Source organism: Pongo pygmaeus, chromosome 2 (assembly GCF_028885625.2).
Source record: "Pongo pygmaeus isolate AG05252 chromosome 2, NHGRI_mPonPyg2-v2.0_pri, whole genome shotgun sequence".
NCBI lineage: Eukaryota > Metazoa > Chordata > Mammalia > Primates > Hominidae > Pongo > Pongo pygmaeus.
This window is the reverse complement of record NC_085930.1, coordinates 172,201,769-172,345,947: the sequence shown is the minus strand read 5'-3', so window position 1 is coordinate 172,345,947 and position 144,179 is coordinate 172,201,769. Positions and strand designations below refer to the sequence as shown.

The following is a 144,179-nucleotide window of genomic DNA, read 5'->3' as shown; positions in this document are numbered from 1 at the left end:
GCTCCCTTAAAATAGATTGGTGGAATGGATTTTTAAACATCATCAAACTATATGCTGCTTACAAGAAACTCACCTTATCCACAAAGACACATAGACTGAAAGTAAAGGGGTGGAGAAAGATGTTTCACACAGATGGAAACCAACAGAGACCAACAGTAGCTATACTCAGATAAACCACACTTTAAATAAAAAACGGTAAAAAAACTAACTAAATAAAAATAAATAAATAAGGTAATTATATAATGATAAGGGGACCAATTCAGCAGAGAGATATAACAATTCTAAGTACATATGAATCCAACACAAGATAACTCAGATATAAAACATAAACACTATTAGATATAAAGAAGGACATAGATGACAACAAAACAAAAGTAGGGGACTACAACACTCCAGTCAAAACATTAGAAAACATTGAAAAAGAAAATTAACAAAAATTAAACATATTAAACTTTAGACAAAATGAGCCTAACAGATATTTACGTAACACTATGCTCAACAACTGTAGAATGTATATTCGTCTCATCAGCATATGAAACTGAGACCACGTCCGATAACAAAATAAGTCTCAACAAATTTAAAAGAATATAATCATATCAATTATCTTCTCAGATCACAGTGGAAAATCTAGGAATCAATATCAAAAGGAACTTTAGAAAATATACAAACACATGGAAATTAAATATCATGCTTCTGAACAATCATTGGCTCAATGAAGAAATAAAGCCATAAATTTAATACAATGCAACAAATAAAAATGAAAACACAGCATACCAAAACATGTGGAATACAGCAAAAGGAGTGCTAAAAGAAAAGTTTATAGCATTAAAAACCTGCATCAAAGAATCAGAGGTTACAAATTAACAGCCTAATGTCACATCTCAAAGAACTAGAAAAGCAAGAGTGGTCAAACACAAAATTAATAGAAGAAAAAAAAAAAACAACAAAGTTCAGAACTTAATTAGCTAAATAAGATAGAGACAAAAAAAACAGTTAAAGGGATCAATGAAAACAAAAAGTTGTTTCTTCAAAAAGATAAACATAAATGACAAGCTCTTAGGTAGACTAATCTAAAAAATAAGAGAGTTGCTCCAAATAGATGAAATTAGAAATTAAAAAGATGATATTACGTTTGATGCTACAGAAATACAAAAGCTTATCAGAGTATAAGAACAACTATAGGCACACAAACTAGATAATCTAGAGGAAACAGACAAATTTCTGGAAACATTCAGCCTCCAAAGATTAAAGCAAGGAGATACAGAAAGCCTGAAAAGACTAATATTGAGTACAGATTGAATCAGTAATAAAAAAGTATTTGAATAAATAAAAGCTCAGGATAAGATGGATTCACAGCCAAATTCTACCAAATAAATGAAGAACTTCACCAATTCTCTTGAAACTATTCCAAAAAATTAAGAAGTAAGGAATAATTGGTAACTCATCCTACAAGGCCAATGTCAGCTTGATAGCAAGCTCAGAAAAAAGAAAAAATAATGAAAACAGAATATCAACATCCTTCAAGGAGAAAGAGACAAAAACCCTCGACAATATGCTAGCAAACTGAATCCAATGGCACATGAAAAAAATAGTACGCCATAATCAAATGGACTTAAACCAGGTATGCAAGAATGGTTCCACATATGTAAATCAATACATGTGATACATCACATAAACACAATAAAAAATCATCAGAATAGATATATGAAAAGCATTTGATAAAATACAGCATTCTAGACAGAGAAGAAAAATGACTCAATATAATAAAGATCGCATATGGCAAGGTGACACTCAACATCATACTGACTAGGGAAAATTTGAAAACATTTCCTTTAATAACTCAAACTAAACAAGGATATCAACTTCTAGCATTTATATTTAACATGGTAGTATAATTCCTAGTCAGAGCAATCAGGCAAGAGAAAAAAATACAAAAAACACAACCAAATTGAAAACACAGGAAGTTGAATGTACCTGTTTGCTGAAGATGTGATGTTGTACCTAGAAAAACAAAACTGAAAAATGAAACATGCCTATATTTTGTAAATGAATTCAGTAACCAATAACATCTCAGGATACAAAATTAACATAAAAAAATCAATATCATTTCTATACACCAGGATACAAAATTGACATACAAAAAATCAATAGCATTTCTATACACCAATAATGATCTAGCTGATAAAATCAAGAAGGCAATCCCATTTACAATTGCCTAAAAATAACCCTAGGAATATATTTAAGCAAGAAGATAAAAGCTTCCTGTAACAAAAACTATAAAAAACAGATATATTGTAGATAACAAAAACAAATGGAACAATATTTCATGCTCATGAATTGGAATAATTAATATTAAAATAATCACACTGACTAGAATAATCTACTAATTTAATATAATCTCTATCAAAACACCATTTTTTAAAGAAAATTAAAAGGTACCATTTTAAAATTTATATAAGGCCTAAAGAGTCTTTATAGTTAATGTATCTCAAGCAAAATGAATAAACATGGAGGCATCTGATAACCTGACTTCAAATTTTACTACAAAGCTATATACGCAAAGCAGCATGGAACCACTATAAAAATAGACACATAGAAAATGGTATAGAATATGAAGCCCAGAAATAAAGCCAAATATTTAAACTGAATATATCAATTGATCTTTGGTAAATTCACCAAGAACGTACGTACACTGACGATAGGACATCCATATCAAAAATTGATGCTGGGAAAATTGAATTGTTATATGTAGAAAAACGAAACTAAATAACTATGTCTCAGCACATACAAAAGTCAACTCAACTCCTCCTTGTTCCACTGGTAGAATTCGGCTGTGAATCCATCTGGTCCTGGACATTTTTTGGTTGGTAAGCTATTAATTATTGCCTGAATTTCAGAGCCTGTTATTGGTCTAGTCAGAGATTCAACTTCTTCCTGGTTTCATCTTGGGAGGGTGTATGTGTCAAGGAATTTATCCATTTCTTCTAGATTTTCTAGTTTATTTGCGTAGAGGTGTTTATAGTATTCTCTGATGGTAGTTTGTGTTTCTGGGGGATCGGTGGTGATATCCCCTTTATCATTTTTTATTGCTTCTATTTGATTCTTCTCTCTTTTCTTCTTTATTAGTCTTGCTAGCAGTCTATCAATTTTGTTGATCTTTTCAAAAAACCAGTTCCTGGATTCATTGATTTTTGAAGGATTTTTTGTGTCTCTATTTCCTTCAGTTCTGCTCTGATCTTAGTTATTTCTTGACTTCTGCTAGCTTTTGAATGTGCTTGCTCTTCCTTCTCTAATTCTTTTAATTGTGATGTTAGAGTGTCAATTTTAGATCTTTCCTGCTTTCTCTTGTGGGCATTTAGTGCTATAAATTTCCCTCTACACACTGCTTTGAATGTGTCCCAGAGATTCTGGTATGTTGTGTCTTTGTTCTCGTTGGTTTCAAAAAACATCTTTATTTCTGCCTTCATTTCGTTATGTACTCATTAGTCATTCAGGAGCAGGTTGTTCAGTTTCCATGTAGTTGAGTGGTTTTGAGTGAGTTTCTTAATCCTGAGTTCTAGTTTGATTGCACTGTGGTCTGAGAGACAGCTTGTTATAATTTCTGCTCTTTTGCATTCGCTGAGGAGTGCTTTACTTCCAACTGTGTGGTCAGTTTTGGAATAAGTGCAGTGTGGTGCTGAGAAGAATGTATATTCCATTGATTTGGGGTGCAGAGTTCTGAGGATGTCTATTCGGTCCGCTTAGTGCAGAGCTGAGTTCAATTCCTAGATATCCTTGTTAACTTTCTGTCTCGTTGATCTGTCTAAAGTTGACAGTGGGGTGTTAAAGTACCATTCCTTCTGAAACTATTCCAATCAATAGAAAAAGAGAGAATCCTCCCTAACTCATTTTATGAGGCCAACATCATCCTGATACCAAAGCCTGTCAGAGACACAACAAAAAAAGAGAATTTTAGACCAATATCCTTGATGAACATTGATGCAAAAATCCTCAATAAAATACTGGCAAACCGAATCCAGAAGCACATCAAAAAGCTTATCCACCATGATGAAGTGGGCTTCACCCCTGGGATGCAAGGCTTGTTCAACATACACAAATAAATAAACATAATCCAGCATATAAACAGAACCAACAACAAAAACCATATGATTATCTCAATAGATGCAGATAAGGCCTTTGACAAAATTCAACAACCCTTCATGTTAAAAATTCTCAATAAATTAGGTATTGATGGGACGTATCTCAAAATAATAAAAGCTACCTATGACAAATCTACAGCCAATATCATACTGAATGGGCAAAAACTGGAAGCATTCCCTTTGAAAACTGACACAAGACAGGGATGCCCTCTCTTACCACTCCTATTCAACATAGTGTTGGAAGTTCTGGCCAGGGCAATCAGGCAGGAGAAGGAAATTAGGAAAAGAGGAAGTCAAATTGTCTGTGTTTGTAGATGACATGATTGCATATCTAGAAAACCCCATCGTCTCAGCTCAAAATCTCCTTAAGCTGATAGGCAACTTCAGCAAAGTCTCAGGATATAAAATCAGTGTGCAAAAATCACAAGCATTCTTATACACCAATAACAGACAAACAGAGAGCCAAATCATGAGTGAACTCACATTCACAATGGCTTCAAAGAGAACAAAATACCTAGGAATCCAACTTACAAGGGACGTGAAGGACCTCTTCATGGAGAACTACAAACCACTGCTCAATGGAATAAAAGAGGATTCAAACAAATGGAAGAACATTCATTCCATGCTCATGGGTAGGAAGAATCAATATCATGAAAATAGCCATACTGCCCAAGGTAATTTATAGATTCAATGCCATCCCCATCAAGCTACCAATGACTTTCTTCACAGAATTGGAAAAAACTACTTTAAAGTTCATATGGAACCAAAAAAGGGCCCGCATTGCCAAGTCAATCCTAACCAAAAGAACAAAGCTGGAGGCATCACGCTACCTGACTTCAAACTATACTACAAGGCTACAGTAACCAAAACAGCATGGTACTGGTACCAAACAGAGATATAGACCAATGGAACAGAACAGAGCCCTCAGAAATAATGCCGCATGTCTACAACCATCTGATCTTTGACAAACCTGACGATAAGAAGCAATGGGGAAAGGATTCCCTATTTAATAAATGGTTTTGGGAAAACTGGCTAGCCATATGCAGAAAGCTGATACTGTATCCCTTCTTTACACCTTATACAAAAATTAATTCAAGGTGGATTAAAGACTTAAATGTTAGACCTAAAACTATAAAAACCCTAGAAGAAAATCTAGGCAATACCATTCAGGACACAGGCATGGGCAAAGACTTCATGTCCAGAACACCAAAAGCAATGGCAACAAAAGCCAAAATTGACAAATGAGATCTAATTAAACTAAAGAGCTTCTGCACAGCAAAAGAAACTACCATCAGAGTGAACAGGCAACCTTCAGAATGAGAGAAAAGTCTTGCAATCTACTCATCTGACAAAGGGCTAATATCCGGAATCTACAATGAACTCAAACAAATTTACAAGAAAAAAAACAAACAACCCTATCAAAAAATGGGCGAGGGATATGAACAGACACTTCTCAAAAGAAGACATTTATGCAGCCAAAAGACACATGAAAAAATGCTCATCATCACTGGCCATCAGAGAAATGCAAATCAAAACCACAATGAGATACCATCTCACACCAGTTAGAATGGCAATCATTAAAAAGTCAGGAAACAACAGGTGCTGGAGAGGATGTGGAAAAATTGAAACACTTTTACACTGTTGGTGGGACTGTAAACTAGTTCAACCATTGTCGAAGACAGTGTGGTGATTCCTCAGGGATCTAGAACTAGAAATATCATTTGACCCAGACATCCCATTACTGGGTATGTACCCAAAGTATTATAAATCATGCTGCTATAAAGACACATGCACATGTATGTTTATTGCAGCACTATTCACAATAGCAAAGACTGGAACCACCCCAAATGTCCAACAATGATAGACTGGATTAAGAAAATGTGGCACATATACACCATGGAATACTACGCAGCCATAAAAAATGATGAGTTCATGTCTTTTGTAGGGACATGGATGAAGCTGGAAACCATCATTCTCAGCAAATTATTGCAAGGACTAAAAACCAAACACTGCATGTTCTCACTCATAGGTGGGAGTTGAACAATGAGAACACATGGACACAGGAAGGGGAACATCACACACCGGGGCCTGTTTTGGAGTGGGGGGAGCAGGGAGGTATTTTGGAGATATACATAATGTTAAATGATGAGTTACTGGGTGCCGCACATGGCACATGTATAACTATGTAAGAAACCTGCACATTGTGCACATGTACCCTAAAACTTAAAGTATAAAAAAAAATAAAATAAAAAAACAGAAGTCAACTCAAGATGGAATAAAAATGTAAATGTATGATCTGGTTTTCAAAAAGACTAGAAGAAAACCTAGGGAAAACTCTTGTGAACATTTATCTAGGTGAGTATAAATGACTAAGTTCTCAAGCACAAGCAACAAAAAACTAAATAGAAAAATATAACTAAATTAAAGTAAAATGTTGTACAGCAAGAAAAATAATATGTAGACTGAACAACAACCTGCAGAACTGGAGAAAATATTTGCAAATTATACATATGGCAGGAGTCAAATATCCAAAATACACGGGATACTCAAATGACTCAACAGGAACAGCAAAATAAAATAAATAGCCCCATTAAAAAGGAGGCAAAGAATATGAATAGACACTTGTCAAAAGAAGACATGCAATGGCCAACACGTGTATTAAAAAAAGAAACTCCACGTAACTGTCAGAGAAATGCAAATTAAAACCACAATAAGATATCATCTTACACCAGTCAGAATGGCTATCACTAAAAATGTCAAATATAACTGATGTTAGCAAGGCTATAGAGGTAAGAGAACTGTTAAACACTGTTGGTAGGAAGGTAAATTATTACAACCATTGTGAAAAATAATATAGAGATTTCTTGAAGAACTAAAAATAGAACTACAGTTTGTTCTAGCAGTCTGACTAGTGAGTCAGAGGAAAATAAATCAATATAGGAGATAGAGCAAGGTGCCTGAATAGAACATTTCAGTGATCATTTTCCCCACAAGAACACTGTATTGAACAACTATTCACAAAAGAAAGTACCATCATAAGTTGCAGAACTCAGGAGTATAACCACAGTGCCTGGTTTTTACATTATATCAAACAGAAGCATTGAAAGAGGTAGGTAAGACAGTCTTCAATTGTCTACACTGCCTCCTCCTATTCCCTGTCAATGCTGTGTGGCATGGAGAAAGAATCTGTGTGTTTGAGTAAGGGAGAGCAAAGTGATTGGAGGACCTTGGATTGGAATTCAGGGCTGCCTGTCACAGCCAAACTCTTTCCATTTGCGGGGAAAAAAAAAAGGGAAGATAATGAGGACTTTGTATTGCAACTTGGTCACCAGCTCAGCCACACTAAAATAATGCACCATGTAGAGTCCTGAAGTCCTGATTCCAGGCCCTAGTTCCCAGAAGACATCACCTACTGACTAAGGAGCCCATCATCCTTGAATAAACATTGGCAGTTTCTAGGCAGTAGTCACCACAGGCCTGAGGAGACTGTGGAAATTGAAAGAACCTCCTTCTGCTTATGTAAAGGAGAGAGAAAAGTAAAGATGACTTTGTCTTACAACTTGGGTACCAGCTCAACCACAGTAAAATAATGCAACAAGTAGATTGTGAAAACTCCTGATTCCAGGCCCTATCTCCTGAATGTCATTTCTAGATCTATCCTAGGCCACAAAGAAACCTGCTGCCCTGAAAGGAAAGGTCCAGTACTGGAAGGATTCCTCAGTCATCGCCATAGGACTTGGGTAAGATTCAGTAAACTGCTGGCTTAAGGTATGACCCAACATAATCACAGAGGTGGTGGCCACAAGAAAGCCTGCATTATTCCTACCCAATTTCAGGCAGCTTAGCACAGGAAGAGAGACTAAATTTGTTTGGGGAAAACTAAGAGAAAAGAACAACAACAACAAAAATCTGTCAGGTAATCCAGGGAATTCTGGATCTTACCCAACACCACCAAGGCAGTACTTTAATAAGTCTCCAAGTGTCACAGCATTACTGGGTTTGTGGCTTTGCCCTAATTCAGATATAGTTGCAGTGGCAAAAAAAAAAAAAAAAAAAAAGGTAGATCATAATACTCAAATCTCTGAATACCTGAAAAGCCTTCTATAAAAGGACAGAAACAAAAATACCCAGGCTTCAAAGATTAGAATACATAACAGATTCTTCAGTTGCCAGGTCTTATAAGCATCAAGACCATCCAGGAAAACATAACAGAACTTAACGTGTAGAAGAAAGAATTAGTTAGACTGCAGACAGGCTATGTGAAAATACAGAGTCAGAGGAGAGAAAAGAAAAAAATTAAGAAATGAAGCACAGCTACATGATATAGAAAATAGCCTAAACTTGACAAATCTAAGACTAATTAATCTCAAAGAGGAGGTAGAGAAAGAGTTTGGCATTGGCATAGTCAGATAAACTGTATGCAAAGAGGTAATAACAGATAATTTCAAAACCTAGAGAAAGATATGAATGTTCAAAAACAAGAAGGTTGTAAAACACTAACTAGATTAAATTTACTTAAGAATACCTCAAGAAATAGTGTCAATAGGATTGCTACAATTTCTTCTTTGTAAGTCTGCTGGAATTCTGCTGTGACTCCATCTGTTCCTGGACTTTTTTTGTTGGTAATTTTTTATTAAAATTTCAATCTCACTGCTTTTTATTGGTCTGTGCAGGGTATCTAATTATTCCTGATTTAACCTAGTTTATGTGCCTAAAGGCATTCATAGTATCCTTGAAGGATCTTTTATATTTCTGTGGTGTCAGTTGTAATATCTTCTATTTTGTTTCTAATTGAGTTTATTTGGATTATTTCTCTACTTTTTTTGGATAATCTTGCTAGTGGTCTATCAATTTATTTGTCTTTTCAAAGAACCAGCTTATTGTTTCATTCATCTTTTGTACTTTTTTAAAAAAATTCATTTAGTTCTGCTCTGATCTTGGTTATTTCATTTTGTCTGCTGGGTTTGGTTTTGTTTTATTCTTGTTTCTCTAGTTCCTTGAGGTGTGATTTCATTTTTGACAGAATGATCATTCACGAGCAGGTTATGTTATTTCCATCTATTTGCCTGGTTTTCAAGGTTACTTTTGGAGTTGGTTTCTAGTTTTATTCCACTGTGGTCTGAGAGAGTGCTTAATATAATTTTAATTTTTAAAAAAATGTATTGAGGTTTGTTTTGTGGCTTATAATATGGTCTCTCTTAGAGAAAGTTATATGCACTGATGAGTAGAATATACATTTTGGGTTTTTTGGATAGAATTTTCTGTATATGCCTGTTAAGTCCATTTGTTCCAGGTTATAGTTTAAATCTATTGTTTCTTTGTGTTTTGATAACCTGTCTAGTACTGTAAGTGAAGTATTGAAGTCCCCAACTATTATTGTGTTGCTATCTATCTCATTTCTTAGGTCTATTAGTACTTGTTTTATGAATTTGGAAGCCCCAGTGTTAAATGCATAGATATTTAGGATTGTGATATTTTCCTATTGGACAAGGTCTTCTATCATTTTATAATGTCACTTTTTTGTTTTTTAACTACTGTTGCTTTAAAGTTTTTTTTTTTTTGTCTCATATAAAAATAGCTACTCCTTCTTGCTTTTGGTGTTGATTTGCATGGAAAGTCTTTTTCCACCTTTTTACCTTAAGTTTATGTGAGTCATTTTGTGGCAGGTGAGCCCCTTGAAGGCAGCAGATAGTTGGTTGGGAAATTCTTGTTCATTCTGCAATTCTGTACCTTTTAAGTGGAGCATTCAGGCCATTAATCTTCAATATTAGTATTGAGATGAAAGGAACCATTCCATTCATTGTGCTATTTGTCACCTGTATACATTTTAAAATTATATTTTTGTCATATAGATAACATTACATTTATGATTTTAAGAGGTTCTTTTTGATGTTTCCAGGATTTGTTTCAAGATTTAGAGCTCCTTTTACCAGTTCTTGTAGTGTTGCCCCCCTAAATTATTATATGAAGCCAGTATTACCGTGATACCAAAACCAAGAGAGAAAATAGCCAAAAAAAGAAACTACAGACTAATATCGCTGATAAACATAGATGCAAAAATCATTAAGAAAATACTAACTAATTGTATCCAACAACATATCAAAAAGGTAATCCACCATGACCAAGTGGGTTTCATATCAGGGATGTAGGGATTATTTAACATGTGCAGGTCAATAAATGTGAAACACCACATAAACAGAATTAAAAACAAAAATCACATGATCATCTCAATAGACACAGAAAAAGCATTAAACAAAAAGAAGCATCACTTTATGATTAAAACTGTCACCAAAATCGGCCCTACAAGAGACATACCTTAAGGTAATAAAAGCTATCTATGACAGACCCACAGCAAACATAATACTGAATGGGGAAAAGTTGAAAGCATTCCCTCTGAGAACTGGAACAAGGATGCTCACTCTCACCACTTCTTTGTAACACAGTACTGGAAGTACTAACCAGGGCAATCAGACAAGAGAAAGAGATAAAGGGCATCCAAATCGGTAAGAATAAGTCAAACTGTTGTTCTTTGCTAATGATATGACTATTTACCGAGAAAAACCTAAAAAGTCCTCCAGAAAGCTCCTCAAACTGATTTAAAAAATCAGCAAATTTTCTGGACACAAAATTAATGTACACAAATCAGTAGCTCTTCTATACACTAAAAGCGACCAAGTTGAGAATCAAATCAAGAAATCAACTCATTTTAAACTAGCTGCAAAAATAAATAAATATATAAATACATAAATAAATAAATAAATAAATAAATAAATAAAGTACTTATGAATCTACCTAATCAATGAGGTGAAAGACTTCTACAAGGAATGTTACAAAACGCTGCTGAAAGAAATCTTAGATAACACAAACAAATTATAACACATTCCATGCTCATGAATGGGTAAAATCAATATTGTAAAAATGACCATACTGCCAAAAGCAAGTTAGAAATTTAATGCAATCCCTATCAAAATACCACCATTATTCTCCACGGAACTAGAAAAAACAATCCTAAAATTCATATGGAATCAAAAAAGAGCCCACATAGCCAAAACAAGACTAAGCAAAAAGAACAAATCTGGAGCTATCACATTACCTGACTTCAAACTATACTATGAGGCCATAGTCACCAAAACAGCATGGTACTAGTATAAAAATAGGCACACAGACCACTGGAACAGAAGATAGAACTCGGAAATAAACCCATATACTTATAGCTAACTGATATTTGATAAAGCAACCAAAAACATAAAGTCAGAAAAGAATGCCCTATTCAACAACTGGTGCTGGAATAATTGGCAAGCCACATGTAAGAGAATTAAACTGGATCCTCATTTCTCACATTAAACAAAAATCAACTAAAGATGGATCAATGACTTAAATCTAAGACCTGAAACTAAAAATTCTAGAATATACCATTGGAAAAACGCTTCTAGACATTGGCTTAGGCAAGAATTTCATGAACAAGAACCCAAAAACAAATGCAATAAAAACAAAGATAAATAGCTGGGACTTAATTAAACAAAAGACATTTGCACGGCAAAAGGAATAGTCAGCAGAGTAAACAGACAACACATAGAGTGGGAGAAAATCTTCACAATCTATACATCTGACAAATAATTAATATCCAGAATCTATAACTAACTGAAACAAATTAGCAAAAAAAAAAAAAAAATCTCATTTAAAAGGGGACTAAGGACATGAATAGACAGCTCTTAAAAGATGTACAAATGGCCAACAAACATACGAAAAAAATGCACAACATCACTAATGATCAGGCAAATGCAAATCAAAACCACAAGGTGATATCACCTTACTCCTGCAAGAATGGCCATAATAAAAAAATCAAAAAATAATAGATGTCGGCATGGATGTGGTGAAAAGGAAACACTTCTGCACTGCTGGTGGTAATGTAAACTAGTACAGGCACTATGAAAAACAGTGTATAGATTCCTTAGAGAACTAAAAGTATAACTACCATTTGATCCAGGAGTTCAACTACTGGGTATCTACCCAAAAGAAAAGAAGTCATTATACAAAAAAGATACTTGCATGCACATGTTTATAGCAGCACAATTTGCAATTGCAAAAACGTGGAACCAACCCAAATGCCCATCAATCAACAAGTGGATAAAGGAATTGCGATATATATATGAGATGGAATACTACTCAGCCACAAAAAGGAATAAGTTAATGGCATGTGCAGTGACCTGGATGAGATTGGAGACTATTATTCTAAGTGAAATAACTCAGGAATGGGAAAGCAAACATTGTATGTTCTCACTCAAAAGTGGAAAATAAGCTATGAGGATGCAAAGGCATTAATATGACACAATGGACTTCAGGAAATCAAAAAGAAAGGGGTGAAGGGGACAAGGGATAAAATACTACAGATTGAGTTCCGTGTATACTGCTTGGATGATGGGTACACCAAAATCTCAGAAATCACCACTACAGAACTTATTCATGTTACCAAATACCACCTGTTCCCCAGTAATCTATGGAAATAAAAATTTTAAAAAAACCTCAAGAGATTTAATAAATTCCTTAAGATAAAATAAAAAGATTATTTAAGTGGAAAGACAAAATAAACAAATAACATATAATAACAAATAACATACAATAAGCCGGGCACGGTGGCTCACGCCTATAATGCCAGCAATTTGGGAGGTCAAGGTGGGAGGATCATGAGGTCAAGAGACTGAGACCATCCTGGCCAACATGGTGGAATCCTGTCTATACTAAAAATACAAAAATATAGCTGGGCCTGGTGGCATGTGCCTGTGGTCCCAGCTACTCAGGAAGCTGAGGCAGGAGAATCGCTTGAACCCAGGAGGTGGAGGTTGCAGTGAGCCAAGATTGTGCCACTGCACTCCAGCCTAGTGACAGAGCAAGACTCCATCTAAATAATAATAATAATAAGTCATCTGTCAGCAGACTTCTCAGTGGAAATCTTACAAGCCAGAAAAGAACAGTATGACATATTTAAAGTGCTGAAGAAAAAAAAAATCTTCTATCTTAGAAGAGTATATCCAGCAAAAATACCCTCCAAACATGAAGGAAAACTAGAGACTTTCCCAGAGAGACAAAATCTAAGAAATGTTGTAAACACCAGACCATGTCCTAAAGAAATGCTAGAGAGAGCTCTTCGGTCTGAAAGAAAAGGATATTAATGACCAATAAAAAAAAAAAGTCATCTGAAGGTTCCACTCACTGGTAATAGTAAATACACAGACAACAAACTGAATATTATGACACTGCAATTGTGGTGTGTGAACTATTCATATCTCGAATAGGGAGACTAAAAAAGAAAGTGGTCAGGTGTGGTGGCTCACATCTGTAATCCCAGGACTGTGGGAGGCTGATGAGAGTGGATTGCTTGAGCCCAGGAGTTCAGGACCAACCTAGGCAACATGGCAAAACCCTGTCTCTTCTAAAAACACAAAACATTAGCTGAGCATGATTTCTTGGGTGTAGTCCCAGCTACTCTGGAGGCTGAGATGGGAGGATTGCTGGAGCCTGCGAGGCAAAGGTTGCAGTGAGCTAAGATTGCACCACTGCACTCCAGTCTGGGCAACAGAGTGAGATTCTGTAAAGAAAAAACAAAAACAGAAAAAAACCTCTATACAAAATAATAACTTTTTAAGATACAGGCAGTTTAATAAGTTATAAATAAAAACCACTGATAGACAAAAAGTAAGGAGGGTGCAGTTAAATTGTAAAATTTTTATTACTTTTCTCTCTGCTCGTTTGTTAGTTTCTATGTGTGTTTTTGAAATCAGAGTTACGTTGTCATCATTTTACAAAATAATGAGTTAAAATACATTATTATTTTAAATCCTTATAGTAAATACAAGTAAAAAAGCTACAACAGATACAAAGAAAATATGAAGCAAGAAATTATAATATGCCACAAGAGAAAATCACATGCACAAAAAAGAAGACAGAAAGGAAGGGAGGAAGGAAGGAAGGAGGAAAGGAGGAAGGAAGCATGGAAGGAAGGGAGGAAGGAGGAAGGAAGGAAGATGGGAGGGAGGGAGGGAAAGAGGGAGGGAAAGAAGGAAGGAAGGAAGGAGGAAAGGAGGAAGGAAGCATGGAAGGAAGGAAGGAAGGAAGGAAGGAAGGAAGATGGGAGGGAGGGAGGGAAAGAGGGAGGGAAAGAAGGAAGGAAGGAAGGAGGAAAGGAGGAAGGAAGCATGGAAGGAAGAAAGGAAGGAAGATGGGAGGGAGGGAGGGAGGGAAAGAAGGAAGGAAGGAAGGAAAGAAGGAAGGAAGGAAAAATAGTGTAAAAATAATGCTTTATTTAAAATCCAAACAACAAACTTATACATTTGTATTAAATCATTATATTCTATCTAATAACCATCTTAATTATGTAACATTGTTTTCAAATATTGAAAACAATGGAATTAGTATCTGCTAGATTTAAGCAAAAGAGCTTTGGAAATGTATATTTAATCAATTATGAAAAAGAAAAATATGTCCAAAAATGCTTCTATCCAATTAAGAAATATCATTACATAGAGTAACTTCTAATACATTAATTCCAAATAAATCTGTGCTAAAAAGTCTACAATGTCCAAGAACTTGTATAATATTGAAATGGGCTCAATGTAATAAGAAAAAGAGCAATTTAAATTTCAACACTCAGAAGTCCAAGCCTACTGAGAAAACAGCTTATTAGTAAACATCAAATGCTTCCTACAGAGAAACAATTTATTTCCCACAGAGAAAACAACATATGAACAGAAACCTCACTAAATACACAATCTGGTTCTAAGGAGCAGATACTGATCAATAATTCAATATCTAAAATCAAATAATGAGGGAGTAATGGTAAACATTTATGTATGAAGTAGTAAATTGTGTCTTTGTCTTTCATGTCTAAAAAACAGAAAACTCTACAGCATATGCTGTTTCCCTGTTTTCATACAAAATATATGTTTAGGAAATTGGAGAGTAATTGTCAACAAAGTGAAATACATTTAAATATATATTATTCACTGCAGGGAGTATTTTCATTAAGAAGAAACTCAATTATTACTTATAATTTACTAACCTGCTTGGTAGTAAAACTACTTTTCTATTAACTCCACCGAGTAATAAACAGGTGAAGTCTGAACACAGAAGAGGGAAGCAGAATATTTTAATTTTGTCTTTCTAGCAATAAGGGCATTAATACATGCCATTTATCATAATTGGTGATACAGTTTTTACTGTTTCTTTCTATGTATTTTTATCTCAAGCTATATTTTGTAATTGTGTAAAATAATTTAAAACCATGGCCATTAGAGGTAAACCATGTATTACCTCTAACACAATAGGTAATTAAAATACAAGGTGCTGGTCTTGACTTTCTCCAATCTTTGCATGGAAAATTTGCCCAATCTGTAAATCTTACATTACAAAACAAACAAACAAACAAAAACACCCTAATTTACTGATCATGTCTCCACTTTGCAGAGTAGAATGTTCTTGGTTGGCTAGAATCATTCCACAAATATTTATTAAGAACCTATTATGTGCCGGATAGTGGCAGTGTTCAAGTCCACTGAGATATGTAAGAGATTACATGTACCACACTGCATAAAGATGCTTCCCCAGGTAAGGTTAACAGTCTAATACAGAAAATAAATAAATAAATAAATACATATAGCAAACAAGAAAACTTTATATTATGTTATAAGTTGATAGCTCAAATGGAAAAACGGTATAGTAGGGGTGTTTGTTGTGAGGCAGGAAACAATTTGTTGCATTTTCATTTGGTACAGTGTATAATGTCATTGAGGAGGTTCAAAGATGATTGAGATAGACATTCCAAGTGTAGAAGTTTATTCCGTGTAAAGGAATAGCCAGAGCACAAATGTAAGTATGCATGAAGTATTAAAACCTTGGGTCCATCATGGTTAGAATCAAGAATACATGGGAAAAAGTATTAGGAAATAACGTTATTGAAGTAAATAATGGTGAAACTAGGCAAAGTATTGTAGTCTTTTTAATGACTTTTTTTCTGAGTTACATCGGAAACTATTGTAGGATTTTGAAAAGCGACTACCATGATCTGACTCACTGTTTGTTTGTTTTGTTTTTGTTTTGTTTGTTTGTTTGTTTGAGACACAGTTCTCGCTCTGTCACCAGGCTGGAGTGCAGTGGAGCAATATCGGTTCACTTGCAACCTCCACCTCCCAGGTTCAAATAATTCTCCTGCCTCAGCTTCCCAAGTAGCTGGGACTACAGGTGCATGCCACCAAGCCCAGAAATTTTTTGTATTTTTTAATAGAGATGGGGTCTCACCATGTTGGCCAGGGTAGTTTTGATCTCTTCACCTCATGATCTGCCCACCTCGGCCTCCGAAAGTGCTGGGATTACAGGCATGAGCCACTGTGCCCAGCCTGTGTTTTTGTTTGTTTGTTTTTTTGGGTTTTTATTTTTTTTTAACACATTAAAAACCTGGTACTGTGCGGAGAAGATTATGTACGGACAAGAGTTGAAGAAAGTACTGTTTGCTACTAGGCTATTTCAGGCAATTAGGTGAATGGTAATTGTGAGTTTCATCAGATTTGTAACAGTGGGAATAGTGCAATGGAATCACTATGTATATACATTGTGTATATATTGTGTGTATATTGTCATGCATTTATAAATATTTATAAATTATATGTATTAAAAATCAAAAATTGCATTTGGAATTTTTAATAATTAATTTTAAAAAGTTTTGGTGGGTACATAGTAGGTGTCTATATTTATGGGGTTCTTGAGATGTTTTGATATAAGCATTCAATATGAAATAAGCACATCATGGAGACTAGGGTCTCCGTCTCCTCAGCATTTATCCTTTAAGTTAAAAACAATCCTATTACATACTTAAACTTATTTTAAAATATACAGTTAAGTTATTATTGTCTATAGTCACCATATTTTGCTTTCAGACAGTAGTTTTTATTCATTCTTTCTATTTTTGTACCCATTAAACATCCATGCCTCCCCTCAAAATCCCCACTACATTTTCCAGGCTCTGGTAACCACCCTTCTACTTTTTATTTCCATTAGTTCAATTGATTTAATTTTGGGATCCCACAAATAAGCGAGAACATGTAATGTTTGTATTTTTATGACTGGCTTATTTCACTTAACATTATGATATCCAGTTCCAACCATGATTTTGCAAATGACAGAATCTCATTCACTTTTATGGCTGAATAGTACTCTACTGTGTATATGTACCATATTTCCTTTATACATTCATCTGTTCATGGACACTTAGGTTGCTTCCAAATCTTAGCTATTGTAAACAGTGCTGCAACAAATATAAGACTGCAGATAGTACCAGTACCATGCTGTTTTGGTTACTGTAGCCTTGTAGTATAGTTTGAAGTCAGGTAGCGTGATGCCTCCAGCTTTGTTCTTTTGGCTTAGGATTGACTTGGCGATGTGGGCTCTTTTTTGGTTCCATATGAACTTTAAAGTAGTTTTTTCCAATTCTGTGAAGAAAGTCATTGGTAGCTTGATGGGGATGGCATTGAATCTGTAAATTACCTTGGAAAGGATGGCCATTTTCATGATATTGATTCTTCCTACCCATGAGCATGGAATGTTCTTCCATTTGTTTGTATCCTCTTTTATTTCCTTGAGCAGTGGTTTGTAGTTCTCCTTGAAGAGGTCTTTCACATCCCTTGTAAGTTGGATTCCTAGGTATTTTATTCTCTTTGAAGCAATTGTGAATGGGAGTTCACTCATGATTTGGCTCTCTGTTTGTCTGTTACTGATGTATAAGAATGCTTGTGATTTTTGCACATTGATTTTGAATCCTGAGACTTTGCTGAACTTGCTTATCAGCTTAAGGAGATTTTGGGCTGAGACAATGGGGTTTTCTAGATATACTATCATGTCATCTGCAAACAGGGACAATTTGACTTCCTCTTTTCCTAATTGAATACCCTTGATTTCCTTCTCCTGCCTAATTGCCCTGGCCAGAACTTCCAACACTATGTTGAATAGAAGTGGTGAGAGAGGGCATTCCTGTCTTGTGCCAGTTTTCAAAGGGAATGCTTCCAGTTTTTGCCCATTCAGTATGATATTGGCTGTGGGTTTGTCATAAATAGCTTTTATTATTTTGAGATATGTCCCATCAATTCCTAATTTATTGAGAGTTTTTAGCATGAAGGGTTGTTGAATTTTGTCAAAGGCCTTTTCTGCATCTATTGAGATAATCATGTGGTTTTTGTCTTTGGTTCTGTTTTATAGATCAATGGAACAGAACAGAGCCCTCAGAAATAATGCCACATATCTACAAGTATCTGATCTTTGACAAACCTGACAAAAACAAGAAATGGGGAAAGGATTCCCTGTTTAATAAATGGTGCTGGGAAAACTGGCTAGCCATATGTAGAAAGCTGAAACTGGATCCCTTCCTTACACCTTATACAAAAATCAATTCAAGATGGATTAAAGACTTACGTGTTAGACCTAAAACCATAAAAACCCTAGAAGAAAACCTAGGCATTACCATTCAGGACATGGGCATGGGCAAGGACTTCATGTCTAAAACACCAAAAGCAATGGCAACAAAAGCCAAAATTGACAAATGGGATCTAATTAAACTAAAGAGCTTCTGCACAGCAAAGGAAACTACCATCAGAGTGAACAGGCAACCTACAAAATGGGAGAAAATTTTCGCAACCTACTCATCTGACAAAGGGCTAATATCCAGAATCTACAATGAACTCAAACAAATTTACAAGAAAAAAACAAACAACCCCATCAAAAAGTGGGCGAAGGACATGAACAGACACTTCTCAAAAGAAGACATTTATGCAGCCAAAAAACACATGAAAAAATGCTCACCATCACTGGCCATCAGAGAAATGCAAATCAAAACCACAATGAGATACCATCTCACACCAGTTAGAATGGCAGTCATTAAAAAGTCAGGAAACAACAGGTGCTGGAGAGGATGTGGAGAAATAGGAACACTTTTACACTGTTGGTGGGACTGTAAACTAGTTCAACCCTTGTGGAAGTCAGTGTGGCGATTCCTCAGGGATCTAGAACTAGAAATTCCATTCGACCCAGCCATCCCATTACTGGGTATATACCCAAAGAACTATAAATCATGCTGCTATAAAGACACATGCACACGTATGTTTATTGCCGCATTATTCACAATAGCAAAGACTTGGAACCAACCCAAATGTCCAACAATGATAGACTGGATTAAGAAAATGTGGCACATATACACCATGGAATACTATGCAGCCATAAAAAATGATGAGTTCATGTCCTTTGTAGGGACATGGATGAAATTGGAAATCATCATTCTCAGTAAACTATCGCAAGAACAAAAAACCAAACACCGCATATTCTCACTCATAGGTGGGAATTGAACAATGAGAACACATGGACACAGGAAGGGGAACATCACACTTCGGGGACTGTTGTGGGGTGGGGGGAGGGGGGAGGGATAGCATTGGGAGATATACCTAATGCTAGATGACGAGTTGGTGGGTGCAGCGCACCAGCATGGCACATGTATACATATGTAACTTACCTGCACATTGCGCACATGTACCATAAAACCTAAAGTATAATAATAATAATAATAAAGAAAAAAAATAAATAAATAAATAAAAAAGAAAGAAATTTACTAACTGTATAAAAAATGATATTTAATCTTCCTAATGGAGGTCTAGTGTATTCGTTTCAGTCCTAGTCATAGGAATGTGATTTGAAATGGCAAAGTTATAGTTACGTTGAAAGTAATGAAGTAATTTTTATATAAAACTAATTTATTAACTATCACATTGTAATTAATTAAAACACTCTTACTTTTACACACACACACACAAAAAATAAATAAGACTGCAGATAGCTCTTCAATATGATATTTCCTTTCTTTGGGGTGTGTACCCAGCAGTGGTATTTCTGAACCATATATTAGCTCTATTTTTAGATTTTGAGGAACCTCTAAACTATTATGCATAGTAGTTGTGCTAAATTTCATTTCCACCAACAGTGTACAAGTGTTCCCTTTTCTCCACATACTCATCAGCATTCATTATTGCCTGTCATTTGGATATAGGCCATTTTAACTCAGGTGATATATCTTTTTGAACTTTTGATTTGCATTTCGCTTACAATCAGTGATTTTGGGCACTTTTGCATATGCTTGTTTGCCATTTCTATGTCTTCTCTTGACAAATGTCTATTTGAATCTTTTGCCCTTTTTGATTGAATTTTTAGATTTTTTTCTATAGAGTTGTTGGTGCTCCTTATGTGTTCCGGTGATTAATCCCTTGTCAGGGGGATAGTTTGCAAACATTTTCTCCCATTCTGTGGGTTGTCTCTCCACTTTTTTGATTATATCCTTTGCTGTGTGAAAGCTTTCTAACTTGATGGCATCTTGTTTTTCCATATTTGCTTTGGTTGCCTGTGTTTGTGGGATATTGCTCAAAAAATCTTCGCCCAGATTAATGTCCTGCAGATTTTCCCCAGTGTATATTGTAACATTTTTGTAGTTTGAGGTTTATATTTGAGATGTTAATCAAATTTGATTTTATTCTTGTATAAAGCGATAGTGGTCCAGTTTTACTCCATTGCTTATGGCTATCCAGTTTTCCCAGCACTATTTATTAAAGAGACTGTTTTTATCCCGTGCATATTCTTGTCAACTTTGTCAAAAATGTGTTTACTGTAGGTGTATGAATTTGTTTTTGGCTTCTCTATTCTGTTCCATTGGTCTATTTGTCTGTTTTTATTCTGTTCTATTCTGTTCCATTGGTCTATATTTCTGTTTTGATTACTATAGTTCTATAGTAACTACACTATACTATAGTTCTATAGTATAATTTGAAGTCAGGTAATTTGATTTTTGCAGTGTTTGGTTGTTTGTTTGTTTTGCTTAAAGTAGGTGTTCAGGATTCATTGTGGTTCCATATAAACGTTAGGATTGTTTTCTCTACTTATGTAAACAAGGTCATTGGTATTTTGATAGGGATTGCATTGAATCTGTAGATTGCTTTGGGTAGTATGGACAATTGACAATATTGATTCTTCCAGTTTATGAGCATGGAATATTTTTTCAATTTTTGATGTCCTCTTCAATTTTCTTTATTAATGATTTATAGTTTTTATTATAGAGATTACTCACTCCTTTGGTTATTTTCTAGATATTCAATTTTATGTGTGGCTATTATAAATTGCATTACTTTTTATCTTTCCTTTTCACATTGTTCACTGTTGGCATATAGAAATGCTACTAATTTCTGTATGTTGATTTTGTATTCTGCAATTTATTGAATTTGTTTACCACTTTTAGCAGTTACCTTGTGAAATCTTTACGTTTTCTCAAATATAAAATCATATCATCTACAAACAATGACAATTTGACATTTTTTGTCAAATTTAGATGCCCTTTGAATCTTTATCTTGTCTGGTTGCTCTATCATTTCCAGAGTTAGGCTGAACAACAGTGGTGACATTGGACATCCTCATTAACTTCCATATCTTAGAAGAAAGGTTTTCAAATTTTCCTTATTTAGTATACTAGCTGTGGGTCTGCCATATACAGCTTTTATTATTTTGAATTATGTCCTTCTATACCCAGTTTGCTGAGGGTTTTTATCATGAAGAGGTGTTGAATTTTATCAAATGCTTTTCCAGCATCAATGGAAATTATAATATGGTTTTTATTCTTCATTCTGTTGATATGATGTATCATGTTGATTAATTTGCAAATGTTGAAACATCTTTGCATCCCAGAAATAAGTCCCATTTGGTCATGATTAATAATCTTTCAAATGTATTGTTCAATTTGATTTGCTAGGTTTTTTGTTTGTTTGTTTTGTTTTAGGAGATTCACATCAGTATTTATCAGAGATATTGGCCTGTAGTGAATGTTATTGCTGTTGTTGTTTTGATATGTTTTTGTCTGATTTTGCTATCAGAGTAATACTAGCCTCAGAGAATGAGTTTGGAAGTGTTCCCTCCTTTATTTTTTGTAATAATTTGAGTAAGATTTATATCAATTCTTTTTTAAATGTTTTTTAGAAATTGGCAGTGAAGCCATTAGGTCTCAGAAATTTCTTTATTGAAAGATGGTTTATTACGGCTTTGAATTTGTTATTGGTTACTGGTTTTTTCAGGTTTTTAATTTTTTCCTGGTTCAATCTTGGTAGATGGTGTGTGTCTAAGAATTTGTTTATTTCTTCTAGAGTTTCCAATTTATTGGCATATAGTTGCTCATAGTAGCCATCAATGAGCCTTTGAATTTCTACACTATCAGTTGTAATGTGTGCCTTTTCATTTCGGGATTTATTTATTTAGATATTCAATCTTTCTTTCTTAGTCTGGCTTAAGGTTTGTCAATTTTGTTTAAATTTTCAACAAACGTCTTTTTATTTTATTGATTTTTTATTTCAATTTTATTTATTTCTGCTCTAATCTTTATCATTTTTTTCCTACTAAGTTTGCTCTTTTCTATTTCTAAAGATGAGTTGTTGGATTGTTCATTTGAAGTTTTTCTGTTTTTTCGACGTAGGTACTTGTAACTATAAACTTCCCTCTGAATACTGCTTTTGCTCTATCCCATAGATTTTGATGTTTTTTCCATTAACATTTATTTCAATAAATTTTTAATCAGCTTCTCAATTTCTTTATTGACCTACCGCTAATTTAAAAGCATATGGTTTAATTTCCTTGCATTTGTATAGTTTCCCAAATATCTATTGTTACTAATTTTTAGTTTCATTTCATCATGGTCTAGGATGTTGCTGCATATTATTTCAGTTTTGTAGAATAGTTTAATACTTGTTTGGTAACCTAACATATGGTCTATCCTTGAGAATGGTCCATGCACTGAGAAAAAGACTGTATTTGTATCTCTTGGATGAACTCTCCTATAAATATTTATTAGATCCATTTGGTCTGTAGTGCAGATTAAGTCTGCTGTTCTTTATTTTTCTGTTTGGAAGATTGCCCATTGCTGAAAATGGGGTGTTACAGCCTTCAGCTATTATTGTATTTGGGCCTATCTCTCTCTTTAGCACTAATAATATTTACTTCATGTATTTGTGTGCTCTCATGTTAGGCACATATATATTTAAAATTGTAATATCTTCTTCCTGAATTGACCCCTTTATCATTATATAGTGATCTTCATTGTCTCGTCTTATAGTTTTTGTCTTGAATTCTGTGTTGTCTGTGCTTTTTTGATTTCCATTGGCCTGGAATATCATTTTTTCATTTCTTTATTTTTAATGTATGTGTGTCTTTATGGGTGAAGTGTGTTTCTTGTAGGCAACAGATCAATGGATCTCATTTTTTCATCCATTTAGCTGGTCTATGTCTTTTGACTGGAGAATTTAGTTCATTTACATTTAATGTTACTATTGATAAGAACTTACTCCTGCCATTTTATTTTCTGTTTCTTTTGTGGTCTCTTTCTTTTTTTCATTTCTGTCTTCTCTAGTGAAAATGATTTTCTTGGTGAGATGATTTAGTTTCTTGCTTTTTATGTGTTACATATCCATTGTATGTTTTCTGGGTTGAGGTTACCATGAGTCTTACAAATACTATCCTATAACCCATTATTTTAACCAGATAAAAACTTTTCACTATTTTCATAAGCAAGCAAGAATCAGTTAGAATGGCAATCATTAAAAAGTCAGGAAACAACAGGCGCTGGAGAGGATGTGGAGAAATAGGAACACTTTTACACTGTTGGTGGGACTGTAAACTAGTTCAACCATTGTGGAAGTCAGTGTGGCCATTCCTCAGGGATCTAGAACTAGAAATACCATTTGACCCAGCCATCCCATTACTGGGTATATACCCAAAGGATTATAAATCATGCTGCTATGAAGACACATGCACATGTATGTTTATTGCAGCACTATTCACAATAGCAAAGACTTGGAACCAACCCAAATGTCCAACAATGATAGACTGGATTAAGAAAATGTGGCCCATATACACCATGGAATACTATGCAGCCATAAAAAATGATGAGTTCATGTCCTTTGTAGGGACATGGATGAAATTGGAAATCATCATTCTCAGTAAACTATCGCAAGGACAAAAAACCAAACACTGCATGTTCTTACTCATAGGTGGGAATTGAACAATGAGAACACGTGGACACAGGAAGGGGAACATCACACTCTGGGGACTGTTGTGGGGTGGGGAGAGGGGGAGGGATAGCATTAGGAGATATACCTAATGCTAAATGACGAGTTAATGGGTGCAGCACACCAGCATGGCACATGTATACATACGTAGCTAACCTGCACATTGTGCACATGTACCCTAAAACTTAAAATATAATAATAATTAAAAAAAAAGAAAAAGAAAACTTATGAAGAGTTTTCTTAACTGTTTCCAACTTTTTAACTGTTTATTGTTTCTATTTATATCTTTCATACTATGTCTTGAAAAATTCTTGTAGTTATATTTTTAATTGATTCATTGTTTATTGTTTATTCTTTATAATTAAGATAAACATAGTTTATACCCCACAGTTACAATGTTATGATATTCTGTGTTTTTATGTATACTTACTATCACTGATAAGGTTTTTTACCTTTATGTGATTATTTATTCTTCATTAATGTTCATTTCTTTCTGATTGAAGTACTCACTTTAGGACTTTTTTTTTTGTAGAATGGGTTTTGGTCTGGTATTTATGAAATCCCTCAGATTTTGTTTGTCTGGAAATGTCTTTATTTCTTATTCATGTTTGAAGGATATTTTTATTGGATATACTCTTCAGTTGTTAAAGTCGTTTTTCTTTAGCACCTTGAATATGCCATGCCACTCTGTCCTGGCCTGTAAGGTTTTCTCTGAACAGTCTGCTGCCAGATGTATTGGAGCTCCATTTTATATTATGAGGTTATATTATTTTGCTGCTTTTAGGATTTTTTTTTTTATCATTGGTCTTTGGGAGTCTTATTATTAAATACCATGACTTACTTTTGTTGGGATTAAATCTGCTTGGTGTTTTATAATCTTCTTGTACTTGGATATTGATATATTTCTCTAGCTTTGGGAAGTTCTCTGTCATTATCCATTTGAATAAACTTACTATCCCTGTCTTTTTATTTACCTCTTCTTTAAAGCCAGTAAGTCTTAAATTTGCTTGTTCTAGTCTATTTTGTAGATTTTTTAGGTGTCTTTTATTGTTTTATTTTTTTCTTTTGTCTCCTCTGACTGTATATTTTCAAATAGCTTGTCTTAGAGTTCACACATTCTTTCTTCTGCTTGATCTATTCTATTACAGGACTCTGATGGATTATTCAGTATGGCAATTACATTTTCAGCTCCAGAGTTTCTGCTTGATTCTTTTTAATTATTTCAATATATTTGATAATTTTGTCTGATAGAATTCTGAACTCCTTCTCTGTGTTATCTCGAATTTCTTTATTTCCTTAACACAGCTATTTTGAATTCTTTGTCTGAAAGATCAGATATCTGTTGCTCCAGAATTGTTCTCTTATACCTTATTTAGTGACCTATATGTTGAGACCATGTTTTCCTAGGTGGTGTTGAGGGTAGCAGATGTTCTTTGATGTCTGGCCATTGAAGAGTTAGGTATTTATTGTAGTCTTCACTGTCTAAGCTTATTTGTAGTTATTTTTCTTGGGAATGCTTTACGTGATGTGATCTAAGCTGTTTATGCTTTAGGGGGCACCCAAAGCCCAGTAACACTGTGGTTTTGCAGACTCATAGAGGTACCATATTAATGATCTTGAATAAGGTCTGGGAGCATTTTCTGGATTACCAGGCAGAGTCCCTTGTTTCTTCTCTCAAACATAAAGAGCCCCCCACCCCCTGCTCATTCTCTCTCTCTCTCTCTTTGTTCTGAGCCACTTAAAGTTGTAGGTGGAGTGACATAAACACCCCTGTAGCCATCACCACTATGACTGCACTAGGTCAGAGATGAAGCCAACATAGCTCTGCGTCTCACCCAAGGCCTGCTGTAACCACTCCCTGGTACTGCCTATGTTCACTCAAGGTCCCGGGGTTCTACAATCAGCAAGTACCAAAGCCAGCCAGGCTGACATTTTTCCCTTCAGAGCAATGAGGTCCCATGGGACCAGGGTGGCCCCGAAATACCATCAGGACTCAGGGTCTAGAATAGAAAAACTTAAGAGTCTCTCTGGTTTTCTATTGTGTTGGGACTGAGCTGGCACTCAAACTGCAACATGCAGTTCTTCCCACTCTTCTCTCCCCTTTCTACAGACAGATGAACCTCACCTCGTAGCCAACACCCACTCTGGCCACAAGGATTACTACCAGACTACCACCAATGTCCTCTTAAGGCCCAAGGTCTCTGAAGTCAGTTTGTGGTGAATCCTTCCTGGCCTGGTACTCACCCTTCAGGGTAGTGGGCACCTCTTTGGTCCAGGGCAGGTCATGAAATGCCATCCAAGAGTCAAGTCCTGGAACCAGGAACTCCAAAGCCACCTTTGTACTCTACCTCCCATGGTGGTATTGGTAACTTAGGTGCAAGGCAAAATTCCATTTTACTTTTCCTTCTGCTTCTCTCAATCAGAAGGAGTTTTGCCCCATAACCACCACAGCTGGTAACATGCTGACTCTCACCTGAAGTCAGAAAGTCTCAGAGGCTCACCAAGGCCCTTGATGTAGTACCTGGGAATTACCTGGGTCTCCTCACATAGCAGGTGATAAATGCTGGCAGGTCTGGGTCCTTTTCTTCAAGGCAATGGCATCCCTTCTGGCCCAGAGTGTGTCTAGAAATGTCATCTGGGAGATAGGGCCTGGAATGGGGACCTCACAACTCCAACTGGTGCCCTGTCTTTCTGTGGCTGAGCTGTTATCTAGATGTATAAAAAAAAATCCTCTCCACTTTTCCCTCTCCTCTTCCTAAGCAGAAGACAGGGCTCTCTTTTGGAGCCTTACATTGTGCAGCCTGAGTCTAGGGAATGGGTGATGCCAGCAATCACTTGGCTGCCGCAGCTGGTGTCTCAGTATGTTGTGTCTCCCTGACCCTCAGTCCATTGTCTATGGGCCTAGAATTCAACTATATGTTGCAGTCCTTATGGCCTTGACTGCATTTCAGGTTTACTTAGAGGTTGAGATTATTTTGACCCTTCGTGGCAAGGTTTGCAGCACTCAAATCTGGATCACTTGTATCAGCAATTCTTCTCTGACTATGGATGGTTTAAATGCTCCCTTTGTGGGCAAGTACCTGTTGAGTTTGGTCTGGCTTATGTTTCTGCGTTAACAGGACAGCATTGAGATCAAAGCCTCACAACCGCTGTGTACTACTTCCCCTAGCAACCAGAGGTGATCCCTGCAACATGCTGCTGCTGCTGGGAGTGGGAAAGAGGTGGCATCGGCAGTTCAAGACTGATTTTTCTATCTCTTCAGTGCCTCTTTCAACAATATGAAGTTCAAACCAGGTACTGAGGTACTGGGAGTGCTCATCTAGTTTTGGCTTTTAATAAGTTGTTTTTTCTCCATAGATAGTCATTAACTTGGTGTGCTTGATGGGAGGATGATTAGTGGAACTTTCTATTCTGCCATCTTGCTCTGCATCTAGCCCCTACTTTTGGATTAGATGTCTGGTATGTGAGATAAAATACCTAAATTACCCTAAGATCTTGTCTGAGTTACTGGACAGATGAACATAATGTCACCAATGTTAGGAAAGAAATATGAGTTTCAGGTTTCAACATGTTAAATTTTCTCTTTAATTCAGAGGTTTAGTAGGTATTTGATTATGTATCAGAAGTTTAGGACGCATTCTGGAGTACTTCTTTAATAAAAGATACTCCTTTGTTGTTCTTCAATAAGCCTGTTCTTTAACCAGGTACTGTGTTTATTGTACAAGTCAGTGTTACATTCAAAGTTTAAATATGTATGATATTTTATTATGGATAAAATAATGCAAATTTAATTTATAATATGAAAGTGTGCTTCTTACTTAAAGATAGTTTTTTTTTTTAATTATGATTGAAGTTCTCAGATACATGTTCAGAACATGCAGGTTTGTTACATAAGTATACAAGTGCCATGGTGGTTTGCTGCACCCATCAAACTGTCATCTACATTAGGTATTTATCCTAATGTTATCCCTCACCTAGCCTCCCACCCCATGACAGGCTCCGTTGTGTGAAGCTCCCTTCCCTGTGTCCATGTGTTCTCATTGTTCAACTCGCACTTATGAATGAGAACATGCAGTGTATGGTTTTCTGTTCTTGTGTTAGTTTGCTGAGAATGATGGTGTCCACCTTCATACATGTCCCTGCAAAAGACATGATCTCATTCCTTTTTATGGCTGCCTATTATTCCATGGTGTATATGTAGCACATTTTCTTTATCCAGTCTATCATTGATGGGCATTTGGGTTTGTTTCAAGTCTTTGCTATTGTGAACAGTGCTGCAATAAATATATGTGTGCATGTGCCTTTATAGTAGAATGGTTTATAAACCTTTGGGTATATACCCACTAATGGGATTGCTGAGTCAAATGGTATTTCTGGTTCTAGATCCTTGAGGAATTGCCACACTGTTTTCCACAATAGTTGAATTAATTTACACTCCCACCAACATTGCAAAAGCATTCCTATTTCTTCATGTCCTCTCCAGCATCTGTTGTTTCCTGACTTTTGACTAATTGCCATTCTAACTGGTGTGAGATGGTATCTCATTGTGGTTTTGATTTGCATTTCTCTAATGACCAATGATGATGGGCTTTTTTTCATATATTGTTTGGCCACGTATGTGTTTTCTTTTGAGGAGTGTCTGTTCACATCTTTTGCCCACTTTTTGATAGGATTGTTTGCTTTTTTCTTGTAAATTTGTTTAACTTCCTGGCAGATTCTGGATATTAGCCCTTTGTCAGAAGGATAGATTGAAAAAGTTTTCTCCCATTCTGTGGGTTGCCTGCTCACACTGATGATAGTTTCTTTTGCTGTGCAGAAGCTTTTAGTTTAATTAGTTCCCATTTGTCAATCTTAGCTTTTGTTGACATTGCTTTTGGTGTTTTAGTCGTGAAGTCTTTGCCCATGCCTATGTCCTGAATAGTATTGCCTAGGTTTTCTGTTAGGGTTTTTATGGTTTTAGGTCAAACATTCAAGTCTTTAATCTATCTTGAGTTAATTTTTGTATAAGGTGTAAGGAAGTGGTCCAGTTTCAGTTTTCTGCATATGGCTAGTCAGTTTTTTCAACACCGTTTATTAAATAGGGAATCCTTTCCCCATTGCTTGTTATTGTCAGGTTTGCCAATGATCAAATGGCTGTAAATGCGTGGTGTTATTTCTGAGTCTTTGTTCTATTCCATTGGTCTGTATGTCTGTTTTGGTACCAGTATCATGCTGTTTTGGTTACTGTAGCCTTATAGTATAGTTTGAAGTCAGGTAGCATGATGACTTCAGCTTTTTTCTTTTTGCTTAAGATTGTCTCAGTTATACAGGCTCTTTTTTGGTTCCATATAAAATTTAAAGTAGTTTTTTCTAATTCTGTGGACAAAGTCAGTGGTAGCTTGATGGGAATAGCATTGAATATACAAATTACTTTGAGCAGTATGGCCGTTTTCATGATATTGATTCTTCCTATCCATGAGTATGGAATGTTTTTCCATTTGTTTGTTTCCTCTTTTATTTCCTTGAGCTGTAGTTTGTAGTTCTCCTTGAAGAGGTCCTTCACATCCCTTGTAAGTTGGATTCCTAGGTATTTTATTCTCTGTGTAGCAATTCTGAATGGGAGTTCACTCATGACTTGGCTCTCTGTTTGCCTGTTATTTGTGTATAGAAATGCTTGTGATTTTTGCACATTAATTTTGTATCCTGAGACTTTGCTGAATTTGCTGATCAGCTTATGGAGATTTTGGGATGAGACGATGGGTTTTTTTAAATATACAATCATGTCATCTGCAAAAAGAGACAATTTGACTTCCTCTTTTCCTATTTGAATACACTTTATTTCTTTCTCTTGCCTGATTGCCCTGGCCAGAACTTCCAATACTATGTTGAATAAGAGTGGTGAGAGAGGGCATCCTTGTCCTGTACTGGTTTTCAAAGGGAATGCTTCCAGCTTTTGCCCATTCAGTATGATATTGGCTGTGGGTTTGTCATAAATAGTTCTTATTTTGAGATATGTTCCATCAGTACCTAGTTTATTGAGTGTTTTTAGCATGAAGGGGTGTTGAATCTTTATTGAAGGCCTTTTCTGCATCTACTGAGATAATCATGTGGTTTTTGTCATTGGTTCTGTTTATGTGATGGATTATGTTTATTGATAAGCATATGTTGAACCAGCCTTGCATGCCAGGGATGAAGTTTCTTGATCGTGGTGGATAACCTTTTTATTGTGCTGCTGAATTCGGTTTGCAAGTATTTTATTGAAGATTTTGCATCGATATTTATCAGGGATATTGGTCTGAAATTTTTGTTGTTGTTGTGTCTCTGCAAGGTTTTGGTATCAGGATGATGCTGACCTCATAAAATGAGTCAGGGAGGAGTTGCTCTTTATCTGTTGTTTGGAATATTTTCAGGAGAAATGGTACCAGCTTCTCTTTGTACCTCTGGTAGAATTCAGCTGTGAATACATCTGGTCCTGGGATTTTTTTGGTTGGTAGGCTATTAATTACTGCCTCAATTTCAGAACTTGTTATTGGTCTCTTCAGGGATTTGACTTCCTCCTGGCTTAGTCTTTGAAGGGTGTATATGTACAGGAATTTATCAATTTCTTCTAGATTTTCTTGTTTCTTTGTGTAGAGGTCTTTATAGTATTCTCTGATGGTAGTTTGTATTTCTTTAGGATCCATGGTGATATCCCCGTTATCATTTTTTACTATGTCTGTTTGATTCTTCTGTCTTTTCTTCTTTATTAATCTGGCTAGTGGTCTATGTATTTTGTCAGTCTTCTCAAAAAAACAGCTTCTGGATTCATTGATTTTTTTGAAGGGATTTTTATCTCCTTCAGTTCTACTCTGATCTTAGTTATTTCTTGTCTTCTGCCAGCTTTTGAATTTGTTTGCTATTGCTTCTCTAGTTCATTTAATTGTGATATTAGGGTGTTGATTTTAGATCACTCCTGATTTCTTCTGCGGGCATTTAGTGCTATAAACTGCAGTGTCCCAGAGAATTTTGTACATTGTGTTTTTGTTCTCTTTGATTTCACATAACTTATTTATTTCTGCTTTAATTTTGTTATTTACCCAGCAGACATTCAGAAGCAGGTTGTTCAGTTTCCACATAGTTTTCCTTTTTCAGTGAGTTTCTAAATCCTGAGTCCTAATTTGATTGCACTGTGGTCTGAGAGACTTTTGTTATAATTTTTGTACTTTCAAATTTGCTGAGGAGTGTTTGACTTCCCATTAGGTGGTCAATTTTAGAATTAGTGTGATGTGGTGCTGAGATGAATGTCTCTTCTGTTGATTTGGGGTGGTTAATTTTGTAGATGTTTATTAGGTCTGCTTGGTCCAGAGCTGAGTTCAAGTCCTGAATATCCTTATTAATTTTCTGTCTTGTTAATGTTCTAATATTAACAGTGGGGTGTTAAAGTCTCCTGCTATTATTGTGTGGGAGTCTAAGTCTCTTTGTAGGTCTCTAAGAACTTGCTTTATGAATCTAGGTGCTCCTCTGTTGTGTGCATATATATTTAGGATAGTTAGCGCTTCTTGTTGCATTGATCCCTTTACCATTATGTAATGCCCTTCTTTATCTTTTTTGATCTTTGTTGGTTTAAAGTCCAGTTTATCAGAGTTTAGGATTGCAATGCCTGCTTTTTTTTTTTTAACTTTCCGTTTGCTTGGTAAATGTTCCTACATCACTTTATGTTGAGCCTATGTGTGCCTTTGCCTGTGAGATGGGTCTCCTGAATACAACACACCAATGGGTCTTGACTCTTTATCCAATTTTCCAGTCTGTGCCTTTTAATTATGGCATTTAGCTCATTTATATATAAGGTTATTTTGCCCATTAGTTGATTCGGTTTCTTCATAGTGTCAATGGTCTTTACAATTTGGTAGGGTTTTTCAGTGGCTGGTACCCATTTTTCCATTCTATATTTAGTTCCATATTGACCTCTACTCTCTTCTAGCTGGTAGGGTTTCTGCAGAGAAATCTACTGTTAGTCTGAGGGCTTCCCTTTGTTGGTAACCCAACCTTTCTCTCTGACTGCCCTTAACATTTTTTCCTTCATTTCAACCTTGGTGAATCTGATGATTATGTGTCTTGGGGTTGCTCTTCTCGAGGAGTATCTTTGTGGTGCTCTCTGCATTTGCTGAATTTGAATGTTGGCCTGTCTTGCTATATTGGGGAAATTCTCCTGGATAATATCCTAAAGAGGGTTTTCCAACTTGATTCCATTCTCCCTGTCACTTTCAGGTACACCAATCAAACATAAGTTTGGTCTTTTCACATAGTTCCATATTTCTTGGAGGCTTTTTTCTTTCCTTTCATTATTTTTCTCTAATCTTGTCTTTATGCTTTATTTCATTAAGTTGATCTTTAATCTCTGATATTCTTTCTTCTGCTTGATTGATATGGCTGTTGATACTTGTGTATGCTTCATGAAGTTCTCGTGCTGTGTTTTTCAGCTCCTTCAGGTCATTTATGTTCCTTTCTAAACTGGTTATTTTAGTTAGCAATTCCTCTAACCTTTTTTCAAGGTTCTTAGTTTCCTTGCATTGGGTTAGTACATGCTCCTTTAGCTCGGAATAGTTTGTTATTTCCCACCTTCTGAAGCCTACTTCTGTTAATTCATCAAACTCATTCTCCATCCAGTTTTGTTCCTTTGCTGGCAAGGAGTTGTGATCCTTTGGAAAAGAGGCATTCCGGTTTTTGCAATTTTCAGCCTTTTTGTGCTAGTTTTTCTTCATTCATGGATTTATCTACCTTTGGTCTTTGATGTTGCTGATCTCAGGATGGGGCTTTTGTGTGAAGGTCTTTTTCATTGATGTCGATGATATTGCTTTCTGTTTGTTAGTTTTCCTTCTAAAAGCCAGGCCCCTCTGCTGCAGGTGTGCTGGATTTGCTGGAGGTCCACTCCAGACCCTGTTTGCTTGGTTATCACCAGCGGAGGCTGCAGAACAGCAAAGATTGCTGCTTGCTTCTTCCTCTGGAAGCTTTGTCCAAGAGAGGCACCAGCCAGATGCCAGCTGGAGCTCTCCTTTCCAAGGTGTTTGTCGACCTCTGCTGTGGGGTGTCTTTCAGTCTGGAGGCACGGGGGTCAGGGACCCACTTGAGGAGAAAGTCTGTCCCTTAGCAGAGGTCAAGCACTGTGCTAGGAGATCTGATGCTTTCTTCAGAGCCAGCAGGCAGGAATGTTTAAGTCTGCTGAAGTTACACCCATGGCCGCCCCTTCCCCCAGCTCTTTCCCAGGGAGTTGGGAGTTTTATCTATAAGCCCATGACTGGGGCTTCTGCTTTTCCAAGAAAGGAGGAATCTAGAGAGGCAGTTTGGCTATGTGTCTTTGCTGAGCTGTGGTGGACTCCCCACAGTTCAAACTTCCCAGTGGCTTTGTTTACAGTGTGAAGGGAAAACCTCCTACTCAAGCCTTAGTAATGGCAGTCACCCATCCCCCTGCCTAGCTCAAGCATCCCAGGTCTACTTCAGACAGCTGTGCTGGCAGCAAGAATTTCAAGTCAGGAGATCTTAGCTTCCTGGGCTACATGGGGGTGGGATCCACTGAGCTAGACCACTTGGCTCTCTGGCTTTACCCCCTTTTCAGGGGAGTGAACGGTTCTATCTTGCTGGCATTCCAGGTGCCACTGGGGTACAAAAACAAAACAAAACAAAACAAAACAAAACAAAACACCTGCTGCTAGCTCGGTGTCTGCCTTATCAGCCGCCCAGTTTTGCGTTGAAACCCAGGGCCCTGGTGGTGTAGGCACCTGAGGGAATCTCCTGGTCTGCGGGTTGTGAAGACCATGGGAAAAGTGTAGTATCTGGGCTGGAAAACACCATGCCTTACAGCATAGTCCCTCATGGCTTCTCTTGGCTAGGAAAGGGAGTTCCTCAACCCCTTGCACTTCCCAGGTGAGGTGATGTCCCACCTTGCTTTGGCTTGCTCCCATGGGGTGCACCCACTGTCTAACCAGTCCCAATAAGATGAGCTGAGTACCTCAGCTGGAAAAGTAGAAATCACCTACCTTCTGCATTGATCTTGCTGGCAGCTGCAGACCAGAGCTCTTTCTATTTGAACATCTTTGAAGATATGTTAACTAGGACTCAAAACAAATTTGTACGAACATTATATCTGATTACTGAGAATATCTATCCTAGAACATGAATTGTATCGCGTTTGTATAGTTTATTTTTCCACCACTCATGGCATAGATTCTCAATTATTATAGAATTTCAACTTAAGCACAACTGTAATTATTAATTTTTACCACTACATGAGGTGTTTTTTAAAAAATATTTTATGTATTGCCATTTCTTTATGATTTTAGCTATTCTCTAAATTTGTTCACAAATACTCACATGTTTGTGCACTACAGTCATAGGTATTTACACAGCTATTTATCATTTAATTATGTCATGTCCAGCATCATTGTTTTTTGAAGCAGAGCAGTTTCAGAAAAAGTGTGTAAACTTTTCAAAATAAATAAAAATTTTCAATACATAGCCTCAGATAGTCTCACAACACAAGTTGAGCTTAATGATTGTAACCCCAAAACGTACAATTAATACATTCTTCCTTAAGATTCTATTATTTTCCACTGCAATTATTTTTTTTTTAATTGTAGTAAGATTATTGGACATGAGATATACTGTCTTAACAAATGTTTAAACATACAGCACAGCATTGTTAACTTTAAGAAGAATAATATACAGCAAAGATTGAACCACAACTCCTTATTTCTCTACCCCCTTATCTCCTGATGACCAATTGTTTCTATGCATTGGACTATTTTAGATACCTTATATGGGTGGAATAATGCATATTTTTCTTGCTGTGATTGGCTTATTTTCATTTAGCATAATGAACTCAAAGTTCATCTCTGTAGTAGGATTTTCCTCTTTTTTTAGTTCTGAATATTTTATACATATATATGTATATATATATATACATATATATATAATTTTCTTTATCCATTTATCTGTCAATGGACACTTAGGTTTTTTTCCATATCTTGGCTAGTGTGAATAGTACTGCATGATCATGGAAGTACAGATATTAACATGAAATTCTGATTTCAATTTATTTGGATAAAAACCCATAATTGAGATTGATTGATCATATGATAGTCCTATTTTAATCTTTTTAGAAACTGTTTCTCATAGCAGCCACACCAATTTACATTCTCATCAACAATGTAAAATGCTTCCAATTTCTGCAAGTGCTTGCCAAAATTTGATTACTTTCATGCTTTTTTGTCATAGCCATCTTAACAAGTGTGAGGTAATATTTCATTGTGGTTTTGATTGTATTTCCCTGATTATCAGTGATGTTGAGCATTATTTTACATACCTGTTGGCTATTTGTATGTCTTCTTTCAAGAAGACATACAAATTGCCTATTTTTATTTTTTTCTGCTTTTGAATCATAGGTGTTCCTTATATATTTTGGATATTAATCTCTTATCAGGTATATGGTATGTAAATATATTTTTCTAGTTCAGTAGCTTTCCTTTTTACTCTGATTTTCTTCTTTGCTGTGTAGAAGCTTTTTAATTCGATGTAGTCTTTCTCGTCTATTTCTGCTTATGTTGCCAGTGCTTTTGATTGCCAATACAAATGTCATGAAGTTTTTCCTCTAAGAATTCTTCTAGGAGTTTTACTGTTTCGAAAACCTTTCATTTAAGTCTTTAATAAATTGAGTTGATTTTTGTAAATGGTGTGAGATAAGGTCCAATTTTATTCTTTTGCAGGTGGTAGCCAGTTTTCCCAACTGGGCTTGTTGAAGAGATTATTCTTTCCCCATGGTGTGTTATTGGCACCCTTGCCAAAAATTAATTTACCGTATATAAGTAGGTTTATTTGTGGGCTGTCTATTCTCTCTTATTAGTCTGTCTTTATGCCAGTACCATATTGTTTTATGTACTATAGCTTTGTATTCTATTTTGAAATCAGAAAACGTGAACCTCCAGCTTTGTTTTTATTTCTTAATATTGCTAGGGCTATTTTGGAGTTTTGCTTTTGTTTCCATTTGAAATTTAGAATTATGTATATATATATATACACACACATATTATATATATATAATATAATTGTATTTTGATAGAGATAGCGCTGACTCTGTAGACAACGTTTTGAACTTTTTTAACCATATTAAGTAATACAGTTCATAATGCCGGGATGTCTTTTATTCATTTGTTTTTGTTTTTTTTTTTATTCAACAGTGTTTTGTAGCTTTCAGAGTACAAGTCTTTCACTGTCTTTCTCGAGTTTATTTCTAAGTATTTTATTCTTTTTCATGCTATTATAAATGCGATTTTTTTTTTCTTAATTCTATTTTTGGATAGTTCAGTGTTAGTGTATTAAAATGAAACTGACTTCTGTATTTGATTTTGTATAGTGCAACTTTATTCTATTTGTTTATCAGTTCCAACAGTTTATTGGCAGTGTCTTTAGGGTTTCTTACATACAAAGCTATGTTATCTGCAAACAGAGGAGATTTTTTTTTCCTTTTTGATTTAGATGTCTTTTTTTTTTCCATATTTAATTTCTCTGGCTAGGACTTCAAGTACTATGTTGAATAGAGTGGTGAGAGTGGACATCCTAGTTTTGTTCTTGATCTTAGGGAAAAACTTTGTTTTTTAATATTCCAAGTAATATTATTTGTGGGTTTGTCATATATGACTTTTATTATGTTGAAGTATATTACTTATATTTCTACTTTGCCTCATATTTCTATTATGAAAGAGTGTTAAATTTTGTTAAATATATTTTCTGCATCTGTTGAGAGGATCATGTGATTTTTATCCTTCATTCTGTTAATGTGGTATAACACATAGATTGATTTTTGTATGTTGAACAATCCCTGCATCCTAGGGATAAATCTCACTTGGTCATGGTGCAAGTTCCTTTTCATCTGTATTGAATTTGGGTGGCTAGTAGTTTGATCAGGATTTTTGCATTTGTGTTTATCTGAAATGTTGGCCTACAGTTTTCATTCTTGTAGTGTCACTGGCTTTACTACCAGTGTTATGTGAACATTATAAAATAAGTTTGGAAGTGTGTCCTCTTTGATATTGGAAAAATTTGAGAATGATTACTTTTGATTCTTCTTAAAATGTGGTAGAATTCAGCTATGAGGACATCTGGTCCTGGGTCCTTTGTTGGGAAGTTTGGCTTACTGATTCAATATACTTAATAGTTATTGGTTTCTTCAGATTTTCTAATTCTTCATGATTCAGCCTTTGTTGAGTGTATGTTTCTAGGAACTTATCACTGTCTCCTACGTTGTCCAATTTGTTGGCATATGGTTGCTCTTAGTAGTTGGATCCCTTTTTATTTCTGTTTTCTTTATTTAACTCTACTCTCATTAACTTAATGTTTGCCATTTTCATTAATTTTTCAAAAAACCAACCCTGTCACCAGTTTTTTCTATTGTTTGTCTATTTTAAAAATTTATTTTAACTCTAATTATTATATTTCTATTATTCAACTAAATTTGGGCTTAGTTTGTTCTTTGATATGATTTGGCTGTGTTCCCTCACAACCCCCAATCTCATCTTCAATTGTAGCTCCCGTATTCCCCACATGTTGTAGGAGGGACCTGGTGGGAGATAATTGAATCATGGGGACAGGTTTTCCCCATGCTATTCTTGTGATAGTGAATAAATCTCAGGAGATACGGTTTTATAAAAGGCAGTTCCCCTGAACACGCACTCTTGCTGCCATGTAAGATTTGCCTTTGCTCTTTCACCTTCCACCATGAATGTGAGGCCTCTCTAGCCATGTGGAACTGCGAGTTCATTAAAGATCTTTTTCTTTATAAATTAACCAGTCAGGTATTTCTTTAAAGCCATATGAAAATGGACTAACAAAGAAAATTGGTATCAAATAGAGTAGGACACTGCTCTGAAGATACCAGAAAATGTGGAAGTGACTTTGGAGCTGGGCAACAGGCAGAGGTTGGAACAGTTTGGAGGGCTCCAAAGAAGACAGAAGAGTGTGGAAAAGTTTGGAACTTCCTAGATACTTGGAGTGCTCAGAAGACAGGAAGATGTATGAAAGTTTGGAACTTCCTAGAGGCTTGTTGAATGGCTTTGACCAAATTTCTGACAGTGATATGGACAATGATGTCCAGGCTGAGTGGTCTCAGATGGAGATGAGGAATTTATTGGAGGCTGGAATAAAAGTCACTCATACTATATAGAGACTTGTAGCATTTTTCCCCTGTCCTAGAGATTTGTGGGACTTTGAACTTGAGAGAGATGATTCAGGTTATCTGGTGGAAAAAATGTCTAATTGACAAAGTGTTCAAGACCAAGTACAGCATAGAAGTTTGAAAAATTTATAGCCTGATGATGCAGTAGAAAAGAAAAGTCTATTTTCTGGGGTGAAATTGAAGCCAGCTGCAGAAATGAATAAGTAACAAAGAGCCAAATGTTAATTTCCAAGACAATGAGGAAAATGTCTTCAGGTTATGTCAGACACCTTAGCAGCAGTCCCTCCAGTCACAGGCCCAGTGCCTAGGAGAAATAAGTCTCCATGGATGGGCCTATGGCCTGCCTTCTGTGTGCAGCCTAGGGACTTGCTGCCCTGCATCCCAGCTGTTACAGATATGGCTAAAAGAGACCAAAGTATAGCTTGAGCTATGGCTTCAGAGGGTGCAAGCCCCATGCCTTGGCAGCTTCCATGTGGTGTTGAGCCTGTGGGGTCACAGCAGTCAATAATTGAGATTTGGGAACCTCAGCCTAAATTTCAGAGGATGTATGAAAACACCTAGATGTCCATGCAGAAGTTTGCTGCAGGGGTAGGGCCCTCGTGGAGAACCTCTGCTAGAGAAGTGTGGAAGGGAAATGTGGGGTTTGAGCCTCCACACAGAGTCCTAACTTGGGTGCTGCCTAGTGGAGCTGTGAGAAGAGAGCCAGTGTCCTCCAGGCCCCAAAATTGTAGATCCACTGACAGCTTGCACTATGTGCCTGGAAAAGCCACAGCCACTTATTGCCAGCCCATGAAAGCATTTGGGAAGGGGGCTGTACCCTGCAATGCCACAGCAGTAGACCTGCCCAAGGCCGTGGGAGCCCACCTCTTGCATTGACATGGCCTAGAAGTGAGACATGGAGTCAAAGGAGATCATTTTAGAGCTTTAAGACTTGACTGCCCCATTGAATTTCTGACTCTCGTGGGTCCTGTAACCCCTTTGTTTTGGCCAATTTTTCCCATTTGGAATTGGTGTATTTACCTAATCCCTGTACCCCCATTGTATCTAGGAAGTAACTAACTTGCTTTTGATTTTACAGGCTTCTAGGTGGAAGGTACTTGCCTTGTCTCAGATGTGACTTTGGACTGTGGACTTTTGAGTTAATGCTGAAATAAGACTTTAGGAGACTGTTGGGAAGGCATAATTGGTTTCAAAATATGAAGACATGAGATTTTGAGGGGGTCAGGAGTGGAATGATATGGTTTGGTTGTGTGCCAACCCAAATTTTGTCTTGAATTGTAGCTCCCATAATCCCCATGTGTCATGAGAGGGACCCAGTTGGAGGTAATTGAATCGTTAGGCTGGGTTTTTCCTGTGTTGTTGTTGTGATTGTGAGTTAGTCTCAGGAGATCTGATGGTTTTATAAAGGACAGTTCCCCTGCACACACTGTCTTACCTGCCATCATGTAAGACATGCTCCTCTTTTGCCTTCCACCATGCTTGTGAAGACTCCCCAGCCATGTGGAACCGTGAGTCCATTAAACCTCTTTTTCTTTAAAAATTACCCAGTCTTGGGTAATTTTTTATAGCAGTATGAAAATGGACTAATTCATTCTTCTTTTTCTATTTCCTGTGGTGTAAGTGTAGGTTGTTGACTTGAGATCTTTTTATTTTTTCATGTAGGCACTTATTACTATATACATCCCTTGTAGTATTGTTTATGCTGCATCCCATATATTTGGGTTTGCAGTGTTTCAGTTTTCAATTGTCTCAAGATATTTTCTAATTTTTCTTATGATTTTTCTTGAGGTAGTGCTGTTACAAAGAATTTTTTAATAATTTTCTTATGATTCTTTATTATTTTCATTGTACTTTAACACTAAATCTGTACTAATTTTATTAACATAATTATAGAGTTCTAATTTGAGTTAATGCACTGGGAATAGTTATGAATGAAATGCATACATTTCTGCATTCATCTAAGTCAAAATATTGCATTGATTAAGAGTTCAATATGGTCATGTACCTATTTATATTAGTGACTCAAAAATACATATTCAAAAGTGTATGCAAATATGTCAGTGTTAACTTTTACTTAACAGATTGAACTAGAGGAATGTATGCACTGCATTTAACTCAAAATTTACTTTCATTTATAAATCACAAGATGCTAAGCCCACAAGATGTAGTAGGGTATCCTCTACCCTTAACAGTCTTTCTTACACATAACAGTCATTCGATGAAAGTGTTATTAACAAGCAAATACTGGAAAAAATTAGAAAATATAACATTGGAGACAATTAGATATTGCAGCCACTACTTTGGTCTTTACATGACATTTTACATTTATATATTCTTTGCCATGTTTGTTAACAAAGTATTGTGTTTTCAAAATGAGGGAATTGAATGAAGTCCTTCTGACAATTTTCTTGGTGAACCATATTTCTGCAGAATATTTTATAGATAACAAAATATTAGCCAGTGAAATTTGTTATTGATTACTTGGTAAAGGGAGAAGTGTAACACATGATATAAATATTGCTAAAGATAAAATACATAAAATACATTCAAAATCTAAGTAAATTTGAAAGTAGTCAGACAATCTCATCATACTTCTGAGTTTAGTCATTCTGGAAACATTAGGAATATTATGTAGAATAATTCCCTAAGGAAAGACTATTTCCAACCAATTAAGATGTGTAATTTAACATATGAATATTATAAATGGACCTATTTTTGTTTATATATTTTCATCCACAAAGTGGAGTGTAGTAGACACAGACATGTGCCACTGAGAACCAAAGTTTTAAAAATTATACAGAAATACAAGGAGTGTGTTTAGCAGAGACGCACCAGCTGTTAGCCTTTCTAGAGTCAGCCTGAGCTGACTCTAGAACGATGTTCCTCTTCTGAAGTCATACACTTCCCAAATTGGCACATAACTGACTTGGCTGAGGCTTTGTTGGACCTACACTTTTCACTGTGTCCAATACTGCTGCTTCTTTCTTTGCAAAGGTGTTTATTTCTAATAAATGCCTTGTACTCTATTAGGGGCTTAATTTTGTTTTCCCATCGAGGTTCATATTTTAAAGTTCAAATCCCCCTTCCCATACCTCAAATGTAACCATTTCTGAGAAAGTCTTTAAAGAGGTAATTAAAGATAAATGAAGTCATTATGATGAGCCCTAATACAATATTCCTGGGGTGTTTTTAAAGAGAGGAGATTAGAACACACATACAAACAGAGGGAAGACCACATGAAGCCAGCCATATTACAAGTCAAATAGAGGGCCTCAGTGAAACCAACCTGGCAGACACCTTGATTTTGGACTTCTAGCTTGCCAAACTGTGAGAAAAGAAATGCCTGCTGTTGTAGCCACCTATGTTGTAGTATTTTGTTGTGGCAACTCTAGCAAATTAATACACACTACAAACTATCTCAGAATCTCTTTCTTCAGAATCCAATGTGTGACAGTTGGTACCAGAAAGAAACCAACAAATTAATTAGATGGACTTTTGCAATGGGACATTTCTTGCAAGGCCATTGTCAGAACTATATCACAGTCAACGTTCTTTCTCTGTTCAGCCTTGTCCCCCACTCATAAGTGCTGATCACTAATAAAGTCTTACAGCTGAAACTTTGACTTAGCATCCGCTTCTAGAGAACATGGGGTTCACTTACATAGGAAATGTCACAATAATCAAATACATGAAACCAAGGAAATAGAGCTTCTACATATATTTTAATTTTTCTTTCACTCTATTTTTCTCTCTCTTACTGTGTGTGTGTGGGCGCATGTTTTTCTACAATATGTGTATGCAAATTAGTAAGGTATAGTTATAGTGGTTAAGAAAGGGGTCTGTAGATTCACAAGACATTCCAAAAGCCTGTCTAGGATTCTGAATATATTTACTTAACTTATTGTAATTTTGCGATTAACTTATTGTAATTCTGTGATTTCAGGTGAGAAAAACTCTGTGCCTTGGTTGCTGCACCTGAACAAGGAAAATTATCTAGTTCATAAGGTTATGATTCAGGATTCAGTAAATAAGTAACACTTAGAATGGTTGTGGGAAAGAGAGTTTCTGGGATGCCAGATGAGTTGGTCTCCCCTGTGTGAGACAACCATGGGGAGCCATGAGCAGCCTCTGAGGAGAAAAGTCTCTTTATTGCCTTCATGTCTTTATGCCCCAAGAACATGGCAGCTCCGTGGCATTCCACAGGTTGCTCAGGGAGATAACACATCCTTGAAGCAGTGGGGTATAATCAAACATCTTGGCTTCTCCTGAAACCCACTTCCACCCATTTCAGCCCCGATAAGTCAAAGATCTTAAGTAGTTTAGACACATGCCTTTGCTCAAGGAAATTCACAGAAACCGCCACTGCTATACATCTTATTGAATGACTCACCAGTTCTCCTTCATTGATTTATCCTTTTCCTCCATCCCTTCATACCCCTCCCATCTGCCCTAAGAACAAAGAGCTTGTAAACCAATAAATTAGGTGAAGCGGAAGAGCTCTGGCCCATGAGCAAGCCTCTGACTCTCCTGTCCCCTAGACCCACCTTTTAAACTCTTATTCTGTCTCTTTCTAGCTCCTTTGTCTCTGCTGGACTTGGGGTACCTGCTGGGTGGTGTGGGGCTGGTTTCCCCAACAAATGGTGTCTATCCCATAGAAAACACTTAGTAAATTATAATACATTTATAATTACACATTCCTTTTTAAATAAGCAGTTCATAGTTTATAAAGCTTGGTCTAAGCTTTGGTAAAATATATGAAAAGGAATTTGGTTTTCCCAAATATTTTAGCAAAAGGAAGTGAAGGAAAGCAGATTAGAAAAAAAAATATTTGTGATATGACATTGGAAAAAAATAGAACAATTCTCCATTTGAGTCTGTGCCAAAGCACAAAGCAAAATATTTAATGTGATATTTTAAAGTTTCTTTTAGATGGCAAATTTTAACAACATTGACTGTATCTGTCTAGATAGTGCTTGAAATAAATAGGTTTCAAAAATATTAACTAAATAGCTGCATTAATTATTAATCAATGAATAAATCAAGCTTATACTCTACATTTCCGTGAATATATTGATAGTGAGTTTTCAAACAATTACGTTTTTAAAAAATCAAAGATTAACTAGAATGCATCGTTAGACATAATAAAGACTCTGAGGGAATATATGTACAGAGTTCTAAATGATCAAATTAAAATAAATTTTGGGAATTTATTCAATGTTAAATGTGAGATTGCTTTTCTCTAAGACTTCACCAATTTATGTGCCTCCACACACATATGCTCAAACAAATAAAAATATATTCAGTGTTATTTTTAACATACCTGACACATGCTTATTGGAAATAAGTTTACATGACAAACATTTCTTAATTAAAATATGCCATTTATTTTAGGATATGTTTTAAGTAACAGATACTTGCACTGAGAATCTTTGGGATTCTAGATTTCTTGTGAAAGGAATAGATTAAAATTGGCATTTTCATGGAATTTCTACCTCAAGCTGTTTTTTTTTTTTTTTTTTTTTTTGGTTGCCCTTTTTAGGCTAGTAGGCTAAGCATGAGGACTCATGCTCTCATGCTGTAATCTGGGCGTTTTAGAGGCCGAGGCAAAATGGCTTAAGACCAAGAATTCAAGGACAGCCTGAGCAACATAGCCAGACCCTGACTCTACAAAAAATACAAAATTAAATTTTGCAATCATGGTAGTGTACATCTGTAATCCTGGTTACTTGGAAAGCTGAGGTAAGAGGACTGCTTGAACCCAGGAGTTTGAGGCTGCAATAAGCTATGATCCTGCCACTGCATTTCAGCATGGGTGACGCAGGAAGACCTTGTCTCTAATAAATAAAATAAAAATGTTACAAATTTTAGATTTATCTTTGCTGATTTTATTTTAGACTTAATGGTCCACTTTTACCACTGTCTAATTTAAATGTTTATCCAAAAGCACTATTGAGAATCAGCAAAAATGTATTACTTACCCTCCATCATATGATTTTAAGTCATATGGTGATGTACATGACTTAATCAGGGAAACAGTAAACATGAAACATGCCTTAAATTACCTTGAAATAAAATTTGGTTGGTAGACTATTTATTACTGATTCAATTTTGGAGCTCCTTTTGGTCTGCTCAGAGAATCATTTTTTTCCTGGTTTGGTCTTGGGAGACTGTTTATGTCCAGGAATTCATCCATTTCTTCTAGGTTTTCTAGTCTGTGGGCACAGAGGCATTCAAAGTAGTTTCTGATGCTTATTTACATTTCTGTCAGGTCAGTGGTAATGATTCCTTTGTCATTTCTCATTGTGCTTATTTGGACCTTCTCTTTTTTCTTCTTTATTAATCTAGGTAGTGGCCTATCTATCTTACTAAGATTTCAAAAAAACAACTCTTGGATATGTTAATGTTTTGAATGTTTTGTTTGTCTTGATTTTCTTCAGTTAACCTCTAATTTCAATTATTTATCATCTTCTGCTAGTTTTGGGGTTGATTTGCTGTTGCTTCTATATTTCTCTCACTCTTATCCACTCATGGCTCTGGTAACCGCCATTATACTTTTTGCTTCTATGAGTTTGATTTATTTAGATTCCACATGTATGTTAGGTTATGCACCACTTGTCTTTCTATGCCTGGCTTAATTTACTTAGCACCATGCCCTCCAGATTCAGCCTCAATTTGATCTTCTAACGGTTCACTTGTAGTTAAAAAATGGAGATGGCAATGCCAATCTAAATCAAAATGTTTTCATGAATATCATAGCCATTAATACACTGTATAACTGAAAATAAATGTGGAATGACTTCTTTCTCCACTCCTGGAGGCAAAACAGGTATTTCTTTCTTCTTCCATAGCTAATATGAATGAGTCTTAATTCACTTTATTAGAAATTCATTTTTAGATGATAGCTTGTAGACATAAAAAATGTCATAAGCAGCTGGGATCAGTAATATCAACACATAAAATAATTACTGAAAAACTGAAGCTACCATTTATATTTTCAGATTTTAGTTAGTGTACAGGCAGTGGTTTCCTCGTGCATTAATCCAGTTTATAGCCTGTGAAGTCAGCTTAATAAATTGTTTTATTTTCAAAGATTAATGCATTTCAAAACTAGTATATAAAATAGCAGATATTACAGCAAAACCAACCTAACATCTTAAAGTGACCGTTGAGAAAGTGTACATTTTGTGGCATAAACTAAAAAATGGAAGTGGTATGTGTGTGTATAAATATATAATATATATAAACAAATGTATACCTATAAAATAGTGAATAATAATACATAATTACCTATGTATATATAAATATAAATAGTACTGTATATAGCAAACAGTAAAGAGTAATTTTATGTGTTATATTTATATTATTTTGCTGTTTATACTATTTAAATATATAGATATCATGTTACTTCTTTTTCTTTCTACTGTTTTTCTACACCCCAACCCCCTTCTGCATGGTTCAATAAATCAAGGAGTAGCATAGTAGAAAGAGAAAGTAAGGCTATGTTTTTATTGTGCGTATGTAATATACCAAGTGGATTCACCCTTGTTATATAATTAATTAGACAATTTTTTTGCCTCTTTTGAGCAGTTTTTTTAATATCCATATTTCATAACTTTCATTCTTTCTTAGAGTTCTTACAAGCAACAAAAAATGAAATTTTGCTGATTTTAATAGATTATAATTTATTCTATTTTACAATTACCATTTGGATCCATTGAATTGTTATAAATCTAAAATGAATTATGAGACCAGGATCTTATTTTTATCCATATTTTGCAAACATTTTCTATTTTATCGTCCTAGGAATTATCTTATCATGACTCATGATGGTTCATTGATTATTCTCAGTTACGCTAAAAAAAACTGTAATAAGAAAAAAAGGAATGATGGAATCACTTAGGAGGAAGATGCAATCATGGAATAAATTGTCATTCTTTCATTTGTTATTGTGTTATCCAAAATATGGCATCATCTTTCAATAAGATATTCAAAATACTAGGAACACCATCTTTGTGGTCTGCTTTTAAGTTAGTTAATGCAGTTGAAAATTAGAGGTTTTTGTTTTTAATTCATGATGGCAAAGAAAGTTATAAGATTAACTTAATTAGAAGATAAATGCAAAGAACAAGATAGCAGCATTCTAGGCTTTAAAGATATAATAAAATTTATCATATTAATTAAATTGATTATATGTCTTCAGATTATGATGACTGAAATGAATATTCTCAAATTTAAGAACCAATGACAAGTTACTTCCAAAGACAAAGTGGAAATACAGTATTCTCACCCAGTTAGTCAAACAATAGTTTGGAATAAGAACCTGGATAATCCCATTTTGTTAAAAGGATGTGTGACAATACTATTTTATCATCCATGGTGTTTGTGCACAAAAATTTACTGCATAAAAGACTTTTACTATGTTTAAAATTTATTAATATTTACTAGTTTATTTTACTGTCTTTTCCTTGTATTTGTAAATTACTTATAAATGACTTAAAATGAGAGCATTACATTAAACAAAAATGTTCTATGGGACCTAGATGGTAAACAATGATAATTATTTTTCTCAGAAATCTGATGATTAAATATTATACCTCATTATTTTTTAACAAAAATCCGGTGAGGACTCATTGTCTTTGCACTTCTATTTGGAAACTGAGATAACTTGTCTAAGAGTGTACAGTAAAAGAATATTATAGCCAAAATGATTCCCAAGATCTCTTACTGAAGGAATGAAACAAAAAGATTCTTAAATATCTAATGGAATACAAATATTAAAATCTATATTTCTTTATTACTTTTATATTTTAGATAATTATTTACTGAAAACTTTAAATGCACCTGTGATAATGAGTAATGTTCAGATAAACAAAAAGGGCTGCTTGTGTTATGCTTGTTCTCAAATTGTTTTCTTTGTTAGGAAACTATGGTTTAATTTCTTGAAAAATTGTAAGAGTTTATAAGGAAATTCTTGAGAATGGTACAAAGAAAATTATGTAGAATGTTAGAAAATAGGTAGATTAAAGAGGCTTAAATATCATGAAACAAAACACCTAAATATGAGCTTCCCCTTACATAGGCCAAACATTGCGTGGAAATCTTAGACTTGAATAGAAGATACTAAGTTAACTCGTTGACTAAACTTTGTTGTAAATGTAGAATTTAAGCAAATAAATTATTTTTTATTTGGAATATAAATGCCTATTACTTTGGTTAGATATTACAGGTTTTGTGCAAATATCTGCTGAGTAAACTACTTATTTGAAAAGACATCATTGGTTAATATTCCCTTTTGCTCATTGAAATCTCAAAGACTAGAGGTTTGCCATTTCATACTAATACATACTGCATACATTAAATATACAATCAATTTTGTAAATATCTATTTTAAAATCAATTTCATTTGTTATTTTAGAAAGAAGAGACTTTTTAAAATGCTTATTCTAAGTTTTAGCATATTTCCTTAGAGAAAAATCCTGAATTTGTTAATATATTCATTTGTATGTTATTATTTTTATGAACTTTAATTAATTTTAAATTATAAATAATGAGGATGTCTTTTATGTGGTAGATATTATTTGGCAAATTGAATGCATATATTTGGATTGGTTTCAAACATACAGAATGATAAAATTCACTGTGCTTTCAGTTTTATGACATGAAAATGCAATGTACATTTTAAAAGAATGTAGTACAAAAATATGGTTGCTTGAGAAAATATTTTTAAACCTTCTAGTTTACTTTTAAAAGAATATATGTTTTACAAATCATGTATCTAGATATATGTCAGAGTTAGGACTGTCATCATTCTAACATTTAAGGCACTTTTATCTATTACTGTTCAAATTGTAGAAATGACTTATACCTCTAAATCCAAGGGGTTAGAAAATTTATCTAAATTCATCTCTTGGAATGTTGAGCATTAATAGCCTAATAATAATTTGGTAAATATAGTAGTTAATCTTGAAATATATCTATCATACTTTAATTATTTTCAAAATACATTTATTTGGTAAGCGAATATCCAGTTATAATATTGCTGCTTGTGGTGGTAGCTAGTGTTTGTTTATTATATACTGAGTATTTTGTTAGGTTCATAATTTATCCAGTTTAAGTTTCCCAGCCATATAGTAACGTTGAGGGATAGATTTCAGTATGAAATGAGATATTCAGGGTAGGAATCATAGGAGAGCCCAGGTCTAGGCAAAGACTTTAAGGACATGAGGTAGTAATCCTTGTGAATTCCTGGGATGAGAAGATTCTAAGTATAAAGGAAACAGTGGTTGTGCAGGCTCTGCGGTGTAAATGTGTGCCTGGCTGCATGGTGGGTTTGAGGAAGAACAAGTAAGCAATTTTAACGAGAATAGATTCAGTACAGGAGAGGATAATGATGGCAAAAGTGGTCAGAAAGGTAACGGGGGAAAATAATAAGGCACCTTGGCAGTAGGGTGATGAAACATCCTAGTTGTTCACGCCAGTTTATTTTTAGGTATATTGTTCTGTCATTAGTACTATAAACAATTTCACTCTCTAATCTGGATTGAATCATAACTTATATGATCACCCTACTTATCAGCATTATAGGTATCTTGGCTTTTATACTGAATGTAAAGAGTAGCCATGCAGAGTTCTTAGAAGAGAGATAGCTCTGACTTATCGTCTAAAAGGCTTACTTTGGCAGCTTGTTTTGAGAGGTCTAAGTCCTTGGATATTAGCAGAGAAAATTCTTATGTGACTATCATGGAAATCCAAGTGAGAGATGATGGCTCAGACCAGTGGTTTCAGGAGATGGAGAGAAGTGCTTGAAATTTGATATATTTTAATATAGAGCTACCATGATTTCATGATGGTTCGGTTAGCAATTTTACTCATTTCGCTGACTGACTGGTGTTTTGTTTGTTTGTTTTAAAAGATTCTAGGATGAAATAAAGATTTTTCTTGTACTAAAAAACTAAAAAAAGAAAAAAAAATCTGCCATCAGCTGAGACACTGAAGGCTGCAGGTCGATGAGTTTTTTGTGAAATAATCCTGAGTTCATATTTGAACATGTTAAATTGCATGTATCTAAGAGAAAACCAAATGGATGGATATATGTTTTGTGTGTAAGGGTCAGGAATTCATTTAAGAAGTCTGTGTTGGTGATATTAATTTGAGAGTTGTAAATTTATAGGTGGTATTTAAGCCATGAGGATGGATAAGATCCTCAAGAACTTGACATTGGGCCCCTTCAATTTTAAAAGTAAGAGAGAAGGGAAACATGTAACATCAAAGATAAGAAGAAATTCCCATGATATGAGAGAAAATTCAAAAGCGTTCTCAGTGCTGTAAGTCAGTTGAAGTAAGTGTATCAAGGAGAAGAGATCTGTATTAAATGCTTCTGATAAATCAATTAAAACCAGCATGCAAATAGACCATTACATTTAGGACAACGTATATAATTGGTAACATTGATGGAATCAGATTCAGTGAAGTGATGAGAATAAATGTGGAGTGGAGTGAATAAAATTAAGAGAGAACAAAAGGAGGTAAATTACAAACCTCAAGTTTCATTTCCAGAAAAAGAAAACTGACCAATAAAACAAAGCACAGTCTTATTTTTATCCAAGAAGAACCAAGTCGCAGCGAGGATGGTTCAGAGTATTTATTTTCTTCCTTGGTCCTTTTCCTATTTCCACCATATCTTAAGTATGTAACATTAAAGAAGATAGTAACTTCTCTAAATTTAAATCTATTATAAAGTGCATATACTATTATTATCTACTACAGAGTGTTGAAGAGTTGTTTATGCTTTATAGAGTGAGGTCATCTACTGAAAACATCTAATATGTAAGTTCCCAAATGCAGACACTATTAGAGTGGTTTTTCTTATTTTTACTATTATTATTATTTATACTATTTCCTTCAATTATTATTCAGTTTTTACTTAACAACATAGGAGTTGGTAGGTAGTGTCCTGACCCTTCTTTCTCTTCACATTTGTATTCTCTCCTTCTTCCTCCTGTCCCCATTCTGCCAACATCTCTTTCTCTGAGATCAAAAACAAACACAAAAAGTAAAGATACAAACTTTTTGCTTATCTATGGAAGGAGACTGGATATTCTTACATTATTTTGCATAGTACATTCATGAAATAAAGAATTACCTTTATTGAAATTTTGTATATCTTATATCACAACTTTCTGCTAGGGTAAGGCTGAAGCAGAAAGATAAATATGAAGGAGGCAGATTTGTTAGCTGTATCTCTAATGTTCCACACTTTTCTGGTTCTATATATTTTTATCTGCTGCACACCTGCTTAACATACCTACCTCCCTCTTTTTTCCACAAACTCTTATTTCATTCCAGGTTGCACACTTTAATATCTTTCAAACTAGAATGCAAATTGCACCTAGCCCACATAAACAATGTATGAGTACTGAACATTTATATAACCTCATTTTTTAGGAAATGGTAGTGTTGAATGTGGAGAAGACAAACAAAAATATATTTTGGACAAAGTGCCCATCCTCTCCTTTTTTCCTTGTTCCTAGACCCAGCACAAGACATTCTGACATTCCCGTCTTTGAAATGAATGACAGCGATGGTAAATGTGGCTCACCTCCAGAGATACAGATCTCACAATTTCATATTTTTAATATACATTATTAATCCGAGGTATGATTAGTATTAGCATCTTTGGTGCTTTCACTAGATGGAATTCATAGATTGTAAGATATATTGTGTTTATCTTGGTATACTAATAACATACTGTTTGGCATATATTTAGCATTTTTGGCTTTAAACTAAGTTTAATTAAATTATATTTCATTAAATCTCTGAAATAGAACCAGGCATGGTAGCTCATGCCTGTCCCAGTACTTTGGGAGGCAGAGAGGTAGGAGGTTTGCTTGAGCCCAGGAGTTTGAGGCTGCAGTGAGCCAGAATCATGCCACTATACTCCAGCCTGGGAAATAAAGTAAGACCCCGTCTGTAAAAAATAATAGTAAAAACTAAAAACTGAAAAAAAATTTAAAAATACTCAAGACTTTGGTATAAATCTTTCCTATATTTAAATATAATGATAGATAAATCACATATATACTATTTTATATTACTGTGACTTCACTTCTTATTTTATAAAGTAGTAGCATAAAACATTTTTCATCATTATTTTTGTATTCATGTCAGGCAATAAATTTTTCTTTGAGTTGCAGTCTTAAAAGAAGTCTCAAATTTTCTATGATGACATTTACTGAAGAAAAAATCATACTGTTGCTCAATGTTTACTCTATTGACTTATTTGGTCACAAGTTCAGGTATTTTTATTGATTGTTACGTATTGTTATGAAGGCACATGTTGATTTGTATAAGATAATAGTTTATGTGATAACATGATGTTATGATGTTAAGTTCCAACATAGGAAATAAATGATGTTCAAAGATCTTAACATGTTAAATAGAGCTACCACAATATCTCTATGACATTTAAATAATCCCTAGTCATCAACCCTTTACTTCTAATTCAATCCTTAAAAAGTAGAGGAGGGTAATGGTGCTATGAACTGTCCAGATATTATTTTTCTTCTCCACATGAGGAAGAGAGAAGGAATACCTAACTCAATATCAGAAGAATTGCCTTGTGTCAAATCTGGCTTGTGGCTTTATGAGATGCTACATATGAAGACCCACTCTAGAACTTCCAAGAAAAAGGAATTTGGTAGGATTATTCTCAGAAATCTACAGGGAGTTTCTCCTAATGTTTGGGAATATACATGAACATAGAGACTGAAGGCCAATTCTGATGTAAAAATTACTGAAGATGAGAGACATACCTACAGTCCTATAAACAATAAGAAGACCATAGAACTCTCTCCATTTTAGTTTAGCTGGAGACTGCAAAAGAATTTTCTAGTGTTTATGGCTCCTGTGAAGTGATCATATTTTCCAGATCAGTATAGAGTACCAGCAGCAGATGGCATCAGATGGACATCTGAGCTGAGCTGGAACTGAGATACCTCGTTTCCATGATTAGTAACGCTTTCTATTAACTATGTATGTTGCCTTCCACTCTTTACCTTCAATATCAAAATGGATTGGTTTTCAAAAGGGAAGGGTTTGAGTGTCCTAAAGTCTTACCCTTTTATCTCCCCAACCACTATTACTGTTAAACTAAGGGCATGTTTTAAACCTGTCTTTGAGAGAGTGAGACTATATGAAATTTAAATTGAGTTTGAGACAAAGTTGTGTATTAGACTTTAGTTTTCATAAGCAAAAGTGACCCAAAAGTTATGGAATTTGTCCAGATAATAATTTAAGGAATGAGAATACGATATAGAACAGCTAGATTGGAAATACAAATAACATTTTAAATATATGCCATCTTTGAGATTTCTCTATAAACTAGATTATACCTAATTCAAGAGTACATTATGTGGCTTACAAAAAGAATGAGGGAGAGAAGGTGAGAAAGAGAGGTTTAATGTTTAAACAAACATGTTTTATTAAAACATCTGGGTACTAAATAAATCATAACTCTTTCCTACATGTGATTTGTAAGATCCACTGGGAATATATATTTTAAACCTACAAGTTAAAACATTTTGTTAGTAATCTGAACTCAAGGTAACCCTGTTTTATTCTTAAAAAAATCCTTTGTAGGGTTGATAAAACGAATTTAATATTTATATTAATTTTCTGAGAATATTAAGTGAGATCATGACGTGTTTTCCGAGAGTTAATTCTCCAAGTTTTAGAATCTACACTGGGAAACACAATGATTATTTAGCAACTGAATGGACTACACAAATTTCCTTCTTCCTCCTATTTCTCTTCAAGTCAGACCTCATTCAAAAAAACTATATATCACTTCAGCAAATGAAAGTTCATAATTTTAAGATAAATAATTATTTTTAAAACTTTTCTTCTTGAAATAAAAATTCTTTCCTTTCATGATCAATTTGTACTCTTCTTTATATTTTCCCTCAAATGACTTGTTTGGACATCAGCTACCAAGTCAACGATTATTTTATCTCTAACATTATATTTTTGGAAATTTTTAATATCAGTTGTCATTCAATGTTCAAAATTTATTATGCAGATTTTATTTTAAAAAAGGAAAGATTATAGCTGTCATATATTACATATTAAATATTTGTTGGGATTCACCCTTTTGTTATGTAATTAATCTAACATTATTAAAAACTTCAAAGATTAGTGGGACAATAAATAACCAATTTTGTTAAAATAATGTAGGTATACTTTTATTGAGTATATCTGAATCTGGAATTTGGAAATAAAAACTTTAAGAACAGTGAAAAGATTATAAATTAAGTTAAAGTTGTAAAATTAAACATAAAATACTAAATGTAGAAACTTGATTTCACAGTCATAACAGTCATGTAGCAAAGCTAAGAAGGTAAATAAGTGAGCCACATTGACTGTAAATATTGTTTTATTTTCCATTTGGGACAAAAGGAAAAGTGGCTGAGTTTCCAAATTTGTGAATGTATCATTATTTGAATACACAAAGAACAAAATGATTTCTAAAATCATTAGAGCCAATTAACATTAACTAACATTTAATGTAAATCTACATTTTTAAACCAGTGTTTAAATAAATTTTTAAATAATATTTAACAAACTGGAAGCCAAAAAAGCCAACAGGTTTACTTGAAACAAATGTAAGAAGAGCACATTTAAACAATTCAATGCATCTTGCTTTTTCTTTTTTTCTCTCCTATTTGGCTTCTGTAACAAATATTTGATATAAATATATGCAGATTTCTCACTAAAATGGTGATAATACATACTGACATCCCTAAAATAAAGCTGCAACATCATTAGAATGAAGTGATAAGTATTGCTTTAAGTGAAAGTAATTACTAAGTACTTACTAATTTATTACAGAAAATATTAAGCTTTATCCTCAGAGAGAAAGATATTCGTAGTCCTCTACCCATTTTTCCCCAAAAGTTAATGTCAATTGTTTCAATACAAGCTTTCTAATTACTCATTTTATTAAAATTTAAAAAATCTATTCTAAGACGTAGTGTATTCATTATTAATTTCCATACATTCTATGCAAGTAGAAAATCTGTAAAATGAATTTTCATAGAAACCAAGTAAAAATAATTCAAATATAAAGGAGCACATGAATAAAATTGACGTTTCCTATAGGATCTTTTTCAGTATCAGACATAATTTACATGTAATGCTTGTGAGAAAAACCATCCACATCTAAGAGATATGTGGTATTGTGGCATTTAAAAAATGACCTTTACAAGACTTCTCAGAAACATTTCTCCATCATGCAATTCAGGAGACGCATTTTGATGTTGAATGTAGTCCCAGTCTCAGTCAGAATGTTTTCAGTTACTTGTTATATTGAACATCTTAGACAATTTATAGGTATATTTGATAGATCTTGCTATCATCTATTGGCTGCTAGGGGATAAGAAGATAAGCCCAAAGCAAGGACAGCTCTGGGAAATTCCAGAAGTAAAACTGAGAGTACCAGACTTAGGTTTTATAACCATTTGTAAATTATTTTATAGATACCAAAACAGAATGAGGGTTTTGAAAGCATATTTCAGAAATCATCTGCATGAAAATGAGAACTTGATTGAAATGTCCTGGGATGCACCTCAAAGCCTTAAATCAGAATCTTTAGAGATTCTTTTGGTTTCTAATATACACTCACAGTTGGAAAATATTTACATAGGAGTTCAATTCCAAGAAATGAATTATTTCTAGCATGTATAACTTAAAACAGACAAACAAAAAACCTGTTCTTCCCAACTCTAGAAGATTTTACTGTAACACTAGCCCATCTGCAGGATGGGGTGCTTGAGGATAACAGCATATCATGCAGTGGAAGACCTTTGCTTCTAATAAGGTTTTACTTGGGGAATGACAGTCATATAAAAGCTAACACTGGTATATTTTTTTATTTTGAATATTTGTTGTTTGTATGTCTATTTAATGATTCTGTGCTCTCTTATGGTTAAGGCCAGAGCTATAAGATAAATAATGAATTTTAAGGGGAATCATATTTTCATAAATGTGCAATTTCCACTGCATTGCTTCAGTGTGTGAGGGGTCAGAGAGCTTAGGGAGAATGTAGAGCTACACATAACTCGCTAAATGCATTCATTGGTTTAAAAAGTTTAAATGCTTTGTAGTTTGTACCAGTAATTTAGTCAGTTTCTAGAAAATTTGGTCATGGTTACAGATAAATTAGACATAGACATCATTACCATGCAGCCTGAAATTCTGTTGTGAGGAGAGAAGAAATAACCATAAAAATAAAAATAATGAATGTATCTTATTTTTCAAAGATCATATTTAACTAATTCAATGATTTGCTTTACTCTTTTTCCCTATTTTGTAGATATAAAACTGTGCTTCTCTATGTGTGTTACAAATTACTATGCTGTGATTGCCTGTTCCTTTTCTTCATAGTACCTTTATAAAATTTTTAAAATTTATGTAGAATAACATAGACATACTTTTGGTGCACAGTTTATGAACTTTAACAAATGTTTATATCTGTGTAATAGTAATAGCCTGCACAACCAACATACAGAAAAGTTTCATCACCTCAAACAACTCCTTTTTCTTTTTTACTTTTTTTTTTTTTTTTATTTTGAGACGGAGTTTCCTTCTCCTTGCCCAGGCTGGAGGGCAATGGCGCGATCTCGGCTCACCGCAACCTCCGCCTCCCGGGTTCAAGCGATTCTCCTGCCTCACCCTCCCGAGTAGCTGGGATTACAGGCCACCGCGCCTGGCTAATTTTTTGTATTTTTAGTAGAAACAGGGTTTCTCCATGTTGGTCAGGCTGATCTCACAATCCCAAACTCAGGTGATCCACCCGCCTCGGCCTCCCAAAGTGCTGGGATTACAGGCGTGAGCCACCGTGCTGGCCTTGCTTTTTTTCTAGTCACAATTTTTCCTAGTCAACCTGTTAAAAACACCAACTGTTTCTGCATCACTACAATTTTCCTTTTTCAGAAAATCTTGTGAACAGAACAGTACAGTATGTAACCTTTTGACATCAGCTTCCTTCACTAGACATAATTTGAGATTTGAGATTAATTCACATTGTTGAATCAGTAGTTTATTTCTTTTTATTGCTGAGTAGTGTCACAGTTTGTTGATCCATTGTCCTATTGAAAAACATCTGAATTGTTTCTAAGTTTGTGTGATTGTGAATATAATCTGCTATAAACATTCTTTAACAGATTGTTATGTGAACCAAATTTTCATTACTCAGGGGTAAATACCTAGATCATTAGGTAAAATCACTAGATTATATGATGCATTTATTGAACTTTATTAGAAACTGCCAAATGCTTTTCTAAAGTGGCATTACCACTATACAGGAGAATTCCAGTTTCCCTTTACTCTCACTAGTACTTTGAATTACCAGCATTTTTTTTTTTTGCCACTTCAATAGGTGTGTTTGGTATATCTCAGTAATTTGTCTCTTCTTTATATTTTGTCAGTATAGCTAAAGATTTACCAATTTTATTCATCTTTTTATAAAGCCAGGGTTTGGCTTAATTTTCTACTTTTTATTTAATTATTTCTGATCTTTAATATATCCCTTTGCTTCATCTGGGCTTATTTTATTCTTTCCTTTATAATTTCTTGAGATGGGAGCTCAGATTATTTCTCTAATATATATTTTTTCTAATCTAAGCATTTAATGCAATAAATTTCCTTCTAAGGCTGCTTTAGCTATATCCCACAGATGTAGACATGCAATATTTTCATTTTTATTTAGTTCAAATGCCTTCTAATTTGTCTCAAGACTTATTTATGTATCTGTGGGTTATTTAGAAGGTTGTTGCTTTGTTGTTATTGTTTTCCTTGTTTTAGGATTTCCCTGTTATCTTTATGTTATTGATTTTTAGTTTAATTCCATTATGGTCAAATGACCTGTCTTTATGATTTCAAATATTTTAAAATTTTTGAGTGTATTTTATGACCCTAGGTATGGTCTGCTTTGATGAATGATCTCTGGGTGCTTGTAAAGTTTTCTGCTGTTTTTGCATAGTGCTGTATGAAAATTTATTAGATCCTGTTTGGTGGTGGTATTTAGTTCTATATCCTTTCAGATTTTATGGTTACTAGTCCGACTGAGTTTAGAGCAGAATGTTGAAACCTCCATCTCAACTTGTAGATTATTCTACTTCTCCAGTCAATTCTATTTTTACTTTATTAATTTTGACCTCTGCCATTAGGTGAATACACATTTTAAATTGCTAGGTAAATTTTGTATTTGCTAGATAAATAGATACGTTTATCGTTATGTAATATTACTCTATAATGTTGGTAATTTTCCTTATTCTTAAGTCTACTCTATGTTAATATAGCTACTACACCTTCCCTTGATTAGACTTTATATGGTGCATCCTTTTTTCTATCATGTTAATTTTAACTTACATATGTCATCATAATTGATGTGAATTTATTGTATGCTGATTAACTTAGGTCATGAGTAAACTATCCATAGTTCAGTTCTCACAATCTATGATACGTTGTTAGGGTCATGTCTAAACATATGCTTCTTCATCATAAGCCCAGGAGTTTAGTATTAAGTTTATGCAGCCACTTCCTTGAGCTCCTCCCTTTCAATGATCTCCCTAGTACATTAAATTTACTTAGCTTTCTCTCCTTCCTGCCTTCCCACCACAGAGCTTCAGCTTTACTTATACTACACTGTGGGGGCATTTCCATTAGCATATACAGGACCAAGTAGTGGGAGGACATACCAAGATAAAAGGCACAAGAAATTTGTCCTACTCTCTTTGTACTATAGTTTGTCTGATCAAAGAGGACAATTTCATTTGTGCAGTTTTATAATAGATGCCTATGGCCTACTTGGACTGAGGCATTAAAGAATATAGAACATGCAAGAAGACAGAAGAGACAGAGAGAAGAGAAAAGAAAAAAGAGAGAAAAGGAGAGAGAGAAGAGAGTGAAAATTAGAAATAGAGAATTTTCCTCAAGAAATGGGTCTTCAAATTTATCTGAGTATTTGGAGATTCCTTTGTTGATTCTTGTATCAGAGCAGAGAACTTCTCCTGAAGCATTTTCTGTCTACACTGACATCCTTCTTCAGGTTTTAGGCTGTGATGAGTCTGTTACTGGTGATTACAGAGGGGAAAAAAGAAACAAACTCAATGCTGGCTCACAGATACTTTGAATTCAAGTCTTTTTTCTAAATTCACCTACTGGCAATTTACTTTTCAAGAGGTATCAAATAGCCCATTCATTGTGTCCAAGTTTTAAAGCTGCACTGAGCAGGAGAGACAGGGTGGAATAAGATTACTGTATCTTAATATGGAAATAAACCTCTTAATAATGTCTTTGGATAAACATAAGTTCTTGATTTTAATGGAGTCCAAATTAACATTTATGTGTGGGGGTGTGTGTGTGCCTGTGCTGGATGTTTTGTGTTTAAGATATCTTTCCTCCCAGAAACTATGAATATACTCTCCTATGTAATCCTGTAGAAGCATTATTGATTTACCTTTCAAGGTTAGGGGCTCAACTCATCTAAAGTTAACTTAGTGTTAGATGTAAGAAAGTGTTCAAGATGCATTATATTTCCACACGGAAAATTAATAAGTTACCATTTACTGAAAATGGTGATACAGAATAGGGAACCAAGAAATAAAGCTGTAACCTTGCAGGAAACTGACCTTTGACAAAGTTGACAAGAACATACACTGGGGAAAGAACACTCTTTTCAATAAATGATGCAAGGACAGTTGAATTGCCAAATACCTGAACCCTTAACTCTCACCACATACAAAAATGAACTCAACATAGATTAAAGGCTTAAATGTAAGATCTTAAACTATAAAAAAACTAGAAAAAATAAAAACTAGGGAAAACTCTTCTTGACGTTGGTCTATGAAAATAATTTACCATTAAGACTTCAAAAGGACAGGCAACAAAAACAAAAATAGACAAATGGGACATAATTAAACTAAAATGTTTCTACACAGCCAAAGAAATAATCAACAGAGTGAACAGACAACCTGAAAATCTGGAGAAAATATCTGAAAACTATGGATCTAACAAGGGTCTATATCCAGAATATAGAAGGAACTCAAATAACTCAACAACAACAACAAAATAAAATAATTCATTAAAAAGGGAGAAAGGACTATCGATTGACATTTTTCAAAAGAAGTCATTAAAAATGACCAACAAATATATAAAAAAGTTCAATATCATAATCATGAAAGAAATGCAAATTAAAACCAGAATGAAATATCATCTTATACTAGTTAGAATAGCTCTTACTGAAAATAATGAATGTTGCCAAAGATGCAAAGAAAAGGGAACTCTTATATACTCTTGGTGGAAATGTAAATTAGTACAGTCATTATGGAAAATAATATGGGGATTTATCAAAGAACCTAAAATAGAACTACCATTCATTCCAGCAATCTTACTAATGAGTTTCTATCCAAAAGATAATAAAGCAATTCATCAAAAAGATACCTACACTCCTATGTTTATCACAGCACTATTCACAATAACAAATATATGGAATCAACCTCAGTTTCCATCAATGGATCAATGTATTAAAAAAATGTGGCACGCATAAATACAATAGTATACTATTCAACCATAAAAAATAATGAAGTCATGTCTTTTGCAGTAGCATGGATGGAACTGGATGCCATTATCTTAAGTGACAACAAGTCAGACACAAAAAGACAAATATTGCATGTTCTCACTTATAAGTGGGAGCTAAATAATATGTAAACATGGATGTAGAGTGTGGAAAGACAGACAGTGGAGACTTGGAAGGGTGAAGAGGTGGGAGGAGAGTAGATGATGAGAAATTACTTAATGGGTACAATGTATATTATTTGGGGGATGGATACATTAAAAGCCCTGACTTTACCACTCTACAACCCATGCATGTAACAAAATTACACTTTTACCCCATACACTTTTACCAAAAAATAAAAAAAATAGTCAAGACAAAATGATGATAGTGAGTTAGAAACTACAAGTACTTATTTTCTCCTGCATTTTTTCAGCTTCCATGATAGTTGGGGCCCATGACTGTGTTAGCTAATAGACTCTAAAATATAGTGCCAAGATAGTTACAAGATGATGTTCTGCCTCTATATTTTCTTATGGTTACTCTGAAGGGTACATATATATTCCACATATCATAGCTACAAAAATGGTCTGAGGCTAGTCTCTTGACTGCTATCACACTGTATTGTAAAATTATATGTTTAGCCCCTAAGATTTGGGAGTTCATTGAGACCACAGCACAGTCTATCCAATGCTATTTCATATAGAAATGATCAAAAATAGTATATTTCTAGTACAGAAATGAAATGCCACCATAAGAGAAACATATAATACTTGACATTATGTATATAGTCAGGTGTCAAACAGGATGGCGATGTGGAAGGAGGAAAGATATAATCTTTATCATGTAGTACCACAGTATTTGGCAAATTATTCACCATGTAGCTAAAATGAAGAGTTGGTAGACAGACTGGCAAGTATATTTTGGTCAATACTGATCGATTTCAGGAAGTTATTATGACAAAATGAGATCATAGAATAATTGACCCACATGCAAGTAGAAATGATGGGAAGACATAAATTTCATATTTTACAGATTTGCATGGTTGGAAAGATAGTTTCATCTGAACTAAATAAAAACAGTAAAAGATGAGCCTGTAAGACGCATTGAGTATTATCATACAGTAAAAATCTCATCTTGTGCAAAATTACTTAATGTGAAAATAAAACTAAGGGTGTGTCCTTAGTTTTTCAAATCATTTTTCGGTAGCTTCCATTAAATTACTAGAGAGAGATACGGAGGCTATGTAACGAAGAAATAAAGTGTATTTGAAATTGCATCTTCAAAAATTAACTTTGGATTTTTTTCTCTTGGAACTAACTAGGAGCAAATAGATTAGAAGCCTATATAAGTTTTGAAAGATACTATAAGCCTAGATTTTTTTAAGTATTTTACTGGACCATATTAAAAATAATCCTACTGTCATTGTGCAGACAAGAAATAGGGGAAGATATTTCCCATTGCTAATGGCAGGTCCTCCTGGAGAATAGAACCAAAAAAAGAAAAAAAAAAAGAAATCTCCTCATTGAATGAGCCAGGACTTTGGGAACTATTGGGAAAACATGATTGTGTTTTGAAATGTGAGGATATGAGATTTGGTAGGGACCAGGGTAGAATGCTATGGTTTGGCTGTGTCCACATCCAAATCTCATGTTGAACTGTAGTTTCCATTATCTCTGTGTGTAGTGGGAGAGAGCCAGTAGGAGCTAATTGATTCATGGAGGTGTTTTTCCCCATTCTGTTCTCATGATAGTAAGTTCTCAAGAGATGTGATGGTTTTATGAGGGGCTTCCTTCTACACTCAACTGTCATTCTTCTCCTTCCTGCTGCCATGTAAAGAAGGACATGTTTGCTGCCCCTTCTGCCATGATTGTGTTTCCTAAGGCATGCCCAGCCATGCTGAACTGTGAGTCAATTAGAGCTCTTTCCTTTAAAAATAATCAGGACTTGGATATGTCTTTATTAGCAGTGTGAGAATGAGCTAAGAAAACCACCGACCAGAAAAACCCTTGGATCATATATTTTTCACAGCTGAATTCTACCAGACATATAAGGAAGGGCTGGTGTCAATTTTAATGAAACTTTGCAAAAAAAAATTGAGAAGGAGAAACTCCTCCCCAGCTCATTCTATGAGGACAGCATCGTTCTGAACTAAAATCTGACAGAGACACAGTGACAAAGGAAAGCTGTGGGCCAATATGCCTGATGAACATAGAATAGCAAAAATACTAAAAAAAAATACCAACAAATTGAATCCTGCAGCACATCAAACAGCTAATCCACGCTATTCAAGTAGGCTTTACTCCTGGGATGCAAGGTTGTTAGAGGCCATTCTCCTAAGTGAATTAATGTAGGAACAGAAAACCAAATACCACATGTTATCACTTATAAGTGGGAGGTAAATATTAAGTACACATGGACACAAAGAAAAAAATACACACAAGGGCCTACTTCAGAGTGGAAGTAGGGAGGAGTACATAGGTCTAAAATCTATTAGGCTGATGCAGAAATAATTGCAGTTTTTGCCATTGAAAGTAATGGCAAAATCCTAATACGTATCAGGAACTATGCTCATTCCTTGGGTGACAATATAGTTTGTACACCAAACCTCTACAATATGCAATTTACATATATAACAAACCCGCACATATGTACCCTAATCTCAAAATTGAATTTGGCAGGAAAAAAATCAAATGCTTTCTTATATAGTGGCAATGCACAATCAAGTTTAAAGACTGGATCTATCCTATCTATCTATATGTATGTATTCTTTATAACAGATTGAAATAAAATGAGGTATGTAGATATAGATCTAAGAAATATGTACAGAATATGCATGTGGCAAACAACAAAACATTTATGAAAGTAATAAATAAGAACCAAATAAAGAAATATACATATTCATGTATGGAAAGACTCAGTATTTTGGCTGTTCATTCTTTGTCACTTGATCTATAGATTCAGTACAATTATAATTAAAATCCCAACAATGTATTTTGAAGATATTAAAGAACTGAATCTAAAATAAACAAGAAAAAGAAAACATGAAGAAAAGCCAACAAGATGCTGAAAAAGAAAAATGAAGTTGGAAGACTCAGAAGATCCAATTTTGACAAATAGTCTAATACTATAGTAATTAAGACATCATGAAATTGATTACAGAATAGACACGTAGATCAATGGAGAATATAAAGTCCAGGACTTTACCCATAGGGGCATATTCAACTGATATTTGATAACGGTACAATAGTAAATCAATAGATAAATGATAGTCTTTTCACCCAATGTGGCTGAAAAGTTTGGATTTCTGTATACAAACAATGCATCTAGATATAGACTTTACACCTTACCTAAAAGTATCACAGATCGAAATATAAAGTATAAAACTATAAACTTTCTAGAACAAATTATAAAAGAAAATCTGTGCAATCATGGGTTTGGCGATGAGTTTTAGATACAATATCAAAAGGTCAAATATACACCAAAAAGTAAGTAGTACTTTATTAAAATCAAAAAATTTGCTCTATGAAAAATATAAGAGAATGAAAATATTTTTCCTCACCAGTGATACAGTATTTGCAAATCACATGTGGATAAAGGACTTACGTCCAGCATATAAAAATTGCTCTTATACTTCAAAACAGATAAACAAAAACCAAAATAAAAAATGGCAAAGTCTTAACAGACACATCACCAAAGATGATACACTCATGGCAAAAAGCATATGAAAATGTGTTCAATATCATTTGTCATTAGAGAAATGTAAATGAATACAAAACTGAGATATCCATTAGAATGGCTAAAATCTAAAAATTAAAAAAAGTAAATTTGTCAATGCCTGCTACCAGAAAGGATGCATAGCAACATGAACTCTCATTTATTTCTGATGGGAATGCAAAGTAATGGTACAGCCACTTTGAAAGACAATTTTGCAGTTTCTGACAAAGTTAAATATAGTGTTACTATATGATGCAGCAATTGTGCTTCTAATGATATAATAATAAATAGAGATTTAAGTTAATTACTTAATAAAAATTATTTGAACTCTTATATCCACACAAAACCTGCATGTGAATATTTATATTATCTTTATTATAATGTATAAACACTGGAAACAACCAAGATGTTCTTCATTTGGTGAATGGGTAATGTACCTATGGTACCTCCATACAATGAAATACTATTCAGCAATAAAAAGAAATGAGCTATCAAGCCACGTAAAAACATGAACAAAATTTAAATTCTTATTTATAAGTGAAAAAGACCAGTCTGAAAAGGCTATGGAGTTAACAATTTTATTTATATGGATTTCTGTGAGGCAAAACTGTAGAGACCTTAAATAGATCAGTGATATGGAAAAGGTGAAGGTTGAATATATGTGGCACAGGGGATTTTTAGCTGGTGAAATTATTTTGTATGCTCTTGTAATGGTGAATACATAATACCTGGGATTTGTCAAAATGCAAATAGAAATTTGCATAGAACCTTAACATATTACAACATAAAGAGTGAAGTTTAACAAATGCAAATTTTAAAATATCATTAGGAAGTCCAGGAATCCCAAGGTAACATGCAGACTGTGATGATAAAACCTAAATATATTACAAATGCATGAAGTAAATTTATTGAAGGGAGAGAAGGAAATGTTATTCTAAGTAACTTTGTAAATGAGCGGAGAATTTAAGACTGTGTGCCAAAGGAAATTTATATAAGTATTGAGTTCGAGTTGGGAAAGTGTTCCCCATGGGAGTATTGCTTAACAATTCTGAAACCACAGTACATGTGTGGTGTAATTGAACAACAAAGTAAAGTGATAACAGATGGTAGAAGGAAAGCTTCTCGTTGCAATGTAAGGTTGTAGACAAAAAGAAAATAACAATTCATATGGTAATGTATTAGAGTTGAAAACATCAGTATGAACACATGTTTAGCTTAATATAGAAATATTTATAGATATGAGTATATACAAACATTTTAAAATTACATACATCATACAGAGATGTATGATCTTAACTCTGTTAAGTGAGAAGCCTAGAGGCAAGGACAGTGCAGTAGTAGCAGCACATCCAGCTCTCAGATAATGGTTTCTAATATGATTCTCTAATAAACGGAGCCTGGGTTCCTTACTAAATAATTAATTCCAGGGCTGGGTCTGAGAATGAGTATAGAGTATCTTGTAGGGTTAGATAATAAGGAAGAATTCACCAAAATCACAATATAGGGGTATGTTAAAGGGACACAGGCACTGACTGAAAGAGCTCACAATGGCCAAAGCCAGAACCTTTTGAGCAATCAAATAAGCAGTGCATTGTTATTATTATTATTATTATTATTATTTGTTATTATTATTTGGTGGGGGGGAAGCAGGGAGGGAGGAAGAGAATGAGGAGGACAGCAGTACATTATTAAATAGTAACCTCATATATAATTATCTTTTGATATCTAGTGAAATATATAATTGGATAAATTAATAAATGAGAGAGAACAGACAGATTCCCAGTGCAGAGGAATCCAAAATCTCTCAGTGTGGGCTGAACAGAATGAATTATTTCAAAGAATAAAGTATACAAAGAGGGAAAAAGAGTAACTTTACAATGTGGAAGCTGATGAGCACTACCTCTGTCAGGTAATCAATGTTAGTATCAACAGCCGTAAGACATAACTTAGATACAATTTCATGAGGATGGCAACTTAGTTTTGTAATCATCCTCCCCAAAACTCATAACCCCAGTCTAATCATGAGACTTAAATCAGAAATAACCCATGTAGATATTTTGAAAAATATCTGACCAAAAACTCTCTAAACTATCAAGGTCATAAAAACAAGAATATTTTACAAAACTATTACAGTCTTCCACTACACATAATGTTCCTTCAGTGATATGACAACTGAATGGCATCCAGGAAGGAGTTCTGGAACAGAAAAATATATATATATTAGGGAATAAAGTATGGACCGAAGTTAATTATGTCTGATCATTGGTTCATTAATTGTCATAAATGTACCACGCTAAAAGAAGTTATCAATAATGAGGGAAACCAGGTGTGGGAAACAGGTGAACTTTCTGTATTATGTTCATAACATTTTTGTAAATCTAAACATATTCCAAAATTTTTTAGAGTTTATTTTAAAAGATTAAAAGAATAGGTATGTTAAAGGGACACATTAGCCAACCTGAAAGAGCCCTCAGTAAACAGAGCTGGATCAATTTAAGGAATGAATAAATAACGTACTATTGCTTTAAAAACCAAAATAGAAAGTATATATTCATGAGTCCATATAAATATTAATTAATAGGGAGGAATAAAGAAATTTTCCTTACAAGACTTCATTAATATATGTCTATGTACTCTTCTTCAGGAAGTAGAACTTCATTATATTCCAGGCCCTGCTTGAGGGTGGGCTACACATACTGAATAACTTCCAAAGAATAGATTACAGAAAGGCAAAAGTAGTTATTTTCACAGTGTATAAATCTGGAAAATGCTACCCTAACCTTTAAAGGTTAACATCCCCAGTGATATCACGTATCACCTGATATGATGTGATGACAAGGGCACTGTATAGTAATTTTTTCCGAAAAACCCATAATTTCAGTTTAATTATGGAAAAAATATTAATATCAGACAATTCCAGGTTGGGGACATTATACATAAAATACCTGTCCAATGCTTCTAAAGACAGTCAAGGTCATGGAAGACCAAGAAAGACTGAGAAACTGTCACAGATCAAAGGAGACATGACAACTGACTACAATGTGGTGCCCTAGATTTGAATCTGAGACAGAAAGAATGCTAATGGAAAAACTAGTAAAGTCCAAATAATGTCAGAAATTAGTTAATATTAATATATGAGTACCAGTTTCTTAATTTTTATACTTGCTCCATGGCACTATATTATACTAACAATGGGAAAAACTGGGTTTGAGTTACATGAGAACTCTCTGTACTAGTTTTAAAATTTTCTGTAATTCTGAAAGTATTCCAAAATTGCTAAAAGGTTTCTTTAAAAATATATAAACATTATATATACACACACATTTTGTATATATTTCTATTATATAGAGAGACACATATTTATTTATATAATGTGTATTATACATGTCTATTATATATGTCTGCTATACGCACATTATATATAATAGACATACATAATACACATATTAATAAAAAGTTTCTTTAAAAATATATGAACATTATATATGCACACACATTATATATATTCTTTATATAATGTGTATTATATATGTCTATTATATATGTGTATATGTGTATATACACACACATTATATATATAATAGACATATAAATAAAATATACATTATATACATATAATAAACAGTATTACTAGCTGTGGTAGAATAATAATGAAAACATTTTGCTTCATTTCCCCACCAAGAAATAAGGTCTATTTCTTAAATTCCTTCTAAACCAAGCTAAGCTTGTGAATGATTTGTGGAACAGAAATACATTGGAAATGACACTGTGCCTGTTCAGGACCTAGTCTTTAAGAAGACTGGAAACTCCTGCTTCTTGCATCTTTGAGCCCAAAAGTCATGTGTGAGTAAGCCCAAGCAACCACATGAAGGAGAATTGAGTTTCCGCACCAAGAGAGCTGAGTTTCTCAATGACAAATCAGCACTAACTTGCCAGCTATGTGGATACGAATATTCCAGCCTCATTCAAGTCACTTCAGCTAATACCACATAAAACAGAGACAAGCTATTCCCACTGAGCTTTGATTAACTCGCAAAATCATGAAAAAAATATGTGATTGCTGTTGTTTTAAGTCAATAGGATTTGGGGTGGTTTTTCATTCATAAATATGTAGCTAAAACAAAATTTGGTTTTAGAAATGCTTTGCTGTTGAAACAAAAGCCTAGAACACATGAAATTACCTGTAAAACTGAGTGATAAGGAAAGTACTCAAGAAGATTGTTGGGAAGGTTGGAAGGACAGTGATATTGTTATTGGATATAAGAGGAAAATGGAGTATTATTGGTCAACAATATTACTTGAGATATTCCAAAAACAGCAATGATATCTAATTAACTTGTGGATATGGCCTAGGAGATTTTCAGGCAGAGCTATGCAAGTACAAGCTGTTGTCTTTGAGACTGTTATGATAAATGTAAACTGAAAAAAAAGTGAAAATTAACTCTTCATTTTTAAAGTGTAATTTAAAATAAATATAAAGGACCAAGACTACGTTTGAAAATAAAACTCTTTTCTATTCCAGGTCTGTAAACGATAAGCTACTAAAATAGTTAATGGCTTCCGAAAAAGATCAAATTCAGTGTGACTTTAATTCCAATAAAAGTTGTTTCTGAGTCAAATATATCAATGGCAGTGCTTGTTTAAGACCCTTTGCTAAGACCTCAGAAAGATTTAAGGATATGTCTCACAGACTCATGCACTTAGACAAAAGAATTTCTAAGCATTGTAAGAGTATTATCCAACAATACCCTCAATTATGACCTAAGAGAGAGAAGGGCTCACCTTCGAAGGAAATGGAGGCTTGACTTTTGTCTAATTGAGTTGAATATAAATTGCGTACGAGAAACTAACAAAGTTTTCAAAAGATGATTTCACTTGGACTGAAAAGGACAGAGAAAGTTCAAAATGAGAAGGGATCTTTAGGCCCTTAGCATTCTATGAACATGAACCAAATTGAGAAAGCTATTCAGCTACAAATTCACCATATTTCTAATGGAAAAAGGCAGAATCAAGAGCTCAAGGGGTGAAACCAAGAGCCACAGAAAACCATTCTAAGGGAACAGAACTGAGTTCTAATTAAACACTGGTGATATTTGCTCAGATGGATTTTAGAATTGTCATGAAGCAATGACTTCTTTGTACCTCCTATATCCTCCTTTTTGAATTAGTGTTCATTGAACTCTCCCTATTTTTGTCATTTTATTTGAGTATATGAGGGGGACACAATTTTTTATTTTACCACAGTATTTTTTTTTAATCAGGAGGAACCACACCTAAAAAATCTCCACACCTGGCCCTCCTGATACTAATGAACATATTTTGGATTTTGAGCATGATGAATAATTTTTTAAATCTTTAGCTGGATTTATTGTAAGAATGGATATTTTCCATTTGAGAATTATGCAAATAATTGTGTCTTGAGAGTAGACTGTTGCATATTGAAAGGAACTCTACATTCTTTACCGCTATCTTCAGATAAATGTTTTGTCTATTTCTCTACCTTGATATGGACTGATCCTGTCACTGTTTGTTCAAAAGAATACGGTGGAGATGACTCTGCCAGGTTCATGTCTACCTTTTAAGAAGATTAAGTTCTGCGTCCTCTTTCTGAAAACATAGCCTGCCATACTGTGACAAAAACAACAACAAACCAGGTAGCCGAGTGGAAGAGATTTTAGAGTCTCAGCTAAAACTCCCAGATGAGCCACCAGCCAACAACTGTTCACAAGAGTAAACCATTTTACAATTATATTTTTACCCCCAGTTAAATTGTTCTACTTAGAATAGAGATGTGCTCTTCCCCACTGAGCACTGATCAAATTGGAAAAAAAAAAAATCACGAACCAACAAACTATTGTTGCTTTAAAACTTAGTAATTAGCACAGTTTGTATAAAGCAGTAAATAATCAAAATACTAGCTCTCACCTCTTTCTGTTTTGTGACATTGACAGAAAATTTAACGTACGTTTGGGTGCATTAGGATGAAACACTATCTTTCTCTTAGCATTTTAAAAAATAAATAATACATGTGAGTGACAGAAATAATTTGAGTATCTGCTAAATGTTGCAAATATATTTTCATCCTCTTTTGTAAGTTTGGATTTTTTTTGTTAAGCCAAATTACTTTCATTCATTTGGTATTCATCTCAATGTAACAATCTTCTAAATTAACTATTTTAGAACTCCAGAACTTCTATAAATTATATCCAAATTAGTGATTAAAAATAAAATTGTTATTTTCCTCTTAGTTGTTTAGTCATGGTGATAAAAAATAACCTCGAAGAAAACCCTTAAATAATAAATTTTAGTTTATTTTATAATTATTGGTTCTTCAAGTTGATGATTTATTTTACAGTTTACACATTTGTATTTATGTAACATTAATTCAATTTTGTCTATTTAGTACATTATTTATTTTTACATATAGTATGCCATCTAGTGACAAGAAATTAAAAAGAATAGGCACTCTTTTAAGTCATCTTGAAGAAAAAATTATATATATACATATTCTTCTTAAAATTATTTTTAATGGGAAGTTATTTTAAATGTCGTTGCCTTCAACATACTTCATTCTATATATATTCAATAAACCTCATGTCTGTTACAATTCAATTCAACTGTAAGGAGAAAGACCTAGTATTTAGTATATTCTGTCAAATAATTATGATTTGTACTCTAATTTAGTTAAAAGTCTTATTTATAATTGATGTTCTCCTTATTTTATTAAATAGAACTCACTGCCTTATTTATCAGTTAACAAAAATATTTAACATGTTGTTTCTACAGAGTACTCTACAACAGCAAAGTTTTTCTTTCAGTAAACTATATCCTTAATAGTAGTAATATGTACATGGTTTAATATATTCCAGAGAAGAAAACATTATTTGCATATATCATATTTACTCTTTCTCTGGACAATTTTATAGATGTGGATTTTGAAACTCAGAGAGTATGCGGATTGTCACTGATATTACATGACAGAAATAGTACTTGAAAAGTGACCTTCTCACGTAAATATCCAAATTAAAACTCTACGATGCTAATACAATTTCAAATATAAAATGTACTATAATATTTGACATATAGTTGGTTGTTGTCTTATTTTTCTTTATCATCTTAAGCTTCTCATACATTTTTATAAGCAAATGCTTGACTATCTTTTAAGGAAGGATAAAATATGTGTATTCCATGGAATCTCCCCTAGTTTACTATGTGGCAAAGAACTTACAAATTTAAACAACTTAGAGAAAAATTTGTAAAACTGTTTTTATGTATTATTTGTTCAACTTCTTTAAGGTTCTAACAAAATTTGTGCAATCATTCCCCTAAAAAAATTTAAAAAATCACTCTTCTAAAGCCTATCTAAGATATCATTAGGGACATTACATTAAGGAAGACTGACCTTGAGGATTAGCTAATTTCCATGCCACTATCAAGCTTCTTTAAAATTGAATAAATACTAGAACCCACTGATTTCCCTCTTTTTAAAGAATTCCAAACAAGTGTCCCTTTAAATGTGATGATATCCCTAAAAAAAAAAAAATAATAAAAAATAAAAAAGCACCAGCTGAGAATTCAGCTCAGTCTCTATATTTGGGTACCATAAGAAATATCTTCATTATATGTGTGTATACACATATTAATTTTAAACTCATTTTTTATTCTGAAATATTCTAAGTAATTATTTGAGTCATTTGACTCATTTTCAAGATGGCAAAGAATAGAATATTGTTACTTGAATTTTGAGTATAAAACTTTATGAAAAAAACATTTTATATTTCTCTTTTTTTTTTTTGCGTTATCATATCAAGAGCCTAGATCGCAGAATTTAACCTGTAAAAGTTCTCAATCATATAGTAAAAGGCAAGGGAGAAAGAGCACCTGCCCTGGTCCCAGGGGTTTGTAGGGCAGAGAGCACAGATAGAAATAATCAGCTAGGCAGACACCTTGATCTGACTTTCATAGATTTTAGAGCTGAGTGAGTGTAAAGGTATTTTCTATATTTTTAGATACATTACTTCTAAGATTTTTTTAAGGAAATACTCTGTACTATGCTGTTCTCCAACATAGTGGGCTCTAGGAAATAAACAAGGAAGATCAGATGTGCTGTTTTGCAAGAGGCATTAGCTGGCAGTCTTGAATATCCTTCAGTTTCCGTTTAGCCTAGTGAGACCCAGAAATCTACACATGCCTTTTAGGATCAGTAAGTGTAACCAAACTGAAGCCAAGATGACTTCCATGCATGCTCTACAGCTAGCAAGGGATGACGTCACCTTGATAAAGAGATTGGAAACTGTTTAAACAAGAATCCAAAGGTGGATTACAGTAGACCATTAGAGATAGTGGCCAAAGGATGATCAGGCAGCAAAATAGTTTACTAATAAGGTCTGCTCAAATTAAAGAAGCAGAGAGAGAAGACCCACAATAATCAAGCCACGAATATCAGACACATTTAGTAGATGAATGCCTAAGAATAAAATTCAACAATTCTCTCTTGAATACATCAGCCAGGATACCCTAAAGGACATGTATAAAGGGAAAGATTCTTCACATTTCCTTTCTATCGTAACAGTCGTTTTATACTATTCCACTCTATACACAGTAGGTTGAGGGAACAGAATGTTGAATCCATGAAAATTTTTGAGGGAACAGAATATTGAAAGCATGAAAAGTGTTTACCAAGCAGTGGTTGCTTATAAAACTTTAAAATAAGTTATTGGATTTTATTCTTACTCTTTTTTATTATTCTTATACTTTAAGTTGTGGGATACATGTGCAGTGCATGCAGGTTTGTTACATAGGTATACACATGCTATGGTGGTTTGCGGCACTCAACAACTTGTCATCTACATTAGGTATTTCTCGTAATGCTATCCCTCCCTTAACCCCCCACTACCCGACAGGCCCCAGTGTGTGATGTTCTTCTCCCAAACTCCAGTGTTTGGTTTTCTATTCCTTTGTTAGTTTACTGAGAATGATGGTTTCCAGCTTCATCCATGTCCCTGCAGAGGACATGAACTCATCGTTTTTTAATGGATGTGTGGTATTCCATGGTGTATATGTGCCACATTTTCTTTATCCAGTCTATTATTGACAAGCATTTGGGTTGGTCCAAGTCTTTGCTATTGTGAATAGTGCTGCAATAAACACACATGTGCATGTGTCTTTATAGGAGAATGATTTGTAATCTTTGGGTATATACCCAGTAATGGGATTACTGGGTCAAATGGTATTTCTGATTCTAGATCCTTGAGGAATCACCACACTGTCTTGCACAATGGTTGAACTAATTTATACTCCCACCAACAGTATAAAAGCATTCCTATTTCTCCACATTCTCTCCAGCATCTGTTTTTTTCCTAAATTTTTAATGGTCACCATTCTAACTTGTGTGAGACAGTATCTCATTGTGGTTTTGATTTGCATTTCTCTAATGACCAGTGATGATGAGCTTTTTTTTCATACATTTGTTGGCTGCATAAATGTCTTCTTTTGAGAAGTGTCTGTTCATATCCTTCACCCACTTTTTGATGAGGTTGTTTGCTTTTTCCTTGTAAATTTGTTGAAGTTCCTTGTAGATTCTGAATATTAGACCTTTGTCAGATCGATAGATTGCAGAAATTTTCTCCGATTCTGTAGGTTGCCTATTCACTCTATGATAGTTTCTTTTGCTGTGCATAAGTTCTTTAGTTTAATTAGATCCCATTTGTCAATTTTGGCTTTTGTTGGCATTGCTTTCGGTGTTTTAGTCATGAAGTCTTTGCCCATGCCTATGTCCTGAATGGTATTGCCTAGGTTTTCTTGTAAGGTTTACATGGTTTTAGGTCTTATGTTTAAGTCTTTAATACATCTTGAGTTAATTTTTGTATAAGGTGTAAGGAAGCGGTCCAGTTTCAGTTTTCTGCATATGGCTAACCAGTTTTCCCAACGCCACTTATTAAACAGGAAATCCTTTCCCCATTGCTTGTTTTTGTCAGGTTTGTCAAAGATCAGATAGTTGTAGATGTGTAGTGTTATTTCTGAGGCTTCTGTTCTGTTCCATTCGTCTCTATATCTGTTTTGGTACCACTACCATGCTGTTTTGGTTACTGTAGCCTTTTAGTGTAGTTTGAAGAGAGGTAGCATGATGCTTCCACGTTTGTTGTTTTTGCTTAAGATTGTCTTGGCTAAATAGGCTTTTTTTTGTTTCCATAAGAAATTTAGTTTTTTTTTTTATTCTGTGAAGACAGGAGCTGGTTATTTGAAAAGATTAACAAAGTAGATAGACCACTAGTCAGACTAATAAGGAAGAAAAGAGAGAAGAATCAAATAGACACAATAAAAAATGATAAAGGAGATATCACCACTGATGCCCCAGAAATACAAACTAACATCAGGGAATACTATAAACAACTCTATGCAAATGAACTAGAAAACCTAGAAGAAATGGATAAATTCCTGGACACACACACCTTCCCAAGACTAAACCAGGTAGAAGTCGAATCCCCAAAGAGATCAATAACAAGTTCTGGAATTGAGGCAGTAATTAATAACCTACCAAACAAAAATATCCCAGGACTAGACAGACTCACAGATGACTTCTACTAGAGGCAAAAAAGAAGAGTTGGTACCATTTCTTCTGAAACTATTCCAAACAATAAAAAGAAGAACTCCTCCCTAACTCATTTTATGAGACTAGCATCATCCTGATACCAAAACCTGGCAGAGACACAACAAAAAAAGAAAAGTTCAGACCAATATCCCTGATGAACATCGATGCAAATATCCTCAATAAAATATTGGCAAACCAAATCCAGCAGCACATCAAAACCTTATCCACCACTATCAAGTCAGCTTCATACCTGGGATGCAAGGCTGGTTCAACATAGGAAAATCAATAAACGTAATCCCTCACATAAACAGAACCAATGACAAAAACCACATGATTTTCTCAATAGACTCAGAAAATGCCTTCAATATAATTCAACACCCCTTCATGCTAAAAACTCTCAATAAACTATATATTGATGGAACATATCTCAAAATAGTAAGAGCTATTTGTGACAAACTCACAGCCAGTATCATACCGGATGGACAAAAGCTGGAAGCATTCTCTTGGAAAACCGGCACAAGACAAGGATGCCCTTTATCACCACTCCTATTCAACATAGTATTGGAAGTTCTGGCCAGGGCAATCAGGCAAGAGAAATAAATAAAGAGTATTAAAATAGGAAGAGAGGAAGTCAAATTATCTTTATTTGCAGATGACATGATTGTATATTTAGAAAACCCCATCATCTCAGCCCAAAGTGTCTTTAAGCTGATAAGCAACTTCAGCAAAATCTCAGGATATGAAATCAATGTGCAAAAATCACAAGGATTCCTATACATTAATAATAGACAAACAGAGAGCCAAATCATGAGTGAACTTTCATTCACAATTGCTACAAAGAGAATAAAATACACCTAGGAATACAACTTACAAGGGATATAAAGGACCTCTTCAAGGAGAACTATAAACCACTGCTCAAAGAAATAAGAGAGGACACAAACAAATGGAAAAACATTCTATGCTCATGGATAGGAGGTATCAATATTGTTAAAATGGCCATACTGCCCAAAATAATTTTTAGGTTCAATGCTATTCCCATCAAGCTACCTTTGTTCTTACTCTTTTATGTCCCTAAAAACACCTATGTTTTGTCTGCTACTAAAAACAACTTGAGGGTAGAGAACTCATAGGAAATAACATATCAAATAAAAAGAAATGAAAAAATTGAATTTTCTTTTATTATCTGAATATGGAATAAGTTTATTGACTCTACTATATGCCGAAACACTATGTTATGTAGCTCTTTCAGGGAAAAGCTCAATGAGAATATAGATAAAAGTCTCTCTCCTATCAATATATTTTTATAGTATATTAGAAATTATGTTATTATAGAGTATTAGAAATTATATCATTCATTTTGTTTGATTAGTATATTCCCATTCTGATACTCTGATTCATCTCTGATTTTTCAACTGGCCCTTATTCTATAAGATATGAAAATATAAGTGGCTACGAAATAATTATTGTAAGCAACTACTTAGTACAATAAAATTGAGACATATAACTATTAGTAGTTGTCACATTATCTACAGAAATTGATATAAAACAAATGACATGAGTGAGTACTAGCTAAATTGCAATAAGTATCTAAATTAATGTCCTTATTGCCAATAAATGTTTTACCAATAACATACTCAAGATGTAGCCTTACAAAATATTTTAAAGGTAATCACACTTTGATAATTGCCTAATTAAGACATTTATGAATTAATAATAATTTATTTTTAAAAGTTCCAATGTATTATTTTAGATTTGCTACTTTAAAGAGTTTTCTACATGCCAATTTTTGTTTAAGTGCCTACATTGATATATATACATATATTAAATAAAACCTATGACAAAGTAAATTGTATTACAATGCGAACTTCAGAAATGTGGTACCTGAAAAACAGAAAGGTTAAGTAATTTACCCAAGGTTACAAAGCTAACAGATGGAAGATCCAAAGGGTCTAGCTTCAAAATCCATGTTACTTAAAACTACATCATATTGCCCCTTGTTATATTTTGTAATACAAATCTTGTTACTGCTTCCCCAGTATTTAGTCCCCTTCGCATCATAACTATCTAAATTTTAGTGTATTCCAGTTATGCATATTCAGAAATTTAGTAGAATGCAACTTAGTGTATCATACAGCTCATGCCTAACAGAACCCACATAATAACATTCCTCGACAACCATTATTTGTTCATGTTTAGAAACATGACCCGTATTTGGAAAATGAGGCATGAGAAAATATTTTGCAGGAACTTCTGAAAACAAACTTTCTTATTTTTTTTTGAGTTTCCAAATGCAGAGAGAGATAAGACCCATGATAATCAAGCCATAAACAGATGCATTTACTAACTAGCTGAATGCCCAACAATGGAATTCAACAAATCCATCTTGAGCATGGCAACCAGGAGTACGTAGATGGCATTTTATGGATATCCAGATGCAAAATTATATATATTATAGTAAGATTGCTGGAAATCTTACTATGTAGCAACTAAAATACAGGTTAACCACTTAAATTTTAATTTCAGGTAAACAGTCAATAATTCTGCATAGGATATACTTATGCTAAAAAGTATTTGCTGTTTATCAGAAATTCAATTTTAACAGGATGTCCTATATTTCGTCTGGCAATCTTGCCCTTGTTTCATGACAGAATAATGCAGATCTGGGAGCTCTTAACAGGCATTTTGTAATCACAGTAAAAAGTCAGTTTTCAGAAGTGGCAGATGGCAAAAGAGAAAGATTGGAGGGAAGAAGACAGTGATACTATGCTTTAGCTGAGGAAACAAAACAGTCTCCACTCTTTCTTATCTCATATTTTAACTAGCCAATATATTTTATTAGATTTTGGCAAAGTTCATTTGGGTATTATGTCACTCTATTTCAATATAACTACTCTGATACACACTAAAGAATTACCGTAAAGTACTGTTAATCTCAAAAGTTGTCGCTGTTTTCCTGAATATGGTTCAGCCATTTCAATGTTATGTACTCTACAGATGAAAAGAGAAGTGACTTGGCATGTATCAGAAATGTTATGTCATATAATGGAATTCCTTAGCTTTACCTGACTGATAAAAATCTGAAAGTTCAAGTCAGATGTATAAAGGGTTAATAAAAATTCAATATATTTTATATCATGCAATGAAAACACAAATCAGTACCAAGGCTAGCAATATTCAAATATAATATTTTGATCTTAGAAATGTGTGTAATTTGTTCTACTATTTCACATGAATGATAATGTTTTGCTGTTGTTGTTGCTGTTTTGGTGTTTATTGCTTCTCTCGAATCACCTCTTGAGTGCATCTCTCTTTGTTAATATTGGGTCCATAATTTAACTGGTATCTTCATTATCAGCTCATTATCTCACTGATGAAATAATGTTTCCATGGTGAAAGACACTGACCTACTTGGGTTTTAGTTAGAATCAGATAAACTAGGCACCAACGACTTTTTATCTTTGTAAAACATGTTTCAGTGAAGGAGTGTTAGAGGTAATAGAGAGGAATGTTCAGTAGTACATGTAGTTTGAGTAAAAAAATTACGGCAATCATTTATTTTATTCAAGTAACCAGTTTTGTTTTAACACAGCTTGAAGGAATTCAGCATAGAAAAAGACTAGCAAATAAGTGTAGCAAATAGCATGTGTTTATTCCAATGCAACCCTATTTTTTCCTCAAATTTACAGACATAAGAGACAAATATACAAAGATATACAGATTGATCTGGATATATAATAGATACATAATTTATATAGATTTATTCCTTTCACCAACTCATGTAATATATTTTTTCAGTATAAGCATTTATGGTAGTTGGCTTTTATAATGAACAGTGCTGTGATACTGCATTTAAACACAAAACCTCCTCAATTCTACATCCAAATTATATTGTAGTTGCATAATTGTTTTACTTAAAGTATATTTTACTTTGACCTCATCACTCAGTGGTGACTTATTTCTATGTTATTTCAATAATGGATATCTTTTTTTCTCATCAGCTTCTCCTTTGAGATAGTGAATGTATATTCTCCCAATGCTTACTTATGTTTCTATTTACTCTTTCAATTATGAAAAATAAATATTTCCATAGATTTTCTTTATATAGAAAGTGAAAACAATTTATACACATTTGTAATGTATTTTACTATTTACTTCTATGACTATATATGATCAACACTGAAGTACAGTGAATAATCACAAAACTTCAGATATTTGCAAAGTAACAGTGCAATAGTCACAGGCAGTGATTTTGCTGGCCAAACCAAGGAAAAAAACATGGCAACATTGGATATGAATGAAAATTTTATTGAAGTAGTAAGTTACTCCCGTAACCAAACACAATAGTTCTGATATTTATTCATAGGAATATTGACATTTTCTATTAAAATAACTTGTGATACTCTATTAAATGCTTATTATAATTACTTAACAAAAATTATAAACAAATCAGAACAAATCAATATGATTAGCCTGATGATGTTGTAACTAAATAATTGTTTTATCAAATGGTTAGGTAAACATTAACTAGACAAGCACAGAACTATTATCAATGAGATAAAAATATTAAAAGAATTTAGCTTTCAACACCAATACAAATAAACATTATATTCAGGTAAATAAATAATGGGATGTATCTTTATACTGTGGTACTTATAATCTGCCTATAAAAAAATACTAATATTAAATATGTACCAGAAATTATGGAGTATGAACACACACACAAACACACACACATATATATATATACACAGTGTGTCTGTTTGTGTGAATATTGTGAATATACATATATATCATATACATACTTATGTGTATATATGAATACAAACATATAAATACTTATATTTGGTACACAGTATTATTTTGAAAATTATTAACCTATCATTGATTATCCCACATTATCATGAGAAAATGTTGAAGGCAACGCAAACTGATAGACAAAATTATGAAAAACTTAGGAATTGTAACCACTGTAATGCAAATGATTATGTTAGGGTTAAAAAAATCCAGGCTTATTTAAACATACAAAAAATAAAAACATGTAGAGGAAGAAATTTCAAAAGTTATTGGAATGGTCATTTCTTTTGGTAGACATCCTGCAGTGACATCTTTCTTATTTCTTCCAGAAGAAATATGCTAAACAGAATTTGTCTCACAAAGACAATCGTGAGCCATGATGATAATTGACATTTTTCAGGAATATATTCCTTGCCACTTCCTAAATAAACCTTCTGAATATTCCAGAAAGAGCAAAAAGCATATGAGGATAAATAACCATGAAAAAGAAAACAAGCTAATAATATACTAAACATGTAAGAAAAGAATGAGAAAATCATGAGTATATGTCAAAGAGGTCACTTCCAAGGGGTTGCCACAAAGGATATAAAATTACTTATTCTTGTTAATCTTTTTAAAGTGATGGAATTATGTTTATATAAGTGAACAAAGGAGTAAAAGTCTAGAGAAGCAATAAAAAAAATAACAAATGATATAGAAGAATTTTTAAATATATTTAGAAAAAAATAAGCCATTAGAAGAATAAAAGCTAATGCAGAACATAAAAAAAGAATAAACACTTCTAAAAACATAGCAAGAGCTTGTAGAGCAGAGCCTAAAAAGCAAACCTAATTAAGTTGAAATGAACCGAATTTTACATATAATTGGAAAGAACAATAAACCAGCAAAGGGACCTTTGTATGTATTATTAATATCTTTGAAAGAGAGAACGGAAATAATTAAACAAAAATATGATCAAATATAAAAAATTTAGGAAGCTTGAATAAAAGAATTAAATATAGATAATGTAATCAAGAAAAATAGAAGACCAACTTCTATCGGAATGAAACAATTATACACTTTTAATTTGAGCAATTCTTCTGAGACTTGATCCCTGGCAAATAAAATAACAAAATATAAGGAAAAAAACAAGTATTGTTCTTGAAATATTTTTCATAGTAACCATAAATTAGAATTAAGATGACCACCAATCCATAAAGAATAAAAAGAATTATTGTGTTTTAAATATTTAAAATAATAATTTGGAACTACACCATATAATGCTTAAGGAGCTCCATCAAGTACTACTGAAAGAGAAAAGCTAGATATATAACATTATGTAATATTTCATTTTTATAGAATTAACCATTAACTAATAAATAAATATCCCATTTATATATAGAGTTTTGTTTCTTTTTTCTTTTTCTATATTTTCTAGAGTAAACATCTACTTTTGATAATGTTAAAAATTTGTTTTTGAAAACATAATAACCTCCAACACATTCTGCATCTGAATATGCATAATCAGATGCAGAAAACTGACCACCCAATCTTCTATATATTATTTAATGCACCTGTTTTAATAAAACTTTAGGACTTGTTTGGTTTGTTTCTTATAATTTTTTTTACAAAATAAAAATTTTAAGAGGTATTGCAATTAAAGAATATTCTCTTTGAAAGCAGAGGCACAAGTTTCAGTAATCCCCTAGTATATGATATATGATATAAAGCTTTTAGTAGTTATTCTCAGCATCAGTTTCTGCTCATTAATAAAGTAAAATTAAAAGTTAATTCTAATGTTTTGAGACAATACTAGTAAAAGATTAATTAAAAACACATTTGAAAAAAGCATTTAATATTAGTAATACCTGCTTAATCTGTTTTTCTCTCACTTTCTGACTTTAAAGCACAGAAAACCATAGCTTCTATATTTTGAAGAAAGATTGAATTAATAGCATTCTGAGATAAACCTGCTGGGATGAACAAGGCTCTTTAATGGAGGTGGCTTCTTAAGGTGGAAACTGTGTTTGACTTCACATCACCTTTTCATTATCTCCCTATCTAGTTATTTATGAAATAATCAAATGAACCAACTTACAAATAAGGAGTATTTGTAAAGCCAGCATAATTAACATGGGCCATGGGTTAATAAGCAGAAATAAACATCATTTACATGTTGGCTTTTTAGAAAATGAAGGGAAGTGATTCAATTTGACAGACTAGCCCAATATTCTTATTTAGCTGATGGCTGAGATACCCTCTTTACACATTGAAATATGTTTTTTAAAAGTTATTCTAAAGCCTTTATAACATTGTACTTTAAACCTTTCTAGATCTTATTCATCATTCCTGAATTTATTAGTCAATATTCAACAGCTCAAGCTTACTTCTCTCAATGATTATTACTCTCAAACCTGTGTTATGATAAATGCTGGCAAAGAAAAACACATATTTTGTCCACTTTACTCCACCATTTATGATCCATTGTACTACAACATATAAAAATTTATTGTACTAAATATGAATAAATAATAATCAAATAATAAATAATAAAATTATTCAGCATTCATTTATTAATTTACTTGGTTAATATGTAAAATTACTACTAATTATATATTTCAGATGTATTTTTATAATACTGCTATTACTATCCACCTGAATATATATCATCATGACTTAATTCCTGAATATCATATCCAAAACTATATCTGAGATTTTTGACAGTTTTTATTTATAGCTTTCATTTATCAATAATCTGTTGTATTCCTCAAAGTAAATGCTACCACTGCCAAATAAAATGTGTTCTGCATTTTGAATTTATATATCACCTTTTCATATGTTTTTGGAAAAAGTTCAACAAAGAAAGACAGCCACTAATGCATTATTTCATACAGTTTTCATAGTATAGCTTTAATTCAATATTACTATTATGCTAAAAACTATTTATTGTCTTTCCTCTGTTGAAAGGTTTGTTGTAAAGCCACTTTTATTTAGTTACTTTACTGTTTCCTATTTTACCAAAGCCGTAACAGACTACAAGTTCTAACCAAAAGGTGTTCTACACGTATAAAAACTTCAGGGCATTGAGAATTAGATCCACATTTCTCAACTCAAGAGGGGCCCTCCAAACTTTTGGGGCTGAGCAACCATTGAGACCTCAAGATAAAGTTTACCAGGGTTGTTTTTTCCACACAAGCAGATGGCATTCTAGAGATAGAATGATTTTCCAAGATCACAGGTTTCCTCTGTCACCATGAAGCCTTTTCCCTTTTTCCTCTTTTCTTTGTTTATTTTTTTATTTGTCGCAACATAATGAAATACTTAATATTTCATAAGCAATAGAATGCTCAGGAACCTTAATTAAATATTAGATATGTCATGTTAAACCTAAATGTCTACATAATCTTAGAGATCCACTAGTTCATCCTTTAACAGATTTATTTCACTTCCAGTGTAACTATAGGATGGCGCAAAAGTAATTGCGATTTTTGCCATTACTTTTAATCGCAAAAACTGCAATTTCTTTTGCACCAATCTAATATTTGTTCAAATTGAACATCTAGTACTTTCTATAGAGTTAGGTTTTTAGATTAACATATTCAGATTTCTTGTTTAAATGGAACAGTAGACAAAATCTGTAGTGAGTGTTTTTCAGTTACATTATGTTAAAAATTGAATAAGAAACCAAAAGAAAGATAATTAAACAGCCTGTAGACAAATTCATAACCCTAATCCTTAAATTGTTCATAGACTTCAACTACACCATGATTTAATAGTGGAGGCTTGGTAAAAAAATAAAAATTACCAGTGCTTCCCTACTGATGATCCCTACTGCATAAGGCATCCCACAGGGGACTGTCTGTTGTGTACCTAGAGGGTATATTTTTATTTGTGGAGGATTTAACAATTAACCACATGTATGGGCAACTTCATGTCTTCTCAAGTAAAAAATAAGGGGCAAATGTAGATTATGGATTCTAAGGGTACCACTGTCACTCAATAACCAGTTGGAACTGAACATTGAAATTTACCTCTTATTTTGCACTGTGGAATAAAGAGGAATTTGCCAGCAAGAGTAAAGCCCTCTAAATGACCACCTTTTGGTAGAATTTTTTTTCTCTGGATCAGCATAAATGCAAATGAAGTTACTATTACAGAACTGTCTCAAACATTAGCAACTGTATAGCTGATTCTACTGCAAAGGCTATAGCTATCCAGAACGCTTCTTTAAATTCTTTTGCTGACGTCGTTTTAGATAAGAAGATTGCTTTGGACTACCTTTTGGTGGGTGTATGTGATAGCTTACACTTCTTGCTGCAGTTTGATAAATATGTCTGATATGCTGGAAACTCATTTGCAAGAAATTACAAACAAACTATTTGATCATAACTAGATTTGTCATCTGGCTCATTTTGTATCTATATTATTTTAATTAATTTTGTTCATTATAGGCTCCTATTAAGAAGCACATTTTAGTCTCTTGGTATTATCCTGCTGATAGTCATTACAGTAGTCTCACTATTGTGCTATATGCTCTCAAATGTCATAGATGTTTGTGTGCAGCCATCCACAGTGTGTCACATGGTCTCTCTCTCGTTAGAGCAAGATACCATAAAACAGTAATATTGACCTAACATCATGAACTGTGAATTCCACACTGAGACCAAGCAAGCCCATGATGATGATGACAGAGACTGGCATCAATGCCCAAATTTTTGGCCAATCTCTCAAAACTGAAAGACTGACCAAAAGGAACAAATTGTCAAATTAACTTAAATTTGGCCTGAGGCTGCCTTCGTACATAAATCCCTATACAGTGAAATAAAAGATAACTTAGTATGTAAACAAACTGACACCTAACCTTAGGAGTATAACCAACAACCTGAGTTTCACCCAGTCACAAGCAGGTGAGCTTCAGCCAATTATAGGCAGCCAATTCATCATGCAATGCCCATTAAGGCAAATTCCTCATCCCACCCATGACCAAGTAACGCAGATTCCTAGCATAGCCAATCAGGTGATTTATTTACTTTGCTTTTGTGTTGGGTTTATAAAACATCTCTGTTCCCACTGTTGAATAGAGTTCGTTGACCTCTTCTGGTTCTGACTGATGCCTGGTTCATGAACCATTCTTTGCTCAAATTCTGCTACATCAATTTGTCTTTTTTCTTTAAGCACGTATAAATTAAAACATAATAATAATAATAAAGAGAAAAAGCTGTCATTTTTATTATCTGTTAAGAATGTCTACCTTCTTCAAAATGTAATGGAATACAATCTATTAACTTTTTTTGAAATTATACTTTAATTTCAGGGATACATGTGCCCAACATATTGGTTTGTTACATCTGTATACATGTGCCATGGTGGTTTGCTGTACCCACCTACCCGTCATCTACATTAGGTATTTCTCCTAATGCTATCCCTCTGCTAGCCCCCCAGTCCCTGACAGGCCCCAGTGTGTGATGTTCCCTTCTCTGTGTCCATGTGTTCTCATTGTTCAACTTCCACTTATGAATGTGAACTTGCGGTGTTTGGTTTTCTGTTCCTATGTTAGTTTGTCGAGAATGATGGTTTCCAGCTTCATCCATGTCCCTGGAAAGGACATGAACTCATCCTTTTTTATGGTTGCATAGTATTCCATGGTGTTTATGTGCCACATTTTCATTATCCAGTCTATCATTGTTGGGCATTTAGGTTGGTTCCAAGTCTCTGCTATTGTGAATAGTGCTGCAATAAACACACGTGTGCATGTGTCTTTGTAGTAGAATGATTTACAAACTTTGGGTATATACCCAGTAATGGGATTGCTAGGTCAAATGGCATTTCTGGTTCTAGATCCTTGAGAAATCGCCACACTGTCTTCCACAATGGTTGAAGTAAATTACACTCCCACCAACAGTGTAAAAGCATCCCTATTTCTCCACCATCCTCTCCAGCAACTGTTTCCTGACTTTTTAATGATCGCCATTCTAACTAGTGTGAGATGGTATCTCATTGTAGTATTGATTTGCATTTCTCTAATGACCAGCGATGATGAGCTTTTTTTCATATGTTTGTTGGCCACATAAGTGTCTTTTTTTGAGACATGTCTAACTTTTTAATTTTTTATCTTCAAAGATAATTTAATATACATGTAAGTCCAAATAAAATTCATCAAGGGAAATGTGTTTGTCTTTCCCTTCTAAGTGTTTACAATCTAAAACAAGTATGACATTAGAAGCTTCCAATTATTTCAATATAAATTAATATTTTAATATTTTAATTTTAATAAATTTCAACACTAATTTATTCAATTATAGTAAATTTTAATATTGATTTGATGCTGTGGCTTATTTTGTATATTAACTCATTGTCCTTTTAAAATTTCATCTGCTTTCCTATGTGTACTACACTGGATTTCCCAAGCTCCCCTGTAGATAAATGTAGGCATAACACAGTTCAGACCAATGAGAAGAAAACAAACCTGCTGGTATTGCTTCGTGTAACATTTTATTTCTGTCCTTCTAACATGAAGATATGACATGTGTGGATACAAATCATTTTTCCTTTCCAAATACTTGAAATCACTCCCTTTGCTCAAAATGTATTATGACTAAAAATGTGAACTTCAGAAACCCAGAACAAACTGAGCCAGGGTTTTACTCCCAGAAATTCAAATCCTCTGTGTATTGACACAGAAAATGTAGCTCATGTTATAACAGCTATCTCATAAGCTGTTATAAGGATGTGATAAGAATCAGAAAAAAAACACATTAATGAAGAAGTGGACCTCTAAAAGAGTTTTGGTCTAGGTTTTTCAGCAGCAGTCTCAGCTTTGAATGTTCCCTGTAGACAGTTTATTTCATCAGTCTGGTACTCTCCTACGGTTTGCTATTATATTAGAATTTTCTAATATTTATGAAAGAGTGCATTTCTAAAGGCTGAATTTGTCATTAATATGATCTATGCATAATGTATGAGATGGTTATATATATATGTGCATATCTGCACATATGCTATACCTGTTTGAGAGTTGCTTTATATATACATGGAACAACAAAATTTACCTATGTGAACCTAAAAGTTACCAGATATAGGCATAACCTTTATTATAAGTGCCAGCTAAATCACCATTCCATTCTTTTATTACTGTTTCATTAATCAGAAATGCACATAAAAGTAGTAGCTGCTAATTTTGTATATAAGATAAGCTAATGCAAATGTTGTTTTAACAATAGAAAATAATAATTGTTGTAATATTGCTAGAATTATTTTGATTTTTTTCTTTTTATTATTATTATTTTTATTATTATACTTTAAGTTTTAGGGTACATGTGCACAATGTGCAGGTTAGTTACTTATGTATACATGTGCCATGCTGGTGTGCTGCACCCATTAACTCATCATTTAGCATTAGGTATATCTCCTAATGCTATCCCTCCCCCCTCCCCCCACCACACAACAGTCCCCAGAGTGTGATGTTCCCCTTCCTGTGTCCATGTGTTCCCATTGTTCAATTCCCATCTATGAGTGAGAACATGCGGTGTTTGGTTTTGTATTCTTGCGATAGTTTACTGAGAATGATGATTTCCAATTTCATCCACGTCCCTACAAAGGACATGAACTCATCATTTTTTATGGCTGCATAGTATTCCATGGTGTATATGTGCCACATTTTCTTAATCCAGTCTATCAATCATTGTTGGACATTTGGGTTGGTTCCAAGTCTTTGCTATTGTGAATAGTGCCGCAATAAACAGACGTGTGCATGTGTTTTTATAGCAGCATGATTTTTTTCTATACCCCAAATAATGTGCAAAATGCTTTGCATGCATTGTTCCCAATAATCTGTCCAATAAGTAGAAGATGAATAATTTTTAAAATGATTTTTTGAGTCTCACACAGTTTAAACAACTTGATCAAGTAGATGGCAGATATTTCATTTTAGGCAGTTTTATTTGATTCCAAAGCTCAATTTCATTAGGCTGCCCCCATTTCCTAAGATTAGGTGCTTCTATCATCAAGCTTATGAGTTTTCCTGAGCAAGGTATATAGGTTCTATATCATGTCTTTCTTTCAAATAACTCCCTGCACATCCACATTTTACATTCTACCTCTATCTTGCAGTTTGGGAAAAAAATATCTTTAGCAATTCTAATATTTCAAGACTCTGTATTAGTCAGAAGTGAAAGTTGAAATAATTAAATCTAGATGACAAAGAGGAAGAGGAGAAGGAGAAAAAAGGAGGAAGAGGAGGAGGAGCAGAAGGAGGAGGAAGAGAGATGGAGGAGGAGAGAGAAAAGCCAATAAAGGTTAAAATTTCCAAAACGTGAAATCTATTTCTGCCTTTTTTTTTAAACACTTGTGTGGCTGTGGGCAAGTGATTTAATTGTTTTCAAACAGTATTAGCATATTTAAATTGAATAGGATTGCGTAGTTAACCTTAGAACTCTTAATTTTTAAATCCCAAAATTAAGTATTTCTCAAACAATACCACAATGTGTGGATACAAATCATTTAGCCCTTCCAAATGCTTGAAATAACTCCCTTTGCTCAAAATGTGTTATGACTAAAAATGCGAACTGCAAACAACCCAGAACAAACTGAGCCAGGGTTTTACTCCCAGAAATTCAAATCATCTATCTATTGACACAGAAAATATGGAGCTAGGTAATCAGAAACTTAAAGAAGCAATCTATTACTGTCTATTTGTCTAAATCCAGAATTATTTTTATTTCTATCCTCCTAAATACCTGATTATTTCATATTTCTTTAATTTCATAGGATTTTCTTTTATATTTTCAATACATTTTTATTAACTTGTAAGCAAAGATGTGCCAACATTACCAGTGCATATAACAATTAGAAATTCTGGGAATTTAGTATAAATTCCTTATTTTTATTATTTTAGTCTTTACTCAACATCAGCATCAGGAATAAACTTCCACTTATTCTCATTATTGCCCCAACATTCAGAAAGATGCTCTTTCTAATACAGGTACATTTTCTTTCAGTATCTGTCTGAGTTGTCCTAGGATTCTATTTAAATGCTATTTTAATACTCTCTTGATCATATTTCAGAATATGTTATCATGTATTTGCATAGTGTAATTTTCAGCATATAGTAAACAAATTAGCTTAGAGTGGAAAAATATTAAGTGACAATAGAAAATTAAAATAAAAGCAGTATTAATCACAAGAACCTTTACACGTGAAACTTTTTTTTATTATTATACTTTAAGTTCTGGGATACATGTACAGAACGTGCAGGTTTTTTATGTAGGTATACATGTGCCGTCGTGGTTTGCTGCAGCCATCAACCCATTATCTAGGTTTTAAGCCCAGCATGCATTACGTATTTGGCCTAATGTTCTCCCTCTCCTTGCTTCCAACCCCTCAACAGGCTCTGATGTGTGATGTTCCACTCCCAGTGTCCATGTGTTCTTATTGTTCAAGTCCCACCTATGAGTGAGAACATGTGGTGTTTTCTGTTCTGTTTCTGTGTTAGTTTTATGAGAATGATAGTTTCCAGCTTCAACCATGTTCCCTCAAAGAACATGAACTCTCCTTTTTTATGGCTGCATAATATTCCATGGTGTATATGTGCCACATTTTCTTTATCCAGTCTATCATTGATGGGCATTTGGGTTTGTTCCAAGTCTTTGGTATTGTGAACAGTGTTGCAATAAACATTTGTATGCATGTGTCTTTATAGTAGAATGATTTATACTCCTTTGGGTGTATATCCAGTATTGGGATTGCTGGGTCAAATGGTATTTCTGATTCTAGATCCTTGAGGAATCTCCACAATGTCTTCCACAATGATTGAACTAATTTACACTCCCACCAACAGTATAAAAGTGTTCCTATTTCTCCACATCCTCTCCAGCATCTGTTGTTTCCTGACTTTTTAATGATCACCATTCTAACTGGCGTGAGATGGTATCTGATTGTGGTTTTGATTTGCATTTCTCTAATGACCAGTGATGATGAGCTTTTTTTTTTCATGTTTGTTGGCTGCATAAATGTCTTCTTTGAGAAGTGTCTGTAGATATCCTTTGCCCAGTTTTTGATAGGGTTGTTTGCTTTTTTCTTGTAAATTTGTTTAAGCTCACAGTAGATTCTGCATATGAACCCTTTGTCAGATTGATAGATTTCAAAAATTTTCTCCCATTCTGTATGTTGCCTGTTCACTCTGATGATAGTTTCTTTTGCTGTGTAGATGCTCTTTACTTTAATTACATCCCCTTTGTCAATTTTGTTTTTTGCTGCAATTGCTTTTGGTGTTTTAGTCATGAAGTCTTTGCCCATGCCTATGTCCTGAATGATATTGCCTAGGTTTTCTTCTAGGGTTTTTATGGTTTTATGTCATACATTTAAGTCTTTAATCCATCTTGAGTTAATTTTCATATAATGTGTTAAGGAATTGGCCCAGTTTCAGTTTTCTGCGTATGGCTAGCCAGTTTTCCCAACACCATTTATTAAATAAAGAATTATTTCCCCATTGCTTGTTTTTGTCAGGTTTGTCAAGGATCAGATGGTTGTAGATGTGTGGTGTTATTTTTCTGAGTGTTCTGTTCTGTTCCATTGGTCCCTAAGGACTTCTTCCTATCTCATTTTCTGAAGCCAGCATCATCCTGATACCAAAACATGGCAGAGACACAACAAAAAAAGAAAATTTTAGGCCCATGTCCCTGATGAACATCAATGCAAAAATCTTCAATAAAATACTGGCAAACTGAATCCAGCAGCACATGAAAAAGCTTATCCACCACAGTCAAGACGGCTACATTCCTGTGATTTAACACTAAGACGTGTTAAATATTGCCTGTCAGGTTCTTTGTTGTTTTTTTCTCTGGCAACAATTTCAAATTGTGAAATGTTGATGTTTTTATGTGACTAATATTATTTACCAACCTTTTTCCTTAAATGTAGAAGGGATGGAAAAAATGAAGCCTAGAGCAGTGGCAACTACAGTTGACCTTGAAAAGTGTGAGTTATAAATGATTTCTTAAAATAAATTTATTGGAGAATTTTTGGGTATTTGCAACAATTTGAAAAATCTCACAGGTAAACTGTGTGGCCTAGAAATATTGAAAAGGAATGTGAAAGTTAAGTATGTCATGAATGCATAAAATATACATAGATACTAGTCTTATGTATCTATTTGATCATTTACCCAAATCTACTATAAAAAGTTAAAATTCATGAAAACTTACACACAAACACAGACTACACGTATTGCCATTTGAAGTGGAGAGAAATGTTAACAAATTTAAAAATGCAGCATGAAATCATAATCACATAAAATTAACTGAAGTACATACTGTACTACTGTAATAATTGGTAATAAATTTTTTTCTGTTTAAACTTGTGTGACATTAATCCCTTAACATAAAATTTGTCTCTCCTGTAAATTGTGTGCTGTAGTAAAAAGTAATCTCTCATGAGTCTCATGTATTTATCAATGTGTTTAGTGCAATACCATGAACTTTGACTAAAATCATTGGATTCATAGAAAGTGCCACTAGTAATGCTGTAAGTGCTCTGAAGAAGCAGAAAAAAGTAAAGTAATGACACTGCAAGAGAAAGTTGAATTGCTTGATGTGCACCATTGATTGAAATCTGCATCTATAGCTGTTCACCATTTTAAGATAAATGAATCCAGTGTAAGGACCATTGCAATAAATGAATAAGTAAGTAAATAAATAAATTATTTATTTATTACAGCAAGTATAAGCACAAAACCTTGTACTTTTTGTGCAATACATTTTTGTCTTGTATTGAAAATTCAGCTTTTTGGCAGATAAGGAATTGTTATAAGAAAGGCATACCTGTAGACTATAATATGATTTGAAAAGAAACAAAGTCATTATATGATAACTTCAGGCAAAAAATAAGGTAAAGGATCTAAAGCTGGAGAATTTAATACCATCAAAAGACAGTTAAGTAATTTTAGGAAGAAGTTTAGCTTTTATAAAAGTCAAGATAACAGGAGAAGCAGCTTCTGCTGACCAAGAAGCAACAGAAACCATGAAGAAAATCATTGAAGAGAAAAGACATCTGCCTGGACAAGTTTGTAATGCAGAAGAAAGTCATCTATTCTGGGGAAAAAAAAAAGTACTACAAAAAAAATTTACTAGTATGGAAAGTAAGCACCAGAATTTAAGGCAAAAAGGTAAAGGTTAACTTTACTGTTTTGTGCAAATGCAGTAGGATTTATGATCAGTACCACCCTTATCCATAAAGTAGTCAGCCCTCCAGCCTTGAAAGGTAGAGATCTAGCTGCCAGACTTCTCATTTTAGAACAAGAAGGCCTGGACAATGAGAACACTTCTTCTGGATTGATTCTGTTGATGCTTTGTCCCTGAAGTCAGGAAGCCTCTTGCCAGTAATAAACCACCTTTTAAATTTCTTTTGATATTGGATAATGCTCCTGGTCACCCAGAATGACATGAGTTCAACACAAAAAGTGTCAAAGTGGTCTACTTGCTTCCATACACAATGTCTGTAATTTGATCTCTAGATCAGGTGGTCATAAAGACCTTTAAAACCATTATACATGTGGGCCAGGCACAGTGACTCATGCTTGTAATCCCATCACTTTGGGAGGCCAAGGAGGCAGATCACCTGAGGTCAGGAGTTTGAGACCAGCCTGACCAAAATGGAGAAATCCTGTCTCTACTAAATATACAAAATTAGCCAGGCGTGGTGGCGCATACCTAAAATCCCAGCTACTCGGGAGGCTGAGGCAGGAGAGTTGCTTGAACCCAGGAGGTGGAGGTCGTGGTGAGCCGAGATCGTGCCATTGCACAGCAGCCTGGGCAACAAGAGTGAAACTCTGTCTCAAAAAACAAACAAAAAACAAAAAACACTTCATTACACATGTGACTCTAAGGAAGGGATTGTCAGTGCTATAAAGAGAACTCTAAAAGAGATGACATCATGAAAGCTCAAAGTTTGGACATATTACACCATTGAAAATGCCATCATTGTTATAAAAGTATCCATTAAAGCCACCAAGCTCGAATCAATAAATTCCTGCTGGAGAAAATTGTGTCAAAATATTGTGCATGACTTCACAGCATTTACAACAGAACCAATCAAGGAAATCATGAATGAAATTGTGGGTATGGAAAAAAGGTGGGAAGTCATGAAATGTTTCAAATACAGACTTTGAAGAAGTTCAAGAGCTAATAGTCAGAATTTCAGAACAGTGCCAGATGATGAGGAAAAATACATGGAAGAGGCAGTGCCAGAAAACAAATAGACATTAGACAATCTGACAGAAGAGTTTTGATTATTCAAGACTGCTTTTGACTTATTTTATGACATGTACCCTTCTATCATATGGGCACCAAAGCTAAAGTAAACAATAGAAGAAGGATTGATTCATATAGAAATATTTCTGGAAAAATAAAGACAAATATGTCAGACAAATATTACAATGTATTTCTGTGAAGTTACACCTCATATTCCTGCCTCCTCTTTCAGCTCCTCCATCTCTTCCTCCTCTGCCACCTCTGAGAAAACAATACCAACTCCTCTTCCTCCTCCTCCTCAGTCTACTTAACATGAAGATGACAAGGATGAGGATCTTCATGATGATTCACTTTGTCATAAATATAAATATATTTTCTCTTATTATTTGTAATAACATTTTCTTATCTCTAACTTACTTTATCGTAAGAATAGAGTATATAATACATATCACAAATAAAATTTGTGTTAATCAAAACATTTGAAAAATAAAACATGTGTTAAGTATTTGGTAGGGCACTCCTGTCTTCTCCTGCCTTGTTGCAATAATCTCATAATCAGATTTATTGCTCCCAATCTTGCCTCCAAAGAGTCCATTCTCCACCCAAAGTGAAATGGGTAATTTTAAACTATAAATGTTCATACTCAAATCTGTCACTAAATTTAAATTATTTTTAAGTCAATGAGACTCCCCTAGACCTGGCCTCAATCTTAATAATTAAGCTCATCTCCTCTCATTTGCTTTATTTCCCTTATACCCATCATTCCACAAGTTTGACAGAGGCTTAAACTTTCTGTCTTTCGTGCATTCTCATCCAGAAATTCTCTTCTCTAAAATAACTACAAAAATGGTAAAAGTTATTTAATATGTATTTCGTAGCAGACACTAATCTATATGTTTCACAGGCATTAATTCATTTAACCATCATAACAATCTTGTGGAAATACACTATCATTCACCTACTTTCCAAATGAGAAAACTGAGACATACAATAAAGTAACTTTCCTATGTTCACACACTAATATCTGTATTTATCTGACATAGCAAAATGGTATATAAAATAACTCCAAAATATCAGTTGCTGAGAGTAACAAAAAGTTTGTTTCTTGCTTTAGGTGCGGTGCAATTCCGTTAGATGAAAGAGATCTACACATTCAGAAGCACATGATTCTTCCCCCTTCCATGATTCCAGTGGCCAACAGGTAATCAGAACTGCTCTGTTCAGCTAAAAGACAGAAAAAGAGCATATGAAAGACGTATTTTCCTGGAAGTGCTCATCCTGATAACTGTGTACACCACTACTTCTCACATTCCATTGGCCAATATTTAGGTAGATAACTTCACTAACTACAAGGTATGCTGGGAAATAAGGTCCAGATATGTGTGACATTATGCGCACCTTTTTTTACTTTCTATTCTTTTTTTTCTTATCTCTTTGTTAGAAAGATTTTCCATGAACATAGAACTTAATATATCGAAAATCACCCTACCATTCACTGTGTAACCCTATGTGATTTTATTCATAACATTTATCACTAAACACAATTTATTTCATTTGTTTGTTTTTATTATCTCTTTGTGTATGGGGGTGTGTGTGTGTGTTTGTGTGTATATTTGAAATGCAACAAAATAATACAATCATATCCAGCTGTTAAGTTAATGAACAAGTAGAGTTGAGTACAACATGACCCAGCCACCCATATTTTCTGAGGCCTGGACAAAGCCAGTCCCCAAAATAAGACATTGCCTGGTTTCAGCCCCTCACATCTGTAATCCCTTGATGCTTCACCTGCCACTTACTGAAATTGTAATAGAAGCCACATCAAGTCTGGATAAAGAAAGTGTGGAACCCCTTTTCAAGGCTATTATATTTCAATGAAATGATTTTTTATATATTTATATTTTTACTTATCTATGTATCTAAGTTTCAGAAATTCTGTTAAAATGAAATATGTTGAATATAACAACAACCTGATTTTACAGGAGCTAAACAATCTAAGTATCTTAGTCTCACAATTTTGGCAAATTTAACCTCTGTGCTTTGCTATTTATTTAAATTACAATACTTTATGGTGTCCTACCAGATGTCTATTGTTATTTCCCATTAGGACAGAATGACATTAAGGTGATTGTGTATTTATAAAACAGAATGGGAGAAAGCAGAACAAGATGGCCAAATAGAATCTTCCAGTAATCATTCGCCCTGCAAGAATACCAAAATGAATAACTATCCACATAAGAAAACACCTCCACAACAACCAAAAATCAGGGAAGCACTCACAGTACCTGGATTTAACATCATATCAAGGAAAGAGACACTGAAGGGGATAGAAAAGACAAGCTTGAATTGCCTTCACCTCCACTTCCCATGCCCCAGCAGTGGTGCAGAGAGAGAATCTGTGTGCTTGAGGGAGGCAGACTGCAGTTATTGTGGAAATTTGCATTGGAACTCAGTGCTGCTTGTCACAGCAGAAAGCACCATAAGGCAAAATTTATCTAGCGCCCATGGAGGGGAGCATTTATACCAGCCCTAGCCCCAGGGGAACCATCCATTCTAGTGGTCAAAACCTGAGTTCTAGGTGGCCACATGACCATGAGCTAAAGTGCACTGGGGTCTTAAATTTGAAAGTCAGTCTAAGCCAAAAGTACTACAATTCCTTGACAAATCCTGTGCTGTGCTGTGCTTGGAACCGGTGGACTTGGGTTACACACAACATAGTGACACACGAGCTGGAGCGACCAAAGGAGTGCCTGCATCACCCCTCCCTGAACCCTAGGTAGTACAGCTCACAGTTCTGGGAAATACTTTTTCCTTTCTCTTTCTCCTTCTCTTGAGTAGAGGAAAGGAGAGAGTAAAAAGGGCTTTATTTTGCAACTTGGAAACCAGCTCAGCCACAGTAGAATAAGGCACTAGGTAGAGTCCTGAGACTCCTTCCACCCCTAGCTCCTGGCTGACATTCGTAAACCTACCCTGTGCCAGAAGAGAACTTGCTGCATTGAAGAGAAGGACCCAGTTCTGGCAGGATACATCACCTGCTGCCTAAATAACCCTTGAGCCTTGAATACCAATTGTAGTCAAGTATTAGTAGCCATGACCCTTGGATCTGATCTAGTGTGATGCTGGCTTTAGGTGTGATCCAGAATATTACAAGCTGTGGTGGGCACAAGGAGAGATACCTTCTGCCTGAGAAAAGGAAAGGGAAGAGTAAGAGGACTTTTTCTTGCAGCTTGAGAACCAGCTCAGCCACAGTGGGTTGGAGAACAAAGTGGGCTCCTGAGGTCACCACCAATTCATGGCTCCTGGACAGCATCTCTAGACTTAGCTGTGGGCAAGTGGGGAACCCACTACACTTAAGGGAGATACCCAGGTGTGGCAGAATCTACAACAAACTGACTGAAAATGTCTTGGCCCTTAAATGAACGTCAGTGGTAACTACGCAGTACTTGCTGTGGGTCTGAGGCAGTAGTGGCAATGGAGAGAGACTCCTTCTGCTTGAGTAAAGAATAGAAAAGAGTGAGAATGACTTTGTCTTGTGGCTTGGGCACCAGCTCAGCTGCAATAGAATACAGCACCAAGTAGATACCAAAGGCTCCTAACTTCAGGCGCTGGCTCCTGGATGCCATTTCTGTACATACCCTGGCCCAAGCAGAAGCTCACTGTACTGAAAGGGAGGACATAAGGCGTGGCTGAATTAGCCCTCTGCTCATGGAAGACCACTTGAACCTTGAGTGAACATAAGCTGTAGCCAGAAAGTGGTTGCCATGTCTTGGGTGATACCCAGTGCTGTGCTGGCTTCGGCTCTGACTTAGTGCAGTCGCAGTGGTTATGACCATAGGAGTGCTTATGTCAAACCTCCCACAGCTCCAGGCAGTTCAGCAGGGACAGAGAGTCTTCATTTGTTTGGGGAAAAGTAAGGGAAGAGAAGAGTCTCTGCCTGGTAATCCAGATAAATATCTTTGATCTTACCAAAGACCATGTTGATGGTACATCTACCACTCTGCAAGACTAACATGTTACTGGATTTGGGGTGACCCCTTATGCAAATATGGCTCAAGTGATCAAAGAGTTAGATCACTACACTGAATTCTCTTTGAATATTTGGAAAGCCTTCCCATGAAGGATGGGTTCAAAGGAGCCCAGACTGTGAGGTCTATAATAAATACCTAACTCTTCAATGCCCAGACATAGACAAACATCCACAAGCATTAAGATTATCCTGGAAACCATGGCCTTACCAAACAGACTAAATAAGGCACCAGAGGACCAATCCTGGAGTGACAGAGACATGTGAACCTTTAGGCAGAGAATTCAAAATAGCTGTTTTGAAAAAGTGAACAATCTACAAAATAAATCAAGAAAGTAATTATAGTCACAATAGCTACCAAGAAAATAAAATGTCTAGGAATAAACTTTACCAAAGAATTAAAAGATATCTATCATGAAAACTATAAAATATTGATGCAAGAAAATGAAAAGGACAGAAAAAAGGAAATATATTCAATGTTCATAGATTGGAAAAATTAATATTGTTAAAATGTCCATACTACCTTAAGCAATCTACAGACTCAGTGAAATTCCTATCAAAATGCCAATGACATTCTTCACAGCAGTAGCAAAAGAACTCCTAAAATTTATACAGAACCACAAAAGATTCAGAATAACTAAAACCATTCTGAGCAATAAAGAATAAAACTGGAGAAATCACATAACCTGACTTCAAATTTTATGGCATAGCCATAGTAATCAAAACAGTGTGATGCTGGCATAAAAACAGATAGACCAATGACACTGAGTAGACAATCTAGAAGTGAATCCGTACATCTAGAGTGAACTCATTTTTGGCAAAGGTGTCAAGAACATACATTAGGGAAAGCAAGTCTCTTCAATAAATGGTGCCGGGAAAACTGAATATTCATATTCAGAAGAATAGAACTAGATGCCTGTCTCTCACCACATACAAAAATGAAACAAAAAAGGATTAAATTTTTAACTGTAAGACCTCAAACTATGAAACTACTGAAGTGAAAAACAGAGAAACTCTCTAGGACGTTGGTTTGAGCAAAATATTTCTTATTACCTCAGAAGCAGAGGCAATCAAAGCAAAAATAAACATATGAGATCATGTCAAGTTCAAAAGCTTCTGCACAGGAAAGGAAACAATCAACAAGATGAAGAGACAACTCAAAACCCACCTGACAAAGAATTAATAACCAGAATACATAAGGAGGTCAAACAATTCTATAGGAGAAACATCTGATGATCTGATTAAAAAATGGGCAAACTGTCTGAATAGACATTTCTCAATAGAAGACGTAAAAATGGCAACCAAATATGAAAAAGTGTTCAATATTATAGATCATCAGGAAAATGCAAATCAAAACTATAATGATGTATCATCTCACCCCATTTAAAATGGCTTTCATCCAAAAGACAGGCAATAACAAATGCTGGCAAGAATGTGGGGAAAAGGGAATCTGTGTACACCATTGGTGGAAATGTAAATTAGTACAGCCACTATGAAGAACTGTATGAAAGTTCTTTAGAAAACTAAAAAAATAATGAACATATGATCCAACAACCTCGCTGCTAGGTATTTACCCCAAAGGAATAAAATCAGTATATCAAAGAGGTATCAGCACTCCCATGTTTATTGCAGCACTGTTCACAATAGCCAGGATTTGGAATCAACTTAAGTTTCCATCAACTGATGAACGAATAAAGACAATACGGCACGTATACGTAATGGAGTACTTATTCAGTCATAAAAAGAATGAGATCCTATCATTTGCAACAACATGGAAGGAACTGGAGGGCCTTAAATTAAGTGAAATAAGCCAGGCACATACGGACAAGCTTCCTATATTTTCACTTATTTGTGGGAGCTAAAAGTTAAAATAATTTAACTCATAAAGACAGATAATACAGTGCAATGGTACGATGGTTACCAGAGGCTGGGGAGTGTAGTGTAGGCTGGGCAGAAGTGAGGATGGTTAATGAGTATGAAATTATAGTTAAATAGAATAAATAAGATCTATTTATTGATAGCACAACAGGGTAATTGCAGTTGATAATAAGTTATTGTAAATTTAAAAATAACTAAAAGAGAATAATTGAAATGTTTAGAATGCAAATAAATGATAAATGCTTCAGATGATTAACCATTTACCCTAATGTGGTTCTTATTCTGTATATGCCTGTATCAAAATATCACGTGTCCCATAAATATATATATGCCTACTATATAACTACAAAAAATAAAAAATAAAAAATAATTAATTTAAGAAAAGAAACAAAAAACCCAGGACAGGTTCTTCTCAAAGAGTCACTATCAGATTGGTTCCTAAGCACAGGAGAATAACTTTTAAAATTAAATATTTAGAGAAAATTGAAAGCTAAACATTTAAAATGTAAAGGTGAAGTTTTCATTAAAAATAATCTTTCACCCTATACTCATGTTGAAGACCTCCTTAATCTAGGTAGCTCCATCCCATTGAGCTGCCAGTTATGTAACCAAGGCAACCAATAGTGCAGAAATATTAAATGTTAGATTGTCAAAGCATGTGAAAGAATTTCTCCCTCCCTATTTTTCCTTTCTTTCTTTTTTTTTTTTTTTTGACGGAGTCTCGCACTGTCTTCCGGGCTGGAGTGTGGAGTGGGGTGGCACAATCTTGACTCACTGCACCTCCGCCTCCCAGGTTCAAGCGATTAAGTGGCTGGGATTACAGGCGCCCACTACCACATCCTGACTAATTTTTTTGTATTTTTAGTAGACACAGGGTTTCCTTATGTTGGCCAGGCTGGTCTTGAACTCCTGACCTTGTGACCCGCCTGCATTGGCCTCCCAAAGTGCTGGGATTACAGGCATGAGCCAATGTGCCCGGCTCCCTGTTTTCTTGACTATTGTCTCTGCTAAGTTTGCTCATCTGCTATTCCTCTTTCAGGAACTCCTACTAGACCTGGTTGAAGTTTTCCATTTTGTCTTACTTCCATTAACCTCTTTTGTGTGCTTTCTCTATCTCCATTTTATGTACTGTATTCTATGTAATTTGTGATTACTTAATATATTTAAAATCTTTAATTTAATATAATTAATATGTGTTAACATATTAATTTTGTTTTCTCTACTTCAACTTATCAATTCAATAAAATTCATGCCTACTTTTTTCATTTCTACATTTTCTGTTTGCTTGTTTATAACATGTTTAGTACTATACTGTGTAATGAATCATAAACCATTTTACTGAATGCTTTAAATATGCTTATGTAGAAATGCATTTCTGGCTGCACTGTCATATGCTGTTTTGGAAGTATAAATTTGCCCGTGTATTTAATTTGCTGATTATCTTTCTTCTTTGGTTATTTTTATGTCTCTTCCTCAAAGAAGGTTTGTATGTGTGTATATGTGTGGCTTTACATATATCCTGAATATTGGCATTTCGGTTTAGAAGTTTTTGCATTTTTCTTTGGCTGAATTTAGTTAGTAAGAATGTTTTATTTAATTTTTCAGCTATGTGTTTCTGAACATTACTTTTTTTTTCTTTTTCTTTCTTTTCCTTCTTTTCTCTTCTCTTTTCTTTTTTCTTTTCTGTTTTGTTTTTTTTGGACAGAGTCTTGCATTGTCGCCCAGGCTGGAGTGCAGTGGCACAATCTTGATTCACTGAAACTTCCGCCTCTTGCGTTCAAGCGATTCTCCTGTCTCAGCCTCCCGAGTAGCTGTGATTGCAGGCATGTGCCACGACACCCAGCTAATTTTTATATTTTTAGTAGAGACAGGGTTTCACCATGTTGGCCAGGCTGGTCGCGAACTCCTGACCTCAAGTGATCTGCCAGCCTCGGCCTCTCAAAGTGCTGGGATTACAGGCATGAGCCACCGTGCCTGGCCTGGACATTACTTTTAATAAAAATAAAGAGTCTGTGTCAATGACTGCAGCATATCTTGTGTGTGTGTGTGTGTGTGTGTGTGTGTGTGTGTGTTTTATGAGTTTTTCTAAAGGCTTTTTAAAGAATAAGATCCATTCTCTTTATGCTGGCTCTTATGCTCCAAATTCGGTTTTTGCAACACCATTTCTTCCTATCACGTGGTACTCACCAGAATGAATGTTGTTCCTATCAACTGAGTAGTTTCATCTTATCTTTGCATATATTGTCTCCAAAAGGAGAAATTTTATCCCCTAATGAAATCCAACTTGGCTTCATTTTATCCTGTAGCCTTCTCTGAACATTTAAGTTCACTCTATATCTATTATTTAAAATTTACTTTTATCTGCATTTGTGTTAATCACATATGTACATTCACATATCTACATATGTGAATCATTATTTTACATATTAAAAATTAACTATTGGCTGGGCGTGATGGCTCACGCATGTGATCTAAGCACTTTGGGAGACCGAAGTGGGAGAATCACTTAAGATCAAGAGTTTGAGACCAGCCTGGCCAACATGGTGAAACCCCATCTCTACCAAAAGTACAAAAAATTAGTCACGCATGGTGGTGGGTGCCTGTAATCCCAGCTATTAGGGAGGCTGAGTCAGGAGAATCACTTGAAGTGGGGAGGCAGAGGTTGCAGTGAGCCAAGATCGCTCCACTGCACTCCAGCCTGGATGATAAGAGCAAGACTCTGTCTCAAAATAAATAAATAAATAAATAAGAAATTAACTATAATAAGCATATAGTTGATTGATTATATCAATAACAAAAATGTAGTGGTGCTAAATTATTTCTAGATATACTATTTTTATTATTGTTACATAAGAAATTCCTTGATTGAAGACTTAACTCTACATTCCTTATGTTTACAAATCCTCTTAATGTGCCTACAATTATAGACTGAGGAAAAACCAAGTGAAAAATCTTTTAACCAAGTTTTCAAGAAAATTTAAAAAAAAGAAAACATTTTATGGCCATGAACATTCTCATTGGGTTCTATGTAGAAAAGTGATTTAGAAAGTCAGTAAACAAGTAACCATAAACTATTTTGTAATTGCTGTTTATCATTTTTGGAAAATGTCAATAGCTTAACTTTCCTTTAAGATGGAGTATTAAAAGAATTATCACTGCATGCAGGTATTCTAGTTTCCTCCTTTGTTATCAATCAATATTTGAAACAAGTTGAATACTGTTAAGATAATTTCCCGAAATAATTTTAAGACTTTGTTATCTGCATGTCTCTTGCATCACTTTTGTATGGTAAAATGAAATGATGCAATAAAAAAAAACAGGGATTTCATCGTGTTGTCCAGCACTAAAATCAGTGCTCAATTAATATTCTTCTTTTAAATAGTCAGAATTTTTTTTCAACATGATGGTTCCTTAATTTAAAATAATTTTAATAGCTTTTGATTAACATTCTTTTTATGGATAATTTTATTTGATAATCATTGTTGATAGACACACTTTATACTTATGCAAATTTTTGTGAGTTGTTATCTTGCAGACAGATAATACATCTTTATGTCTGTTAATTTTCTTTTAAATGTAAGATGGAGAGTTAGGCAAGAAGGTCAGTTGCATCTGTTTTGTCACTTGGCTCTGCACAGAATTACCAAGAGATACATAAAGCTTCCACTTAAGCCTTAGAATCATAAGAATAAGAGTTATGACATCCTGTGCACCAGCTTAAAAGCATCTAAAACTCCAGAGTGTGGAGCCTAACTGATTTTGTTCAGTACATTAATCAAAGCACCTTTGACAACTAGAATTATGTTGTTATTTATGTAAGGCACTCAAAACTGTTCTTGATTCCCCAGTGGCATTTATTTCACTATTCTGGAGTAGTGACAGAGGGGGATAAAAAAGAAAACATCTCAGTTAAAATATCAAAACAGTAAATAAAAATGGTATAATAGTCATAATCAAACATACCTGAACTACTTGACTTTTAGAACCAAACATTAATGCTGCATATTATCTATAATATGTTGCAGAAATAAACTACAAAATATTTTATATTTGCCGTTTTCTTCGTAAGTAGTAAAATTATGTTTATATTATCTTTATTTTTATAGTTTGTAATATTATATGTTTTTAAATGTAGCCTCCCTCCCAATAAATGAACAGCAAACTAAAACTAAAATTGTAATCAATATCAAATATGGCTATATTTGTGTATTATTATTAAAAGTAATTAAAAGTTGAAAAAATTCTGGGCTCAAAAAGAGCACAGTTGTAGAAATAAGTATTTGACCATAGAAAATATAGAGAATTGAATAATAGCTGTTGGATTTAACTTTAGTATTTTTGTGTTTGCAAATTTAACAGGAAAGTTGCAAATTTAACAGATATGTTCTGTTATTATGCTTATTAAACCTGTACTATGTTACCAACAAAGTCTTAATTGGGATACCACATTATGATCCCTTGCCTCAACTACACTAATTTTAAATAACAATGAACTGAATCCTGAAATCCAGAAATCTAGAGATCTGCCTTTATTTTTCATTTATTTATACTTACTTATTACTACTGTAGAAAATCTAAATATTTCAAGCAGGACAGAAGAAGGCTGTTTTGAGGGAAAATATGTAATCAAATCCAGGAATGTTACTATGAGGGAAAATGGAAAGATGCATGTGCAACTAGATATTTGTTTAGGGAACCATCTAATTATCCTAAACAGCATTGATAAAATTGCTTAGCTTATCAAAGTCAAATACAATCTCAAGTCCAGAACTAGGGCTATAACCACTTCTGTTTGTGGATAAGAAATATGTACAACAATCATAGGTGGCACAATCACATTAATTAAAGTTTTAACTAAATGTAATAGAGAAAAACAAACAAACAAAACTTATAATCTCATTATGCTTATATGACTTGCACATTGCCATTTATCCCATATATATTAGCAAAATATGTTACTGTAGAGGGACAATATGTCTCTGGCACAGCTCCAAATCATCCTTTTTTTTGAGATAAGAGCTCAGTCTGTCATCTGGGCTGAAGTGTAGGGGCATGAATATGGCTCACTGCAGCCTCTACCTTTACCTTAAGTGATCTTCCTGCCTCAGCATCCCAAATAGCTAGAACTACTGGTGTGTGCCACCATGTTTGGCTAATTTATTTATGTATTTATTTTTTGTAGAGACAGGGTCTTGCCATATTGTCCAGGCTGGTCTTGAACCTTTGGGCTCAGGCAATTTTCCTGCCTTGGCTTCACAAAATGTCAGCATTACAGGTGTGAGCCACCATGCCCAGCCTAAATTATACTTTGGAATAAAAAAAATTTAATGCATGAACTATCTTCCATTCTAAAATTTCCAGTTCTAATTATTTATGTCATCTCATTGTTGCCTATTCTGGATAATTAGCATAATATTTAAATTTTAATACTGAAAAATAAATTCTCTACTTTTCCATAAATTAATCAATCCTTACCATCAAAAGATGTATTAAATCAATTAATTATGACTTACTTTCCAAGATTTTTCAATTCATTTATGGAACATTTAAATTTTATTTTAAATTTACTAATTTTATCTAGGGAAAAAGTTAGGCACATTCATGTCTAAGACAGTCTCTGTGAGACAGTGAGGACTAGACTCACTCCAGTTAGTACAAATACCTAATTTTTTATAAAATGTTAATATTTAATGTTACAAAGTTGGATTTTGTGAAACAGTGAACATTCTAAAGTCGTTGATTACACATTGTGTTTTAAACAGACATAACTTTTCTCTTGTAAAGACTAATTATATTTTACTAAATTTTAATTACTTTGTTACAAAATAGTTTTTGTTTATTTTAACTACATTACCCAGGAACACTGTAAACAGTTCTCTATTTCTGTATCACAGAAACTTAAAAAAATCAGTAACTACCCTCTTAGTTAATGTCGAAATATTGAACCTTTTCTCCGTAAGACTGTGAACAAGGTGAATATCCTCATATATTCTACTTACAATCAGCATAGAACTTGAGATACTAGCCATTGTAATACAGCAAAAAAAAAAAAAGAAATAGAATAAAGCTCAGAAATGAAAACATGTCTTTAATTTGATGGCATGATGATTAATGTAATAAATTGTAAAAATTCTACAAGGGAACTCATAGATTAAGATAAGTTATCATGGTCTCAGAATACAATGTTAGTATACAACACCTGACAATACATTTCAATTCCAGTGATGAATAATTGTCAATGAGTTTTAAAATTCTATTTACAATAGCATCCAAAACATAAAATGCTTACAGATAAACTTTCTAAAAATATGGTGCACATTATTTCACATATTATTTTTAGAATATGTGTATGATATCTACACTAAGTGCTTCAATGCATTATCAATAGAAACTTTGAAATACTTACATAAAGAAAGTAATACCATGTGTATTAAAAGACTCAATATTGTTAATATGGTAATCCTCACTGCATCTGTCTATTGATTTTAATTTAAATGCAGGTTTAATTTCAGAATTACAGTGGATTTTCTGTTAAAATGGAAAAGCTGATAGAAAAGGGTATACACATATGTAGTTATCTTATTTTCAACCAAATTATCAAAACAGTTCAATATAGATACACATTTAATTTGGAATAAACAGGAGAAAAAAAATGAAACAACCCTTAACCACACCTCAAATTAAAAACTAATTTCAGATTGTGTATTAGTCCATTTTCACGCTGCTACATAGAACTGCCAGAGACTGGGTAATTTATAAAGGGAAAAGGTTAATTGGCTCACAGTTCAGCATGGCTGGGGAGGCCTCAGGAAACTTACAGTCATTGCAGAAGGCTAAGGGGATGCAAGGCACATTCTTCATAAGGAGCCAGGAAGGAGAAATGCTGAGCAAAGAAGGAAGAGTCCCTTACAAAACCATCAGATTTCATGAGATTCACTCATTATCACGAGAACAGTATAGGTGAAACTGCCCCCCCATGATTTAATTACCTCCACCTGGTCACTCCCTTGACACATGGAGATTATGAGGATTGTGAGAATTACAATTCAAGATAAGATGTGGACAGCGACACAAAGCCTAACCATATTGGATGGGTAGTAGACTTAAACCTAAAAAGGAAAACAATAATATCCTTAGGGTAGACAGCATAGGAAAACATTCATGACTGAGGTCTGGGAAGACAATTTTTTAACACAAGAACAGAAACAAATAACCATTACATGATAAATTAGACTTCAATAAAATCAAAATCAGCTCCATAAAAGACAATGTTAATTTATGTATACTTTTTCTTTTATTCTTATGATTTTTGTGTTTTCTCCAAGAAACTTTTGCCTGACCCATGATCACATAGGTGCCTAATATCAGGTTGAGAGAAATCTTCTTACACTACAAATTGCCTGAGAGTTTGCACCATAATTAAATTCCAAATATTGTCAAAAGGTATTTCTGTCAGTTAAAATGATCTTATGTTTCTTATTTTATGTTACTTTACAGAATTATACCACTAGGTTTTAAAATGTTAATTAACTTTTCATTATTCAGAGAAGCCTACGTGGCTATAATGTTTTAACTTTAAAAAATATTGATGGATTTATTTGCCAGTATTTTAGCTATGGATGTGTGCCTTTGTTCAGGACAAATCTAGGTCTATAATTTATTTCCTTATTTCCTTATAATGTCTTAGTAAGGTTTTTTTATTATTATTATTATAATTTAAGTTTTAGGGTACATGTGCACAACGTGCAAGTTTGTTACATATGTATACATGTGCCATCTTGGTGTGCTGCACCCGTTAACTCGTCATTCTCAGCAAACTATTGCAAGGACTTAGTAAGGTTTTGACATTAGAATTATGCTGACACAATACAACAGTTGAGAAAGTTTTTTCTTTTTCTATGTTCTGAAGATGGTTCTTTAGGTTTGATGTGATGTCTCTTACATATTTAAGACTACAGAAAGTTTCTTACTATGGTCAGATCCCACTTTATGAAGGGACTTTATCTTTGGAACTTTTCTTTTACTGGGAAATTATCCCTCAGTAATTCTATGTAGCAACATCCAAAATGGGCATTGGGAAATATGTTCCTGGGATCAGCAGAGTTTTTGTGTCCTATTCTCTACCATGAAAGGTAAGGGTAAGATTAATTTTTATACCCAAATACTCATATAGTTTTTAGTACTGTCATTTGACTTTATTTACTTTCAGTGGAAAGGGTGGTCAGGTAAGAAATTTTGTTGTTGGTGGTGGTGTTGGTATTTTTTGTTTTGTTTTGATTTGAGTTTGGGATTTTCAAATCTTTTGATGTAAGTTTCTTGTACCAATAGTCATAGTCATAGGTCTTTTCAAGCTACTTTACCTGTTTTTTTGTTTCTTTTTGTTTTGTTTTTGTTTTAACCTTGTGCTTGTTGCCTAATGGGAAATAGTGGCAATATGACCCTATTTGAGAAGGATTATCTGTAGATCAACAAGGTTGTTTATTCAAAATTAACTTCAGTAAATAACTTGGAACAGAGATCTCATATTCAAAATTAAATGTTAAGAAAAAGAAATTGCACTCAACATTACTTACTCTGCAAATCTGTTGAACCACCATTGACTTAAACTATTAATAATAGCAAAATGCATTTTCAACTATTTATAGTTTTACATTTCTTAAGGGCTTATACTTAATGGGTATTGAAATCCCTCATATGTTTTTAAGTAGGAATAACTAATTTGACTTTTTTTTATTTAAAAATTTCTTGAAAACTAAGCAGAGAATTTCATTAGAAAGTACCTAACCTTATTGGATAAATGTTAATGATGTATTTTTTACATTAATTGTGTTATAAAACCTTTGGAACAAAGAAAAAGAGTGAACAAATTAGAAGAAAGCAGTATTAATTTAAAAAGTCTACGTTTATATGCTCCTTTAAGGTAAATGCATGCAGGAGACATTTAAAAATTGGGTGCTATATATTAGGCTAGCAGTTTCCAGTTTACCGTTAGATAATAAAAGTAAGATCTGCTTTTGGCAAGGGACTGATTAGTTCCAGAAAGATGGAAAATCCATTCTTCTCTAAGAATCTTCTCTGCCAGGATGTATCTATTAAGGCTGGCTGCTTCAACCAGATCTTTATAGTACACTCCAGTGGAACTGTGGATCACAGTCATATTTAAGTACGTTCACTTTAAATTGCATAAAATGATAAAATAATGCTCAACTGGGCTGATGGAAAACAAAATCAGTCTATGTTTATCAGAAAGTAGGAATTTCACTATAAATAATAAAAGCAATCATTGATTATAATATGAAAACCAAGTGGGCATACATGTTTATATACAAATATATATTTAATATACATGTGTATTATGATATTCAGTAGTAATCTAAAACAAAATATGAAAATGTTCTATTTTTCCTCATATTACATATATTAAAAATGCAAATGGAATTGGAGTAACTAGAAATAAATCAGATGACAGAATTTAAGTTTAGAATAAAACAACAGATCATCTACTTTACCCTTCAAAAAGATAAAAAGGACGTGTCTGCAGCCATTAACATACAACAAAATATCCATTCATTGGCAAAAAATAAATTTCGATAACCTTTATTAAATTCCAACATTTTCTATTTATTATTTATTCCATTAAAAGCACTTGGAAAGTCAGAACAAAATCTAAAAACAATTTTGTAAAGGGATAAAAGTGTTTGTGAATGCCTGAATCCAACACACTCTTGTGCCTATTATCTATTGAGAAACATGTCAGGCAGTGAAATTTCTTTCAGTCTTTTAAAACCTCTACAGTGTTATTGTTAATAATATATGATCTATATAAAGGTGATGACAAGTGATGAAAGGAAAGGAACAGCTACTTAGAAAGAAATGCCGATTTCCTCTTGATGATGTGTTCTACTTGCTTCTGATGTCAAGACAGTAAAACCCGTTAATGAGAACTTTAATTTTGTGTTACTTTAAGATATAACAGGGTAGCTAGGTCTCCCTAACCTATCCTTCCACCCCTGATTATTTTGTCAATTTGATTTCCTTTGAGTCAGTGCTATTCCACAATCTTCCTGTTTAGCATTTGCTTTTATGGATTAGGCCTTTCACTCTCATCTTTCAAACTTGTAATAAAATTAGATGTTTTCTAAAAGTGATATTCACATGATTGAATTTTTATAATAGTAGAAAACATTATAGATGTCACCCAATGCCTTGTTCTTAGACGTTTGCACTCTGACATTGATGAAGTATTTTCAAAGAAAAAAACAGTCTGAAGTCAAAGATTACCATAGTCATCACAGGCATTATACAAAAGTTGTATATCAAAATGTAAACTATGCGGGTGCTACTAGATGCTAATGAGTAGTATCTACAAAGGTTAAATATAAATGCACATAATTATAGCTTTCTTGTGACAAGAAATTATTACTTTCTTTCTTACCCACAAGACATAGCTTTAAAATAACAAACTGAAATGAAAGTATATTTATTCTGCAATCATAAGAGAACTAGCAAATGTAAAAATATAGCACAGCATTTGAGACAGTTTGAATATGTATTGCTACTGCCTGTAGAGAAGATTAAAAATTTCTAACCAATGAAGTTGTATATAATACCACATTTGAATTTTGAAATTTAAACTGGTAAGAAAATATATATTTTCATTTATGTCAAATTTATTACATGATCAGAGTGAAAATCTTAGAAAATGTGAACTAGTTCCAAGTTAAAATCTATAATGAAGTATTGTGAAGCAAGACTACCAGAGTAAAAGATTGTTTCATAAGAATAAATTAATCATGAATTAATTTTCCTGCGTAATAAACATAAATTATAAATTACTATAAGATGTCCTGTGTTGATTTTAGAAATGTAAGTTGCAATATTGAGTTGATTAATAGGCAGTTGCTCTATAATGTAGTTGTAGATTTCAGTTTAGATTAGATATAATCAGCATGATTATGAAAATGAGGGATACTAATAAATGTTAAGTGAAAAAATAAAAATTGGATTTTATAATTATAATTAATAAAATCTGTGTATACATATGCATAGACACCAGGATTGGAGAGAAACATTTAAAAGAAAACAACAATTTAAAATTTATAATAAGAAATTTATTTTTTGGGTTGCTTATTACTATAGTAATTTTGATGAACTAAATTTATTTTGGTAAATAAGCTCCAGTAATCTTTTGAAGGTACTAAGAGGCCAATAATTTATAACACATAATACTCATAGAAATTAAAGTATAAGGATAATTTGAGGGACAATCTTGGATAATTAAGTTATACTAATTATTTCATACTTGCTGACTGGAAATAGGACAATTACAGTTCAAGAGTTTCTTTATGCATGACAATTTAATTGGTTAGGGATTGCATATTTTTTCAGGTAAATATAATGTACTCAGAAGGCAAATTGTCCCTGAAGTTTCTCCTTTTACTTTTTAAGTTGTAAAATTTGCACCTTTATTTTTCTTTTCTAAAACAAAATAAATATACATTATTATCTAAAATCAAAAACAAATATAAATTAATGTAAGTTCTTAGCATGGCTTACAAGGACTTATAAGATCCAGACCCTTGGAAACTCTCTGATCTCTTTGCCATTCATTATTTTTATATTTATTTATTATCTATATACTTATTTACTTAACTTTTTTTTTTTTGATGGAGTCTCTTTCTATCAGCCAGAATGGAGTGTAGTGGCGTGATCTTGGCTCACAACAACTTCTGCTTCCCACATTCAAGCGATCCTCCCACCTTATCCTCCTGAGTAGCTGGAACCACAGGTGCGCACCTCCACGTTCATCTAATTTTTGTATTTTTGGTAGAGATGGGGTTTTGCCATGTTGCCCAAGCTAGTTTTGAAGTCCTGAGCTCAATTGATCCTCCTGCCTCAGCCTCCCAAAGTGTTGTAACTACAGGATAGAGCAACGGTGTCTGGAAATTCATTATTTTTCACTGGGATGCAGCCACAATCTTTGTCCTCTTGTTCTTTGAGCACTCCATGTTTGATCTTGCCTCAGGGGGCGTGCACTTGCCCTTGACGCTGCCTTGAGTGCTCCCCCAACCCTCCATATGCCCATCTGCCAGTCTCTTTCATTTTGTTCAGGTCACTATGTTTATGACAAGCCTTCAGAAATAATATTTCTAATTATTCTATAAAAATAGTGGTATTTGCATTCATAGTTCCCTAGCATATTTTCAACCTTTATAAAAGATCATAGAGTCACCTTATTTTTATATGTGTGAATGTGTATGTTTGTGTGTATATGTGTGTGTGTGTATGTGTGTGTGTGTTTCCTATCTACATCCTAAGGAATATCCACAGGAACATTTTCTGTCTTGTTTGCTGCTGTAGCCTAGAAGAGCATCTGATGGATATGCAGTGTTGAATACATATTTATTTGAATGAATTGATGAGTCGGTTAAGAAAGGCTTAATAGTCCAGGGATCAGCAAAAGTGATCCTATCATTCTTTTATTCTCCCAATCGCTATTGTGAAGAGGTATAAGGAAGAACCAAGAAACAGTATTTAAGTTATGTACTGCATCCTTTGGCATTGATGTTACAGTATTTCACGAAAGGCCTAGGGTAAATAGACCTTTTACATTTTTAAGTCTGGGAAGAATAGAGAATAAGTTATATGACCATAAGTTTAAATGATACTAAATGTCAGCTATCATTGGTGCGGTCCAACTGTGAGCCAATCATAAAGCTGATTACAAATGTACATGTGTGCTTAAATCTAGTTATAAATATGTGTGTGTGTGTGCATGGAATTTTAACAATGCTTTGTAAATACTTATTCATAACATTAAATATGACGTTTCCATAGACATGATAACTTAGTTTTACATAAAAAATATGCTCACTCAATCTCTTATTCTTAGACATTTGGGATGTTTTTCTCACCTTTTCTCTTTCATAATTTACTACTATTAAACTACTTTTTTTCAGGAATTCTAATTGAAACAGACAAAAACCCAATACATGTTTAAGCAGTAAAGTATTCATCAGGTCACAAAAAGAGGAGCAAGAGGAGCTGACTCTTTATGTCATACCTTGGCCTTATAATTTGATTCTTTGCCAACATGCACAGCTTTTCTCCATAGGCTGTGCATTGGGGTAGGTTCAAGAGCCACAAACTAATTCAATTTTATGTCAATCCAACTTAAAAAAAAGGAAAGAAAAAGGGTGAACATATTGCAGTTTCAGAATATATAAATATGAGGAAAAGTAATGCTTGATCCAGTTTAGACTGTGTCTATTTCATGAACAAATCATTATTGTCTAGAAGAAAGCCAGTAGCCACCCTTGTAAATAGAGCTTGTGCAGATGTGTCTGATATCAAATGGAAAGTTTCAATAATATGGTATAAGAGTAGCAGACAATGAAGTAAAGGGATGCAATGTGCAGAAAACCTCATTCTAAATCACCTTACACCAAATTTTTATGAATCATTATTTATTTTCCTAGGATATATTGTTAATATTATAGTATCAAAATACTAATCAAATAGATTTATTTCTATAACATGTAGTATGCATCATTGTGGATTTGATACTTAATATGTTTACTTAACACTATAGACAAACTGCAATAAAGCCATGCCCCGACTGGATGTGCCTAACATTTGTCTGGTGCTTAAAGGAGTTGGCTGCATGCATGGGTAAGTTATATAATTATTATATGATTTTTTAAGTGAATATTAATATATTTTTAAATCATAAAGCACAACACTGTAATGAAGAATTGATGAGAATTTGAAAGATAGGATATGATGGAAAACACATTTTATTTCAAAGCCACAAGTTAGTATGTTATCCTGCTTATATAAGGAACAGTTTTGGTAGTATTCATATGATAAAATTTGGCATATAATTTGAATTTTAATACTTTTTAAAAACTTTAAGATGCTTAAATTCAAATCAAATATCTAATTTTTCACATACTACAAACATCTACAAACCTTTATTACTAGGTGGTTAATGTTTGGTGAGATATTAAAAAAAGAGCTTATACTTTTAAAGAGCATATATTCTACTTGAGAAGACAGAAAAAACAGAAAACCCACAAGCAATGAAAAAAATAAATAAATGCATATGTGCAATGTGGGATGCCAGAGGGATCTGCTCCACAAAATTCATCAGAAACCCAACCTAACTGAGGTTCCACTATCTTGGGACTGTACCAACTGGAACACAAAATCTTTTCGGGCACCACAACAGAGGAACATAGAGCCAAGGGCTTGTGTAGGACCTTTTAATGCCTAAGAACTTCACTCCTGTTTACATTGCATTGGCTGTGTTCATAGCACAAATTAGATGAATGGATGTTTGAAAATATAGGGAGACAGTTAAAATATTAATGAGAACTGCTGTTTCTGTCATTCTGTCAAATAAAGAAAAAGATGTTTCTTTTATAATGCAATGGTCGTGTAAATGGAGAAAAAAATAATGAATAACTCTACCACACATGTGTTCAGTTCTTTCTATGAGGTCATTATTAGTATGAAGCCAAAACTAGACAAATACATCACAAGGAAAAAATAGATTGCTGTAAATAAAAGTAAAAATACACCTATCTGAATTTGGGAGACACACTAAATAAATGCTTAAAGAAATAAGTTTTAGCACTCTATGCATATTTTGGAAAATTTGAAGCCTCAAATCAATACTCTAAAGTCCTACTTCAGGAACCTAGCAAAAGGAAAGCGAAATAAACCTAAAGCAAGAAGAAGGAAAAAAAATAAGGATAAGATCAGATATCAGTGAAGTTATAATGAAAAAATAGAAAAGCCTTTTTTTCAGAAAATATACATTTTGTATAAAAGGTTAAATTTAATGTTTATCAAACATGTTTATGGGAAAATAATTCTCATTTTCAGTAGAGAAAATGATGAATCACTTGCAATTATTAAATCATCAATCACATGATATAATGATTTCCAAACACATTTATATTAAGTATTCTACAAAGTATTTATTATATTACATTATAAAACCTAGAATGGAGAAGGAAAACAACTTTTTAGTTTCCTAAATGCTCAAAATAGTTAACAATAATAAATTAATTCATTTTATTATCTAACAATAAGTATTCTAATATAATAGCAATAAAAAATTTAAATGCTAATGAATATCAACAAGACTTGCGTTGCTGCCAACAATATTACTTAAAAAACATTTATACTTTACTATCAGTTGGAAAGTCTGTAAAAATGTCTTGAACTTGGCCTGTTTTGTGATTCAGGATGGAAAAGGATTCAACATTTAATGGCAGTTAGAATCAAATTTTTAACTCAAGAAGGCAGAAGGAATCCACCTAAATGTAAATGATTTCCTAATAGTAAACTTCAAATACTAATTTAAATCAAAAATATTATGTTAGAAATGAATGATTAATTCAATATTAATTCCTGTGCTCCCTTGCATTACTTGATGTTTCAGAAATGTTGGAAAGTCACCAAAAATAGTTCTCCAAGTCAGAAGCGGTGCAAAAGCTGCCTCAACTCTTGGTGGATTTTCAATTTCTCCCAGCCATCTCTGTTTCTCTAAAGGTTTCTGAAGACAGTGGGTATGTGGCAAAATTCTGCAGTTCTATATTAAGATAAACTGTTAGATCAATTATGTGTGTCATATTATATTCCTTCTGCAGAGTTTGAGAATTATATTTCTTACCTGTTTGCTTCAGGGACAACTTGTTTGGAAAAAAAAAAATCACCCAGGGTTAAACATCATATTCTTTAGAACCCAAAAAGCATTGATCCATTTATATCCAGCCTCAAATACCATGCTAGTATTCCCCACTTAAGGGCCACCATATGGAGGCATGCTAATGTGCCAACAGTTTCATCCACTATTTTATTTTATTTATTTATTTTTTTGAAATGGAGTTTTGCTCTTGTCACCCAGGCTGGAGTTCAATGGCATGATCTTGGCTCACTGTCACCTCTGCCTGCTGGGTTCAAGTGATTCTCCAGCCTCAGCCTCCCGAGTAGCTGGAATTATGGGCGCCCACCACTATGCCTGGCTGATTTTTGTATTTTTAGTAGAGACGGGGTTTCGCCATTTTGGCCAGACTGATCTCCAACTCCTGACCTCAGGTGGTTTGCTCACCTTGGCCTCCCAAAGTGCTGGAATTACAGGCATGAGCCACAGTGCCTGGCCTCACCCACTAATTTTTAGACACCGTTAGTGTAAGTGTCATCAAAATAAAAAAGACAAATAATCTATTAATATTATGTTACTGTAGTTATGTCCTCACAGACCCTCAGAAAGCTTCTAGGGACCATCATGGTCCCACAGACCATTCTTTGAGAATTGTGATCACAGAGAAAATAAGCCTTTGACACATCATAACTGCACTCTAAGTACAGGATTTGTATATGCTGAAGAGTTTCAATAAAGATCTGGAACAGCAGCTGCAATTAAGAGTTGCCATTATATCAAACTTTTTATAATAATTTATCTTCCATCCCCAAGATACACCTATAGTCAAATTGTAAAATCTACTCAGGGAGGTGTTAGAACTCATTATGACACTGAGGCATTTTTCAAAACTGTAATGGTTTTGCAGCCCTCAGGATCATGGGCTTGCTTTCTTCTGGTAGGAAAGAAGTTCCAATGATCCTGGCTTGCTAAATTTGCCATCATATTTTTAACCCTGTGGATCTGGGAGCCACCATAGATAATTTGTTTAGATCTAGACCATATTGAGTCTATTGAAAGGTGCATATTGGTTAAAATTAGTGACTATCCATAGGCTTCCATTCTGAGTAATAAACCAAAATTGTTTTATGGGTTGCCAAAAGTTACTTTCTGTCAGTTTTTACTGTCCAGTCATTTAAATATTGGGTATTTACTTGTCTACTATGATTACCTTATTTAACATCCACTGGCCACTGTCAGGGAGACTTAGAGAAAATATTTGCCGAATGTAACTATGGTGTTATTTCAACAACTCTTCTTCATTCAAGTTGTTCAGCATGGGGAGATTTATGACAGAGCTCTTAAAAGTGAGTGACTTTATAATAGTGACTGTATTCATTGGAGCTAGAATTTTTCATTTATAGAAATTAAGATGGACATTTGTCAGCTGCTCATCTTTTCAGGTCGTGGACATCTTATGATAAATTAGTTGATTCAAAACATATTTTGATGTTAGACTTTTCCAGTAGCCATGCTAGATTTGCTGCCTATTGTGCTAATTATTCCTACTTTGCCTCAATATTGCTAACTCTAATACTTGAGTGTATGCATTATGAGATCTTGCCCTTATCAAAAAAAAAAAAAACTAGTGACCATTTCAACTATTACATCTCACTCAAGCAACCCTAGTCTTCAGAAAACATACATTAAATACTTTTCAAAGATGTAGGTTGACTCAAAGTCAATATTTTTCTGAAGCCTTGATGAAGGATATAACTTCTAGAAAAATTTGAGATAACATATTTGCGGAGTTAGGAGGTAAGATTTCATACTTATCTATACATTATTCCAGGAATATATATAATCTAAAAATCGCTTAGTTTGCATCACTTTAGTGCCAATCTGGGGAAATTATAGGAACAGTGTCAGCTGTATAAACTACTACATTCAATTCAATAAATATCAGTGTACCCATATATTTATTTTCACAGCTGAAACTGAAACTATATTTTTGTGTATTTGGCTTTTTCTAAGAATCGATTTCTACCATGTATTATCCAAATTTTGGCTGATATTAATTAAAAGTATTTAATTATGTGTCATATATTTTAGGTTTGACTTTGTAAATGAACACAGTGCATGCTGAAATATGACTTTAATTATATTTCTAGGGGGAAAAAAAGACAAAGTCAAAGAATAGGAAATGTGTGCCATAAGGATAATTTGCTTTTTTTCTTTCTGGATGGTATTTTTCTCATTTTAGAAAATTAGAACATCTTTTAGCAAGAGAATAAATCAGGTTTAGAAGACAAGTGAGACTCACAGGGGACTGTGGTTTGGAATAGTCAATGTCCTTACAATTCACTCATATAAAACTTTTTGAATTCTCAGGGTCTGAAAATTTCTTAAGAAATTCCTTATCTTGTGCTTAGTGAAACTCTAAGGTCTACTGAGATTATAAATTGGCATTCTGAAAGATCAGACCTTGCATTTGCTTTTGGCTACCACAGCCCTGCAGCTCAAAAGAAAAGCTTTTAGCATGTTAACAGGAAGTGCAGCTTCTCAGTCTCTGCTTTGAACTAGACAATTTATAGATTCAGTCTTGTGGTTCTCTTTTTTCAGAGTGCCTATCAAAATTTGATGTGAACACTTCAATTCACAATCTTTGCATTACATAACATTTATGGCAATGCTGGATGAGTCCTTGAAAGCCTTGCTTTCAATGTGATTTCATTTAAGATGACAACAGCCAATTATTTAATTAGCTATTTTGACATGGAATGACTTGGGTTGCCTGGGTCTCATTCCTGATTATTTTCTGTATTTTCCCTTAGTACTTTCATCACTAAGACCAGGTATGTTTGTTAGCATATTTTTTTATCTATAATTCCCTACTGGTACCAATTTCTATAGGAGTCCAGTTTATTGGTTACACAAAAAAGAAACTATGTATTCCTAACTTAAACACGGAAGACTTCAGTGGAGAGAGATTTTTGTAGCTTATGAGAGTAAATAGAGATGTCAAAGTACTGAGCTTGGAACATTATCTGGAACCAAAGAAAGCAAGGAAGTCAGAACATATAATCTACTTAGAACGCTGTTTCCAGCAGTGAGATTTCTTTATTAAGAGTGTTTAAAATCTGTCTTGCCAAAAATGACAAAAATAACATAAGCATAAATCAGAACTAAAGTTCTCCAAAAGGACTTAGTTAACAGTAAAATGTTAGTGTCTGTGTGTTCCAAATATCTGGTGTCTGGGAGTCAATTTTTAAACAATTAACAATTATTCTTGTCCTTAAATATTCCAATAAAATAATGCAAAGTCTTATCCTCTATAATGGAGGTAGCTCCTTGACAAAACTAATTTTTTACACATTTTTGAAACTTACCTTCTTTTAGACAACTTGGCTGTTAATAAGTAAAATATATAATTTAATTATTTGAAAATGATCAGAAATTATTTCTTATGCATAGGGAAAATTACTAAATATACTATTACTAATCATTTACTAAAAATATACAATATTAATATCTATGGCCTTTTGCATAATGTGCCAGATCTTGGTAATACACCTGTTAACAATCCATTGCCATATTCTCCTCAAAAGTTTCAAGATATAGATCTAGCTTTTATAAGTTATTACTGAATTAAATGTATTTAATGATAAATTTCAGTGACAAAAAATTAAGAGATTTCTATTTTGTGTACCTATAAATAGCATGTCCATGTAAAAAATTACAAATCAGAATTGGAAATAAATAGATGCAACAAAAACTTGTAAGTATCATCAACACAAATGTGCCAAAGCTCTTACCCACAGCCCCTCTATAATTTTTTTCCCAATTAAGGATTATCTGGTTATTGTTTTATCATGTTAATCACCATCTATGTACCATAAAATATTATCTAAAGCTTAATAGGTATAATGTATATCTACTGATTGTTTCTTAATGTTTGCCAGCAGTGTTGTAAATTGCTAATATTTCCCTTATAATTTTGTTTCAATTTGATAATTTTTTGTGGTACTTAGCTTATTTTCAAAAGTATTTTATTTTTAGATTGTATTTGACAAGCTAGACTGAAGAATAAATTATTTCTTATCTTATTCATTTTCTGAAATTGTTTGTTTAGCATAGGGCTTTTTAAAGGATTAACCCCCAAAAGCTGTCGTGCTAGACATTTATATGAGCAACAATTACCATCTTACTCATTTTCTTCCAAAATTAACATATTTAAACTTCCTGATTATTTTTGAAGTTTGATACCACTTTAATCCTATTGTCATTTCTAAACATTAAAATATTTGTATCTTCAGTCCCAGCAGTATAACTTGATAATACTTTCAAAGTTGGAACTTTCTTATTTCAAATCTTACCTCTATGAAAAATTTTGCTCTTCTATTTCAAACATTTCTTAAGTTTTATATACAAATTCTAAATCAGACATACGTTATTATTCTACACTATTTAACAATTAACTTTAAGTTCAAAAAACTGTCATACTCAATAAAAATAAAATAACTTGACTTTCAAATCATAGGCTAAGTGTGTAAATGAGCATAATTATTAATTTTTTGTCTAGTTTGTGTTAGGAAAAAAGGCTTGACCCATTTTGAAACCCTTAACAGAGATCTTTAAGGGAGATAATTTATATTGTAAATAATGAACTTGTAATATATTTGTAAAGCTTTATTAGAAAAGGTGACCTTTAACAGTTATAGTTATTTTTATAAAGTTGGGAGCACTTTTCCAGTGGTTGCTGCTGCTTTTTCACTATAACCCTCCTGTGGATAATCATTCAATTGCTGCTCCCCATCTCAGAGCACAGGCGGGCAGCTTCATTTTTAACCATTGTATAGAAACTGGCAACAAATAACAGTTTAATGTGAAATTCACTGAAACAAATGTGTGTGACAGGATTTGTGACTTACCGGGTTTTAAAAGTTTGAAATAGGGCTAAAATAACAAATGAACAAATAACAACAACAATAACAACAAAAATAGATTAAAGGCTGAATGTGGCATGAAGATAATAGCATACTAACCCTCACCTACTTAGTAATATATTTGAAGACAGAGATTTTTGTCTTTCTCCTTCATCTCTGCATCTGTCTGAGGTTTAAATGTAGCAGATAAAGCTATGAAGTACTTTCTGGCTGCTTCAAACTGCTCTTTCTTCCAAGCTAGGCTAGAGGATATAATAGTTTACCAACATATTTGGGTCCTAGAATCCCAAAATAGAAGCTTTGATTGTTAATTTTAAATGCTGCTTCTTAATATATGCATTTAATAATTTTCATTTCAGTACTGCTTTCATAGCATCCAATTCATTTTAATACATTTTATTTTGTTCTTCATTTATATGTGTATGTGTGTATGTATTTCTCTTAAGACTTCTTTTTAACCCTTGAATTATTTAGAAATGTGCTTATTTCTTAATGTTGGGGACTTTTCCAACTACCTCTTCTTGGTTTCTTTTTAATAAACTTCTGTTTTAAAAAATACATTATATTATTTTTATTCTTTTAAATTTCTTAAGATGTGTTCAATATCTCAGGTGTTATACCTTTGTGATTGTTCAATGTGAGCTTGAAAAAAAATGTATATTCTGCTGCTTTGGATTGAATGTCTATAAATGTCAATTATATCATGTTGATTTAAGGTGCTATTTGTGTCTTCTGTATAATTATAGATGTTCTGCCCTTTTTTATATCAATTATTGACAAAAGGTAGGGAAGTCACCAACTATCATAGGGATTTCTATATTTTTCCATTAAACTCTATCAGGATTATTTTAAACATACATATTTTGAACCTTGAATCATTATGCTTTCTTGGACAATTGACCCCATTAACATCATGCTCTTTATTCTTGTTTAACTTCATTTGAACTCTGTTCTGAAATTTATATAGCTATTCTAGCTTTCTTTGATTACTGTTAACATGGTATATTTTTTATCATTCTTCTGCTTTTAATCTGTCTATTTACATTTAAAATGAGTTTTTAAATAAACAACAGAGTTATTTTCACTTATGCACTCTGATAATCCTTACCTTTTATTTGGATGCTTACACAACTATATCTAAAGTGATTATTAAGAATTTCAGTTTCAACACCAACATGTAAAGAGCTTCTGAAGTTGTTACTTCACTTAATTATTTCAAAGCTGAGCAAATAGAAAATTATTTACATTTTTTGAACCCATCACATAAGTAAGGTTGCAGAGCAATCTACCATCCTAGTATTTGGAAAGAGAGAAATTCTTTAGTCCCAGCCGAGATCTGCATACCTGAAATAGATCTTGCTAAGTCAAGAACTGGTAGAAACATTTAAATGACATTTTAAAGAATTACTGGAGGCTGAGTGTGAACTAATGTGAGAGTGAGAAACTTGCCTCCTTAGGATGCCCACAACTCTTTAGTGAATGTTATCATGAGAAACTCCACTAAGTGAAGAATCAGGAAAGATCTCCTCACGGTACTGGAAGAAAAAGAGAAACATCAACCATTGTGAAATACGCTTATTGTGTTCTTCCTAAGAAAGGCCTACTTTCTAGGGAAAAAGATTTTAACAAACCCTGATCTAACATGAAGGAGAAACATTGCTCTGACTGCAGCCCCTTTTAACCTTTCTGTTTTACATAAAAGGTTGAAATGAGCTAAGAAACACTGTGGAGGACTGTGCCTCAGAAAATAGGCCACTAAATGATAGATCTAGTCATAAGATTATAGAATGCTTCCTTTAGTCATCCCTTTACCATTAATTATGATGCCTCCAATACAATAACAGTGGATTACAGAGAAGAGAGCTTCAGGAAAAATACTCTCCCTTAAGGGAAGTACTTAGTGAATCCCAAAGACAACAAGATAGACAAATACATACAATTGAAATCGCTGGCATCTATGGCTACAGAAAACAGCTCAACTCAAAATAGTTGAAACCACTGGCATCTATGGCTACAGAAAACAGGTCAACTCCTAGTCACAGTAACATTAATCCTTACAAAAAAGCTTATTTTCTCAGTTCTTGTTACCTGATACAAAATGAACAGCTTTCAACAGTAAAATTACAAGTGATGTGATCACTTAAAATTTTCAAGGTTCTTTCAAATTCACTTATGGAATGCTAACTCCTTCCCATTTCCTACAAGGCAGGACATGACCTGGCTCCTGATATACACTTTAATTATCCACACTAAACTTCTTTTTTTTAAAATTTATTATTATTATACTTTAAGTTTTAGGGTATATGTGCACAATGTGCAGGTTAGTTACATATGTATACATATGACATGCTGGTGTGCTGCACCCATTAACTCGTCATTTAGCATTAGGTATATCTCCTAATGCTATCCCTCCCCCTTCCCCCACCCCAAACAGTCCCCAGAGTGTGATGTTCCCCTTCCTGTGTCCATGTGTTCTCATTGTTCAATTCCCACCTATAAGTGAGAACATGCGGTGTTTGGTTTTTTGTCCTTGCGATAGTTTACTGAGAATGATGATTTCCAATTTCATCCATGTCCCTAAAAAGGGCATGAACTCATCATTTTTTATGGCTGCATAGTATTCCATGGTGTATATGTGCCACATTATCTTAATCCAGTCTATCGTTGTTGGACATTTGGGTTGATTCCAAGTGTTTGCTATTGTGAATAGTGCTGCAATAAACATACGTGTGCATGTGTCTTTATAACAGCATGATTTATAGTCCTTTGGGTATATACCCAGTAATGGGATGGCTGGGTCAAATGGTATTTCTAGTTCTAGATCCCTGAGGAATCACCACACAGACTTCCACAATGGTTGAACTAGTTTACAGTCCCACCAACAGTGTAAAAGTGTTCCTATTTCTCCACATCCTGTCCAGCACCTGTTGTTTCCTGACTTTTTAATGATTGCCATTCTAACTGATATGAGATACTATCTCATTGTGGTTTTGATTTGCATTTCTCTGATGGCCAGTGATGGTGAGCATTTTTTCATGTGTTTTTTGGCTGCATAAATGTCTTCTTTTGCGAAGTGGCTGTTCATGTCCTTTGACCACTTTTTGATGGGGTTGTTTGTTTTTTTCTTGTAAATTTGAGTTCATTGTAGATTCTGGATATTAGCCCTTTGTCAGCTGAGTAGGTTGCGAAAATTTTCTCCCATTTTGTAGGTTGCCTGTTCACTCTGATGGTAGTTTCTTTTGCTGTGCAGAAGCTCATTAGTTTAATTAGATCCCATTTGTCAATTTTGGCTTTTGTGGCCATTGCTTTTGGTGTTTTAGACATGAAGTCCTTGCCCATGCCTATGTCCTGAATGGTAATGCCTAGGTTTTCTTCTAGGGTTTTTATGGTTTTAGGTCTAACGTTTAAGTCTTTAATCCAACTTGAACTAATTTTTGTATAAGGTGTAAGGAAGGATCCAGTTTCAGCTTTCCACATATGGCTAGCCAGTTTTCCCAGCACCATTTATTAAATAGGGAATCCTTTCCCCATTGCTTATTTTTCTGAGGTTTGTCAAAGATCAGATAGTTGTAGATGTGTGGCATGATTTCTGAGGGCTCTGTTCTGTTCCATTAATCTATATCTCCGTTTTGGTACCAGTACCATGCTGTTTTGGTTACTGTAGCCTTGTAGTATAGTTTGAAGTCAGGTAGCATGATGCCTCCAGCTTTGTTCTTTTGGCTTAGGATTGACTTGGCGATGTGGGCTCTTTTTTGGTTCCATATGAACTTTAAAGTAGTTTTTTCCAATTCTGTGAAGAAAGTCATTGGTAGCTTGATGGGGATGGCATTGAATCTATAAATTACCTTAGGCAGTATGGCCATTTTCCTGATATTGATCCTTCCTACCCATGAGCATGGAATGTTCTTCCATTTCTTTGTATCCTCTTTTATTTCATTGAGCAGTGGTTTGTAGTTCTCCTTGAAGAGGTCCTTCACATCCCTTGTAAGTTGGATTCCTAGGTATTTTATTCTCTTTGAAGCAATTGTGAATGGGAGTTCACTCATGATTTGGCTCTCTGTTTGTCTGTTATTGGTGTATAAGAATGCTTGTGATTTTTGTACATTGATTTTATATCCTGAGACTTTGCTGAAGTTGCTTATCAGCTTAAGGAGATTTTGGGGTGAGACAATGGGGTTTTCTAGATATACAATCATGTCATCTGCAAACAGGGACAATTTGACTTCCTCTTTTCCTAATTGAATACCCTTTATTTCCTTCTCCTGCCTAATTGCCCTGGCCAGAACTTCCAACACTATGTTGAATAGGAGTGGTGAGAGAGGGCATCCCTGTCTTGTGCCAGTTTTCAAAGGGAATGCTTCCAGTTTTTGCCCATTCAGTATGATATTGGCTGTGGGTTTGTCATAGATAGCTCTTATTATTTTGAGATACATCCCATCAATACCTAATTTATTGAGAGTTTCTAGCATGAAGGGCTGTTGAATTTTGTCAAAGGTCTTTTCTGCATCTATTGAGATAATCATGTGGTTTTTGTCATTGGTTCTGTTTATATGCAGGATTACATTTATTGATTTGAGTATGTTGAGCCAGCCTTGCATCACAGGGATGAAGCCCACTTGATCATGATGGATAAGCTTTTTGATGTCCTGCTGGATTCGGTTTGCCAGTATTTTATTGAGGATTTTTGCATCAATGTTCATCAAGGATATCGGTCTAAAATTCTCTTTTTTGGTTGTGTCTCTGCCCAGCTTTGGTATCAGGATGATGCTGGCCTCATAAAATGAGTTAGGGAGGATTCCCTCTTTTTCTATTGATTGGAATAGTTTCAGAAGGAATGGTACCAGTTCCTCCTTGTACCTCTGGTAGAATTCGGCTGTGAATCCATCTGGTCCTGAACTCTTTTTGGTTGGTAAGCTATTGATTATTGCCACAATTTCAGAGCCTGTTATTGGTCTAGTCAGAGATTCAACTTCTTCCTGGTTTAGTCTTGGGAGGGTGTATGTGTCCAGGAATTTATCCATTCCTTGTAGATTTTCTAGTTTATTTGCGTAGAGATGTTTGTAGTATTCTGTGATGGTAGTTTGTATTTCTGTGGGATCGGTGGTGATATCCCGTTTATCATTTTTTATTGCATCTATTTGATTCTTCTCTCTTTTCTTCTTTATTAGTCTTCCTAGCAATCTATCAATTTTGTTGAGCCTTTCAAAAAACCAGCTCCTGGATTCATTAATTTTTTGAAGGGTTTTTTGTGTCTCTATTTCCTTCAGTTCTGCTCTGATTTTAGTTATTTCTTGCCTTCTGCTAGCTTTTGAATGTGTTTGTTCTTGCTTTTCTTTTAATCGTGATATTAGGGTGTCAATTTTGGATATTTCCTGCTTTCTCTTGTGGGCATTTAGTGCTGTAAATTTTCCTCTACACACTGCTTTGAGTGTGTCCCAGAGATTCTGGTATGTTGTGTCTTTGTTCTTGTTGGTTTCAAAAAACATCTTTATTTCTGCCTTCATTTCATTATGTACCCAGTAGTCATTCAGGAGCATGTTGTTCAGTTTCCATGTAGTTGAGCGGTTTTGAGTGAGTTTCTTAATCCTGAGTTCTAGTTTGATTGCACTGTGGTCTGAGAGACAGTTTGTTATAATTTCTGTTCTTTTACATTCACTGAGGAGAGCTTTACTTCCAACTATGTGGTCAATTTTGGAATAGGTGTGGTGTGGTGCTGAAAAAAATGTATATTCTGTTGATTTGGGGTGGAGAGTTATGTAGATGTCTATTAGGTCCACTTGGTGCAGAGCTGAGTTCAATTCCTGGGTATCCTTGTTAACTTTGTGTCTCGTTGATCTGTCTAATGTTGACAGTGGGGTGTTAAAGTCTCCCATTATTATTGTCCACACTAAACTTCTAAACACAGTAACTTCTTTACTTTTATTTAAAAATTGGTCATCCTTTTTAGTATATTACCTTAACACTGGTTCCCTCTGTTTAGAATACTACTCCTCTAGTATGTAGCGTAACTAGCTTATTCTCTATTTTATTGATATTTTGAGCTGTTGATTTTGTTGATATTTTATTAGTTTACTGTTTTTGATTTCATTAGATTTTGCTCTGATTTTTATTTCTTTTCTTCTCCTAACTTTGTGCTTTATTTGCTTTTATTTTTCTAGATTCCTGAGATAACTGCATCCCACAAATTTTAAGTAAGTTATATATTTAATTTCATTTAGTTCAAAATATTTTAACATTTCTCTTGAGACTTATTTTGATCCATGTGTTGCTTAGAAGTATTTTGTTTAATTTCTAAGTATTTGGAATTTTTTTTAGCTATCTCTCTGTTATTGATGTTTGTTTATTTTCATTATGTGTGAGATAATATTTTGTGTGATTTCTCTTCTTTTAAACTTGTTATGTTCCATTTTATGGTCCCAAATGTGACCTGTCTTGGTGAATATTCCATGTGAGATGATTGAGAAAAATGTGTGTTCTGACACTGTTGTATAAAGTATTTTATATATGTCAATTAGAGCTATTTGATTGATGGTGCCATTCAGTTCAACCATGTCCTTATTGATTTTCTAACTGCTGGAACTGTCCATTCCTGATAGAATGCTGTTGAAGACACCAGCTTGATAAAACAAAAACACCAGCCAAATTAAATTTAAAGGAGTTTAATTGAGCAAAGAATTATTCATGAATCGAGCAGTCTTCCAAGCCAGAGTAGGCTCAAATTCTCCAGCACAGCCACGTGGTGGAAGATTTATGGACAAAAAAAGAAAAGTGACGTATAGAAAATGGAAATGAGGTACTGAAACAGGTATATTGGTTACAGTTTGATGTTTTCCTTATTTGAACAGGGTTCAAACAGTTGGCTACATTTGATTGGCCAAAAGTTGGTGATTGGCACAAGTGAAAGTGGCATATGATTTGGGAGGGACCAGGGGCAGAATGATAAGTTAGGCTTTGTGTCCCCACCCAAATCTCATCTTGATTTATAATCGCCACATGTCAAGGGAGGGAGGTGATTGGATCAAAGAGTTGGTTTTCCCCGTAATGTTCTTGTGATAGTCAGTGAGCGCTCATGAGATCTGATGGTTTTATAAGGTCTCTTCCCCCTTCACTCTTCTCTCTCCTGCCACCCTATGAAGAAACTCCTTGCTTCCCCTTTGATTTCCACCATGATTGTAAGTTTCCTGAGGCATCCCTAGCCATGTGGAACTGTGAGTCAATTAAACCTTTTGCCTTTATAAATTACTCAGTCTTGGGCAGTTCTTTATAGCAGTGTGAAAATGAAATAATACACTGAATTTAAGAGTTGAGCCAGAAACTGCTCTTTCATCAAATAGACTCTTTCCTGAGAACAAATACTATTTCAATCTTATTTAACTCTGTACCTCTAACTTCTGATACATGGCATGCCACAATATGCACTTTATAAATACTTCTGGAATACATAAAAGCCTTCAAAGAACATTCCAAGTGTTTTACTGAAAGCATTAATACAAGTCACCACCAAACAACACCATTGGAAACATAATATGGTATGTCTCCTATTGCAGAGCTATGATTGTTCAGCAGCCTCCAGTTATCTCTTCAATGCTGAAAAGAATTGTCCTTGTCATTGAAAGAATAACAAAAATATCAATATTTTCACTAAACTTCATTGAAAGAAACTTCATGAGATTAGAGGCCCAAAAAGTGGTATGGCAGCATTAGTAATTTACAGAAATCTTGAATTAGTCATTTTTCACATTTTAGTAGAAAATTTGCCACTGGCTAATAATACTGGTTACAATACACTACAATAAATCCTTCCTTCCTTCCTACTTTTTGTAACACTTTGAGAAATCCAAGCCCTGTTATTCATTATGATTGATTTCCTACTAACTGTTCTGTGTGCTTACCTCAGGCAAGATTCATGACAAAAAATTATTCACATAAGTTGAAACCAAAAAATACTTGCCACATTTCAAGTTTTATATACAACAGAGTAAAACATGATTTAATTAGAAACAAAAAGTTTGTTTCCTAAGACTGCAGTCAAGTAAAGTTTTGAATTTAGGGGACCAGATGGTTGTCTAAAATAGCACACATTTTAGAATCTTTTGTAGCAGCAAAGTAGACTTAAATCAACTTGTTGAGAGGTTCACTTTATTCAGGTCAATCAACAGTTGCTACATCCAAGCTGATTGAAATTCAGTGAAATAAAAAATGTAACTCCTATATTCCAGACATTTACTGAAATAAAACATACAAATTACTTCCCACTTCCCTGTTTATAGATTGGATAGTGTAATAGAAATTTACTCAATAGTTTACAAAAATAGAAATATAAATACACATAGTTGAAGCAAATATGAACTGGAAGAGATAATCGACAGCTAGATCAAAGTGAATTAAAATCTTGATGATAGGATCCTTACATATTACACAAATATATTCTTACTATTAACATGTATATTAATTCAGGATTGGAAATGTGATTTATATATAAAATTGGAGGAAATCACATTCAATTAGAAAGAACTGAGAATTTAACTTCAAGGTCATTCAGAAAATATACTAAAATTATTAAACTGTTTATCATTGAAAACCACTAAAACTCAAATATTAGCAATTGCCTTGACTTCCCTGATCATGCATTTACTTGTATGGCATTGGCAATATGACTAAATGATTGCTGAGAACCTTTTTCATTTTAATATTACTTAACTCTATCATTTACCTCACCAGAGGAAAAGAATAAACTTCATTTATTTTTATTCATTTATTTGGCAAATAAATATCAAGCAGTTACATGCAAAACAAACTTTTTGAGATGTGTATGCTGAGGGAATAAATGCATCAAGTTCTTTTTCTCATGGTACTTACATTTGATTGTGGATGGAAAGGCAGAAACTAAAAAAGGTGTAAGTATTAACGTGTTTAAAAAAACATAATGCAATGGACTAGAGAGCATTGGAGAATGGTTCCATTTTTATATGGGGCAAAAGAAAGTGTGTTCAAGAGCAAAAGGGAGTTGAAGTGGAGAAAACACATGTTTAAAGTTGTCTTGTGGGTGTGCATTTGAAATAATTGGCTCTTATATGACTGGAAATATTATTTTAAATTTTTAACTGTGAACTTGGAGAACATGTTATTAGAACATGTTTCTTTCTTCACTGGTACATATTAGGACAAATTGCAAAATTAGGACAAGTTAAGAAAGCAAGTAATAAAAGGCAAAACTAAGCATGCTTTCTTAAAAACAAAATTCTTAACTTTGTTTTGAAGCTTTGAGGAATCTTTTTTTAATGCTGACGTCATGCAGATATTTGAGAGAGAATTTTGAAAATGCAAGGGAAATAAGATTAATCAACAACATTAACTTTTCAACACATGAGGAATAATATCTGTTATAGTTGGAGTAAAATGTGGATGAATGTACAGATAAATTTATCCATTTTTATTTTATTTTCTGATTGTGAAATAAGAGGAACTAATGCTGGAACTAATGAAAGAGGTAGTGAGATTAGGATGGTAAATTATGTGGACATATTAGTCCCATGGATAATATTAAAGATAACTAGAACAGTCTGGAAATAATTAAGCAAGGCCAATTAATATTTATGTTGGAGAACCTGAATTTAAAGCAACATCAATCAATAATTTATTTGTCCTCGTTTCTTCCGTTTCAATCTCTCCAATAAGAAAGAACTGTGCTGTATATATCTTTAAAGCAAGAATGAAATAATTTAAAGATATACTATTGAAATTTCAGTTAAGTAATATGTTTAATTTTATTATGTTTTATATAATAAAAGCCATATATGTGGCATATATGTGTGTATGTTAAGCTGTATGTGTAAGAAAAATACCAGACAACAGTTTTTAAAATATAACATGTTAGAGAAAAATACTTATGTTTCAAGTGTATTAGTTGATAGACTGAAAAATATTTCTAATACAAAGCAATTATATTTACACTATCAAGTACAGATTAGGAGCATAACCGATCAATAAGAAATTCCAGAATTTTTTTATATATAATCATATTATAATAGTTTCTTTCTAATAATACATTTGTTTTTATTGTATGTTTTTCTCATGCTTTAGTGATATATTTCTTACTACCTTTAGCCACTTTTCTATTGAATGTGAAAAGGAAGTGACATTTGTACATCTTCCTGTGTAAAAGATAAAAGAAAAGATATAAACATGCTACTTTTAATTTTTTAGTGTATGTTATTTATTAGTTTTTCTTTAGATTTGTGTCAGTTTTATAAAAATAATATTTTTAAAATGTCTGAATCCTTGTAAGTTCACGAATATAACTTGCTACATAGATAGTTGGGAGTTTTGTGTTCTGAAATAACATAAAAATAAAGAGATTACACATCGGTATCCTAGGTATCATTCTGTCTCAGAATCTTAAATGCTTTTTGGCAAGCTAACTACATTTTTGCCATTTATTTTTATTATATTTAAAATTGAACTACAAATAACTTTAATAGCAGTATGGGAATATTAGAACATATTTAATAATTCTTTAGTAATAAATTCATTGACAAACATAAGATTTTTTTACACAAGGAATTTTTAGTAATTTTAAAACTGCGTTCCTTAGAAGAGTAGTATGTATTTTTGTGTCTTGTTTAACGAGGTTAAATATGCCAAATAATATCACAGGCCTCATTTTTTTTTCTAATTTCATGGAAGTAGCATAGAGATGTGTAGTTTTATCTCAACATTAATTTTTCCTCTTTTCATTTAGTAAGGGAAGAACACATTATGCTGTGTTTAGTGCTACCTAGCTAGCAAAAACAGCCCCTCTTGCAGGAAAGACTTAACGTGTAATTTAGCGCTACTCGATGAGATATGAGGGAAAATGATATGTAAAATTTTTCAATTACTTCCTTCAGGGGAAGCTTTTTTCTCCTCCGCATTCTAATCACTAGTATGAGAAGGGGTGCTAATGGACCAGCCTTGGCCTTGCAGATGAAGATGATGAAGGAAGAAGGTAAAAGGAAACTGTGTACCTGTGTGACCTCTGGTAGTTCAGGTGCCCTATCCTGTGGGCCATCTGTTAGCTTAAACTTTTGTATAATTGAGAAAATGAGGGTTTTCTCTTATTTAAGGCACTGTTGTTTGTTGTTTACTAAGGCAACCAAATAAGTAGCCTAGCTAGTAAAGAATGTGTACTTTCAAAATATTCAAATATGAGAACTGCAGATGTTGAAACATTGTAATTAATATATTCCCATTATTGAAGAATACAGTTTGTTAAAAATAAGTATTTCTTCACTAAGATAGATTATATAATAGAATAGTAATGCCTCCCTTTACATAACTTGATATTCAGATGCTTTGAAGCTGTTTTTTTCTTTAATACCTACAGACATGTTCTCGTAAATATAATCTACCATTTTCTTCTTGGTAACGTAGCAGATATATAAAGATTATTTCTAAAACAGCCTTCCTGCTTCCCAGTCCAAACCCAGGTCATTCTCTTCAGTCACCCTCTACCATATGGCTGCGTTTACCATCAGGTACAGTAGCCACAAATTAAATTCAAGGTCTCAGGAAAGCTAGCATTTCAAATCTTTTATCCTGGACTCAATGCTCTCTTTCTGAGGTCTCTCACCATTCCTCTCCACTTCCCAGTTTAAGGAAGCTATTTTTACTATACCCACATGCTAACAAACACAACTACTTATTCTCTTCTCCCTCTTCTCCCAGACAGGAACAAAAAAACACTGAAGCATTCTGTGGGTTCCTAATACGTATACCCAGTTTGAGTCCGGTCCTAAAAGAATAAAATTGACCATTTCAAAAGGAGACAATAGCTAAAATCAGATCTCAGATTGAACTATCAAATTGGTGAGCTAAAAGAAAACCAGACGTTACAGATTATTAATCAATAACTTAATTTATTTTGCCTACATATAAGAAATGGAAATATCATATAAGTGTCAACTTTGACTCCTAATTAAAAAAAAAAAACAAAAAAAACAGAGCAACCAACTAAATAGGCTTGCTATAGTGTGTTTTATTGTGTTATGTTATTTTGTCTGAGGAAATTCCAGAAACAATCTCCTGGGTCAGAATTTCCCAAATTCTGTTCCCAGTTCTGAGACTCCAATAAGTGAGAGTTGAGGTGCTAAGAACAGATGGTGCAGTAATAACTCACCTTCAGTCATAATTAGCTATATTAACTAACATTCATATTTACAGCTTCAATAAATGAGTGTCATCTTCTTTATAATTATACTTTATTTGAAGAAAATATTTAATGAGCTTTTACTGAATAACAAACCATTGTAAGACATTTCAAATATATTGAAATGATAAATTAATTGGCTTAGCTATGATTTATTTCTTTATAATTTGGTAATCAGTCAGGAAAAAATAAAATTAATTAAATTTTTAGTCATTGTTTATATTTTGTTGTCCTCTTTACTTAAATAAAACATGCCAAACACTTCTCTCATAGTACATAAAACACCATCTTGCAAGAGTTTGTTTCCCCTCCCAGCTGAAGCTCCAAGATAGCCAGGCCCAAATAAAAGTGACTTTAGAATTCATAGTCCTTTACACTGCGTTTGCCATACATTAGGTGCTCGATCATTTTTTATGGAGTGACTAAATGAATTAGAGTCATTCATTGTACATAATTCTACGGTTAATATTAGAAGTATCTCCAGATATTCACATTTGAGAATTGAACTTCTGTCTGAATCAGAGCTTTGCAAAAATTTAGGGAGAGAAAAATATCCACATAAGGAGTAAAATACAATGGGGAGGTTCTGGTAAAAAGAAAAAAAACCCATTGGTACAGAGAACATGAAATTATCTTCAGAAGAAAGTCTAAAGGAGAGCTCTTAAAAGAGATATGACAATTATCTTTCAGGACAAAATCTTCCAGGACAAAACCTTCCAGGAAGATATTCTGACTAGTGTCCAAAAATGAAGGAGCAAACCTAGAAATTCTAGGAAACTAGTAAGATTAAATGTTACTGAGTGATACTGAGGCAATTACAGTTTCTCAACTGAAGTCTTTTGCTGCAAGAAGTCAGTTTTCTATTCCAATAAATGGAATAGAAGACTGTATGCCACAGAGAATTAGGAGAAACATCTCTGAAGCACAATGCATTACTCAACTAACACATCAGCAGGTAAATTTAAATCTGATCACCCACAATACACTTTATATATATCCAATAATTTTATGGTACTTCAGAAATGTATCCAATAAATCAGCCCAAAAACCACAACAAATTATTTTTCCCTTTGCTGTTGTTTTTGTGTGTTTGTTTTATTTCCCCACTTGTCTTTGATTCATCACTTGTTATTACAGGTGCATTTTTCTACTTTTGAGTTTGAAGAATGTGTGAGACTCTTGCACTGTTCTTGTAAGTTAAATCATCAACATGATCATTATATAAAATACAATATTTTTTGTAAACTAGTTTTCTGGAAAACTAATTGTGGTGGCTGTTTTTACTATAAAATTTTACTCCACTAAGAGTATGTCAGTATTTGTACAACTAAATAACTAGAAGGTTTTAGCAGAATATAAATGGGTATTATGTATTATGTCACTGAACTTCTCAAATAAGTAGAGGTCATTAACATGCTTTGTGTAGCTGTAGCCAACCAATGATTTCACTTTAAAATATTTAACTTTCTAATAATGACCTTGTGACTAAGCAGATCATATTACTTCTAAAATTGATAAACACAAATATCCCTTATGAACTGATATTCTTACATTTGATTATACTGCTTTCTGCTGTCACAAAATTATATATGAACAATGACTATTATAATCTCTATTTTACTATATATGTTACAGAATACTAAAAATAAGTATGATACTGACTTTTTCATAGACAGAATTAGAATTGTGTAACAAACATCAATTTTTGAAGTAGAGCTTGAAGCAATTTCTGAATTTAGACTACTTAATTTCTCTCAGCATTATGTACCCAATTTGTTAAAATGAAATAGCAATGACTTTATCATAGGGCTGTTTTGAAAATTACACACAAAACATTATATTTTTAGCTTGTCACTCCTGGGCCTTCCACGAATGGTGATGACACTTTACTCCTTCTTGACATTTATTTCTAGTGAAATAAAGTGAGCTTACATAAATCTGTATTTAAGAATAAAGTTAGTGTTTTTATTCATGTTATCCAAGAAGAAAAAAACAGCATTCACCAAATATTTAATGAGACCTCTAATACAATATTCCCTTTACTGGGAATATAATAGGGAATAAGGAGAGCAAGGTGCACCTTCTAAATAGGCAATGGCAAATTCAGGTAAATATGATTGTGTAATGGTGAAACACAAAGAGGATTTTGACAGAGAGTATTCCCCAAAATGGGGCACATTTTACTTTGGAAAGGATTTCAGGCAGGACGTAAAAGAAGACATAATTATTTCAGCTAAAAGTAAATTATGAGAGCCAGCTTGTCGTGTAAAGATGTAGAAGAAAATAATTTTAGACAAAGGAATGGGCAATTGGAAATCTCCCAACATAAGAATGAACTTACTATTTTTTATAATCAGAAAGTAGGTCCATGTGTCTTGATTGCAATAAAGTATATTGTCAACAACTTGGTGGGGGCCATATCACACAGTGCTCTGTAGTAAATGCTGTGGAGTTGGGGTTTAGTCTAAGAGAACGAGAGCGGAACTAGGTGGTATTTGCTTATTTTTTCAAAGGAGATTGTTGCTATTGTGGATAAAACGCATTTTGATGGGGCAAGTGAAACAAAAAAAAATCGGAAGTTTCATTCATAGATCCTGATAATCAAATCAATTTCAAAAGATAAACTCATTGATATAAATAGACAATTAAAAAATGAGGTACTTTTGTGGTTCGTAAGTGTGATATATGAGTTTTCATGCTCATGTATAAGATGTGCCTCCCTCAAAGCTTTGGACTTCAGCACATTGCCTAATACGAAAAAAACAAAGAAACAAAACCAAAATATATAAATGTAAAAAACAACTTTTATAAACAGGTCAATAGCAAATACATAATATGCAGACTTTAAAGACATTTTAAAAATCAATGGATTCTTCAGCGAGCAAAATAAGTAATTTATAGGAAAATAAACATAAAATTTATAGATGGACTTCTCTTCATCTTTATAGAGATATAGAAAGAATAACTGGGATATTTTTGGACATGTGATTATAGGAAGACCTCCCTGAGGAGAAGATAATTCAACTGAGAACTGAACACTTATAAAAAGCCATCAACAAAGTGCTTTCCACAATATTTCACAGATACAGCTAGCTAGATGCCCAGGAAGAGTCAGAAAACAATATGAAGATAGGCAAAAATTTCAGAATTTCACTGTGGTCTGAATTATGGAGCCCCAAAAGAGAAATTTTAATTCTTGTCTGGACACCATGAAATAATTGATGTCATTTATCAACTACAGTTGTTATGAAGAGGGCTATTAACATAATTGCTGCTATTTTTGCAATAATGTGATGAACTACCAAAACAAGCTGAAATTCAGCAACATTCATTCTCTTGGACTATAAATATTTGTTTCTGTCTTGCTGTATGTTATATTTATAATCTATTTAAAAGTTCATTTAATTTTTTTTAGATTCTCATGTCTTGTTTAGTTACCATATATTTAAATAAAAATACATATTTTTATGAAGATGTCCTATTGTAAAATAAATTAACTATAACCGACTTCTGTAAATGTTTTCCTTTCTCTCCAGATGTATAAAGAACCTCTGAAAGAGTCCCAGTCTTACATTTCAAAGTCTTTTGCCTTCTATCGTTTATTGTGTTGGGTTGGAGTGGAGGATATTTGATGGAGAATTGATTCTGAAACTTGTCAAAATATGGATACTACTTTGCTCATTTTTCATTGTGGTTTATCACAAAGAAGAGTTTCACTTTTAATCATCTATTTACAGGTATGGCAATAGCTGTTTTCTTTTTATTTTTTTTATTTTAGGTTTTTTTTTAGGTAAATACATGTGAAGGTTTCTTGTATAGGTAAACTAGTGTCATGTGGGTTTGTTGTACAGATTATTTTATCACCTAGGTATTAAGCAAGCTCAGTACCCAATAGTTATATTGTCTGCTCTTCTCCCTCATCCCACTCTCCACCCTGAGGTCGACCCCAGTATCTGTTGTTTCCTTCTTTCTGTTAATGAGTTCTCATCATTTAGCTCCCACTTACAAGTGAGAACATGTGCTATGTGTTTTTCTGTTCCTGTGTTAGTTGGCTAAGGATAATGGCCTCCAGCTCCATTTTTGTTTCCCTCTCCAGCATCTGTTGTTTTTTTTTTTAATTTTTAGTAATATCCATTCTGACTGGTATGAGATGGTATCTCATTGTGGTTCTGACTTGCATTTCTGTAATGCACTGATGTTCAGCTTTTCTTTTCATGTGCTTGTTCACCACATGCATGTTTTGTTTTGAAAAGTGTTTGTTCGTGTCCTTTACCCACTTTTCAATGGGGTTGTTTGCTTTTCTCTCATAAATTTGTTTAATTTCCTTATAGATGTTATGACCTAGCAACTGTACCTTTTTAAATTTCAAGACATTCAATAAATTAAGAACCAACAGCACAGTTGATGTGTCTTTCCGTGACACTTTCCATCTTTCCTCTCTTCATAGCTATAAGAAAATATTTTGGAAGAAGAGTTGCTGATAAATGCCACTTAGGGAATCTCTGAGCATCTGTTATTATAAATCGTTGACTAAAATTTAGGGTAATGCATCCTATTAAAAATGAAGTTAAGAACTTTATGTAGAAGTTTAAAATTTGTCCCCCAAATCCTGTTTTATGTCAACAGTCAACTTATTATAAAATAAATTGTAAATATCGTAACTCAGCAAAAGAACATCATCTAAAACTCATTAAGCATTTAATGTTGAGTATATCAGTGACACACAAATCTTGAGGCAAGATGGTTTAAATGTGTTACAAATAATAATAAATAATCATACCCTCTGAGTTTAAATTCTTTATCACCCTGTATGTACTGCCACTCAACCCTTGACTTCAGGGCCATAATCCTTAGTGAACCCATCTAACATCCACCTAAAATAAAGGTTTAGAGCCACTCTTCTATGCTTAACAAATAGCCTTAAGCGTCATGAATAAACAGAGACAGGCTAGCTCCTTTTTGCTCTATAGCCTTAAGTAGTTCTGACCATGACTAGAAAGAAATAGCTGCAAGCAGCCTGATCTTTTTTTAACATGTTGACTTTTTGCAAGGTATTTCTAAAATATGTTACTAATATGTACTTCTTGGTTGTTTTACTAATATTTGAAAGAACTAAAGTTATTATTATTCACGTTTCATTTGAAACTACAGAAGCAATAACAACAACAAAGTTCCAATATAAAATCCATTATTAAATAGCTTTCAACACTATAGATTATTTACTACAAAATAGCAAAGTCTAGTTATTAATAGTTTCCTACTAGAATGACATTTTTTTTCTTTTTGCCACATTTTAGGTTAACCCTATTTGTTCTAATCTCAATTTTCTTGTGCGTTTCCCTAAGTACTAAAAATACCAGTAGTGTCAGCAGCAATTTGCTACTTAACAAAGCTCCAAGTAACACTGTAGTATGCCACTTGCTAGTAGTGCTATGTTTTATCCAGAGGAGATTAAGAGGAGGTGCCAAAATCCAATTATGAGTGGTAGAATTTCAGCACTTAATTCCCAAGTGCTACTGTCAACATAAATTCACTATCCGTGTGTTTCCATAACTGTCTGCCAGGCACTGAAACTGTGACGTAGCATATCTCATGTGACTTCATGGGCTCAATTAGCTCCAAATGATTGTGCATAAAATTTCCACTCATTAGATAAAGGTGTCAACTTTGGCTGTTAAGATTTCCTTGTTTTAAAAATAGCATAATTTTCTCACCTATTGTGTGCATTTCCTACACATAAAAAGTAATCTATAGTTGCACTTTATCAGTCTGCTGAATAGAGTCAGCAAGACTATATATAACATATTTTTTGGCTCTTTTCTGTAACACATTTAATATTTTTAAAAATCTTAAGCCAAAACACTGAAGCTAGCTACGAATTCCTATACTCACTCAGAGTTAGCTAAATGTTCCTTTTCTACAAAAAATTATTCTAAATTTTAACATATTTTCCCAATGTGAATATTCTATGATCTCAAGTGATGACATTATCATGTCATCCCAAGTTAAACAGTGACTGTATGGCATTAAACTGGCCAATTTCCCAACCCTATATCTAAAAATGTTCCTAAAATAATACATATTATTGCCTGTTTCCTGACGTTATCAGATGAAGAACAATACTTTCTTCCCTTCCAAGGCTAACACAACACCCCTTATATACTCACAGTGCTATTTGTTTTGTATTCTCAGGAAAAGTTATCTAATAGTTACTCTCTACCATGAATAGTTTTCTCTCCAATGAATCCTTCTAATTCATCTGTAATTCCGTGGGAAATTTTCTTTTGAAATCAATATAGTTTTTGGAAATTTTTTGTAGTATTAAACAGCTACACTATATTTTATTATTTTAATAATAATAATAATATAGTAACAAAAATTATAGTGACTACCAAGTAATCATCCTCAACCTCTACTCCTTCTCCTGTTTTATTATTACATATTAGATAGTCATATTTCTTCCAAAATTGCACTTCCTACCAGTGTTTTTTAATTGTTAAAAATTTATTTTTGCTGCACTGTAGTGGGTTCAACCCAGTCTGAACTTCCCGCAGCTTTGTTTACACTGTGAGGGGAAAACCACCTCAAGCCTAAATAATGGTGGATGCCCCTCCCTCCACCAAGCTCCAGTGTCCCAGGTAGATTTCACACTGCTATGCTGGCAGCAAGAATTTCAAGCCAGTGGATCTTAGCTTGCTGGGCTACATAGGGGTGGGATCCATTGATCTAGACCACTTGGCTCCCTGACTTCAGCCCCTTTCCAGGGGAGTGAATGATTCTGTCTCACTGGTGTTCCAGGTGGCACTGGAGTATAGATAAAACAACAAACAAACAAACAAACAAATCCTGCAGCTATATCAGTGTCTGCCAAATGGCTGCCCAGTTTTGTGCTTGAAACCCAGAGCCCTGGTGGTGTAGGCACCCAAGAGAATCTCCTCATCTGCAAGTTGCAAAGATCATGGGAAAAAAGTAGTATCTGGGACAGAATGCATAATCCTCATGGCACAGTCCCTTAGAGCTTTCCCTTGGCTAGGGGAGGGAGTTCCCTGACCCTTTATGCTTCTGGGATGAGATGACACCCTACCCTGCTTCAGCTCACCTTGCCTGGGCTGCACCCACTGCCTAACCAGTTACAATGAGATGAGCTGGGTACCTCAGTTGGAAATGCAAAAATCACCCACCTTCTGCATTGATCTTACTGGGAGCTGCAGACCAGAGCTCTTCCTATTCAGCCATCTTGCCAGCCAAACAGCCCCTCTAGATTCCTCCTCTCAGGGCAGGGAATGTCTGAAAGAAAGGCAGCAGCCCCAGTCAGTGGCTTACAGATAAAACTCATCTCCCTGGGACAGAGCACCTGGGGGAAGGGGTGGCTGTGGGTGCAGCTTCAGCAGACTTAAACGTTTCTGCCTGCCAGCTCTGAGGTGAGCAGCAGATCTCCCAACACAGCACTCGAGCTCTGCTAAGGGAGAGTCTGCCTCCTCAAATGGGTCACTGACCCCTGTGCCTCCTGATCGGGCAGACAACTCCCAGCAGGAATTGACAGACTTCTCATACAGGAGAGATCCAGCTGGCATCTGGCAGGTTCCCTCCTGGGATGAAGCTTCCAGAGGAAGAGACAGGCAGCAACTTCTCATACAGGAGAGATCCAGCTGGCATCTGGCAGGTTCCCTCCTGGGATGAAGCTTCCAGAGGAAGAGACAGGCAGCAATCATTACTGTTCTGCAGCCTCCACTGGTGATACCCAGACAAACAGGATCTAGAGTGGATCTCTGGCAAACTCCTGCAGACATGCAGCAGAGGGGCCTGACTGTTAGAAGGAAAACTAACAAATAGAAAGCAATAGCATCAACATCAACAAAAAGGAAGTCCACGCAAAAACCCCATTCAAAAGTCACCAGCATCAAAGACCAAAGGTAGATAAATCCACAAAGATGACCAAAAAAAGCACAAAAAGGCCTAAAACTCCAAAAACCAGAACGCCTTTTCTCCTCCAAAGGATCACAACTCCTCACCAGCAAGGGAACAAAAATGGACAGAGAATGAGTTTGACGAATTGACAGAGTAGGCTTCAAAAGGTGGGTAATAACAAACTCCTCCAAGCTAATGAAGCATGTTCTAACCCAATGCAAGGAAGCTAAGAACACTGAAAAATGGTTAGAGGAATTGCCATCTAGAATAACCAGTTTAGAGAGGAACATAAATGACATGATGAAGGTGAAAAACACAGCATGAGAACTTTGTGAAGCATACACAAGTATCAATAGCCAAACTGATCAAGTGAAAGAAAAGATATCAGAGATTGAAGATTGACGTAATAAAATAAAGCATGAAGACAAGATTAGTTTGAAAAGGAATGAACAAAGCCTCTAAGAAATATGGGACTATGTGAAAAGACTAAACCTATGTTTTTTTTTTTTGTTTTTTTTTTTTTTCTTTTTTTTTTTCTTTTTTATTTTTTCTTTTTTTTTTCCTTTTATTATTATTATTATTATTATTATACTTTAGGTTTTATGGTACATGTGCGCAATGTGCAGGTAAGTTACATATGTATACATGTGCCATGCTGGTGCGCTGCACCTACCAACTTGTCATCTAGCATTAGGTATATCTCCCAATGCTACCCCTCCCCCCTCCCCCCACCCCACAACAGTCCCCGAAGTGTGATGTTCCCCTTCCTGTGTCCATGTGTTCTCATTGTTCAATTCCCACCTATGAGTGAGAATATGCGGTGTTTGGTTTTTTGTTCTTGCGATAGTTTACTGAGAATGATGATTTCCAATTTCATCCATGTCCCTACAAAGGACGTGAACTCATCATTTTTTATGGCTGCATAGTATTCCATGGTGTATATGTGCCACATTTTCTTAATCCAGTCTATCATTGTTGGACATTTGGGTTGGTTCCAAGTCTTTGCTATTGTGAATAATGCTGCAATAAACATACGTGTGCATGTGTCTTTATAGCAGCATGATTTATAGTCCTCACATACACCCTCCCAAGACTAAACCAGGAAGAAGTTGAATCTCTGAATAGACCAATAACAGGAGCTGAAATTGTGGCAATAATCAATAGCTTACCAACCAAAAAAAGTCCAGGACCAGATGGGTTCACAGCCGAATTCTACCAGAGGTACAAGGAGGAGCTGGTACCATTCCTTCTGAAACTATTCCAATCAATAGAAAAAGAGGGAATCCTCCCTAACTCATTTTATGAGGCCAGCATCATCCTGATACCAAAGCCTGGCAGAGACACAACAAAAAAAGAGAATTTTAGACCAATATCCTTGATGAACATTGATGCAAAAATCCTCAATAAAATACTGGCAAACAGAATCCAGCAGCACATCAAAAAGCTTATCCACCATGATCAAGTGGGCTTCATCCCTGGGATGCAAGGCTGGTTCAATATACGCAAATCAATAAATGTAATCCAGCATATAAACAGAACCAAAGACAAAAACCACATGATTATCTCAATAGACGCAGAAAAGGCCTTTGACAAAATTCAACAACCCTTCATGCTAAAAACTCTCAATAAATTAGGAATTGATGGGACGTATCTCAAAATAATAAGAGCTATTTATGACAAACCCACAGCCAATATCATACTGAATGGGCAAAAACTGGAAGCATTCCCTTTGAAAACTGGCACAAGACAGGGATGCCCTCTCTCGCCACTTCTATTCAACATAGTGTTGGAAGTTCTGGCCAGGGCAATTAGGCAGGACAAGGAAATCAAGGGTATTCAATTAGGAAAAGAGGAAGTCAAATTGTCCCTGTTTGCAGATGACATGATAGTATATCTAGAAAACCCCATTGTCTCAGCCCAAAATCTCCTTAAGCTGATAAACCTATGTTTAATTGGTGTACCTGAAAGTGAAAGGGAGAATAGAAGCGAGTTGGAAAACACTCTTCAGGATATTGTCCAGGAGAACATCCCAACTTAGCAAGACAGGCCAACATTCAAATTCAGGAAATACAGAGAACACCACAAAGATACTCCTTGATAAGAGCAACCCCAAGACACATGATCATCAGATTCACCAAGGTTGAAATGAAAGAAAAAATGTTAAGGGCAGCCAGAGAGAAAGGTCAGGTTACTCACAAAGGGAAGCCCATCAGACTAAAAGCAGATGTTTCTGCAGAAACCCTACAAACCAGAAGTGAGTGGGGGTCAATATTCAACCTTCTTAAAGAAAAGAACTTTCAACCCAGAATCTCTTATCCAGGCAAACTAAGCTTCATAAGTGAAGGAGAAATAAAATTCTTTATGGAAAAGCAAATGCTGAGAGATTTTGTTACCACCAGGCATGCCTTACAAGAGCTCCTGAAGGAAGCACTAAATATGGAAAGGAAAAACCAGTACCAGCCACTGCAAAAACACACCAAATTGTAAAGACCATCAACACTATCAAGAAACTGCATCAACTAATGTGCAAAATAACCAGCTAGCATCATGAGGACAGGATAAAATTCACCCATAATGATATTAACCTTAAATGAAAATGGGCTAAATGCCCCAATTAAAATACACAGACTAGCAAATTGGATAGAGTGAAGACCCATTGGTGTGCTGTATTCAGGAGACCCATCTCATGTGCAAAGACATACATAGGCTCGAAATAAAGGGATGGAGAAATATTTACCAAGTAGATGGAAAGCACACAAAAAAAGCGGGGTTGCAATCCTAGTCTCTGATAAAACAGACTTTAAACTAACAAAGATAAAAAATGACAAAGAAGGGCATTACATAATGGTAAAGAGATCAATGCAACAAGAAGAGCTAACTATCCTAAATATAAATGCACTCAATACTGGAGCACCCAGATTCATAAAGCAAGTTCTTAAAGGACTGGAAATAGACTTAGACTCCCACACAATAATAATGGAAGACGTTAACACCCCACTGTCAATATTAGACAGATCAATGAGATAGAAATTTAACAAGCATATTCAGGATTTGAACTCAGCTCTGGACAAAATCATAACAAACAGTCTGTCAGGCCACAGTACAATCAAATTATAACTCAGGTTTAAAAAACTCACTCAAAACCACACAACTACATGGAAACTGAACAACCTGCTCCTGAATGACTACTGGGTAAATAACAAAATTAAGGCAGAAGTAAAGGAGTTTTTTTAAACCAATGAGAACGAAGACACAACATACCAGAATTTCTGGGACACAGCTAAAGCAGTGTGTACAAAAAAATTTATACCACTAAATACCCACCAGAGAAAGAGGGAAAGATCTAACAGCATCACCCTAACATCACAATTAAAAGAACTAGAGAAGCAAGAGCAAACAAATTAAAAAGCTAGCAGAAGACAAGAAATAACTAAGATCAGAGCAGAACTGAAAGAGATAGAGACACAAAACCCCTTCAAAAATCAATGAATACAGGAGCTGGTTTTCTGAAAACATTAACAAAACAGATAAACTGCTAGCTAGACTAATAAAGAAGAAAAGAGAGAAGAATCAAATAGATGAAATATAAAATGATAAAGGGGATATCAAAATTGATTCCATAGAAATACAAACTACCATCAGAGAATACTATAAACACCTCTATACAAACAAACTAGAAAATCCAGAAGAAATGAATAAATTCCTGGACACAAACACCCTCCAAGAACAAACAAGGAAGAAGTCGAATCCCTGAATAGAACAATAATAAGTTCTGAAATTGAGGCAGTAATTAATAGCCTACAAACCAAAAAAAGCCCAGAACCTGGAGGATTCACACCCGAATTCTACCAGAGGTACAAAAAGGAGCTGACACTATCACTTCTGAAACTATCCCAACAATAGAAAAAGAGGGACTCCTCCCTATCTCCTTTTGTAAGGCCAGCATCATCATGATACTCAAACCTGGCAGAGACACAACAAAAAAAGAAAATTTCAGACCAATATACCTGATGAACATCGATATGAAAATCCTCAATAAAATACTGGCAAACCAAATCCAGCAGCACATCCAAAAGCTTATACACCATGATCAAGTCGGCTTCATACCTGGGATGCAAGGCTGGTTCAGCATATGCAAATCAATAAACGTAATTTATCACATAAACAGAACCAATGACAAAACCACATGATTATCTCAATAGATGCAGAAAAGGCCTTCAATAAAATTCAACACCCCTTCATGCTAAAATCTCTCAATAAGCTAGGTATTGATGGAACGTATCTGGATATAATAAGAGCTATTTACGACAAACCCACAGCCAGTATCATACTGATATGGCAAAAGCTGGAAGCATTCCCTTTGAAAACCAAAACAGACAAGGATGTCCTTTCTCACCACTCCTATTAGACATAGTATTGGAAGTTCTGGCCAGGGCAATCAGGCAAGAGAAATAAAGTGTATTCAAATATGAAGAGAAAAAGTCAAATTATCTCTGTTTGCAGATGTCATGATTGTATATTTAGAAAACCCCATCGTCTCAGCCCAAAATCTCCTTAAGCTGATAAGCAGCTTCAGCAAAGTTTCAGGATACAAAATCAATGTGCAAAAATCACAAGCTTTCCTATACACCAATAATAGACAAAACAGAGATCCCAATCATGAATGAACTCCCATTCACAATTGCTACACAGAGAATAATATACCTAGGAATACAACCTACAAGAAATGTGAAGGACCTCTTCAAGGAGAACTACAAACCACTGCTCAAGGAAATAAGTGAGGACACAAACAAATGGAAAAATATTCCATACTCATGGATAGGAAGAATTAATGTGAAAATGACCATACTGGCCAAAGTGATTTATAGATTAAATACTGTCCCCATCAATCTACCATTGACTTTTTTCACAGAAATAGAAAAAAACTACTTTAAATTTCATATGGATCCAAAAAAGAGCCCATATTGCCAAGACAATCTGAAGCAAAAAGAACAAAGCTGTAGGCATCACCCTACCTGACTTCAAACTATATTACAAGGCTACAGTAACCAAAACAGCATGGTAGTGGTACCCAAACAGATATATAGACCAATGGAACAAAACAGAAGCCTCAGAAATAACACCACACATCTACAACCATCTGATCTTCGACGAACCTGACATAAATAAGAAATGGGGACAGGACTCCCTATTTAATAAATGGTGTTG

At 34.0% G+C, this 144,179-nt stretch overlaps 1 long non-coding RNA gene and 1 other non-coding gene across 2 annotated transcripts; both read left to right on the top strand.

The window, feature by feature from the left end:
* The first annotated feature begins 27,487 nt into the window (after window positions 1-27,487).
* On the top strand, window positions 27,488-135,463 carry LOC129033601 (uncharacterized). Its single transcript, XR_008501627.1, has 7 exons — window positions 27,488-27,553; window positions 47,668-47,761; window positions 111,870-111,949; window positions 113,730-113,856; window positions 125,473-125,669; window positions 129,766-129,863; window positions 134,600-135,463. It is a non-coding gene; the product is annotated as an uncharacterized LOC129033601 (long non-coding RNA).
* On the top strand, window positions 133,721-133,822 carry LOC129034464 (small nucleolar RNA U13). Its single transcript, XR_008501938.1, has one exon. It is a non-coding gene; the product is annotated as a small nucleolar RNA U13 (small nucleolar RNA).
* Window positions 135,464-144,179: the final 8,716 nt, after the last annotated feature.